The sequence below is a fragment of the Camellia sinensis genome, chromosome 7, assembly GCF_055761805.1.
Source record: "Camellia sinensis isolate YWXY chromosome 7, ASM5576180v1, whole genome shotgun sequence".
In the NCBI taxonomy this organism is placed as follows: domain Eukaryota; kingdom Viridiplantae; phylum Streptophyta; class Magnoliopsida; order Ericales; family Theaceae; genus Camellia; species Camellia sinensis.
Window position 1 is genome coordinate 167,427,882 of NC_138967.1, and position 144,179 is coordinate 167,572,060.

General features: G+C 35.4%; 3 protein-coding genes, 1 long non-coding RNA gene and 1 pseudogene across 9 annotated transcripts; 3 read left to right on the top strand and 2 right to left on the bottom strand.

The window, feature by feature from the left end:
• Positions 1 to 27,176: 27,176 nt before the first annotated feature.
• LOC114316603 (endoplasmic reticulum oxidoreductin-1) lies at positions 27,177 to 38,917 on the top strand. Its single transcript, XM_028263300.2, has 10 exons — positions 27,177 to 27,598; positions 28,715 to 28,846; positions 31,496 to 31,751; positions 32,151 to 32,261; positions 32,893 to 33,011; positions 37,040 to 37,144; positions 37,233 to 37,435; positions 37,945 to 38,068; positions 38,227 to 38,411; positions 38,507 to 38,917. Exons 1-10 carry the CDS (start codon positions 27,428 to 27,430, stop codon positions 38,526 to 38,528), a joined length of 1,428 nt encoding a protein of 475 aa, XP_028119101.2. The 5' UTR covers positions 27,177 to 27,427; the 3' UTR covers positions 38,529 to 38,917.
• A 2,345-nt stretch (positions 38,918 to 41,262) lies between these two features.
• Positions 41,263 to 62,319, bottom strand: LOC114316631 (translation initiation factor IF-2, chloroplastic-like). Of its 4 annotated transcripts, XR_014336377.1 has the most exons (13): positions 60,330 to 62,319; positions 60,149 to 60,181; positions 59,038 to 59,151; positions 58,451 to 58,600; positions 58,212 to 58,310; positions 58,036 to 58,098; positions 53,096 to 53,251; positions 52,927 to 52,992; positions 45,461 to 45,697; positions 44,372 to 44,647; positions 43,587 to 43,775; positions 42,702 to 42,931; positions 41,263 to 41,766 (listed from the first exon to the last, which is right to left on the bottom strand). XR_014336377.1 is itself a non-coding variant. In XM_082879731.1 (12 exons), exons 1-12 carry the CDS (start codon positions 61,830 to 61,832, stop codon positions 41,605 to 41,607), a joined length of 3,048 nt encoding a protein of 1,015 aa, XP_082735857.1. In that variant the 5' UTR covers positions 61,833 to 62,319; the 3' UTR covers positions 41,263 to 41,604. The 4 variants fall into 4 exon arrangements, 3 of the variants coding, with proteins under 3 accessions (XP_082735857.1, XP_082735858.1, XP_082735859.1); XM_082879731.1 differs by lacking the exon at positions 42,702 to 42,931; XM_082879732.1 differs by lacking the exon at positions 42,702 to 42,931 and having other exon boundaries at positions 41,263 to 41,786.
• Positions 62,320 to 75,810: 13,491 nt separating this feature from the next.
• Positions 75,811 to 91,455, top strand: LOC114316605 (IAP-like protein 1). Of its 2 annotated transcripts, none has more exons than XM_028263302.2 (8): positions 75,811 to 76,101; positions 77,429 to 77,678; positions 80,781 to 80,904; positions 83,765 to 84,111; positions 84,200 to 85,973; positions 88,806 to 89,062; positions 89,587 to 89,688; positions 91,078 to 91,455. In XM_028263302.2, the coding sequence occupies exons 1-7, from the start codon at positions 75,995 to 75,997 to the stop codon at positions 89,656 to 89,658; spliced, it is 2,931 nt and encodes a 976-aa protein (XP_028119103.2). In that variant the 5' UTR covers positions 75,811 to 75,994; the 3' UTR covers positions 89,659 to 89,688; positions 91,078 to 91,455. The 2 variants fall into 2 exon arrangements, with proteins under 2 accessions (XP_028119103.2, XP_082735853.1); XM_082879727.1 differs by having other exon boundaries at positions 83,780 to 84,111.
• Positions 91,456 to 115,380: 23,925 nt separating this feature from the next.
• On the bottom strand, positions 115,381 to 118,729 carry LOC114316606 (receptor-like protein kinase FERONIA pseudogene; annotated as a pseudogene). Its single transcript, XR_014336378.1, has one exon. The product of XR_014336378.1 is annotated as a receptor-like protein kinase FERONIA pseudogene (transcript).
• Positions 118,730 to 139,350: 20,621 nt separating this feature from the next.
• Positions 139,351 to 141,355, top strand: LOC145795429 (uncharacterized). Its single transcript, XR_014336379.1, has 2 exons — positions 139,351 to 139,496; positions 139,539 to 141,355. It is a non-coding gene; the product is annotated as an uncharacterized LOC145795429 (long non-coding RNA).
• The last annotated feature ends 2,824 nt before the right edge of the window (positions 141,356 to 144,179 follow it).

Consider the following 144,179-nt stretch of genomic DNA (forward strand, 5'->3'; position numbering starts at 1 on the left):
CAAAAATGCAATTAAGTCAAGGTGATGTGATTTAACTTTATTTAATCATACCCAATCAAATTTAAATTAAATCTACCATAAAATCGCATAAATTCTAATTAACACATAGCACTATTCAATTTCGGAATCAGCCGTCGATAAGGCTTTCAATTCGCAGTTCAAAGTCGAAACATGAACAGATCATTTTATGGCAAACAGATAAAAACACAAAGATAATGCAATGCAAATGCAATTTAATTCCGGATTCCTTCTAAATTACTGTTAGGCATAAATAATCATGGTTTAGCGTTAATCGGAGGTCGGGGTTATTACATGAATGCCTGTGGATGGAGGCTTTGTTGCTTGAATTGGAACAATTCGATAAATGTGTGTTTTAAGCCCACTTTGCAAAGTGACAAAATCATGTTTTAAGCCCACTTGAGGTGGCAAATCTGCGTTTTAGCCCACTTGAGGATGGCAAGTTCAAACCATTTTCGAAAGCAAACATGAGTTGAATTTGTTTCAACTCTTACGACTTAGTCTATACTTGTTTGTGTGCGTCACATAGTAAAGTTAGCTAAATAACCGAAATAAGAACACATAAGATTTATAAAACATCATATCATGATTAGTAGAGGCCGATCTTTGATCGGGCGAGCGGGGGTGCTCATTTCAGGACCTTCCTCTCTCGTACCAAAGTTCCCGAGCTGAGGCAACTTTGGTGATGACTGACACATGGCCTTTGGCACAAGTCAAGTTTTCCTAAATTTCCCAAAACCAAAATATTTTGGTGGCGACTCTGTAATCTGACAAAGCAGTCCAGTTTTGGCATTATTTGATTCAAAATCTGATTTCCAAAATGATTTGCCGGATTGGACTCCTTGGTGTTTATCAGTTTCACATTACACTTTGAGAGACTAAATTCAGAACCGTGACAGGAGTCTGAACTGTAGGACCAATTCTAGCTCTCCGAAAAGGGGGCGAAAAAGTCAAGCTACAGGTCTCCAACCACATCTCTTTGTCTTCTCAAATGTTTCCTTTTTTTGGTTCATTCATTCATTCTAATATTGATAGAGAATTGGACGTGTGGAAGAGTGAGAGACATTAAAATTATATATTAAGTTATATAATTATTAAAAATAAAGGCTATCTTCCTTTTCAATGGCGATTTATTTGGTTATACATCCAATTAAAACGCTAGGTGTGCTTCTACATCATCATTAAACGTTGCTTTCATTTTTTTTGATACTTTGTCTCCCAATTGTTTATGTTTTGTGTTATGAAATTTATTATATTTGTGTTTATTAAAGCTATGAGATGGACCTAATGTAAAAAATGTAAACTATTTCAATATCATTCTCGAAATTAAAAATACAAAAAATATATACAAAAAGTATATGAATAGATAAGATTTTACAAAATTTATTTATGAGTCTCACTTCTTGAAAATCCTATAATTCATTTGTATTTTGTATTATATTTTATGTTTGGTTTATGTGCTTTTTCTTATATATAATTTTCTTTGTTTTCTTTAAAATTTTATTTTTAAAAATTAATTAAAAAATAAATAATTCATTTTCTATTTCAAGCAATTTCATTTTTGTTTTTATTTTTTCTTAAAGTAGTTTTAGTTTTGGACAATTACTTACTTCTTTTTTTCTATATATTGTAATTTTGTGCATTTTAAGTGTATGATGTTTTCATTAATACACTCGAAGATGCGCTATGAAAGAAATATCATGCGAAAATCAAGCAAGAAGAAAATAAATAAATAAAACAATACGATGAATGTGGAGCAAATATCAAATATCAAAACTCCCAAAGTAAGCAAGCAAACAAACAAGTAAGTATAATAGAATGTTTAACAATAGACATTTGAAAATTTACAACAAAATTTATAATTTTCCTTTTTGCTAAGAAAACTTTATTTGGTACTAGCTAAATAAAATTCTTTTAAAATAGTTTTTTTTTAAAAAAAAAGAAAAATTGAAATTAAAACTCAGTAAATTTATGTAAGCATAATTGCTAATCACATTTTTTTACTTAATGTATAATATTTATATTGACTACCTTTTTTAGGTTTATTTTTTTAAGTATTTATATAGAAGTAAAAAAATGTCGTTAATGTTTCCTTAATTTAGTTTTAAATTTTGTCCGTACATTATTTTTAAATTTTGAACAAAAGAAAACATAAAATAATTGATTGAAGATATGCTGCATTTGTTATATTCCTTTTTTTGCGTGTAAAAAAATAAAAAAAATTTAAAAATCGCAATTCACATGTATACAAATAATTGTAAACACAACCCGTGCATAGCATAGAAGAAACACTAATATATTATATAAGCCAAGGGGGGTTTTAACCCCAAGGGTTAGGATTGTTCACGGGTCGGTCAGGGTCGGGTTGGATACATACCTGGCAGCCGACCGAATCAGTTCGGATTGACATTCTTCCCAACCATTTTCGAACCAAGCACCTGTCGAAATCGACCGAATTGGTAGTCGGGTTGTCGAATTGGATGTGGTCGGTTTGGGCGGATTGGGCTAATAACATATTGGGCCTTTCTTTCTTTTATCATTTTTTATCCAAATTAAGGGAATAAAATTGCTTACAGCCCAATTCAAAATTAAAATTACTCCATTAATCACAACAAAAGTTAGCCCATTGAAATTAACATAATGATAGATTAAACTTTATAATTTTGTACAATTCACAAGTAAATGAAAACATAACAATAAGAAACAGAGAATCAGAAAATCAAAACAAGAAAATGAAAAATACTTAGAAACCTCCAAATCAACCATGATTAGAGAATCAAAATATGAAGTATTAACCAACACAAAGCTACAAATTATAAATCAAAACATCAAAAATAAAAACCCCAAAATGAATAAAGAGAGATACCTCAATCTCTGGACAATAACCCTCTTTTAGGGTTGAAGATCTTGCTTCGCACATCTCAAAGAATGCCATAGTTGAACTTCAAAGATAGAAAAACAAGGAGAAGCTTTGATTTGTTACATGAGAGTGTGAGAGAGAAATAGAGAGTTTGGTTGGATTGCTTTGCTTTTCTTTTTTTTATTCGGCCTACTTTCTCTTACTCTTTATATATTTCTTTTGCCTTTTCAATTTTTCTTCTTGAAAAATGATGGAGCCTTTTCAATTTTTCTCTTTGAAAAAAGAGTTCAATGAAGTAGCTTCGTGAAGTGTAGCTTTGTAAAGTGTGACAGCAACAGACTTTGTAAAGTGTGTGAGAGAGCATACCTTGTAAATTGTGAAGCGTATATGAGACGCTTGGTAGGTCAGTGGGTGTGTGGGTGGGAGAAAAGTAAAAGACAATTAAAAAATTACACACTAATTAAATCAAGACATGTGTTCATTATGAGTCGGTCTGGTCGGTTTTGACGGATAAAAAATTATAAAAACCATTATCAACCATGAATCTGAAAAAATCAAATAAAATGGCCCGCAGCCGGCCATCTACCTTGTCTTAACCATCCGTTATGTGTCAGGTCTGGTCAGTTCAAACGGGTTAGGTGGGTGTGCGGTTTCCATGAATAGCCCTACCAAGGGTTATGAGAGCTCCAAATTCTCAACATGAATTTTTAGAATTTTTATATTTTTAAATAATTAAAAAACTTTCTATTGGTTAACCCAACTAAGGAGGAAAAACAAAAAAAAAAACCTTTAATTATCCTTTAAATTTGAATTTAAAATTTTAAATAACCCACTAATATAGAAAATCATGTCAATTAAAAACATAAAAAAAGTAAAAATGATCTATGCTTAAAAAAATATCTATACTTTTGAATTTCAAAATTCAAAAACATATATCCCACTGAATATGAGAAGTATTGATTTCTTCCAATATTTCCTTATTAAAAATGATAAAAGACCCTTTGTCTTTAGAAACCCTAAACAACTTAAAAATCTAATGTAAGCAAACTCCATATTCAATCTTTTTCCCTAGGCCAACCGACTCTCTGCAAATCTATATGCGTAAAAAGATTAGTCTCTCTCTTAATGCTAATAGTCTAAGTTTGAAGTAGTTTAAAATTGAAAAGTAGTATTGAGTTATGAATATGTAATTGTTATCTATTGAACCATGTAAATTTATCTATATATATGTGTACACATGTATTTAGCTATCTTTGTTGTTCCCACAGGTACGATTTTATAGATAAAAAAAAAAATAACAATAACCATAAAAGCACTCCAAAAATTCCTACAATTAAAAGGATTTTTTTTTTTGTTCATTTTATTTATTTATTAGTATTTGTATATACAACACATACAAAATTATTCATTATTTTATATGAGTCGAATTCAAGTTTATTTGAGAATTATGCCAGCTCAGCTAACTTATTATCAATTAATGGTTAATCATAATTTTAATGGCCAAATAATAAGATGAAGGGTGGAGGCAACTTGAGATTAGAGAAGAGAGGTTACGGGCAAGGATAGAGGTTGATTTGGGGGAAAGGTAAGGAAATGAAGTTAAAAGTAGCAGTGATAGCGTAGTAAATGTGTAAAACAAAGTATAACGCAGCGGAATAAAAATTATGGTCATACCTTTAGAACAGAGTCTGAATTGAAGGATCTCGTGGGTAAATCACGTGCTTCCTGAATCTGATCAGTCAACCCAGCAATAGAGTGATATTACAATAGTGAATATCACTCACACAAATCACAGTGCAAATGGCTTTGATCATTGGTTTTTGGGAGAGAGTCAGTATATGGGAAAAAGCTCAAACATACGTTGTTTTTCTCTTAATCACCCATATCCCATATTATCAGATATATAATATGTTTATCTCATTTATCCATATCAGTTATATGAGATAATATAAGATATATCATCTATCCATATCAATTATATGATAGATATATATATATATATATATCCTGAGTGGTTATCCAAATAGGTTTGAATTTGAATTCAAAACCCATTTGGATAAGGTTCAAAAAATTCAAAAGGTCATGACACATGGGCGCCCATTTCTAACATCTCCCACTCGCACATGAGTTGGCATGACACTGCCACATCTCTATCTCAATCTCCCAAAAATGAACAATCTCATACTAGCCAATGCACCGTGCGACCGCTGAGAACACCTGCATATGGGAGCTCTATACTAGAAACTCAATATGAGTCAGCATAGAGACATCAACCCAAAAAGAACAGAAATAGCGTCTCATGTACCTAGACCCATCTAGCTACATCAGTCCAAAAACATCTCTAATCCCTCAAAGAGCATGTTTGACTCTCCTAAGTCCCACATTATATTCACACCCAATCAGCATCCTATAAAGAGCGATATGAGTTGTCGACAGTGAATATAGAGCAGAGATGTAGAACTAGATGATCTTCCCTTCACCCTCATATCATTCAATTTGAAATTGACTGCTTTCCCAGTAATGTCCCTTAAAGCTGAATCATACATGACCGCTGGCAACATACCAAAGTAGCTGAACATCAACTCCTCATCTTATGACATAGTCAAAGGTCACAAAAGGCACAAAGTGAAGTCATTTAGAGAAAAATGCCTTTTAGGACTCACACGGTGAAGAAGTAGGGATCCATTCTTTCACCTCGCTAACGGGTCGATAAGCACGTGCAGTACAAATGCATGTTATAGTGGAGTAACTCTTCCAAAGAGTGATGTTAAACTCACACACCATACAGATCTTAGTCTAGTCGCTTCCTAGCATCTAACTCGAATTCTCTATTTGCTCGCCTCTCAGGCATCAAATGAGATCTCGCATCTAGCTATCCATAACAGGCACATCATGGAAAAGTGGGTACTTTCATATCCATGGTCAGTCTCCAACAAGACCTCATCTTGGCTCCAACCAAGGCGACATAGCTAGTGGATAATTTTAGCTTCTCTATTTGCTCCAAATACAATAAGCCACTAGTCTCATCCTTACTCGCTACCTAGCGCTAAGGGCGATTGCTCGTGTAAGTGAGCCAATCTTGCCTGCTAACATCAATTTAATTATTTTGTGTATGCTAATTCACAAACCATTGCAAAAGGTAGTAAACATAAATATGTAATAGAAACAAATATGAATACTAATGGCATAAATATCCCCAAAAAATATGAGTTCAACTGAATACACATAAAAATATCACCACCTACGTAGTCCTAAAGCCCTAACATGAGTAAGATAAACATCCCTTGCAATGGGCTTAGTCAAAGGGTCCGCAACCATGCGACTCGTAGGGATGTGCTCCAGGATCACTTATTTCTACGCCAAAATGTCTTTGATAAAGTTGAACCTCACATCAATGTGTTTAGTTCTGCCGTGGTATTTAGGATCCTTAGCGTAAGCGAGTACAGCCATGTTGTCACAATGGATAGTCACAGGGTCTGAAGTGTGTGTGACAACATCCAAATGCTGAAGGAATCTCCTCAACCACACGGCTTCCTAAACGGCAGATCAACAAGCCATAAACTCAGCCTCCATAGTCGATAAGGCGATACAGGATTGCTTCTTACTGCTCCAAGAAATAGCACAATCGCTAAACATGAAAGCATATCCTAAAGTAGACTTACGCTCATCTAGGTCTCCTCCCCAGTCAGCATCACAATAGCCAACTAGATGTAGATCTGAACTCTGGTAGCAAAGTGTGTAATCTGCAGTCCCTCTAAGATATCGTAATATCCTCTTAACTGTTTTCCAATGAGCTGGTCCTGGGTTGGATTGGTAACGACTCGCCAATCCGACTGCATAACAAATATCAGGACGCGTACACATCATAGCATACATCAAGCTTCCAACAGCATTTGCATAGGGAACACGGGCCATCTTTTCATTTTCTTCTTGAGTCTTAGGACCCATATCAAGACTTAGGCTCTCGCCTTTTGCAACAGGAGTGTCAATGGGTTTACAACTCTGCATTTGGAATCGCTCTAGAATAGTCTTAATGTAAGTCTCTTGAGACAAACCAAGAAGTCTCCTAGAGCGATCCCTAAGGATCTTAACATCGAGCACATAGCTCGCCTCACCCATGTCCTTCATCTCAAATGTAGAGAACAATCACATTTTAGTGGCGACAATCATCTCCTTGTCATTTCCAGCCAATAATATGTCATCTACATATAATGACAATATCAGAAAAATGTCCTTGGACTGCTTAACGTACACACAGTGATCTTCATCAATCATCAAAAACCCATTAGAAACAATGGCTCGATGAAATCTCAGATTCCACTGTCTTGATGATTGCTTTAAGCCATAAATAGATCGTTGAAGCTTGCAAACTTTGCGCTCCTGACCTACTGCCACAAAGCCTTCTGGTTGATCCATATAGATCTCTTCATCCAATTCTCCATTGAGAAATGCAGTCTTAACGTCCATTTGATATAGCTCTAAGTCCAATTGAGCTACTATGGCCAGGATTAGGCGAATAGAGACAAACCTTACAACTGGGGAAAAAGTTTCCTCATAGTTCACACCCTCTCGTTGGGTGTAACCTTTCGACACTAGGCGAGCCTTATACCTTTCTATGGAACCATCCGCCTTGCGCTTGATTTTCATAACCCATTTGTTCCCAGTAGTCTTGCGCCCTGGCGGCAAATCAACTAAGTCCCAGATATGATTTTTCTTCATAGACTCTATTTCTTCATCCATTGCAGTACTCCATTGTTTACTAGCAGGGGATGAGAGAGCCTCTTTGAGATTCTTAGGCTCCATCTCATCACTCGGAGCAATCATGAATGTTTCCCCTTCAATCTCAAAACGACGACGGGGTATAGCTCCACGTTTGCTTCTACGCAGTTGAGAATCCTGAGAATCCTCATCCATTGGATCTAATCCATGGGCAGGTAGATCGCTCCCACTGTCCCTAGGAGCTTGAGGAATTATCTCCTCATTCTCTACTAGGCTACTAGGTGCGCCTTCAAGTAGATCCTCCATCTCATAGAGTTCTACTTCTCTAGTAACCTCACCTCTGCTAAGGAAATCCTCCTCTAGGAAATCCACATCTTGTGACTCAATTTCAGTTACACTTCCATCCGGATGCTCCCCAACAAACACATAGCCCGTAGAATGCTCACTATAGCGAATGAAGATACACATCTTTCCTCTAGGGCCCAACTTCCCAAACTTAAGAGAAGTGTTGTGTATGTAAGCTGCCAAACCCCAAGGCTGCAAATTACCCAAATCAGGTTTTTTGCCAGTCCACATCTCATATGGGGTGGAAGGAACTGATTTGGAGGGCACACGGTTAAGGACGTAGGCAGCAGTCAACAAAGCATCTCCCCAATAAGAAATGGGAAGATTAGCTTGCGCCATCATTGATCTAACCATGTCAAGCAATGTGCGATTCCTTCTCTCCGCTACACCATTTTGTTGCGGAGTCCTAGAAATTGTCAATTGCCTGATAACTCCTTTTTCCTCACAGAGCACTTTAAATTGCTCAGATAGATACTCACGTCCTCGGTCAGTCCTTAGAGCCTTAATGCTTTTGTCTAATTGATTCTCAACCTCATTAACATACCGTCTAAAGCAATCCAATGCTTCTGACTTGTGAGAAATCAAATAGACATAACCAAAACACGTGCAATCATCTATAAATGTAATGAAATAAGGGGCTCCATGCCTTGCCCTCACATTCATTGGTCCACATATATCAGAATGAATAAGTTGCAATGGGATAGATGCCCTTATGGCTTTCCCAAATGGTTTCCTTGTTGCCTTTCCAGTAAGACAGTGCTCACAAGTAGGCAAAGTGGCTCTAGCAAGTGGGCCTAAAAGACCTTCTCTAGCCAATCTAGTCATCCTGTCTTGCCCTATGTGGCCTAATCTAGCATGCCATCTCATAGAATCATTATCACAAAAAGATGCAATATTAGAAACAGAGCCATTGGCATTTTTATTAAGACTAGAATCATCCACATCCAAAACTAAAAAACCATCTGAAAGATAACCAAAACCATAAAAAAATTGTTCCCAAATAAATGCTAACACCATTATTCTAAAAACAAAAGCTAAAACCAAGGCTCATCATGCTAATAACTGAAACTAAGTTTCGCCGAATGTCCGGAGTATAAAGAACATCATGAAGATACAAGGTGCGCCCTCGTCGCATTTCCAGCTTGAATGTGCCAATGCCAAGCACCTCCACACTGGACTCGTTCCCCATGTAAACGTTTCTGCTCCCAGCAGGTACTCGGCGATACTCAGCGAACCCTACTCTGTCCCTTGCGATGTGGTCTGTTGCTCCGGAGTCTACAACCCAAAAATGAGGAGAATGAGCAATTAATGCTTGACTAGACACAAAGCATTGAATGCGAGAAATTAAGTAAGGGAGTACCTTCTTCTGCTCAGGGTAATCCCGAGCGAAGTGTCCTTCTTTGTTACAGTTAAAGCATGTCAATTTAGCCTTTGCCTTCTTACCACCTCTCTTGCCCCTACGCTTGAAATTTTTAGCACCATTGGGCTTAAGCGCAGCTGCTGCTTGCTTCTTAGGGGCACCTTTTGCTTTTCCACGTTTGAACTGAGAAGTCCTACGTGAGCTTGACTCAACCACCATAGCAGAACCATCAGACTTAGCCACCTCAAGGCGCTCAGCCTCTAGCTCCAAATGACACGATATGTCTTCGAATGTTTTCACACTCTCATTATGCATCATGTTCTGCTTCATCTGCTCCCAATAAGTTGGCAGAAAGCGAATCACAGCTTGTACTTGCTGCTCTTGAGTCAAATTGTGCCCAGCAGCCGCAAGCTCACGTATCATGGCTGACATGACCCTCAAATGCTGCTTCATCGAGTGATGCGCCCTTTTCTGATATGAGTCAAACTTCATAATCAGCCCACGTAGCTTTGCCAAAGAGGTAATACCAAACTTTTGCTTAAGAGCTTCCCATATCTCAAATGCAGTCGGGCAATGCTCAAACTCACTAATCAAGTCGTTGTGCATGCTGCTCAACATAGTAAAGCGCGCACACCGATCTTTGTTACGACAAGTCTGAAAGGCTTCAAGATCACGACGATGTTGAGCTGTATTGCCCTGCTCTGGCTCAACCATCACTTATTCAAGTGTGGTCAACACTTCTTGCTCATTGAGGAGGTATTGGATCTTACGGCGCCATATATCATAATTGTCGCCATCCAATTTCTCTCCCTTAGTTAAGTCTGCCACCACTGTTTTAGCAGCCATTTCTACATACAGAGTAAACAAATGCGTAGGGGATATTAATGATAGCAACACAAAAAAAAAAAATATTTTGCAACAAAAGAATCTAAATTAAATAATGATAATTTTACACATGTCTCAAGATCGAAAATTTGCTATGCTCGTAATCATCTCTTGCGCCTCTAGTGATAATTATCAAAATTTAATTTAATTTCATGCGCAAAAAACAATCAATCTCCCACTACTTATGGCATATACAAAGCATGATAAATTCCATACAATAGCATCTTAATGTAAATATACAAATAACTCATGCTATATTCATTTAATAATGGAATTCAAATAAATAAATAAATAAATAATCATGCTTCTTTAATTGCAGCATATTATAAACCCTAAAAAATATGCTGTATTTAATATTCAGATTATGCCATAATAAAAAGTACATCATTCTGAAATTTTCTGGAATTTTTTTGAAATTTTCTGGAATTCTAAATAACTAATAAACACACATTAAATTAGAAATAAAAAATTCTAGAATCTGATAAACTAAAAAAATTATTCCAGTAAATAGTAAAGCATTTCAGAAGTCTACAATAAAAAATTCAACCCTAGAAAATAATTTATGCAATACCAGAAGCATTTTAAAGCATAAATAATGAATTATAATCACAGGAAAAATACTTTTCATTTTCATAAAATTTTCAAAATTTTACAGAATATAGAAAATTTAATTCTGAGTCTAACAGTACTAACCACGCATAAAACAAATCTATAATGAATTAATTATGACCATTTAACGCGATTCAGAATTAAAAAACAAAACAAACAGTGCCTTATGCATCAGTAGCCAAGCCAGCCAAGCTGGCGGAGGAAAACGACGCGGCTCAACGCGTGGCACGCGTGGATAGCGCTGATGACGCATGCGTGAGGGCGCGTGCAGGCGGGTCGGCAGGGCGTCTGGCGCGTGGAAACGCGTGGCAGCGAGTGGCAGCGACTCACGGCGTCAGGTGGCACTTGAGGCCCACAAGCCGCCTTCCAGGGTGTTTTCCGGTCTAATTATTGTACTGCCAAACTCCATTTTTTTAAATAAAACCATTTATGGTATTAAAAAAGACATTAATGAACATAAAAATAGGTATTTATGCTCTTAATCTAATGAAAGTAGACATTTTTCCTCCTTTATAAACATTCATGTATATAATGTATACATATACATATAAAAATATACACATGATTAAAGAAAAACACAAAAATACCCATTCATGCTCTGATACCAACGTAAAACAAAGTATAACGCAGCGGAATAAAAATTATGGTTATACCTTTAGAACAGAGTCTAAATTGAAGGATCTCGTGGGTAAATCACGTGTTTTCTGAATCTGATCAATCAACCTAGCAATGGAGTGATATTACAATAGTGAATATCACCCACACAAATCACAGTGCAAATGGCTTTGATCGTTGGTTTTTGGAAGAGAGTCAGTATATGGAAAAAAGCTCAAACATACGTTGTTTTTCTCTTAATCACCCACATCCTATATTATCAGATATATAATATGTTTATCTCATTTATCCATATAAGTTATATGAGATAATATAAGATATATCATCTATCCATATCAATTATATGATATATATATATATATATATCCTGAGTGGTTATCCAAATAGATTTGAATTTGAATTCAAAACCCATTTGGATAAGGTTCAAAAGATTCAAAGGGTCATGCTACATGGGCGCCCATTTCTAACAAAATGATATTTAAATAAGAGTTGATGTGGTCAACAAAGAGGAGATGAAAATTAGAGAGATGATAATTGGTGAATGATGGAGATTTGACAAGTGTTATCAGGATATATCATGCTACTCTTAAAAATGGACAGTTAATGAATTTATAAATTAGCGTATAAGATAGTTGTATATATAATCATTTGATACAGAAAACCACATACAATTTTTTTCATAATAACTCCTTTCAAATTACAAAATCCCGTGATTTTGTTTTATGCTAGTAAAGATAAATATGCATTTTATTCGAAAATATATGACAATGTCAATTTTTTAATTCATACGACTCATAAATTACTAATAAAAATGACTTAACAAATATGTGAATTAATACCTCAAGTGATGCCATTGTAATTATGCCAAAAGTATAGAACTAACAATATTGTATTTAAATCTAAGGGGAGATAAGTGTAATTTACCCTAAAAAGTAGGGAAATTCTATTTCTGCACACTACTTCTTCTCTTTTCACATCTTTTCTCAATACACACACTAAATAAATTTAAATTATCAACTTTCACTCAATACACATCCTCTCATTCCAAAAATACCTTTACCATCTTCATCCTCCAAACCCTAACCCTAACAAGCCACCACCGTTTTTATTTTTTCAAGGTAACTGGTATTGAGTTTCATTAGCTGGAAATGACATAAACTTTTTTTTTGTTACATCTATGCAAATTGGCAATACCTCTTACAGTTGAAACACATTGAAATCTGCATAACCATTCAAGAATCAAAATTGTTGCTTTGATTTTTCTTCTTTTAACTCCAATTGCCCATCAACAAGACAATGAGTAAGCATAGGGGTGTAATTTTGGCCCGTGTCCCGCGGGCGACCCGAAGCCCGCTCGCGGCCCGAGGTGGGCCCGGCCCATTAAGGCCCGTTTAGGCCCAGGCCCAAGCCTAGCCCGAAGCCTTGGGCTTGGGCCATCGTTTTGAAGCGCGGCCCGGCCCATGGGGCCGGTCCGCTTGGCCAGACCCGTGGCTCGGCCCATCGGCCCACCTAAGGCCTGTTCAAAAGCCCGGCCCGCCTGGCCCACCCGAGGCCCAGTTTTATTTTTAATGAAAAATAATAAAATTTTGATAGAAAAAATTTTAAAAATTAAAAAAAAATTTGTTTAGGCCCGTCTAAAGCCCGAGCCTAGGCCCGGCCCACTGGCCCGCCCAAAGCTCGAATACCCTTGGGCCTAGTTTTTTGGCCAGTGGGCCGGCCCGGTCCGGCCCGATTTGTTGGCGGGAGCCTATAAGGCCCGACATGGGTCGAGCTGGCCCAAAATTACACGTCTAAGTAAGCAAGTCCTCAAGCTTCTCACAACAAGAATTGGGATTACTAAATATCAAATATTCAGTTATGGCATCATCTGGGTTTTGAAAGGAAGATTCAATTGTATTAAAGGATATGACTAGCAGGAACAAAATAGTGATTGGAGGTGAAAGTTAAAAAAATAATAATAATAATAATAAAATTAAAAATAATAATAATTAAATTAAAAATGAAAAACTGGTAAAGCAATGAAAGGTAAAATTTTTGCAACAGTTTAGATAATTCTTAGAGTGAAATACGTCATGGAGTAAATAGAAAATGAAAAGACCTCTACCAGAATATGTTTGTCAGGTAGAAATGATAAGACACAAAGTCAGGAAAGAATAAAGAGAGATTGAATGAGAAAAATAAAATAATAATAATAATAATAATAATAATAATAATAATAATAATAAATTATGAGATAGATCAGAAACTCACAAAGATGGTTTGAGAGTTAGAGTTAGAGTTAGAGTTAGAGTTAGGGTTTTGGGAAAGGGATTTTTTGGTAATTTAATTTTAAGACAAAAACATAATTAAAAAAAATCATTAAGTGTCTGAAAAGAGAGAAAGTAGTGTGTAGAAATAGAATTTTCCTAAAAAGTATTAATAATAAAAAGGGCGAATTACACTAACAGTCTCTATAATTTGGGGCTCGTGTCACTTTAATCTTTAACTTTTTAATTGTGATACATTTAACTCTGAATTTTGAATCTTAATCCAAATAAGGACAATTAAATAAATCATTGCTCAATTTCAAGGGCAAAGTCGTCACTTTGATAAAATATAAACTAATTTAACAAAAATAAATGTCAAAAAATATTTTTAATTTGTTAAAAATTATTTCTACCCACCAAAGATAAAATTATGTAAAATTAAAAAAATCATTTACACATTTATTTTACCAAATTAATTTTTATTATGTGTTTCGATGATAATCATGTAATTGGTGATTGTTAGGCTTTTAGTATGTAATCGATTTATTTAATATATGAAATGTTTTTAGTTTTGAATTTTTTGATTTAATGAGTTGGTTTAATAATGATATCAAAGTTGTCGCCATTTTTTACTTTTGAAAAAATAGAAACTAATATAATGAAAATAAAAACAATCACCCATTACATAATCATCATCAAACACATAATAAAAATTAATTTAGTAATAAATAAATAAATGTGTGAGAGATTTATCAATTTTACATAATTTTTTCTTTGGTGGATATAAATAATTTTTAAAAATTAAAAAAAAATTGACCTTTATTTTTTTCAAATTAGTTTATATTTTATCAAATTGACAACTTTGCCCTTTACATTGAATAATGATATCTTCAATTGTTCTTATTTGAAACAAGATTCAAAATTCAAAATCCAAAATCAAATATGTCACAATTAAAAAATTAAAGACTAAAATAATATAAATCTCAAACTATAAAGACAATTAATATAATTTGCTTTTAAAAAAATCTTCTTATTATTTATTATTTTATTATTATTTCTTTTTAAAACAAAGTATCAATTGAACAGTTGTGCAGGTTAAATGGTATGCGCTATCAATCGAACAGTTTGCAAGTTAAGTGGCATCCGCTCCAACCCTTAAAATGGAGATTCTAGTTCAAATCCCATGGGAGGTGTGGGGGGTGATTCGTTTTCCCTTTCCTCTTTTTCTTTAGATTTAATTAATGAGTTAATTATTTAAAAGATTTATTTATAAATGTTAGGATAGTTCAATTCCTATTTAAGAATTTTTAAACTAATAAGTCTTATTTAGTAAAATTTAAAATATTATCATTTTTTTTTTCAATTTTAAAAACTAAGAACATTATCAATTTTTCATAATAATTTTTCAAATAATTGTTTCACTAACTGATAAAAAAAATAGAGCATGAGATTAAATGTTTTTATCTTTCTACTTATTGGTTTGATTTAACTATCCAATAAAATCGAAAATATTATCAGTTTTTCCAATTTTAAAACTAAGAACATTATCAATTTTTTTCATTTTTAAAAGTTTTTTCAGTTTTACGCTTCAATGTTCCATCATCATGCTCCTTTGTAGATACAAAATTTTCAGTTTTGCACAAAAAAAATAATTCAATTTTTTCAAAAAAAAATGCATATGATTTTTTTAGTTTTTTCAATTTAAAAGTTGATATTTTAAAGTTTTGAAAATCAAAATAAATATCAAATCATCATGTTTCTTTGTAGATAATCATAAATGATGAACAATCATCGTTTAAAGGGCAATTCTGACTATTAAAATTTTATGTGACTTGAAGGTCCAAAAAAACTTAATTTGAATTTAATAGAGTATAAGTTAATAAATTAGGACTTGTGTGTAAATACTTTTAATTAATATATGTTTTAACGAATAACAAAAAAAAAAAAAAGGCCATCATTAAGAAATAGGGAGCAGCTTGCCTCCAGTCCTTAATCGGAATGGACGGTGTTGTTCGGCTCAGAGAGGCTCATCACGGGTTCCATTTTGATAATCCGAACCGTTCAATGTGTAGAATTCGTCGAGTACTATATGTTTGTAAAAAAATCACGTTGATCAGATATCGATAGCTATGTGATCAAATCAGTTTTGTATAAATAAAAAAAATGGACGGTGAACAAATTAACAATTGACAAAAAAAACTGATAAGATAAGATAGCTATCAATATCCGATCAACGTGATTTTTTACAAATATATAGCACTCGATGAGTTCTACACATTGAACGGTTCGGATTATCAAAATAAAACCCGTGGTGGCCCCCCACAAGCCGAACAACATTGTCCAATCCAATTAAGGACCGGAAGCAAGCTGCTTCCTAAGAAATATATTTTACCAAGTTCAATTTTATTTTATCACAATTTTTTTATATCAATTGAAAAAAAAAAATTTTAAAAAAACACTCAACAAAATTGAGATTTTCTCTCACCTCCACTTTTTACACAGTTTAAAACTCAAATGTAAGCAAGAAGAAGGAAAATATATAAGGAAAAAAAAAATGGTCATGTGAAATTGTTGGCACCATAAATTTGTAATTTTATTATTTATTATTTATATAATTACAGGACATGTAACATCTTTTTATTTATTTGGAGGTTATGAGAAGTTATGAAATGTGGAAAGATGATGGAGAACAAGGTGAGCATGGAGCATGAAGTAGATGTTGAAGGAAGTTAAGAAAGATCTTAGAGTATGAAATGGAGGAGATGAAAGAGTGGGTAGTTTTAGGCAGTTTTTTCCTACAAATATTTGTCTATAAATAGTCATTCATGGTTATATTGTAAAAGATCCAAAACTCAAATCAAAGACAATTGATTTCTGTTTTCTTGTCATTTATATTTTTATGCACTTTATTTTCGAAGCATAGGAGTTAGTAGCAAATTTTCTACACTTTATTTTATGTACTTCCTTTTCGAAGCATAGAAATAGAGGTAAATTAATAGTTAGTTTGATTGTTCACTCAATAATTTTTCTATGTTCCCCTCCTTTTTCTTTTAATTTTTCTTTTCTCTACACTTGGCAATTTTGAAATCCTCTTCATTGAGGCAAAGAATCGTCAACACAATTAATTGATAATTAGCTTAAATTTAATTTGTAAGGATTTTCAATTTTTACTGGCACGCTCGCATTTATGATATTTTCCTTCGTAGGAAAAATAAGCCAACAATTTTTGACACGCCTAGTGGGACATCAAGTGTAAAAAATGAAAAATGAATTGAATTCGTCCATTCCAAATAGCCTAAATGAAATCTTTTGGCGTAAATAAAAATTTTTGGATCTTCAAGAAGATATCCATTTTCTTGATGAAATAAATTTTCATCCCTTACAATATTATTTGGTAGAAGAAAAAAGACACCATTTAAATGGAGAAATTCATCAATTTGATATGAATATTCGCCAATGGAATGATGAGTTGTCAACTCTCATTACCAAGTCTTTAACTGAGGCTTTAATGGCCGGAATTGGTGAATTTTTTCATGGTTGAATATAGCAAAAGCAAAAAGTTGATTTCATCAATGGTTCGGGGGGTCAAAAAACTCATTTTTAAGGAATCAATTTATGAAAATAACATGGCTAAAAAGCATGTTGTTAAGCCAAGCATGTTCAAAAATAATGTTCCATATAAGACTCGGGGATTGAAAAACTCATTATTACAGAGTCAAACCATGGAAATAAGATGTCTATAAAGGATTTTCATTAGCAATTAATGGCTAAAATGGAACAGCCCATTAAGCCAAAAAATGATGAAACTCATATGGAGGATTTTCTTAAGCCATTAATGGCTAAAATGGAACAATCCATTAGACCAAGAAATGATAAAACTCACATGGAGGATTTTCATAATCCATTAATGGATAAAATAGAAAAACAACCCCATTTGTCAATGAATGATGAAAGCTATTTGGTCAACGAACATGTTCTCAAGCCAAATATGGCTAAGAATGATGAACAATTTAATATTCATGAATCTGAAATTTTTGAAATTATTCAAAACATCAAGTTTGAATTTTTAAGGCCATCTTGTACTATAGTTCTTGGTGTTCAAAATCCTTTTGGGATTTGTGGTTCAAATCAAAATTTAATTTTGATGAAATGACTAATAAAACAATCATCTTTAAGTATTGTTTTGAATGAGTTTGTTGCACTAAAGAACAACTTAGCTGTTTGAAATGTTGAACTTGACTAGAAAAAGCGTATGCGTATAAATCAGTGGTTGAGAATGGCTTATCTTTTTAAATTGATGGCCAATTTTTTTTTTTTAAGGCGCAAAACAATAACAGTATGTGTGCTTCGGTTGTAGTCGAATAATGGCTCTCGCATTCAAACAACAAATTTGTGAACATTTTGTGACTTATATGTACACAATTGTTTCGAAAGTTGATTACTTCACCTTTGAAATTTTATAAAGCTTCAAATCATATCATGAAGTAAGATTACTTTGGAAAAAAATATGTACATGTATATATAGGCAATTGGTTGTTTAAAATTGCCTAATTTTGGTTCGTCTCTTTAAAATTTAGAAGCATATTGTATGATGAGAGAATGTTCTAGTGTGTGGCCGCTACTTATTACATGATCATTATGTTAAATGGCCGAATTTGTGGTTTGAACCACTTTGTTTGTGTTATAATGGTATTTTAAGCAAGTTTGTTGCTCAAACCAAGCAAAACTTTTTGTAACATTCATAAAGCTAGTTTGGATGAGAAACCATTCACCCAATTATTGGTTTGACTATATTACCTTCGAAGATTTTCATGGGGAAAAAAAAAAAAAAAATTGCTAGTTTGATAAAAAAATAAAAATAAAATAACTTCGAATACTAGTCACATGTCGTACGTATTGGCAAACTTCATTACCACACCATTATATATTTCGAAGTAATTTACTAATCAATGTCAATATTAATGATTTTTTTTTCTTCTTCGTATTGAAGCCACATTTTTTAGTATTTTAGTCTTCTTATATGGCCTTAAAATGGCTTTGAAGCTTCATAGGCCTATGAAGCACGCCACGGGTGCCTTTGAAGCATGATTTTGGCCCGCTATTGACTTCTTCGAAGCATGATTTTCGTATGTTATTGACTCCTCTGAATATGATATTAGTCCATTACTATTAGTGGCCACCCAAAAAAAAAAATTTACATACAAAATTGTTTGTGGTTTACACTTCAAAGGTCACATGTCTATATTCCTAGACATATGTTTATGTAAATAGATTGGCTAAGTTTTCCTAACTTGGCCTATAATGAATTTGTGAGTGTATGATGTTATTTGGGGTTTCATGCAAACATAAAGTTTCATGACATATGATGCATTGCATCCATGAAGAACACATGTTAGCTTTGAAAAAACACATTTGAAGCTCTAAAGGTCTCCCTTGAAGCTTTTGTTAAAGTGTGGTGACATTTTTGAAGCAAAGTTTGTTCATCTAGCATCACCCTTGACCTTTGAAAGGAGGCTTTGGCTTCTTGAAACTTCATTGTAAGTATCTTCAAAAGATGACGTTCGTACTATATCAATGTCTCCAACCTCCAAGGCTGATTTTAATCATTCGAAGCTTTGAAGATAAATTTGGTCATTTATAAACACTTTGATCATAAAAAGGTGATTTTTGGTTCTTTATACCACCTTCGAAGCTTGTTATTAGTCCATGATAGCTAGCGTGTGTAACAGCTTGTTAAGATGAATCATGAAAATATGAGGTTTTGAATTATTCTAAGTGCAAGCAACATCAACCTACTTCAAAAGATTTCAAGTTTTCTAAGTGTTTAAAGTACGAGTAAAACAACATTGTTTAATTTCCTTCAAAGGATTGATGTCGTTCGAAGCATATATGTAATATCAATTCAAGGAATATATATAATTCAAGACATTTAGTCATAATTTCATGCTCATTCGAAGCACTTTAGTGGTGTTATTATATCATTTGAAGCACTTTATTGATATTATTCAAAACACTTTGTTACTTAGATTAGTCATATGCTTGGTTCGGTCCTTCAAAAATTTAAGTAAACATCATTTTTAATGGCCGCGGAGGGTAATGTTGGCACCATAATCTGTAATTTTATTATTTATTACTTATATAATTGCAGGACATGTATCATTCTCCTACTCATTTGGAAGTTATGAAAAGTTATAAAATGTGAAAAGATAATAGAGAACATGGAGTATAAAGTGGAGGTTGAAGGAAGTTATGAAAGATCGTAGTGTATGAAATAGAGGAGACGGAAGAGTGAGTAGTTTTAGGTAGTTTTTTCCTACAAACCTTTGCCTATAAATCGCCATTCATAGTTATATTGTAAAAGATCTAGAACTCAAATAAAAACAATTGATTTTTATTTTTTTTGTCATTTATATTTTCTGCACTTAATTTTCGAAGCATAGGAGTAGAGGTAAATTTTCTATACTTTATTTTATGTACTTTCTTTTTGAAGCATAGGAGTAGAGGTAAATTAATGGTTAGTTTGATTGTTCACTCAATCAACCCAATTGTTCACTCAATCATCTTTCTTCGTCCCTCTCCTTCTTCTTTTAATTTTTTTTTCTCTACACTTGGTAATTTTGAAGTCCTCTTCATTGAGGCAAAAGAATCATCAATACAATCGCTTGATAATTAACATAAATTTAATCTGTAAAGATTTTTCAATCCTTACTGGCACGCTCACATTTATGATATTTGCTTTCATAGGAAAAATAAGCCAAGAGAAAGACTTGAATTTAATTGGTACTATTATTTTATATATTTGAAGCTTATTTATAAAATTTTGTACTGGATAACAGGTGATTGAATGAAGTTGTCCATTGTCGAAAATAATAAATAAATAAATAAAATTTTAGTGGCATTAGTGATTAGTATAACAAGAGTAGTTATGGTTAGAATTAAAATTGTGTTTGAGCAACCATGAGACCATCCATAGTCACGTGTCACAAAATAGACATGGCCTAACCAAAATTCTAATTTGATTAAAAGAAAAAAATTAAATAAATTGTTCAAAAATATATACACATGTATAAGGTTGGACTGGTTTTGATTCAAGAACTTAATCAATGCAACCTATGTTTGGGGAAGGGCAACATGGACGTGCGTGTTGTTCAAATCCATTTTCGTTAAGTCTTTTTTCTTTTATAAAATTTAGGATACTTACGTGTAGGTCTTAATAAGTAAATTTATTATCTAATAGGTCTTATAGAAAAAATTTGTTATAATAAAATTTACTTATTGTAAAATTTATAAAAATCATGACAAAAAAAAGTTACTAATTGTCAATTTTTAGCGACGTATGTAAAAAATTATCACAAAAAAATTATTTTTAACGACAATTTTATCAAGTTTTATTTTTAATAAGACTTAATGAGAATTAAATTTAACTATTAAGGTCTATTAATAATTTACTCTAAAATTATTATTTTATATGCCCCTCAAAGTCCGTACTCATGTCAAAAGAAAAAAAAGTATATTGGTTGATTAGATTTTCTTAGGAAATGAATGTATTATATAGATTAATTGTCACCCTTCAACTAAGATCAAATGACGATTTTTCCAATCAATTTATTATCCACTTTTTAATAATTTTGAGCAAACAAATATTCAATTATTAAACCACATATTGAGATGAAGACATTTTAATGTGAATTTAACTTAAAAGATGTGTGAATCATACTTTTATTTTGACTAAAACTTGATAAAAAAAGTTCATGTCCAAAACTATTTTGCTGACGTTATGTCTAATTCTCACTACTTGAGCAACACATATATTGTAATATTAATTTTTTTTTTTTTATCATTTATATTTATTTTATTTACTTAAATTGTACTCACATCAAATATGTCAACCGTTAATATATTAGAATTTAGAAGTGTACTCAAATATTATGTGTTATGAGAAATTGTGGATGTAAAGTGAAATTGAATTGATATTGTTTAGGGTCTATATAATAAACTTGGGCCATAGATCAATAAAATTCTAGATAAAAATTTTGAGTCACAGTATTATTGTATAAAGTGGGATGGAACTGCATGGGAAGAAAGTCTCTCCCTTTCTTTTTTTTCCTTTTTTTTTTAATATTTTGTTTTTAATGAAACTTTTTTAAAATTTGTTTCAAAATTTTAAAACTCACTTCATTCTAATTTAGAAAGATTCAAAAATGTAAAAAATAAATTTCAAAAATAAAAATGGTAAATTACATTCACTTTTTGTTGAGATTCGAAGAAAATACAATTGACTTCACACTTTTAACATAATTACACCAGTTTCTCTCGAGATTTAAATCCACATAATACTTAAATTCATTTTTGCCAATAATTTGTTAGCTTTTAAACCCAGTGTAGATGCATATAAAATGTCTAAAATACTCTTGTTGTTTAATATAATGACTAAAAAACATTTTTCTCCGTCGGTTTTACTAAACAAAAATTAACAAATGGTTTAGATGAAAATCAAATCAAAAAATTAAGATTCAAATTGATAAAATTAAATTTTTGAGGTTTATTTTATTACAAGAATCAAATCTTGAGATTTTTTTTTTTTTTTGTTGTAATATCTCTATTTTTGTTTTTTGGCACATTTTAAAAGAAATTTACAAACAAAATAAATAAATAAATTATAAAAAAATTAAGAAAAAAAGGTAAATTACAAATAAATCTCTTGATAGTTGTTTAAAATACAAATTATATTTCGTCCCTTTAAATTTATAATCGCATAATAAATAGCTCATTCTTTTAACAAATCATCAAGACAATTAACAGTTTTCAATAATATCATAAATATATTTCAATTATCAATTCATATAATTTTATTATTGCAAATGAGAGTAGTTAAAAATTTTATTTTTTTAATTTTGTTAAATAAAAAAAATTGACATAGAAATATTTATAATTTTTTAAAATATAACATACAATTCATCTGTTAAGCAAATTTCGAGAGATATATTTATAATTTAGGAGGTGTTTGACATAATCTATATAAATGTATTTATTTAGGTCATATCATCTCTTTATTTTTCTGTACATCTTTTCATAAAAATTAAAAAATATAGGGAGACTTATTTATAAGTCATTTTTTAAACACTTATGGTAGGCTAAGTCCAGTGTAATTTCTTATAGAGTCTCAAGTCCTACTTAGATAGGAATGTATTTCACAAGATCCTACATAAACGTAACGTGACGTGATGTGACACGACACTTACATAAACGTAACGTAACGTGACACCTATATAAACGTAACGTAACATAGCCTAACGTAATGTAACGTGACACCTACACAAACGTAACGTAACGTAACCGCAAACTTAATGAGTTTTTATTTTTTAAAATTGAATGTAAAAATGTTGCTGGTTTATGTTGGTGTCACGTTACGTTTCATATAAATATGATCTATGGCAACATTCAAATTGAATGTTGTCATAGATCATTGGTGTCACGTTACGTTTATATAGATATCACGTTACATTACGTTTATGTAGATACGATTTATATAGGAAATTGCAAGTTACCATAGATTATAGGTGTCACGTTACGTTTATGTAGGTGTCACGTTACGTTACGTTTCATATAAATATGATCTATGGCAACATTCAAATTGAATGTTATCATAGATCATAGGTGTCACGTTACGTTTATATAGGTGTCACATTGCATTACGTTTATGTAGATACGATCTATATAGGAAATTGCAAGTTACCATAGATTATAGGTGTCACGTTACGTTTATGTAAGTGTCACGTTACGTTGGTGCTGTTTGATAACACTTATGTTTTCAGTTTTCTGTTTATATTTACAAAAATTTTAAAAACTCAAATAAAAACTTGTTTGGTAAAATTTTTGATTTATAAATCAGTGGTCTCAGTTTATAAATTTGGCCAAAAAATGAAAATACAAAAAATGTGTTTCCGTTTTGAGTTTTTAGTTTTTTTTTTTTTTACCACCCAACACTAGCCACCACCCGCCACCATTTTCCACCACCGTCTTCCGCCACTACCACCCATCACCCACCCCCTACCATCACCTGCCGCCACCACTCACCACCTACCTGCCACCACCACCCGCCACCACCACCTACCAACCACCCGCCGGCAACCACCAGCCACCAGCCACCACCCACTTGCCACCCACTCCTCGCCACCACCCCTACCACCACCACCACCACCACCACCCACCTGTCATCCACCCACCACCACCCGCCACTACCATCCATCGCCCGCCACCACCACCACCACCCGCCACCTACTTGCCACAACCAGTCACCACCCACCTACCAGCCACCTACTACCACCAGCCACCTGCCACCCATCCGCCACCACCACCATCACCCACCACCCACCTGCCACCACCACCCACCACCCCTACCCACCACCACCACCACCACTCACTCGCTACTACCTACCACCTGCCACCTACCACCCACCTACCACCACTACCCACCATTCACTCGCTACCACCTATCACCTACCCACCACCACCACCACCTACCCACCACCACCACCACCTACCCACCACCACCACCACCACCGCCACCGTCACCCACCCACCACCCACCCGCCACCACCCATCACTACCCCGCCATTCGCTACCCACCTGCCACCACCACCACCCGCTACCACCACCACCACCCACTCGCTACCACCGTCACCCACCCACCCACCCACCACCCACCTGCCACCACCCGCCATCCGCCACCCACCACCCACAACCCACCACCACTACCCACTCGCTACCACCCATCACCGTCACCCACCCACCCACCACCACCACCCACCACCACCCGCCACCACCTGCCATCCGCCACCCACCTGCCACCACCACTCACCACCCGCCACCACCACCACCACCCACTCGCTACCACCTACCACTTGCCACCGTCACCGACCACCACCACCCACACGCCACCACCCACCGCCACCAGCTACCCACCACCTACCGTCACCACTTTCCACCACGGTCTTCCGCCGCCACTTGCCACCACTTGCCATTTCTCACTCTTTTTTATATATTTTTAAATTTTTTTAAACATTTTGTCAATTATCAAACGCGTTTGTAGTTTATGTTTTTCTAAAAATAAACAAAAACCAGTTTATAAAATTTTTGTAAATATAAACTGAAAACGTAAACGTTACCAAACACATACGTTTATATAGATATGATCTATGGTAATATTCAATTTCCTATATATGGTTTTACTATTATCTATGATATTAACAACTAATGTTGAGGGTAAATGTGTCAACAAACTTCTCATAAGTCTCCCTAAGAAGACTTATAAATAATTTTTTCAAAAATATATTTATTTAAATCACCCCAAATACTCCGTAAAAAAATAGGGATTTTTGGTGAAAAGCCCCTTCTATGGGGGCTTTTTTGTGTGAAGCCCACCAAATAAAATAATAGTTTTAAAAGTCCCTCAAATAAAAAAATATGATTAAAAGGCTGAAATGCCCTTTTATATAATCTAAAACCCTTGCTGAACCATTTCTCTTCCCTTTCTATCTCCACATTACTGGTATCCTCTCTCTTCCCTTTATTTTCTCTCTTTTTAAGCCCTAAACTCTTTTGATCTCCATTTTCGATCCATCCCACAAAATCGAAATCTTGAAATCATCCATTGAAATCCATCACCATCTCAGATTTAATGCCTATAAACTCATGTTTGAGATCAATAGTTTCAGATTTGAGATAAAATAACTTCATATATGTCCAAAAAAATGATAAATTGATATATTACAATAAAAAATCAAGAATTTTTGTTTGTTTGTTTGTTTGTTCATAAATCTAAAGTAAAATTTGACTATAATTCATTTATCTAGTATGTACTCTGTTTTCGCAACAGTAAAATTTTACTCTGGTTAATGAAAAATAAAGTTTATTCTCTTATGCATAGACAAACATTCAACAACACAGTAAAATTCTACTTTAAGCTTAGAGTAAATTTTACTCTGAAATACAGTAAAATTTACTAAAAAACAAATCAAAAACTGCATAGACAAACATTCAACAATACAGTAAAATGTTACTTTCAATTCAAAGTAAATTTTACTCTGAAATATAATAAAATTTTACTCTGAAATAAAGTAAAATTTTACTTGAAGATTCAGAGTAAATTTTACTCTGAAGATTACTCTGAAGATTCAGAGTAAATTTTACCAGAAAATAAATCAGAAACTGCATAGACAAATATTCAACAACACAATAAAATTTTACTTTCAATTCAGAGTAAATTTTACTCTGAAATACATTAAAATTTTACTCTGAAATAAAGTATAATTTTACTTGCATGTTAAGAAAACATAACAGATAACACCAGAGTAAAATTTTACTCTCATTTTATCAAACAAAAACATAGCACATACTAGAGTAAAATTTTACTCTCATTCTATCAACAAAAACAGAGCCCAAACCAGAGTAAAAGTTTACTCTCATTCTGTCAAACAAAAACAGAGCACAAACCAGAGTAAAATTTTACTTTCATCATGTCAAACAAAAATAGAGCACACACCTTATTGAACTCAGCAAATCAACAAAAACAAATCAAAAATAACAACAGATTTATACAGCTTTGCAACGTAATCTCTCATTTAATTGAGAGTGTTGATCTTGGATGGCGAGATCGTGTATTGTTGACCAAGGATGAGATCGTTGGTAGTGAGATCTTCAGACTTTGAGATCGTCTTCATGGATTTCGCAGATCATCTTCACTTTGTAAATCATCTTCAAGATTGTTTTATGTATGAGCTGAGATTGTTTAAATATATGATATATATATATATATGAGGGCAATATGGTCCAAAAAAAAAACAAATTATAGAATGTCCTTATTGAGCTGGGCTTCTCTTACTCAAGTATTTTTTGAAGAAGAATTCATTGAATTGTCCTTTATCTTAAAAAAAGGTCCAAAAAATGGGGTCTCACCAAAAATCCCAAAAAAATAAAGAAAAAGCTAAATGGATCCATCTAAAATTCCTATTGGTTAACCAACGTCAATCCCTTTCAACCATGCACCAAGGGGAATGCTAGAGAGCTCTAAATCTAGAGGTCTAATTTGAGCTCTAGTGATGTGTCAAAGCAAAAAAAAAAAACAAAACAAAACAAAACAAGGTACAAACATCACATCAGGGTGGGTCCCACCTTCCTATTAGAGCTATTAGAGCTCTTATATTAGAGCTCTAAAGCATTTTTGATGCACCAATGCTGAAAAATGCTTCACACCACTAATTTGACACCATTAATGCACCACTAATGATGTGGCATTATGTGGATTCCACCACTCATGTCATAGTTTGGCCTTTGTTTTGTTTTATTTTTATTTTTTTTTTGTTTACATTGCCATCTCATTAGTAGTGTTTTTAGAGTTTCAAATGTAGTGCTCTAAATCACCACTCCACCAATGCTTGAACACGTGTCCATCTCTTGACACGTGTCCTTCCTCGATTGGTCGGCCCTGACAAAATACCGTTTGCAAGTTCCAACCCCCACGAAAGCGAAGCATCCCAGAAAAAGATACAAAAAAGGGCTTGTCTTGTCTGGTCTACGTATTCTTCATATTCTCTGAATCTCTGTATTGTTGTTTTGTGTTGAATCAAAGACAATTTTTTAACAATTCAACACAAAACCAGCAATCACGGTCCTATATTGTGTATAATTGGTATCGACTTGTGTCTCTATTTTATATGTATGCACATTACATTCTGAGAATTTCATCCAAGGGTTTTGAATTTTTGATATATGGTGATGGTGGAAGCGGAGATTGGGAAGAAGAATCGGAGTTGGAAGAGGTGGAGATGGGTTTTGGGGGCGGTGGTCGCTGTGTTAGTCGCTACAGCAGTCTCCTCCAGACATTCCCCGAAGAAGATCTCTCTCTTCTTCAATGATCACAACCCCTGCACCTGTTCTAAGGTTCTCTCTCCTCTCTCTCTCTCTCTCTCTGGAGTCACATTATCATTTCAATTTAGTTGACCAGAACTTTGCTTGAATAATTGTAATTGATTCTTCTTCTTTTTTTTTTAAATGATTATTGGAACTAATTTTTGTTGTTTGGAATTTGATACTCATTTTAATTGTTCACTCATCTTCTTAGAAAATGGTCTAAGAATTCACCGTAGAAATGATGGATGCATGGACGGACTTAGAATTCTAGGCCAACATATATACTAACAAAAATTTTAAAAGGAAAGTATAATTTATACTAGCGAATTGCACAATAATAAAAAGAAATAATAAAGAATTTATTATCATAATATATAGGTTACTTAAGTGATAATTATGCTTTTAATGAAACCGAAGCCTTGGTTCATAGCTTACTTACACTGTGTATAATAATTTTTTTATTTTAATATATATAAAGTTGTCACGTGGCATGAGGAGAAGAAGGCTTCACTAAACCAATTTAGGCTTTCACTTAATAAATGTATAAATATAAAATGTGAAAAATATCATGAAATATATATATATATATAAGAATAAAGATATACACACTAATTGATATACCAATTCGTGTACTAATGGATGATATAATCCTAGAGGCTTTGAGTCTTTATAATTTGTATAATGGGTGGGGTCCATAGTTTTGAAGTGACAATGTTATAACATATATTGGTAATTATCAAAAAAATACATATATATTATAATATATGTTGGTATACTAATTGGTTCATGTAGTATCACTGCATATATAAATAAAATGTTACCCCCCTCTAGGTCCATCCTTGGAAGGATACTTCATTTGGTAGGCAGAAAAATACAAAGAGTTGCTTCAATTTCCATGGAATTCCTACTATTTATACATGATGAATTAGAGTAGGTTTGATTGTGGGTTTGGTATTTGGTTGAAGTTTTAGAATTAACTATTGATTTTGTACTGTATGGTCTACAAAAAGGTCCAAACTAATGATTTGGTTAGAAGTACAAATAAATATAAGGAACGCAAGAATGATCCTCTTAGAAATACAAAGAAATATAAGCGATTTGGAAGTTGTAGTGAATGACTTGGTTTCAACTTTGGTTTTGGTGCAGGATTCACGGAAATATACAGGCATGGTAGAGGACTGTTGTTGTGATTACGAGACGGTAGACAGTATTAATGCAGAAGTGCTGCATCCTTTGCTCCAAGAGCTTGTCACAACTCCATTTTTCCGATATTTCAAGGTCTGGTACAAATTGTCATTGGCTTGAAGTGGATGAATTTTCTTTAATGATCACCAAGTTTCACTTATTTTTTATTATTATCCCATTTTTCTAGTGTTGAATTTTATAAATTTTGTCGAATGAGTTCATTATTTGCTTAATTGATGTTGTTTCTTGTCATTTTGGAGGTATACCTGCTTATTGATGAGATATATAAATTGAATTGTTGGGTTCTAATTCCTTTTTAATGACTTGTTGATTCTGCAGAAGCCATATTTGCTCTTTCTAGTCAATGGTTAATATGCTTTTGTAAAGCATAGTTTTTCTCTCTGGCACAGCTGCCAAAAGTCATTGGTTACTTGATAACCTGTTATGATTCATTAAACATGCATTGACAAAGCTGGTGCGGATTATGCCTAAGAGAATTTAGCAAAAACTGAATATGTAGGAATTAAAACTCTTTTAAAAAAGATGGGACAAAAATGCAAAATGCCAACTAGGAAAAGTTGGATTTAATAAAACTACTCAAATATAAGATTCTTATTGAGCATTCTTCTTTGACTAGGTGGTTCGGCTTCTAGGTAGGTGATCTCTAAGATTAAATACATGCTTCTAAAGATGACAACTCTTGATGATATGGAGGACATACGTCAAAAACCATTTGATGATTTGTAAAGCTCATTTCCTTGGGTCAAGAGGGGGGAAAAAACTTTGAAAGCACTTTGCCTCGCAGAATAATTTCTGAAATCCCCAATATGGTGTAGGCATCTTCAGCCCTAGGATATGAAGACGGAAACACATCTCATCTACTATATCTCAATTGAGCCACTAGTTTCTGATTGACTATGCTCGCAAAATAAACTTTGGTAAAGTTCAACTCCCTTGTCTTTCTCCCTTCCCTTCCTTCCTTTCTATTTCCCCTTGTGTTTGGGGGCAGGGTGGGGGGGATTCGGTGTAGACAAGAAATTTGGATTGGATTCGAGGTCATGATGTTACTTTTTTCTAATCGTAGAATATTCAATATACTATAATTTTCTTCAATGTGCTTTTGTTGGTTTCCCTGGAATAATAGTTTCAAGGAGAACACAAGGTATTTGTGACAGTCTGCAGTGAACAAACAACCCACCCCCCCCCCCCCCCCCACCCCCAACAAAAAAACAAAAAAAACTGGTAAATGTGAATTTAGATGAACTTAAGGTATTGTCAAGGGATTGGCCCATGATTCTACCCGATTATACCGAACCCTTATAGGTGGTAATTGTTGATTACCAACATGTGTTGGGAATATTTGCCTGATTCAAAGGTAGTGTCATGACATGGTGTGAGAGAAAACAATCAACTTATGTCAGAACCAATGCCCTCAATTAATAGGATTGATAGGCATAGACAAACCAACTTTGGGATTGTTCGACACCTTTGTTAGTACATTATGCTTTTAAGCTTAATGAAGTTAATGAATAGTATGAGGATCTATGGCAAGGTCAATTTTTTTGGATTCAATCATTTACATGATAGAGGAAAATAGAGTTAACACAAAGTTAGAGATTTGAAGAGAAGCACTTTAATCTAAAGGATTTTGGATAAGCAGAACCTAGATAGAATACATGGAGTGTAAATTTGGTAACAGTAACAATGAAAGTAAAAGAAAAGTGAAGATTGAGAACCAAGAACTACTTAAGAGTGAACATTTTCGTTATTTAGAGTCGATTATCACAACGGCGGAGGAGATTGATGTAAATGTGATTCATAGAATTAAGGCGGGATGGCTTAAGTAGAGATGTGCGTCTGGGGTACTGTGTGATAAACGAGTAACCACTAGACTAAAAGGAAAGTTTTATAGAATGCTTATTAGACCAGCGATGTTGTATGGGACGAAGCGTTGGGCAATCAAGAAACAACATATAGATAAGATGAGTGTTGCTGGGATAAAGATGTTGAGGTGGATGTGTGGCAAGACTAGAAAAAATAGAATTAGGAATGAGTATATTCAGGAATAGATAAGAGTAGTACCGATAGCAGATAAGTTGAGAGAGAATAGATTGAGATGGTTTGGTCATATTCAACGGAGACCAACAGAGGCAGTTGTGAAGAGATGCGATGCAGTGACGGTAGATGGAAGTATTAGGGGACGGGGTAGACCTAGATTGACGTTGGCTAGTGTAGTAAATAGATATATGAATCTACTTAATTTGACTAACGAAATGGCCTTTGATAGAGCTGCGTGAAGAAGAAGGATTCATATAGTCGACCCCATTTGATGAGACTTAAGGCTTGGTTTGGTTTGGTTTATCAACAGAGGAAAATGGATCATCTGTCTAATTTCTCCATTTACTGCAATTGAAAACAAGGCTGAAAACAAAATTAGCATATTGTAGTTGTTGTGGTGTTCAAGGTAGAAGCCAGGTTCATCTTCACATGTCTTGTTGTTATTAATTGTGAGACAAGTCCTATGATCTAGCATTTATATCATTCTCATGTGTCCTACCCCAAAGTTTTTCTTGATGCCACGTGTTGGATAACATTCCTAGTCTTAGAAAAGGTGTCCACTCGCATTCTCTGCCATTTAAACTTAAAGATGGAGTATTTCTCTGTAGGAAACATTGTGTTTTTAGAATATTGGATCACTTGTTTGTGATTCATTGAAGCTAACGTATTTATTCCCTTTGGCAGGTAAAGCTGTGGTGTGACTGCCCTTTCTGGCCTGAAGATGGTATGTGCCGCTTGCGCGATTGCAGTGTTTGTGAATGTCCAGAAACTGAGTTTCCAGAAATTTTTAAGAAGCCACCACGCGGTCTTCCGTCTGATGATTTAGTATGTCAAGAGGGAAAGCCACAGGCTACTGTTGACCGCACACTAGACAGTAAAGCTTTTAGAGGCTGGATGGAAGTAGATAACCCCTGGACCAATGATGATGAGACAGACAACAGTAATTGCCTCTATCCCTTAATGATGTTGAATATGTTCTTCGTTGGTTGGTTGCCAGACGATTCTGATCTGTAATTGTTTTGCCATTTCGAGAAGCAAAGTTGGAACTAAGGATCAGACAACCACGAATCAGATTTTATTTTATTTTTTAATGGAAAACAAGTTGCATGATCCTCAAGAACATAAACAACTGTTAGCTAAATTGCCATCTTATAATTCTCATGAGATTAATGTGATCTTGGAAGATTGCATTTGTAAAAATTAAGGTGTTGTTGATTTTGATTATGAATCTCCCTTAATGCCATATTTTCCTTCTAGGATATGAAATTTGTTCATTCCTTTGAATATATTGCTTGTTGAGAGAACTTTACAGAGATTGACTGATGAATTTTATCCGCAGGTGAGATGACATATGTAAATCTTCAATTGAATCCTGAACGTTATACCGGCTATGCTGGTCCGTCCGCCAGAAGGATTTGGGATGCTGTATATTCAGAAAATTGTCCAAAATGTGAGTTTAGAATACGCTGTGTGTCACCACCAATGTAATCAAAAGGATGTTAAATTGCTTAATCTTAGAGGTTATTTTTTGTAGAGCCAACACAATCCTTAGTTCAACAGAGGGTGTCAAAATCCTTAGATGCCGCTGAAGAACAAGTACACCTTACTTATTAGATCTTTAACATGATAGTTCACTGGTGTAGAAGTGGTCATGCTACAGAGGCAGGACTAATTCCTCAACAATAAAGTGGGTGTAGATACAATGGAGACCCTACTACTTTTTAGTTAATACTGGCCATGATTAGCAGCTCAAAAAATAAAATTTTAATTTTGTCATTATAACTGTGTTAGCCATCTCTTCATTGATGCTTTTTTCCTGACTGTGTTTTATATATTTTTGCTTAGTATCATGTTATAGCTCTCTGACTTGGTTTATTTATTTATTATTGTATAGTAGTTTTGTGCATACATGGCCTTTTGTTGTGATGGAATTTCGAGTCACATTTTTTTTATTATTTATTATATAGTAGTTTATTTCTAGTCACATTTTATTATTATATAGTGGCTTTGTGAACCTTTAATATATGTCCTTTTGTTGTTGATGGAATTTCGAGTTACAGTTTTTATGTTTCTTGGTGCAGATTCTTCGGGGGAGATTTGCCAGGAGAAAAAAGTCTTATACAAATTAATATCTGGTCTTCACTCCTCAATTTCAATCCACATAGCTGCTGATTATCTCCTTGATGAATCTACCAATCTGGTTCTCACTCCGACTCATTCCTTTCGACACAACATTTTTTGTTTTCTTTTAAACTTCCTTATGAGTTGTGAACTTAATGTGATGCCACTCTAGACAGCCTAGATTAATATATTGCTTTTGGTGGAGTTTAATTTCATGTTAACTTCTTATGAAAGATAAATAAATAAAAAGGTATATGGGAGCGGGTTTTTTTTGTTGATCATCAAGCTCAAGTGAAAAGAATTGATATTGTTAGAATTTACCATCACCTACCACCACTACCACCTCACCTACTCCACTAAACCTAACCCACTACACCACTACCACCTCACCTACTCCACTAAACCTAACCCACTACACCACTACCACCTCACCTACTCCACTAAACCTAACCCACTACACCACTATCACCATCCACTACACACCATCCACTACACCTACATCTATATAAGGAACCATTTGTAATAGACAGAAAATGAATCAATAATATCAATCATCAATACATATTTCATTCTCTCTATTTTTTCATACATCAATTTTAACATGGTATCAGAGCTATAAGATTTAGGCTTGTTTTTTTTCTCACCGGCGGGCAGCCGGCCGGCAACCTTGCCTTCGCTGCCCGCTGGAATTTTTTACACACACCTTCACTCCTCACGGATTGCAGCCACTCTCTCCTCCGTTCGATTCACTACCACCATCTTGGTGTATTCTTTTGCTACCAAGTACTTGATCACCAATCACGTATTCACCTAGCTCAAAAGCACTTCCGATGAACGATAGCTGGACCAGATTCGTCATATTCACCCTTGGATATCCACATCAGCTGGAAGGTGCTGAGAGAAGCTAGGATTGAGCTCCCAATAGTGATCACTTGCCCATCTGGCAATTCATAGCTTTTCTCCACTGAAGAGCTGCTCTTGGCAGTTTCCAACTCCTGCTCATAATCAAGGGCAACATACGCAAGTTTCTCTTTCATGTCACCGACAACTCCTGCTCCATCCACCAGCCCCACGGCGGCGCCACCTCCTGTGGTGTCCGCTCCACCAGCAACGAAACCACCAACAGCTCCTTTAATAAAGTCCCTCTTGGGGTACCATCAACAGCTCCAGTGGTTGCACCCTTGATCGTTTTCATCATTGGGGTATCATCATCTTCCAAATACCTAAGTTCTGAAGGATCCATAGATCTCCTTTGATCCAGAGACAGATGCAAAAATTGATCTGTGTAGGAGACGATTGGAGATCGGGGAGTGAGTGAAAAAAAAAAAAAAAAAAAAGAGGACTACAGAATTGATAACGGGAAGAAGCATGGTTACAAAGGAAGAAGCATTTCAACAGCAATTTCAGCAGGAGCAGCACTGGCAGTCACTTCTGCATTGATCGATGCTGGGGGTCAGACCACCAGAATTGATAACGGGAAGGAGTACTAACCTTACACCACTCACGTGATCCCACTCACCAATGCACTTTCATCTCTCGCCTCTTTCCCCTTTCACAGTCACATTCCTTTTTTATTCAACCCACTTCCTCCAATTTTTTTATCAACTTTTTTATTCTACACTGTTCTCTCTCTCCTTTCTTCACTTTTCCAACCCATGTGCACCTTTCTTTTATTTTTATTATTATTATTATTACTTTTTTTTCACCATCCCTTTCTTTTCTTTTCTTTATTCTCCACTCACAAAACATTATCATCATCTTTTGCACCTCACCCGTTGCTCCACTTTCTTTCTTTTCTTTTATTTTATTTATTTATTTATTTATTTTCTTATAAAAAAAAAAAAAAAAAAAAAAAAAAAACAAACAAACAAACAAACAAACACGGAGGAAGAAGACGAACTGCAAACTCATTTTATTCATTTCGGGCCTCACACCGATCACCATTTTACACAAAAAAAAAAAAAAAAAAAAAAAAATACAAACAAAACAACCACACCCACAGTGGGATTTTTCTTTTCCCTTCTCTATTCTACTGCAGGTCTCTTCTTCTTACTTTTATCTTGGGTGTCCCGTGCCAGTCCGGTCTCCGTGTTTCCTTGTCCACCGAGCATGTTCACTCCCCCATACTCCTCCACTGCAGCATATGGAGGACCTCCAAATCGGAACATCACGGTGGCCTTCCGCTTCAGCTCCTTATTTTCTGCTTTCAGCACACTTATCTCTGCTCGCGCATCCTTATACATGCGTTGGAGCAGAGCCAGTTGGGCATTTAAATGCTGCACCTCATTTGTCCTACTCTGCAGCCGGTTCGACAAGTTTGTGACCGCAGTCATGGTTTCAACACAGGACTTCAATGTATACTGATTAGCTTCAATATCCGTTTGCACTGCCATTTTTTGCTCCACCGACCGCATCGGAAAGTTCAACGGAGCAAAACCAGGGGTGTTTGGTTGAGGTTCACAGGCCACCGCACCAGTTATCTCTCTTGTTGACTCGTTGAGGTCGGGAAAGAGAGTGAGCAGACCACGGGAAGAAGAGGCTATGTTCTGGGTAGCTGAACGGGAAGAAGAAGCCATGTTTTTTGGGTTGCTGAGTGTTTCAGAGCAGGGTTGGTTACAGAATGTTACAGAGAACGAAGAGGTTTCAACTGGTTTGTTATGCTTCCAAGCCTCAGACTTCGCTTTGGTTTATAAAGACAGAGACGACAAGGCCGACACGCGCTCTGTCAATCACGTGCATCGCCGCGTGTCAGGCGCCCCTTTTGATGGCTCGACGCTTTCTGTCGGGCACGTCTTTTGATGAAGTGGGCACGCCTTTTGATGGCACGCCTTTTTATGGATTGGGCACGCCTTTTGATGGCACGCCTTTTGAAAAATTGGGCACACCTTTTGCGGGTGCGACTTTTACAAGGGTCCGACAAGACTCAGTAAACTGTTCCGACATTGATTCCGGTTAGCTCCTTCATGGGTCCGACAAGACTCTGTAAACTGTCCCGACATTGATTCCGGTTAGCTCCTTTATGGGTCCGACAAGACTATGTAAACTGTCCCGACATAGATTCCGGTTAGTTTCTACAAGGGTCCGACAAGACTCTGTAAACTGTCCCGACATAGATTCCGGTTAGTTTCTACAAGGGTCCGACAAGACTCTGTAAACTGTCCCGACATTGATTCCGGTTAGTTTCTACAAGGGTCCAGCAAGACTCCGTAAACTGTCCCAACAACTGTCACAACATTGTCTGCTACAACGGTCCGACATGACCCCATAAACTGTCTTCTACATCGGTCTGACACCACCATACAGTGTCCTCTACAACGTTATGACACCCCCATACAGTGTCCTCTACAACGTTATGACACCACCATACAGTGTCCTCTACAACGTTATGACACCACCATACAGTGTCTTCACCAACGGTCTGACACGACCATACAGTGTCTCCTATCCTTTTTTTTTTTATGTATTTTCTTGTTTTGTTCCTCTCTTCAAACTCAAGTTGGTTAGTTTCTATCCTCCTTGAGTTTGCGGGGGGCTGTTAGAATTTACCATCACCTACCACCACTACCACCTCACCTACTCCACTAAACCTAACCCACTACACCACTACCACCTCACCTACTCCACTAAACCTAACCCACTACACCACTATCACCATCCACTACACACCATCCACTACACCTACATCTATATAAGAAACCATTTGTAATAGACAGAAAATGAATCAATAATATCAATCATCAATACATATTTCATTCTCTCTATTTTTTCATACATCAATTTTAACAGATATATTTCCTGGAGCTTCACCCTAATTTTTTTTGTAAAAAGTTTAAGAAGATTAACTTTGTTAGGAAGCTTTTCGAAAATTTATTTCTGTCTAGTTAATGAAAGACTAGCGGCCTATCTTTTTAGTCAGTATCTTGCATATTTGCAAGATAGGGAACTTGGAACCATTTAATTAAAGATAATAAGGACCTTTGGCCTCCTGATTCAATGATTTTCTGTTGATAAGTAGATGGATCACACTTTCAGTAATGATGATGGGCCAATTTGTATAAGTCATTCATAGATTGACAAGAATCTAACAATCCTTTGCTGCAATTGCAGTGGGGTAAAAATCTTGAATTGATGCACGATCGTGTTTTGAGATACCCTGATCGTGTCAGAAACTTGTACTTCACTTTCCTCTTTGTTCTTCGAGCTGTGACAAAAGTGAGTACTTACACTGTTTTTTAATCATTATTATTTTCACAATGACATTTTCCTGAGATTATTTGTTTTTGTTTTAAATGTTTCAAAGGCAGCTGATTACTTGGAGCAAGCTGAGTATGATACCGGTAACCATGCTGAGGACCTGAAAGCACAGTCTATGATGCGTCAGTTACTTTACAACCCCAAACTGCAAGCTGCATGTCCTCTTCCATTTGATGAAGCTAAATTGTGGCAAGGCCAAAGTGAACCTGAACTGAAGCAGCAGATTCAAAAGCAATTCAGAAACATTAGGTTTCTCTGATATTTTACTGTCTCTTTTGCTTAGATAAATTAATGAATGAAAGAAATTAAATTCCAGATTACTATGGCCCTGTTTGGTTGTGTTCTCTTTTTCTTCGTTTTCATTTTTCATGTTTTTAGAAACAAAAACAATGAAAAGTTTGAAAATGCCATTGTTTTCACATCGTTTTCAAACAAAACAAAACAACTTTTTGTTGTTTCCTAAAAAGTGTATTTTTTAAAAAAAGAAAAAGAAAAAAAGTTCTCCAAAATAGTTTTTTGGGAACAGTTTGCTAAACATGTTTTCTATACTTTTCGAAAAATGAGCCCTATGTGTTTCAGGACCTCCAATACTGTATTTTTTATTAATGCCCTCTTAATATCACTTGAAATGACGTGTGATCTAGTAATAAATGAAATATTTCATTGTGAAATGTTAAATTCTATTTAACTATTTTATTAAGTCTTAATTGGTTGTTTGTATATTAATTTGATTCTCTCTGTAATTCTAAATTTTGCAGTGCCCTCATGGATTGTGTGGGATGTGAAAAGTGTCGTCTTTGGGGAAAGCTGCAGGTTCTTGGTCTCGGTACTGCTTTAAAGATCCTCTTCTCTGTCAATGATCAAAACTACCCCGATCAAATTGTGAGTTTCTGTATCTCTGGCAATTTCTTTTTTTTCTCTCTTCTTTTGTTCATTTTAATAAGCAACTCTCCAATTAAGATCTTGCTTTTATTCCATTAGCAGTTCATAGTTTTTGTGAGTTCATCTCTCTCTCAAGTTGTTGTAACCGGTCTTTACAGCTGCACCTGCAAAGAAATGAAGTAATTGCTTTGGTAAACCTGCTCAATCGACTCTCTGAATCTGTTAAACTTGTCAACGAAATGGGGTCTTCGACTGAGAATATCATGGGAGGGCTGGTTTCTAAAGCAACTGCACAAGAAATTAGTTCATGGCGAAGAATCTGGGACTCCTTGATTGGGCTTCGGTACTTCCTACTCTGTTGCGTGCAATTCATCAATTTTATTTTACCACAAACGTGGATACATCTAATCTAAATATATACTGAAATGACATTTTCAGGTTGGTGAAGCTGCCATTATGACACAACATCTAGTAATATTCTCACATCAATTTTGAAGGCAATGTAAAGCATCAAGACAAACTGACCTTGAAGAGTCTACATCAGGGTTTGAGAAACAGAATTTTTTAAGGAATGTAAATGCATACATTTATAGAGGAGGACGAAACGCGAGTAGTGTTGGATCTGAACAATTTTCACATTAGCATTTGCCCATACAAATTGTTTTGTATTTTCGAAGTGTTGCCAATTTTCTGTAGCATTATTGGAAAAACTGTCAACAAAGGTTGGAGTCCATTTCTACAATGACCCACTAAATTGTGAACATACCAGATACCAATGGACTTTTAAGCTGGAAAGCAGCTGTTTCAGCTCTTAAATATGGATGAGTGAAAACAGAAGGTTTATTAAAACGAAAATGTTAGAGATCTCAAAAGTAATATATTGAAATATTTTCCAAATATCTCACATAGGTGTGGAATTCATATGGGACTTACATGGTGTGGGTCTCACACTCATATGACATATTTGGTAAAAATTTTAGTAAAACTTTTAGAGTTTCTAGAATTACTGTCAAAACTCTCATCACCACATCGTGCTGTTGAAAAGATCCCTAGCCTTTAAGCCATTTTCACTATTTCTTCAAAGTATTGGGATTTTGATTTTGTTGCCCATTTTACCAGAAAAACCAGTCATGTTGTACCCTCCGGTGGGCCCTATTTTGGGTTTATTTTTATGATTTAAATAGTTCATCGTTTAAATTTGCCAAGGAGATTATTTATATAAAAAATTAAGAAAAATTTATTTATAAATTTCATTTTGAGAAGTGGTGATTCATTTAGTTCGAAGGATTTTTTTTTGTAAACCAATTGGTCTCATTGATTTTGGAAAGATAGATTTAATATATTATTTGAAAATTTGATTTATGATTATACACTTATTTCTATTAGGTTGCCTTCTCTCTTTTTTCTTTTGTGCTGGAAAGGTAAAGTACACAATCTATGTAAATCAAATTTAAGATAGATTTTTATATGGGAATATTTTCTATTTAAAAAACATTTTAAAAAGACTACAAAAATGACTTGAAATATGTAATTTTTTAAATATTCCAAAAGGATGTGGGATTTTTTAAACATTTTAAAAAGAGTACAAAAACTCCTTAGTAAGTTTTGGACAAATTTATAGTTTCAAAACTATAACACTCAAACGTAACATTCTAAAAAAAAAATTCTTAGTATACTTTTCTCAAACGTAACACTCTAATATAACACTCCAAAAAAATTTCTTAGTGTAACACTCGAATGTAACACACAAAAAAATCTTTAGTATATTTTTTCAAACAGAATACTCCAACACTCCAAAAAAAGGATATAGGATTCTTCAAACCATTTCAAAAGTACACAAATTTCTTAATAACTTTTGAGCAAATATATAATTTCAAACTATAAATGTTACGTTTGAAAAAAAAGTACACTAAGAGTTTTTTAGTATTTTTGTGTGTTATATTGGAGTATTATGTCTGAGAAATGTACAATAATGAGTTTTTTTGTGTATTTTACATTAGAGTATTACGTTTGGGAGAAATACATTAACGAATTTTTTTAAAATATTACGTTGTTACGTTTGAGAGAAGTACATTAACGAATTTTTTTAGTATGCTACATTGGAGTGTTACGTTTGGAAAAAATACACTAAGAAATTTTTTTGGAGCGTTACGTTTGAGAAAAATACACCAAGAAATTTTTTAGTGTGCTACATAAGAGTGTTTCGTTATTGGAGTATTATATTGAAGTGTTACATTTTTATTCATAATGTAAGATTTGTTTTAGAATGAGAGAAAATTCAAAACCTCTATAGTGTCCACATGTGTTAAATTCAAACATGCTAGTCTCACCTTTTTGTGTAATTTTCATTTTAATGGGACTCTTGAGTTTATAAGAAAAAAAAGAAAAACTAAATAATTCATAAAATCACATTTTAAGATTTAATAGTACTTTACCCAAAAATTAAATTGATATGGTATTAATTGTCATATGATGGGATAATATCTATCTTAATCAAAATTAACAATATGTTCTTAAAATTATATTTATCATTCATGTTTTTAAAGACAAATGTACTCTGATTACGTAGCTATCAATATTTGATCAACTCTTCTTTTTTTTCCCAACATTTCTCCATGTGCAACTGTTAACTCTAGAGATGACCATTTTAATCCGATCCGCAGGGGCTGCCCATACCCACCCAACCAAGGTGGATTTTACCCACCCCACACTTTTGTGGGGCGGGGGTGGATTATGTTTTGGTCACCCACAACAGGGGTGGGACAAGGACAGGGACAGGGATGGGGATGGGGGCGGAGGCGAGTATCACTTCCCCCAATCCAAACCCGATATAATTAATAATGTGTATATATAATATAATTAGATATAAGAAAATAATATTAAAAATCTATAATTTTATTTAAATATAAATAAATAATAATCTCAAAAGTCTCACTATATACATATATGAAAATTAATAAAAAAATTATTTAGTATGCTAAAAATTTAAATAGTTCTTAATTCTTTTGACTATTTAAAATATGATCAGATATCCGCAAATATCAAGTATCCGCAGAGGCAGGGTGGAGTTGAAAAATTCCACCCGTAGCGGGGGTGGAGTTTGTCAGCAAGGGCGGGGGCGAAAAATGACAAACCCGCTTCAAACGTGTCCCGTGGCCATCCCTAGTTAACTCTAACCGATACAAATGTTAACATACTTGAATCTTCATATCATTTAAATGAATGGCCCGGGTTCCTATTACAAAAAAATATAATTTACTATTTACAGCGATGAAATCTGATATAATTTACTATTTACAGCGAAATAGCATACAAAAATGTACCAAGACTCTTGTCAGCTTATACCCTCCGCGTCAAGTATTTAGGGACAGATTGAAATCAAAGGGTTCTCATCCGTATCACATTTACTGAGTTATGTCAAAATACCGGGAATGGATCGTACCTCACCTCTGCATGAGACAAAAACACGCGGACAAATGAGCAACAGCCATCTGATCCACACACACAAAAAATAAGCATCAGCCGGAGCCATATAGTTATAGTTTAATTCCCGCTCCTTCAAGTGCAGCTGCCATTGTGGCTGATGCCTCTTCAAGCGTCCGCTTCTTTTGCACCACGTTGAAAGCCTCAAGAATATCCCCTTCCTCCCAATCACCGAAGTCGTCCATCCCAATTCCGCACTCCAGTCCAGCATTTACCTGTTGAGAGGACAACTTATCTGTCATGAAAGAAGAAGATAAAAATGATGAACAAGACAATGGAATGAGAAGAAGAGTGGTGTCCAGTATTGGTAGAAGAAATATGACATTAATTTCAATGGGCGATAGAACCACCATGCCATTGGTTGAGGCTTCTAATATTAGTAAGCCATCAATGGACAAACCATGCCATTGGTTGAGGCTTCTAATATTAGTAAGCCATCAATGGACAAAAAAGTGATTACCGGACAAGGACACAGATACTGCAATTAAAATATATATATATATATATATATTTTATATTTGTATTTGCTATGTATATTTATATTATATCCATAAACAACCAAATTTAACAAAAACTAAATTTATCCACAAAAAATAAATAAATAAATAAATAAACAAATTAACAAAAGCTAACACAAGTTCAATTATTCAATATATAAAAAAATATATATTAAAAAAAAATTAAAAAAAAAACTCACTAGATTTAAATAATTAATAGATAACCCATAAAAAAGATTTAAAAAAAAAAAAAAAGTAATAAACATCCAACATCCATCAAAAAGCACCAAAGAAGAGGGAAAAAACTAGTTTGCATGGCCGTGGAGTGTACTCAGGGTGTCCCCCAAAAAATAAAAAGACATGCCAACTGGTGTGTTTCGTACATGTTCCCGGCACGTCTGACATTGCTACAAGCCTACATCAGCTGTTTTGGGTGTCCGTGCTTCATAGGTGATTACTGCTAAGTATCCAAGAAAGTTGCATATCATAAAAAGGTAGTTGCCTAGTATCCAATCACTTTACAGAATTTACTTCTGAAACCAAGTTGATACTATGATATAAGCAAATGGCCATGCATTGAACATTTATACAATCATCACGGCAGTCATAAATTTTGCTAGGAACATAGAACGAATCACATAAGACTCGCACACCTGAATGGGGGTCCCACAAGCCTCGTTCATTTTGTCTCACTGGTATTTTATTATGGCAGTTACCAAGCATGATTCCTACATGCTAAGAAGCCACCAAGGGAAGCACTTCACAACCTCATATATCCAAGAAGGTCTACATCCCACTCGATATGAAGACAAGATTGCCCAATCCTTACATAATATGTATCCCACTCCAAGCTTCAAACAGCAATTCTCCAAATGAGATTTTCCTGTATATTATGCATCACTTTATCTACTAAACGAAGGGGTGAAAAAACTTGTACATTTGCTTTCCTATCATACTCTTATAACATTTACATGTCAATACTACAGTGAGTTCTACATCGCAAGTGAATGGGAATCTACATGTATCAAGAACAAGAACCAACCAAATGACAAAGAACCAGATAACAAATAAGAAGTCGAAATGACCAAGAACCAGATAACAACATGCATCAAGCAAGCTCAAACATATAGCAACAACGACAAGAAAGGCCAAATATATGTACTAGTTTGCTTAAATTACAGATTATCATGTGGTTTGAAAAATTACAAATACTCCCTTGTCAAATTTTATTATTTAACAAAATTAACTGAAAAAATGAAATTTCTAATTGCTCTCATATACAATAATAAAATTACATGTCATATTAATTGAAATAAATTTCTGACATCATTAAAAACTGTTAATTGACTTGATGATTAATTCATAAAAGGAGTCATTTGTTATGAAATTAGAAACTTCAAGGGGCGGGATGTAATTTCCAAAACTACATGAGACAAATCGTTTTTAAGCAAATCTCAGGGGATGTATTTGTAATTTACACAAATTAAAAATAAAAATGGTTTAAGGGGGAAAAGAAGACGAGAGCTACAAATACATACCTCTTTCACCATTTCCTTAACCCGTCTCAAAGAATTGAGTATACCAACATATACTGTTTTTCCATTTCTTAAAACCCAAATTCCAGAGTCTTTTACTACTTTTCCTTCTGATACCATGCAGCCAGCAACACGACCACTACCACTGCTAAATATGGCCCGGACTTCTGCCACACCAATTTTTACTTGTTCCTGTCAAGAAAAAACAGCAGTTCTCAACTTTCAATCTTCAGTTATAGAGATATCATATAAGACCCAAAAAAAAAAAAAAAAAAAAAAAAAAAAAAAACAGCAAAGCCTTAAAACTTCTTGCATGAATACACTATCTTACGGCAATCTATAGAAAAGATAAGGAGGAAACTGTTTTAAGTTCACAATTCGATAAGAATATAGTAAAACATAAGATGGAAGAAAACATGGTCAACACAAGAAAATAAGGAATTTGAAATATGCCTATGGTCGGTCAAATATTTATTACCAAAAAGGCATGCCAACCAAAAGGAAAAGAGGAACACAGTCTCCAAATGTACCTGACTTTCAATTTTTTAGTTATTTTTCCTCTTTTTTTGGTGATGTTCTCTAATATATTAATTGTTACATAAATATCTTAAATGAAACACCAGTGACAAAGATCTACATCTACGATTTTAGGGTTAAATGAACCTTGAGGCCACAATAGACACCCACATGCAATGTGTACCAGAAACATGAAGAGAGATGCACCACAATTCATTTTCCAGATAAATTGCGATGAAAAATCAAAGCCGATAGACGTGAACAAAACTAACCTCAACAGGCACCAAAAGTCCCTCCATAGCCTTCCTCACATCATCAATAAGGTCATAGATAACTCTATACAGCCGAATCTCAACACCTTTGTTGTCCGCATAGCTCTTAACAGAACCAGGTGTTTTGACATTAAATCCCAGAATAATGGCTTTACTGGCAAATGCAAGATCAATGTCGCTGGAGCTTATATCCCCGGTCACTTGCAAGAGGAATTTCAAAGTGACATTTTCTTGTGGGAGCATCTGCAGGGCTTGTCTTACAGCTTCTATAGTTCCCTAGTTATGATAAAGAGATTTCAACTTAATGGCAGGGACACAAAACTCCAGGATGAATGAATAATTAAATTGTATCGAGGCATCCAACATGATACAGGAAATGTTGACTGACAAGTGTGCTCGTACATGTAATCACTACAAATTTACATCGAAAACATATGGACATTAATAATGTTGCAATAGTCAACTACATTTGACATAGTAGAAAACTCAAATTGGTTAAATTCTTGCTAGATCATAAGTTATCGTAAAAGGCCAGACAAGTAAAATTTCCATAATTTTGAATTCAATGTGCATGAATTGATCTAAGTCACTCAAAATGTTTGAGCTTAATATGTCCATTTCAAAACATTATGAATACTTTAATCTGTGGATTAATACCACTCTATTAAGTCCAATGGTCTATTGAGTATAATGGCATATTGTTTCTTAAGGAATGCTAGACACCCTCAATTCACCCATAATGACATAGCAAGGTTTTACGTGGTTAAAGTTTGTGATAAATCAAAAGTTGACATTTACCATGCCATGTCATTGTGGGTAAAATTAGGGGAGGCTTTTTAAGGGTCTCAATATTTTTCCGTCATGAATTTATGAGGTGGATATGCTACATGGCATATCCATTTCTTGAGGGACTTTGCTATGAATTGGATCATTCTAGAGAGAGGAATCGGGCATAGCTTGTCCAAAGTTTACTCAATTTCATTTGTTAATTTGTTTCTTCATATCTTTGTTCAAAATTACGACAGATACAGATTCCTCAACTCAGGCCTATACCAAAAAAAAAGGGGTGCGGAAGAAAGAAAAAGATACCTGAACATCAACCTTCAAAATGATATTCAGCTGGTGCAAGTCTAATTCGGACTGTTTTCCTGCTGAAACTGCAGAAGCTAAGGAAGAAAGTGTAACCTTCCCCTCCCCAGCCTTGGCTGAAATACGTTCATTTCGCAATGACTCTGCACGTGCCTTTGCCTTTTCACGTGCAACATCAAGGGAGCCAACAACCTCAAAGTCATCGCCAGCAATTGGAACATTATTAAATCCAATGACCTAAAAAGTACACAGCAGATATGTGTAAGTAAAGCTTTGAACCAAGAGAGAAATAACACCACATATAAGAGCACGAAATAAAATAACTTATTTTGACTACTTTTTGATGGTTGAGAAAGCAACTTCAACAAAGAATGAGTTAAAATGGCCACAAGACTTGGTTTTACAAGGTACATTAGGAGCTTATGTCTCAGCATTTACAACTTCTTGTGCCTTCAAACAATGACTAATCACAGCAGGACATCTTGTTACGAACCATCTTCATCATTTTGATACAATATCAGAGTAATTACATCGAAGTACATGAGTTTGTAGTATGGCTTACAATTCTATTTTTCTATAATAGTATGATTGGTTAAAGAAGAATCCCTTTCAATAGGAGCTTTTTTTTTTTCCACATCATAAATGACACTATGGGGACAATATAGCTCCTGATCAAAAAAATTTGAAGAGTTTTTCAATTGAAATGTCGCGTGTAAAGTGGTTAACTAGTGATTTTCCTCTCTAGATGAGAAAGCAATTTACAATCAACCATCAAGAGGTTTTCTTTAGCCAAGTAATATACAACTTATCAAACTGAAGTATAATCAAACATCAAGAGGGTGTATTTAGACAAGTAATAGATCAGTCCAATAAAACTAAAAGTACGCCCAGTTTAGTTCCATTGGATGGTATCTGAGAGGAGTAGATTAGGTACATACTTTACCTTTGGCATAATTTGCACAAAGTTGTTGCCATCATATTTGAACCTATTGATGATTTTAGAAAATTCGAGATTAGGGAATGATTAAGATATCATCCCCTATTTATATTAATGAAGATTAATAATTACAAGAAAGTCCTAAGGCATAGAATAATTACAAAATAATAACTCAAATAATAATATATTATGCTAACACTCCCCCTTAAGCTGGTGCGAAGATATCTCTCATGCCCAGATTGCCTCAGATGTTATGAAATGGCGTACTCCCAACTCCCTTACTGAGGATGTCAGCAAGTTGTTCACCAGACTGCACAAAGGGAGTACATATGGTGCCACTAGTGAGTTTCTCCTTAATGAAGTGGCGATCAATCTCAACATGCTTTGTCCTGTCATGTTGAACCGGATTGTAAGCGATGTTAATAGCGGTTTTATTATCACAGTATAACCATATGGAGTCCATCTGATCAATACCTAAATCACTCAACAATAACTTGATCCATAAGAGCTCACACATCCTTTGTGCCATAACTCTAAACTCAGCTTCTGCACTTGACCTGGCAACTACATTTTGTTTCTTACTCCTCCAAGTAACTAGGTTGCCTTCAACAAAGCTGCAATACCCTGAAGTCGATCTCCTATTAGTTACTGATCCAACCCAGTCAGCATCTGTATAAACTCCCACACGAAAATTATCATACTTTGAAAAATAACGACCCTTATCAGGAGCAGATTTCAAGTACGTCAAAATTCTCATGACAGTCTCGAAGTGAATCTGATAAGGAGCATGCATAAATTGGCTAACCACACTAACAGCAACAGCAATATCAGAATGAGAGTGAGATAGGTAAATGAACTTACCCATTAATCGCTGATAGCTCCCCCTATCAACAGCCTCTCCTCCTTCATCTTTTCCCAATTTCTAATTGGTTTCTAGTGAAGTGTCACAGGCCTTGCAATCAAACATCCTAGTTTCCTTCAACAGGTCAAGCACATACTTTCTCTATGAGATAAATATCCCATCCTTGGAGCGAACAACTCAATTCCCAAAAAATACTTCAAGCTTCCCAAGTCTTTGATTTCAAACTCACAGGCTAAATATTTATTCAATAGAGGTATTTCCTCACTATTATCGCCTGTAAAAACTATGTCATCTACATAAACAATAAGTGTTGTAGTCTTACTACATGAGGAATGTTTCACAAACAAGATGTGATCTGTCTGACTTTGTTTGAAGCCATATTTAAGCATAGCATGAGTGAATCTCTCAAACCAAGTCCTTGGAGACTGTTTGAGACCATATAATGACTTCCAAAGCCTGCATACTTTGTCCTCTGTGTGATGATCCTTAAAACCAGGAGGAATGTCCATATATACCTCTTCTTTGAGGTCACGATGGAGAAAGGCATTCTTTACATCAAACTGATGAAGTGGCCAATCTAGATTAGCTGCTAGAGAGAGAAGTACTCTGACTGAATTCATCTTAGCCATGGGTGCAAAAGTCTCCTGATAGTCAACGTCATATGTATGAGTGAACCCTTTTGCCACAAGTCTAGCCTTGTAACACTCAATAGAACCATCCTCTTTGTATTTCACAGTATACATCCATTTGCATCTCACAGGTTTTTTGCCCATAGGTAACTCAATCAATTCCCAAGTATCATTTTTCCTAAGTGCTTTCATTTCTTCAATCATGGCAAGTTTCCACTCAGAGGTAGCAAGAGCATTTTGCAAAATGGTTAGGAATGCTAACAGAGGAAATATTTGACACAAATGCTCTATATGAGGATGACAAATGAGAGTAGGACACAAAATTTGAGATAGGATGCTGAGTACAAGATCTCACACCCTTTCTCTTGACAATAGGAACATCAAGATCAATGGACTCAAGAGATTCAAAGTTATCTAGACTCTCATCAGAAGCAGGAGATGGCAATGGAGAAGCAGAAATGGTCTCTTGTATCCAGTTAACTTTCTGTTTGTCTTTGTCACTGACGTACACTTGCCCTTCCTTATCCTTGGTGACATTGAGTTCTGTAGTCCCAATAGGAGGTGGTGGTACAAGAACAACTGGTTCCACAACAGGAATCACTTCACACCAAGGCTCCCCCTGAAGGGAGGACTGTGACACCAAAGAGGACAAGAAATAGAACTAGGACTCAAAGAAAGTGACATCTATGGACACAAATCACTTACAAGAAGGAGGGTGGTAACACTTATACCCTTTTTGAGTAGGAGAGTAACCAAGAAAAACACATTTGAGGGAGCGAGGGTCCAACTTATCACGAGTAGGAGAGTGATTATGGACAAAACAGACACAGCCAAATATTTTGGAAGGAATAGAAAACAAGGACTCGGAACCTAGGAGGACTTGAAGAGGAGCTTGTTTTTGCAAGACCTGGGTAGGAAGACGATTAATAAGATAGACAGCGATGAGAACAGCATTGCCCCAGTAGGATCGAGGCACACTCATAAAAAAACACATGCACCGAGCCATGTCAAGAAGATGGCGATTCTTGCGTTCCACCATCCCATTTTGTTGAGGGGTATTGGTGCAAGAGGTCTGATGGATAATGCCATAAGGAGAAAAATATTGCCCTAACCCAGAATCTATGTATTCACCCCCATTATCAGAACGGAATATTTTGACAGTGGCTCCAAACTGAGTACAAATCATCTTATGAAAATTGTAGAACACAGAAAAAACTTCACTCTTGTCTTTCATGAGATACACCCAAGTAGTACGAGAAAAATCATCAATAAATGTAACAAACCATCAATGAACTTTCACAGACATAACACGAAAAGGATCTCAAATATCAGAATGTATTAATGAAAAAGGAACTAAACTTTTATCAAAACTGGGAGCAAAAGAAGCTCTGTGTTGTTTTCCAAGTTGACAAGACTCACAAAGAAACTCAGACACATTATTATTGTTTGCGAAACCAGATGGAAATAAATGTTTAAGTAAATAAAAGAAGGATGTCTAAGACGCCGATGCCCCAGCCATAAATCATCTTGGGTAGTAGGACTCGTGATGGAAGAATGAGCAAGCTTGTCCAGTTGATCCAGGAAGTAGAGACCATTTGCTGCACTACCACTGCCAATCATCCTCCTCATGACAAGGTCCTGAAAAAGACAATGATCAAGAAAAAACGTCACACTACAATTCAAATCCTGGGTAATACGACTCAAGGAACAGGTTAATAGAAAAATTGAGAACATAGAGAATAGAAGATAGAGATATGGTAAGAGTAACATGGACTAAACCTTTCCCAGAAATGGAAGAAACAGTACCATCGGCAATCCTAACTTTGTCCTGACCTGAAGAGAGCTTATAGGCAGAGAAAATGTCAGAGGATCCAGCCATATGATCTGAGGCACCAGAATCAATAATCCAGAGCAAAAACTTATGAGATAAGAAAACACAAGGAGAAAATGCTAAGTTACCTAAGCGGACAGACGACGAGAAAGATGTACTGAGAACAGTAAAAGACCGGCGATCTAGCAAGCGACGGAAAACATCCTCAAGCTCATGGGTTGTCATGCCACAGAGACCATCAGAAGCCTGGCCAACGAAAGCGGAAATAACATCAAGTGTATCAATGGCACTAGACTGATGACCCCGTGGATGGGAGCCACATCCTTGAGACTAGCCTGACCGACCTCCTCTAGAACCAGACCAATCACCTCGATCCCCGGATGGAGGCCCATGAAGCTTCCAACATGTCTCACGAGTATGCCGTAGCTTTTTACAGTAATCACAGAATATAGACTCCTTGGCTACAAACGGAGGAATGGGAGTCAGGCTGAAGCCATCTCGAGGGGTAGACAGTAATGCTGAGCGGTCAGTAGAGACGGGACATCATAGCAGACCAGCGACTCTTCTCATTCTGTACATAGGCAAATGCCTCCTAAAGTGAAGAAAGAATGTCCATACCCAAAACTCGACTCCTAACTGGATTATACTCCACATTGAGGCCCGCCAGAAACTTGAAGACCCATTCTTGTGCGATGAACTTCCTGTTCCCGACTGAATCAGCGGTGCAAACAGGCTTATAGTCCTGCAGGTAATCAAGGCATTTCCAGCCGTTGGTAAGGAAGGTGAAGTATTGAAGAACAGTTTGCTCCTCCTGAACAGAGCTTTCAATAGAGCGGCGCAACTCAAATGCCTATGAGAAATTCCCTTTGCGGGAATAGGTGGCAACCACAGCATCCCAAACATCCTGGGCAGTCTTCATAGACAAGTAGCTCTCACCAATTTCTGGAACCATCGAATGAATAAGCCAATCCATAATCAAAGAGTTGGTAATCTCCCATTGGTCATAACTCGAGTCAGTGGTGCTGAGTGTCGGTATCATGCCATCTACATACCCCATCTTCCCTCTACTCTTCAAAAACATAGTCAAACTCTATGACTATGCGAGATAGTTCCTACCATTAAATAGAGAGGTAGTGATTTTAAGACTAGGGTTGGAGTTATCAGTCATAGTAGTAGGTATAGGGAAACTCACTCCTAGGTGTCTAAGAAGTAGTGGACACACCGGTGAAATCTGCCATAGATACTGTATTACCAAACCCTCAACAAAACTAGTGTCAATCACAAGTCTTGAAAGTGGAGGCGACGAGGCCAAGAGGCCTGTCAGAGGATACCAGCAAGGCTGGGTAGCCTACGATAGCGAGTAATGAGGCTAGGGCTGCCTCCGACAGGCTTTAACAGGGATCGACTGGGCCAAGAAGCCCTCCGGTAGTAGCCGACAGGGCTAGGGAAAGGAGTTACACCTACCGAAACTAAATAGGTAGCTGTGTGGTGCCTGTGTGGTGGGGTTAGGGTGGCTGACGGGTGTGGTGGAAGGATTTAGGGTTGTGACTCTGATACCATGATGATTTTAGAAAATTCAAGATTAGGGAATGATTAAGATATCATCCCCTATTTATATTAATGAAGATTAATAATTACAAGGGAGCCCTAGGACATAGAATAATTACAAATAATAACCCAAATAATAATATATTATGCTAACACCTATAACCTCAACGTTAATAGGTTGAGTTTGAACACATGAATTGAACTGACATGGAAATCTTACAACTAGTGATGGGACTACTAATACGGGATTCCCTTTCCATATCTTTGATTCTTTCCATCCAAACACGGCCAAATGGAATTGAACCTTCATCAAATATCTTTTTTTCATCATGAACCCTCTTATCTATTTCCTATCATTACAACATAAAACAACTTGATTTTCAAACAATTCTACCACACTTAACAACCTTGAAAGTCTCTTGGGGGATCCCAAAACCACCATTTTTAATTATACTTCAACGTATATGTTCAATTACTGAAGTCCTATCAGTTAAACATTCCAGAAAAATTCAAGCAAAAAAATCATATGAGAAAGCATGAGGCGAGATCTACTGTCCAATGAATGCCAATAGGCCCACAACCTTTTGACCGAGAGGTAACTCTCAATTTAGTTTCAACTTAGAATTGGCATCAGTAATCAACGACATGCTATAAAGTGATACAGGGATAAGACGGCTGGTTATTCATATCTTCTGTGTGTCACTGTCATAAAACTAAGCAAGGTTCATGGACAGGCATGATTTTGCATCTCCGTGCTCTTTATTATATCATATAAATAACCCCAAAAACAATGACTTCAAGAGTCTGGAAGATAATGTTGAGCTGAGCACATGGCCTCATACAGGGAAATCAAAGTAGATTATGGCCCCGTTTGGTATAGCTGTTAAAACAGCTTATAGATTATAGCTTAACAGATTATAGATTATGACTTTAATCAGAAGTTGTTAATCTGTTTGGTGTAACTGTTGGATTATAGATTTAAGTTGCTGAGTAGTGTTTATTAAATAAGCTGTGAAATAGCTTTTTCAATTAATTTTTATTTTTTGTTTATCTACATTTCTCATAAAAAATAATAATAATAATCTATAGTCCATTTGAGTCTTTTTCTATTTTTAAAAAAATAAAAAATAAAAAAATTTAAGATATAACCATAAATTAACATGTCCACAGCAGAAACTGATAATCAGAAGCAAGGGGTGAGCAGCTTCTCAGAATCAACTTTTTTGAGTTACAATAAGCTGTTAGAATCAGAAGCTGTTTGAAATAAGTTTAACCAAACAGTCCAAAATAACTTTTTCAAAGCTAAAAGCCATAAGTTGGCTTTGAAAAGCTTAAACAAACACCCCCTATGTATTAATTAAGCAGAAATTATTATGGCTCTCAAATATGGGAAATTATGAAAATTTATCACCAATGATCTCAAGTGGCAAGATATACAACCCTCCCTTAATGATGTGGAATTTTCCAATTGAAAGAATCACTTATAGAAATCAAGCTGAGAACTCAGATTCTTAACTCTGGTCCAAGAAGGAATGCCACAAATGTTGTCATGCTCAACCAAGCCCTTGCTTTGTGATCAGTTATAACATGAAAAGACAATATTTATAAGACTAAGTATTTAATAAATAACAAACTAGAAAAGGTTAAAGAATTATGAACCTCTACAGGTAAAGAAGGTCCAGCTTCATCAACACGATTCCCCTTGTCATCAAATAAAGCCCTAACCTGACAATGGGAAAAATAGTCATCATGGCAATGCTAAGTTAAGCAGTGGCTTTTATCTTTTTAAAAAGAAAAATGTTTCCAAGTTTAGCTCGTATTTGCAAACCTTTCCAAAGGCATCACCACAAACAATTATATCCCCTCTTTTAAGGGTGCCATTCTGCACAATGAATGTAGCTAATGGTCCCTTAGATTTATGAAGACCAGCCTCAATTACTGTGCCCTTTGCACTTCTATGAGGATTAGCCTTCAACTCTTGCAACTTCAATTACAAACAGAGCAGTAAGTTAGGGACATAGAAAGCAGACAAAGAAGCAAGAAAAATAAACTATTTATCATTAACATTCCAAGAATTAATACGCTACATTTTTATGAAACAACCAAAAAAAATATTTGTTCGTACATATCCACATTTAAACAAATCAAGAAAGAGTTGGCAAGACAAATGAAAATACAACTCACTCTATTTTTTACCATAGAAAAGTCACTTTATAATACTAGTTGTTGTGAATGATAACACACGTAATAAAAAGAAGATTGTTACTAATTATATTATCAGAACCTTGTACAAATGTCAAATAGCAACAAACCAAAGTAATTAACTTCTAAGTTACACGGACGCGGGTACGAGGATCGGGTGTGGGTGCGTATCTAGGGGTCGGACACTTCAAAATTAAAAATTAAGGATACGTGGATATGTATCCAAATTTGGATACGGGTACGGGGATACGTTAAATATATATATATATATATTTTAAATATAGTTATTAAGATGAGTTATATTATATAAATAACAAATAATTATTTTACATATATGTGTTTATTTATTTTTATTAATATATATAAGTATATATTATCTTATAAATATCTTATATGTTATACAATAATTATTATATAATATCTATATAATTTATATAATATCTATTGTATTATATAATTTTTTTTAGATGAGTAATATTACATATTATTATATTAATGTAATTCATACTATATATTATATATTAATGCAAATGTAATATGATTAATAATTTATAAAAATTATTATTATATATGATAAATTATATAAATTATATTATATATATTATATATGATCAATATATATGATCATTAAATCAGAGGCGAAGAGAGAGAACAGATTGAGAGACGAGAGAGAGAGAGAAGCAGAGACGAGACGAAGAGAGAGAGAGAAGCAGAAACGAAGAGAGAGACGAAGACGATCGAGCTCGAGGTCGAGATCGACAGTGATCGAAGCCCTAGACGAAGACGATCGTGATCAATAGTGAGAGCCCTAATCGTGATCGATGATCGAAGCCAACAGTGACCAGGTTCTCTTCCTTTCTCCTCTTCCATTTCTTTGCTGTCTGTAAAGTGCTCCTCTTCCATTTCTTTGCTGTTTGTAAAGTGCCGTGTCCGAGAGAGACGAGGTGAATCCGACACAGATCTCACACCCGCACCCGTGTCGTGTCGTGTCGACACGGGTACTTCGCCCCAAAGTGACGAGTCCATGTAACATAGATTAACTTGTATAAGATAAAATCAAATTCAGGATTTGGGAGCTTTCCTTTCTTAACTAGTTAAGCATCTTAACTAATTTGTTCATTCATGAGAATATACAAGCAAGAAAAATAGTTAGTATTCTATTTGCAGGAATTTCCGCAGATGGCAAAAAGGGAAACTACGTTTGCATATGTGAAAATCTACAAGCTACTCATTGAGTCATTTACAGTTTTTCTTGCCTCCAATCTCATAATCTAGAGTCATTATTCTGGAGAAATTGTAAATCAGTATGGTCATGGTCTTTCAGATGAACAATAGAACGACAAATAGAGATGCAATTTTGTTAAAATTGATGTATTTATTATTGATTGATTGTTTGATGTGTTGTATTACAAATCAGAGTGGCATTATATAGGAGAGGGTTTGGGTAGTAGGTGTAGTGTAGTGGAGGTGGTAGGTGAAGTGGGTGCTAGTGGAGATGGTAGGTGGAGGAGTAAATTGGTAAATTCTAACAGCCCCCCGCAAACTCAAGGAGGATAGAAACTAACCAACTTGAGTTTGGAGAGAGTTACAAAACAAGAAAATACATAAAAATAAAAAAAAGGATAGGAGACACTGTATGGTCGTGTCAGACCGTTGGTGAAGACACTGAAAGGTGGTGTCATAAGGGTGTAGAGGACACTGTATGGGGGTGTCATAACGTTGTAGAGGACACTGTATGGGGGTGTCATAACGTTGTAGAGGACACGGTATAGTGGTGTCATAATGGTGTAGAGGACACTGGATGGCGGTGTCAGACCGCTGTAGAAGACAGTTTATGGGGTCATGTCGGACCGTTGTAGAAGACAGTTTATGGGGTCATGTCGGACCGTTGTAGAAGACAGTTTATGGGGTCATGTCGGACCGTTGTAGAAGACAATGTTGTGACAGTTTACGGAGTCTTGCTGGACCCTTGTAGAAACTAACCGGAATCAATGTCGGGACAGTTTACAGAGTCTTGTCGGACCCATAAAAAATCGCATCCTCAAAAGGTGCGCTCAATTTTTTTTAAAAAGGCGTGCCATCAAAAGGCGTGCCATCAAAAGACGTGTCCACTTTATCAAAAGATGTGCCATGAAAAGGCGTGCCAGTTTGTCGGGCGTCAAGAGGCGCGCGATGCGCGTGGCTGCCTCGGCTATAAGACGAAGGCTGAGGCTGAGGCTGAGGCGGAGACAAAAAACTTGCGATAGATATTCTGAGAGTTTCTGAGAGAGATTTCTGAGAGAGGTATTCTGTAACACTCTGTTGTCTGAGAAAATGGCCTCTTCGTCCCGCCCTCTGCTTACTCTCTTTCCCGACCTCAACGAGTCCACAAGAGAGATAACTGGTGCGGTGTCCCGTGAACCTCAACCAAACAACACGGGGTTTGCTCCGTTGAATTTTCCGATGCAGTCGGTGGAGCAAAAAATGGCAGTGCAAACGGATGTGGAGGCCAATCAATATACTTTGAAGGCATGTGTGGAAAGCATGACGGCGGTCACAAATTTGTCGAACCGGCTGCAGAGTAGAACAAATGAGGTGCAGCATTTAAACTCCCAGCTGGCTCTGCTCCAACGCATGTATAAGGATGCGCGAGCAGAGATAAGCGTGCTAAGGGCAGAAAACAAGGAGCTGAAGCGGAAGGCCACCGTGATGTTCCGATTTGGAGGGCCGCCATATGCTGCAGTGGAGGAGCAGGGGGTAGTGATCGTGCCCAGTGGAGCGGGAAACACGGAGGCAGCACTGGTAAGGACTGTCCAGGACGGAGGCAAAAAGAAGAGACCGGCAGTAGAGTAGAGTAGAAAAATTCCGCCTGTGGATGAGGTTGTTTGTTTGTTTTTTTTTTTTTTTTTTTTTTTTTTTTATGTAAAATGGTGATCGGAGTTGATCCTGATATGAATAAAATGAGTGTATTGTGCAAGTTTTTTTTTTTTTTTTTTTTTTTTTTTGTTTAATAATAATAATAATAATAATAATAATAAGAGGGGACAAGCCCACATGCGTGGAACCAGCAGAGGGGTTTGATGGTATGATTGATTATTTTAATATATATATATATATATATATATAATAAAATAAAAGAAAAGATAGGTATAAAGAAGTGGGGGATGTGGGCGGTGGATGTGTGATAATGGTGTGGGATGGAGAATGGAAAAGGGGATAGAATAATAAGGAGAAAAGGGAATGGGAAGATTAAAATAAAAAGAAAGTTGTTTTTTTTTTTTAAGATAAAAAATTGAGGTTCAGGAAAAGTGGGGCGGTGGATGCAAAGTGAGGAAGTGGGTGGATTAAAAAAAAGACCAGAGAGAGAGGGAGTGGGTTGATTAAAAACTGTTTGTTGTGTGATACATGGGTCTGTGAGGTGCCGAAAGAGAGAGAGATTGGTCCGCTCTATGCCCCCGTGTGCTGCTGCCGATCTTCAATGCTCCCAAAGGACCAGGCGAAAGATCTGCTGCGTTGCCAGAATAGCATTGCTTACCCTTGAACTCGTTTGTTAGCATGGCCTCAAATGGGTACTTGATTGCAGAAATGTAATGGAGCCACACCCAGTACTTGGGTATCTGAGACGCCTTCAAGAAGAAGCCGCAAGTGAGGAAGAAAAGAGCTGTTGTGGCGATCACGACTGCGTAACCAGTGATGTAACTCGGAACAAGTGCACTAACGAGCATCACGTAAGCGTTAGTAGTGATCAGCGAGGCATAAAGGATGAGCCAGAAGTTAATGAGACTGCTTCGGAGATGAAGTATGAAATGGGTGATCGCAGCGAATGTGAAACCTTGAATGGCAAAAAAAGGGGAGGTAGACAATGAGGGAGGAAATGACATATGATGAAGCTCGATAAGCGTTGTGGGAAGTGTCTCGGATGAAGATGAATCGTTCTTGGATGAATGTAGGGACAGCGTCATTGGATGAAAAGAAGATTAGGCAGCAGGCGAAGATGTAGAAGTTGAGGCAAAGAACTCGATGCTATGTGTAGAAAATTTCAGCAGACTAGGTTGAGGTCCGGCGGGCGGCCAAGCCGAGGTTGCCACCCGCCGGTGAAGCGAAAAATACTAAATTCTTAACCTTGCTCTGATACCATGTTAAAATTGATGTATTTATTATTGATTGATTGTTTGATGTGTTGTATTACAAATCAGAGTGGCATTATATAGGAGAGGGTTTGGGTAGTAGGTGTAGTGTAGTGGAGGTGGTAGGTGAAGTGGGTGCTAGTGGAGATGGTAGGTGGAGGAGTAAATTGGTAAATTCTAACAAATTTAAATGAACATGCACCCAATCAGACACTTGTATAGCATATTAGGAAGCAAAAAATAACTATTAATAATCTGCCTATACAGAATTGAATTTGTTGCGAGATATCTATATTTCAAACACATAAATCAATATTTCTGAGTAATAATTTTGTGGGGCCAGGAGAGAGGGGAGGAACAAGTAGATGGATTTATAACAACAAAAAAAGTGAGAAACATGATTTCATCCATGAAGAATGTCCAGACCAGCAAGTCAACACATCAAGAAAATTTAACTTACCTCTGCAACCAGCATGACGGTTTCCAACAACTCATCTACGTTCTCCCCTTTAAGAGCACTGATCTGTTAAAAGGACATCAAGAAGACAACAACCATCACCAAAAATGTATAAAGCATCATTTCAATATAAAAATACAATTCTATGTGCTGTACTAGAGCAGCTGTAGTATAAACACCTGAACCACTGGGACATCACCACCCCAATCCTCTGGCATTAAACCAATTGAAGCAAGCTCTTGCATAACTCGTTCTGGATTAGCTCCATCCTTATCTATCTGGAATAACAAAATAAAACTGAGAGTCTCCTACTCTTGAACCAACATTGAATGGGACCAAAAGTGAGTGATGTACGAGGAGCAATAAGCACAGCCAGGTTATAAGCACAGCCAGGCGCCAGTATATCTAACTAAGATACCTTATTTATGGCAATCACAATAGGTACACCAGCAGCTTTGGCATGAGCTACGGCCTCATTTGTTTGAGGACGGATACCATCATCAGCAGCCACTACAATGATAGCAATGTCTGTCACCCTCGCTCCACGAGCTCTCATTGCCCCAAATGCCTACAGGAGTGGACATAACAGATATCATCTATAGGCTCGGTTTGGTGCAGTTTATGGGGCTGCTTATAGCTTTTTTTTCATATTAAAAATCTGTGCCAGTGTTTGGTGCAGCTTTCACTTATAACTTATGAGGCACAAATAGCTTAAATAAGCTAAAAAAGTTGATTATTGAGAAGCAAGGAAAGATGTTTTTAGCTTCTGTTTCTGATTATCAACTTTTAGCTTGCAAGAAGCTGCACCAAACAGGCCCATGGGAAGACAAAATGAGCAAGTTATTGTTCACAAACAAAACAAAACATCCCACAACCAAAGGGTAACTAGAAGCTCAAACAGGAATTAAACAAATCCACAAACTATCCAACGAGATAGACAGAGAGAACTACACATATCTGGCAAAGAAATCCAAAGTTAGAACAACAAACGGAGAAAGAAGTTACCTCATGTCCAGGAGTATCAAGAAAAACACATGGTTCCAACTTGCCATCAATAGGTACCAGCACTCTATATGCCCCAATTCCTTGGGTAATCCCACCAGCTTCAGAGGCAGCTACCTGTATAATCCACCAGTCAGGCGAAACTTTGAATTGTAATTTCCAGATGAATTGAGCATGCCTCAAATACCAATCCAATCTAGAATATGATGTAGGTATCGGAACATGATATGTTTCATAGATAGTCACTCTACCATAAAGCATAATGAAGTATAAAGTTGTAAGGGAAAAGTAACTAGAAAAACATAGGCCATGTTTGGTTTGGTTTTCTGAAATTATTTTATGAATTTATTTTTTATTTTTTTTAAATAGAAACTAGTTTAACAAAAATAAACATCAAAAATATATTTTTGAATTTTTAAAAATTATTTATGCCCTCCAAAAAGATTTAAAAAAATAAAAAAAACTACATAAAAATGCTAAGGCTCTGTTTGTTTGAGTTTTGAAACTTTAGTTCCAGTCATTGGTTCTCACGTGGTGTTTGTTTGCAGCTTTCAAAAATTAATTCAATGCTCACTTTTGAAAACTCGGTCAAAGGCGGGAAAATTTGGACTAACCGGTCGTTCGGCCAGTTGATCAGAACAGTGCAATTTTTTTTTATTTTTTTTTATGTTAATTTTTATATATTCAACAAAAAATATTTTCCGAATTTTTTAAAAAATTTTATGAGCTTTAATAGAATTTTGAATTGTGTGTTTAGTTATGAGTTGTAAGTTTTTGTATCAAATATCATATGTCACATCAAAAATTTCCTACTCAATTCAAAACTCATTCATCAAACAAATTTTCCACACTCAAATCATAATTCCAAAACTCACAAATTCAAAATACAATTCCTATTCTCAAATCATATTTAGAAAGCTCTACCAAACGCTACCTAAGATTTTTCATTTTTTTCACGAAAACAATTTTTAGTTTTTTAGAAAAAAAAAAAATTTAAAACATATTCTAATTAAACCAAACATGACCATATTCTTGCAACCGTAAAATCGACTCTGGGCATCAGTTGCTAATGAATTGAAATAAAACATCAAGACAATTAAGCTTCTGAATATACCTTGCTCTTCCGTATATAATCCAGTAGCGTTGTCTGCCCAGTTGACAACAACAAGAAATTAGCCAAAGCTGGCTTCAGAAAATTCAATAAATATCTTTTGCTTTCGAAAAATGGGCAGTAATAAGGAAAAGAACAAAGATGGACTAGAAAAGAAAGTGAACAAAGACATGCTTTTCCTTACCTTCCCATGGTCCACATGACCCATTATAGTAAGGACGGGAGGCCTGTCTTCCAGACCTTTCAGGTCATCTTCATCGATAATTTCCTTCTTTCTCGCCATTTCCTCCACTCTAGTGGGGGCAGCATCTATGACTTCCACCTCATACTCTTTACAAATCATCTTCACCATGTGTTTGTCAAGTGTTTGCACCCCATCAGGTTTTATCCCCTTCTTGGAGTATAGATACCCAAGAATTTCACCTTCACTGATAGCCAAATTGTAGGCTAACTCCTCAGTCAACATACCTTTTTCACCAACCTCTAAAATTTCTACTTTAACAGGAGCAGCATCTTTAGCAGCCTGGAGTCTAGCTGCCTTCCGACTTGCCTTACTCCATTTCCTTCCCTTTCGTGCTGTGGTAGCACCCCGAATCGAAACATCGAGTTCTGAGGCCTCCTCATCATGAATCTCAACATTATCAGCCATATGCCTCCGTGACCCACCAGATGCACCACTTTTCTTCCGAAACTCATCTTTACACTTTCCAGGGACAATACCTTTTCCAGGTTTCAAAGGTGCTAATACTGCTTCAGCAATCAAACGATCAATAACAGGCTTCTTTGATGCAAATTTGTCAACCAATATTGGTTTGTGAACTTTCGTTTTTTCAGCAGAATCAGCTCCATCAGTTGTTGTTGTCTTCGGAGACACCCCAACATCTTTCAAGATAGTAGTAGGTTTCTTGACCACAGGTGGTGGAGCTACAAAGTGTTTTGCTTGTAATTTTGGTTGAACCTTTTCCGGTGGTTGAGGTGGTCTTAGAGGAGAAACAACCTGAGACTGAACCTTACCCACTCCCTCTACCCTTGATTCCCGTTTCTGAACCTTCTCAATTTTAGGAGACTCCTTAACATCTTTTTTTAGGCTAACCACCGGGTTCCCTCTCCTCCACACACTCTTCGCATTCTTGGACTTCCGACCATCTATTGAGTTAACTTGTTTTCCATTTCTTCGGTCAGTACTTGTATTTGTCAACGGTTTACTAACTGATACACTCACTCTTTTACTAGTTTCTAATTTCTCTGCCTTTTCTAATCCCTCTCCCAATGACTCAATCACCTTATTTCTCTCTTCATCATCATCAGAATCCCCACTAAATTTTGAAGGGTCCCAAGGCACTGAGTTAATGTTTAAAGGGGATTTGGCTTTAGACCCGGATTTCAATACTGCCTTCGGAGCCGCCTTGAGAACAATATTAGAATTATCACCTTTCCTGCCCCTAAATGTTGAATCAAGCAATGCACAAGTCCCTTGATCAGCTATATAATCGGTTGTTACCGAATATCTACAGACCCCCACATACCCCCATCTCTTTTTAACCAAAATTCCGTGAAAACTATGAACATTTCTAGAAAAATAAACTCTCTGAACCATTGAAAATGATCTTTCGAAATTCCCAGATGAACTTGCACCCGAGCTTCCCAAACTCACCGGGGAAGCCAGAGAAGCCATGGTTACAACCATTTGACCCCCAACATCAAGAAAAAGAGTTTCAAAACCCTAAGCCTAAACATAGCACCCTATATATACACATACTTGTTGCACTATATAACATAACCAATCTCAACTTTCAATATCTCTACTTTTTCTCTTGCAAAATGTATATGAAGCTTTGAACGAACAACAAAACTAAATTGAACCCACAAATTAAGATTTTTCTCAACAATGGAATTCTCAAGAATTGAACATTTGACTTTAGATTTATGGGTTGCCTGAAAACCAAAATATAAGCATAGAATCTCTTACTATATGATTATAAATATGTAAAGATGTGTGAAAGACCCAGATTGTCTAGATTGAAAATGTTACCGCTGGGAATTTTTGCGAGTTTGGTTTCTCATCAGCGAGTCAGTGGATTAGAAGATTCACCAAAAAAAAAAAAAATAAACACATGCCGGGTTTTCACTGTGTGTGAAAATGGAAGTGAAGACACTTTTGTCGGGTTGGGCCGAATGGATAGTAATATATATATATATATATATATATGTATATGTAAAAAGTTTTAAAATTAAGGCAAGTTTGGGATCTTGAAAATAAGTCAAAAAGTCACTATCTTATTTATATCACATCATCTTATTTAAGTTATATCAACTCTCTACTACATCACTTTAAATCCAATTCATATTTTATAAAAAGTCAAAAAGTACACTTATTTAGCCTTCGTTTAGCAATGACTTTTTTAGTTGGCTTTTTTACTTTTTTAGCCTGGGATTTTTTTGTTCGTTTGGTATTCTTGATTGGCTTTTTTGATTTTTTAGCTTTGGAATTGTGGAATTTTTTTTTTTTGTATTTTTGTGATTTTTTGACCTTTTTTTTTGTCCTTTTGTGATTATTTAGCCAAAAATAAAAACCAAACACCACCTTAGAACATCCCAAACAACCCTTAAAATAATAATAGTAAATTAATATATGAATGATTACACTATAATATTACATTTACTATCATTTTGATTTAAGATAAGAAAATAAAAAATAGGTGTTTTAGAAAGTTGGTAAAAATTTGATTTTTTGACTTTTTAACTTTTTTTTGTGACTTTTTTGACGAACAAATTAACTTTTTTATGATTTTTGGGTGACTTTTTAGAAAAACCTGATAAAAAGTTAAGAAAATTGACTTTTTGCCAAGTTTCTAAATTGCTCCAAAGTTGTAGATTTTATGTTGAAACAAAAGGAATAAGGTAGAAGATTGAAGAATAATCGAGAGACATGAGCATTAGGGGTGGGCGCGGGTCGGTTGCGGCCACGGAACCTCCAATCCGCCATCCGTCCGCCAGATTGGCGGATTGAAGAAAATCAATCCGCATCCGTCCGCCAATCCGGCGGATGTGGATTGAGCGGATTGGCGGTTTGGCGGATGGATGCGAATCGGTTTGGCGGTTTAAAATTATATAAATTTTCAACATAATTCAACTTGTGCACTTCCTCAAACAAAAAAAAAGAAAAAAAAGAAAAAGAAAGTAGTACAGTCAATGACTTAAAAAAGTATTACAATCACTGTATGCCTTATCCAAAGAAAAAAAGTTTGAAACTTTAGAATATCACGATCACTGCATGCCTCATCCATATATTACAATCACAGCATGATTCATCCCCATAAAGTATTACAATCTGTGATTCTTAAAATATAATAACAATTCAAACCATCAAAACGATGAACAGAGCAGTAGTAGAGATTGAATGTCTCTGTATTGTTACATCTACATATGTTTTTGAAAACAAAAAACAACCAGCATATATCATATTTTCTATTTATTATTTTTAGAGTTACATTTAAAAACTAAAAAATATATATGAATAATACGTTAATTTTTTTCAATTCAAAAAATATATTCTAGTTGAAAATTTTTTTTCAACAGAATATTTAAACTCTTTTTCAATTGAAAACTCAAACATAATATTTAAACAAATTGAAAATACAAAGTCTTATAAATTACTAGGGGTGCTCGCGATTTGGCGGTTTGGCGGTTCGGTTGCGGCCAAAAAATCTCAAATCCGCCATCCGTCCGCCAAATTGACGGATTTGAGAAAATCAATCCGCAACCGTCCGCTCGTCATCACGCATCCGTCCAAAATGCAGCGGATCGGTTCGGTTCGGTCGGTTTTGGCGGATCGATATATCCGCTGCTCACCCCTAATGAGCATGATGATCAACTTGTGTTGAAAAGCAAATAGGCATTTCAGAATCAATGAAAATAAATGAGCACTTATTCATTTCAGAATCAATAAAAATAAATGAGCACTTATTCAGTTAATTTGGTTTGAATTTTCTTTGAAAATTCAAATTTTTTATTTTTCGTATTTTTTTATTTTCATTGAATCTTTTAATATTTTAAGTAATATTTTTAATTTTTAAATTTTAAATACACCTAACATAAATACACTTTAAAAGTATACACTTTAAAAGTACCAAAAATGCCAAAAAAAAATATACAAATTCAGTACATTTTTCGTATTCTTGTGTATTTATTGATTTTTTGTAAACATTTTACTTTTTAGATACATCTAAGTAAAGTGTATCTAAAAAAGTAAAAAAATTGTTTAAAAATTTAAAGATATTCACAAAAAATAAAAAATATATGAAAAATAAAAACTTAGGCCTTGTTTGGTTTGTGTTTCTCAAAAAATTTTGGGAAAAATTCTCTACAAATAAGTTTTCAAAAGTAATTAAACCAAACAAATTTTTCCAATTTTTTTTTTTTCAAAACTTGTTTGGTTTACAAATTTTCCAAACAAATCTCTCTCTCATACACATCAAATCAATCACTCTTTCCAAAACTCTCTCTCAAAATAATTTTTCAAAACATCTTTTGAAAAAAAACCAAACCAAACAAATTTCCGTACTTTTTATCTCAAAACATGTTTCTCAAATACAAACCAAACAATTCCAGAAAATTGAATCTACAAAATAGAAACTAAACACTGATTATCTTTTTGCCTAAATTCTCTATTATTCTCTTTTGACCCTCTTTCTCTTTTATTTTTTTAGTTTTATAATAATACAACAAATTTAAAGATTTATTTTTATTCACTTTATTTTTTATATAATTTTTTCGTAAAAAATTAAAAATTCTTTTATAAGTATATTAATTTTTTTCACTTATATTTTAACAAAAAAATCACTAAGAAATTAAATGACGCCATGGTAAATTATAGGAGTTTCTACTTGTACAATAAAAATTATATATTTTTACAATTTTTTAAATCTAAAATTATAAAAATGTCCGTGATACCACGTGTATCAATTAGTATATTAACTAGTGTACCAATATTAGTTATAACATTATTATTGATCTCACTCATTAATCACATTATAAATATCAAAAAATATCTTAAATTATACTACATCATCAATTAATATATTAATTAATATAACATTATTCTACAAACATACTCAAAATTCAAAAAAAAATTGAAATCCTTAGCCTATGTTTGGCAAGAAGGTTTGGGTGAGTTTGGGGCTAAAATAGCCACAAAAAACAAAATAGGCTATTTTAGCCACAAAAAACAAAACATCAAATCCAACCCCTAATCATTACAATCCTCTCTCACAAAAAAAGTCAAAAAAGTCAAAAAGTCCTTCCCAAACCAGGCTAAAATAGTCCAGACTAAAATAACCAAAAAACTAAAAAATCAACCCACCTCCCAAACGGAGGCTTAATGGCCTTATACCTACGCTTTCACCATCAACTTTACCCACTGGCGCCGCCCCAGTGTCAAGCCTTCCCTCGTTGTCACTACTATCCTCATCCCTTCTTTTGTTCACTTGTCACCTAGCCACCCTTTATTGTTACGAGTATTAGGTCTAGTTTGGGAAGATTAAATAAGTGTATTTTTTGATATTTTATGAAATATGAGTTGGGTTTGGATTAAATTTGAAGTGATGCGTTAGAGAGGTGATATGACTTAAATATGATGATGTGACTTAAATAGGATAGTGACTTTTTGAATTTTTGTCTTTTTTCAATCATACCAAATTTGGCCTAGTAGCCTATCACCCGTATTATGCACAGGATAATTATAGATATTTAAATTTTTTTAATATATAAATTATGTTTTTTAAGATTTTTTATAAAAATAATTTAACAATCTTATCGCTAACCATAATGTATGAGAGAAGTTAAAAAGGATACTGCATTAACTATACACAGTTTGTATTTATAATTATTTGTATGAGGGGATTTTAAATACTGATCAGACAATTTTGACCAAATCAATAAATACAGGCATGTGGAAAGACATGTGAATTGAAAAAAGTTAATAAATACTGATCAGAAAATTTTGACTAAATCAATAAATGTCGAGTTTTTTTTTTTTAATAAGAAATTTAAAAAATTCAAATTGAGATATTGAAACTCCACAGGCTTTAAAACCTCATTTTATTTAATATATAGTATAGATTTTTCTTTAAACCCTAACATTAAATTTGAAACCCCCTTAATTGCATAGAAATGGGAAGGGAATCACGAGGGTGGACTAGGGCTATAGAAAATATGGCTGTTTGTATGCTGTCACAGATTGCATAGTGAGTTTGGTTTAGATAAAAGAGAAAAAAATAAAAATTTCACTTTGATCGGTATTCGTTTTAATGAATTGAATCGTTCGCATTATATAATTTGTTAAATAAATTATTTATCAAAAAAAAAAAATTAATCGAATATTTATAAGAGACATTTAATACATTATATGCAATCTTATCACAAAATTCATTTCAACTCACGCATTTTTGTGAGATTAGTTATAGAAGTATGTGAAAATTTATATAATTTTGTAGTAAGATTGTATACAGTGTGTTGTTTTGGGAAGATGGTAAAAAGTGATTTTTTGGCTTTTAACCAAGCTTTTAGCTTTTTTTAGACAAATGATTTGGGAAGTTGGTAAAAAGTGACTTTTTGGCTTTTTTAGTTAATAATTTTTTATGTTGTCATATCATCATGGCATAGTGTAAAATGACCAAAATACCCCCTTCTCATTTGCAACTTCCACAATTTCACATGCTCTAACTAATTTGATACTCATCCCATGGATATGCAACGGTTTTTCTTTTTTTTTTTTTATATATAAAATAAAATAAAAAATTCAAAATATTTCATTTTTACCTTTAAATGTCTTCCTAAAAATTAAAAATACAAATTGTATAAAAATTCACCAAGGATAAAAAATTTAAAAAAAAAAAAAAAAAAACATTTGTCTTATGATATTCAGCTTCCAGCTTCCCAAATGGGTTTCAAAACAGAAGTAACTCCTCGCATGTAAATTAAAAATAAATAAATAAATAATTTTAAAAAATAAAAATTGTATATATAACTCATAAAAATATTAACAAAAATAAAAAAAAAAAAAGCTTCCCTAGCCCAAAATAACTCCTCATATGTAACCGTATATATTATTCATAAAGATTGATTACAGCCGTAGCTCACGGCGATTTTGCACCAACACATTTCTAATAGATTTTCTAAATTCGTTCATTTCTATATCATCATCACCCACTGGGTCAAGCTCATCATCATCACCAACACCCGCTACGTTGGGCATGTCGCTAAAAATAAAATGTTTCGCATTAGCAACCCTGTTGAATGCTTCATCTTCGTTTGAGTTGCGGCGTATGAAATTATGTAGTGCCATTGAAGCCCCAACCAATGGCACTTGCACTTTCCCAAAATCATACCGAGGCATGTTATGTAGAAAACCCCAGCGTGCTTTCCACACTCCGAATGTACGTTCAATTGCACTCCTTAATGAGGAGTGCACTGTGTTAAAAACTTCATTCGCGTTGCGTGCTCGTCCAGTCACACGGAACTGTTCTTGGTGATACCGACATCCTTTAAACGGTGCAAGAAAGCCTTTCTGATTCTTGTACCCTGCATCAACAAGGTAATACTTTCCTGTGTGTGTCCAAATAATTTTAATTAGTAACAAATGTTAATAACAAGACAATAAATCAGTCATGATATTGAACAGTGCCACTTCATTTTACCTTCTACTGGGTGTGGAAATTTTTTCACCGGATCTTCGGTAACTTCGTTAAATACTCTACTGTCATGCATACTACCCTCCCAGCCGCAAGAGATGAACGTAAAACACAAGTCAAAATCGCAAGCTGCAAGGATATTTTGCGTGTGTCGTCCTTTACGACCAAAATATGGCGGTGCCTCACGCGGATTCAAATTTGCCTCCACATGCGTCCCATCCAACGCCCCAATACAGTCCTGCATGCTCATATAATGCAAACATGCCATAAGTGACTAGTAAAATTACATTTTGGACATACACAACTATTTTGACACATGGCAAATTAACGAACGTGTTACACCTCACCCTGAATGGCAAATATTTTGGTTGCGACTCCAAGTATGGATGTCTACTATTTTGAGGCCTTGTCGGTCGACAGTGGGCTCGTGTAAATTCCTTCATTGCTCTAAGAACACGCTTAAAATGACGCCACACTGTCTCCCCTGAGTGTTGGAAGCGGTCTTCAATATCCCAACTTGGGAAGCCTCGCAACACGTATATAAACATCCCCACACTCTCAACTACATTAATACCATGCGGACGCTGCGGGAGTTCGAGACCAAAATCGGCTACTAATGTGTTACACAATTTTATGAACACATCCCTTGGCATCCTAAAATTACGCTGAAATGCTTCTTCTCGACCTGTAAGCATCTCCTGCATCCATAATCTCCCAGTCAACGCAGATGTGTGAAATGGAGTCCTGTCAACGTATGCGTACTCATTGGCCACGCGTGCAATTTCTAGCCAAATCATTGATGTTGTCATTTCCATCTCCCCGATTGTCTCGCGTATCCACGTATTAATTTGGCCATTGCACACACCACCCGCGCTACTACCCTCTTGCGGATCCATTGATGCTGTATAACAAATTCAACCAAGAACACAAAAAAAAAAAAAAAAAAAAAAAAAAGACAAAACCAAAAACAAAAACACAAAAAAAAAAAACAAAAACAAAGAAAAAAAAAGAGGTGATTCAAATGCGTAACGTATGTTACTCTTGCAACCATGCAAGCCTATTGGAATCAAATTTCAATAACAAAAACACACCTTTACTAGGGGACGTCAGCTGAAGTGTGAATATCTGAATTGCCACTAAAATTGCTTACTCTTGTGATGCGCATGTATTGGACACCCCTGTGTACAAATAAATAGGGAGGCTTCCCCAACTACAAATTCATTCCTGTGGGCACGTGAATACCTTGGCCAAGTATTTGTACACTATCACATGGGCAACTGTATCCCCCTTTAGCAGAAATATCAATTCACATAACTTTTACAAAAAGTATAAGATTCCAATTGCAGTCAGCATGTACAAATAGGTTTCAGTTTTTGGATTTATATTAATTTTTTAATTGAGAACATGTCTGTTTTTTTTTTTTTATGGAAAACCCATAACAAATGGAAAAAATTTAAAAAAATAGAAAAAAAGCTTATAAATAAAAACATCCCAAGTTCAGAAACATAAGTAAATAAGCAAAACAAAAGTTAAAAAAAATAAAAAAATTGTAACTAAAAAAAAATGATCATACTCTACTGTCCATGCATAAGCTGCTCCTAATTTTTGGAATGGTCACACACCTACCATTCAAACGTGTTTAACGTTCAACACTGCATAACAGCTGGGTTTTACACACCATAATAGGAAACACAAAAATAAAGAAAATAAATAAACATATCCCAAGTTCATGTGAAACAAGTAAATAAGAACAGAAAAAAAAAAAAAAAAAGCAAAAAAAGCACAAAGGGAATAACATTGCACTTGTTCCTTCCAAGCTTTAATTAAGGTCAAGCACCCCATCTCGCCCAAATAGAGATACACCGCGGGTTCCACTGACAACAGTTGGATGACATATGGCACGCTTCTCTTTTAACCACGCAACAATGCAATCAACGGGGAGGCCCATCATGACGTCGCGGTTGTCCGGTGAATCCATTAGCGAGCATGCAAACGAAAATAACGGACCACCCAGCTCCAATCCTGAAACATTCATAAGCCTCGCAAGACAATCCCCAACAGTGTTCTCGCCCCTTCCTGTCACAACATATTGGGTGACTTTCAGTTCCCTGCTTTGTTTGCTAACAACCTCCACAAGGTTGTTCATGCTATTGGCCACTGTACTAGGGGCTGCCCTCTTTCGACGCTTTGCGTTGGCTGATCCATCTGCAGTGGACTGTGGGGGAGTATCATCAAATAATGAAGAATCGACCACGTTTTCGGCGCCTCTATCAGGCACAGTAATAGGTGGTGTGCCATCACTAAGAGGTGCCATGCCACTGTCAGCGTCTGCATCATTGGCGACCACATCATCATCACGGATTTCAGTTGGGGTCCATGCATGTTTTCCTGTTGCAGAAGCACCCGAGTACACCATTTCCATAAGCTCCAAGTGCTCCAAGGGCTTTGTCTTGAACTTTGCACATCGGTGGTTCATCTAACAGAGTTAAAAAAAAAATGTCAAGCAACCCAACAACAATTACTTTGTAAACAATAAAATGGAGAAGGCAGCTATTATTTGGAAAAGTAAAGTACGTCATACCGCTTCCATTTTCGCCCACCAATGCTCAGGTGCTGTGAACAAACCCGTGGCCTGGCCATATCCTATTCCTGTGAAGCCTTGACTAGCATCTTGCAACTTTTTCCAGGCAACCCAATCTTTTTTCAGATTGTCATATTTGTTTTTAATTTGTTTGGCCGAATGTCGCATTCCGGTTTTCTCATAGAACTTGTTGGCAATATTCTTACACCCAATGCTAGATAAGGCACATAGTTGTCGGTTACCTTTCTTCATTTCACCAAGGACAAGTTGTAGGTACAGCTTAGTGTTGTCACTATCCCAAGTGCATTTGTGGACAGGTGACTTTTGGCTTGATGTCACACCCTTGCCATGTGTTTTTGAAGGGGTACGGGGTGAAGTACGAGTGGTTGCCATCACACTACGAGTGGGTCATAAGTGTAGTTCACAAGAAAATGAGCATACAGCACAAGACAATTCATTACATGTATAGAAGTAGCAATACAACAACGCATGCAATCCAATTAGTTAATTTCTTTACAGTACAGCAACGTAGCAGTGGTCGTAGACAACAAAAAATAAGGTTTGTTGAATATGAAAATACATACAGTCATACAAAAGTTCATAATGCATTACATCGACATGTGTAATACAGTGAAAGAGGCATAATATGCAAGTTACACATATAACTACGTCCAACGTCAGGGTGTCTGGTCTTGAAAATAATACAGAAACCCACAAAATGAGCATGACTCGCATACGAAACAACAAGGCAATCACTATGACGCTCAACGCACCGACGACTGTCCAAAGCAAACGTAGGCTCTGATCTATGCGATCAACGTCACTACGTAACCCCAGATCGACGTCATTCGGAGAGAGGTCATTAGCAACCCTTTCTCCGCGAAACTCGTCACACCAACCTACCCATGAAACACATTTCTGGCATACACAAGTTCAGTAGTTAGAGTCATTTATTTATGACATAACCGTAAATGACAAGTACAGGAGTACATGCATTGAATAGCGGTAATACGCACCATTGGACTAGGGCAAACATAGTATGCACGACCTGGGTTTTTGTTAGATCTAGAAATCTTTACAAAGCAGTGTCCAAAGCCACATGCACACATCCTTCGTGGCCATGAAGAAGTGGCAGTTGACATCGAGGAAGCCATTTCTGTGGTGTGTAGTGGAATAAGAAATGTTAACATGTCTCCTTATAGTGGTGTGGAACAAGAAATGTCAATGGATGTGTTTCTTAAACCCTAGATGCATGTGTCATCATATGGGTGTCGGAAAAATGTAACCCATGGACAACTTGTGACTTATTACATGTAGAGAACACCTAATACAGATAATCTGAAAATGAAATTTGTGGCTTTTTTGGTTGTTATACCATTTCCTCAATTCATGTGAAAAATGGAAACATGCAAGCCATCTTTGCACTTCTCAATAGTACTACCACATCCACCATATGACAAAAAATTGAAAGAACTAGTTGGGAGCATAAGGACCAATTTCAACATCAGCTTTTCCCGAAAAAATAAAAAGGGAATGGAGTATAAGATTTTTAAACTATTTGAAGCAATTGTTTTCTAATTGCAGGATGACACATACTCATCTTATGAAGTTCCACTGTTTTCTAATTGCAGGATAACATTTGATCTCTTAAATGGTTTACAGCTTATAAAAATAATGGTTTTAAGGTTTGTGAAGACAAAAACCACACTCTTTGTCAACCAAACTTTTCAAACTTCATCAAATTACCGCAATATCATTTGGCATGGTAGCTTCAATAAGAGATGTAACATAAGGAGGAAAAGTTGAGGATGTAAGATAACTAACTTAAAATTTTGAAGAAAAGAAAAAAAAAAAAAACCACCAAGTAATAGATTTTGTTCGTTAAAGAATCGATAATGTCCAATTAAACTGTTAAACAATATGTTACAGTTGTGAAATGTTTGTGAATTTGTTAGCTATGTTGATTGGATTCACACACAACAGAGAGGAAAGAGACAGAGAGGGAGAAGGGGGAAGTGTTCCATTGTAAAGAAGAGAGCTTTGATGGAGTTAAAAGAAGTCAGAGAAACTCATAAGTTATAAATAAAAAATAATAAAAATAAATTTGAAAAAGAAGAAGAAGAAGAAGAAGGAGAAGGAGAAAACTTATTTGCATAAACAAATCAGTGTCAATGATGCTAAGTGGGTGGGTGGAAAAATATAAAAATGGATGATTAAGTCTAGAAAACTAACAGCATTTTCACTGGAAATGTTAAAATTATGTATTAATATGTTATATGACAAAAACTAATAAAAGTGAGACTCAAACTTTCATATTCATTTCACAATAACTTTCATATTATTAAAGACGACACCCCTGTGTACAAGTTTGAATATCTTCACAGTCAAAATGATAATATTTAACTGGATATATATGCATTTATAACTTATGGATGAGATTTGTAAAATTACCCATCAAGATGAAAGAAAAAGTACATGAACATATGATATCAGGTTCAATCTTATCCTTTTATTATCATTGAGATCAATCTAATTTTTTTTGTTTAAGACTTTAGAGTCAATCTAGTAAACAAATACAAAATAGGGTTTAATTTTTTTGAAACTGGAAAATTTTAATTTAATTGAAATTAAAAAAATTATAATTAATTTTACTTAATAGGGATTGACGATGCAATTCAACTTAGGGTGGAAATTATTTTATAAAAACCAATCAAATAAAATTTATACAGTGGCCACTGCATATCATATTAACATAATAAAAGGAAACAAACTCAATTCCACACAAGTATGAAAAGTAGAATATTTTGGACTAATAAGGGGGCATTGAAGTTGATTTGTCATTGAAAGTCATAAACACATTACATACTCTTTTTGGAAAATGACAACAATAATAAAGAAACAGAGGATATGTATAATATCATAAAACAATGGATTGAATTGTGGAAAAAGGGTGTTTTTAAGAGGGTCCCATAGTGTTGAGGAAAGAGTCAATGAATTCATCTCTTTTGCTCAACACCAAACTATCAATACATATCCTCTGAAAGAGGGAAAAGCAATTAAGCTCCCTATGTTCCCACCAAAATACGCCATTTTTTGATTTCTTGCTAGTGTTAAAGTTAGGATTATGGACGCTCAAGCAAAGGGAAAGGTCCATATATGGATATGACTATACAAGCATGGTCTTCTTTGAGAAGAAAGTATTAAGCTTCCCCAACTCATTGTTTTTTGTTGTTCAAAAGCAAAATAAGCAAATCTGAAAGGGGTATCCATGGCAATCAGACCAGTGTTTACCCAAAAAATCCCAAAAAAACAAAAAGAATAGCAGATGGTAGTCAGAAAGCCAAATAACACTTGTAATGTCATCAACGAAACTGAAAATTAACAGATCTATTTGTAATTTAATAGTTTCTACACATGTTGCAAATCACGGGTAGCAGATTTGCAGCAGAGGGAAGAGGCTTACATGATTGTGTAGATCAACCGAGGAAGACGACTTTGGTAGAGGGAATTCAGTGGCGATGTCGATGGCCGACGCTAGGAACACGTCTTACGCGGCGTCCACAGCAGCGGTGCAGCGGAGTGAAGACGATCTGAGAAGGGGAGAAGAACAAGAGGCGTGAGATGCAAAATGGTGAAATGTTTTGACTAAACAAACCCTAAAGTGAATGGAGGGTATATTCGTAAATACCCCCTCCTGCGTTTATCCAGCTTCCCAAATGAGTTTGATGAACAAAAAAGCCACGTTTAACGTTTTCATCAGACGCCCAAACGCGGCTTTTAACCACGTTGCCAAAACAAGCCTATATACCGGAACATTTTTTTAAATAAAATAAAAAAGATAGGACAATATAATTGCAAATCAACTTGATTTTTCTCATGAATAATTTTATTGACGAATCTTATAATGTGAACGATAATAAGTCTAGAATAAACAATCATTGGGCCACACAACAACCCATGTTGAATATATTTCAAAATAAAAAATTTATTGCGCTTATCAATACTTAGGGTATATCCAACGGTGCATTATTTTTTTCACAAAATTTGAGTAAAAACTCTCTTTAATATCACATGCTCCAACGGGAGGATTTGGTTTTTCATTAAACCACTGGTCGACCGAACCGACCAATGTAAATTTTTTACCAATTGAGAGGTCATCCGGGGGGATTGACCGCCCAATTTAAATTTTTCATAAAATTTTGCCTGGAGGTGGTCATTTGAGAAAACATCGATGAAAAAATTACGATAATGATTAATGATTTGATAAAAGGCACAAAGCATCCTCAGTTTGGTGAAACATTTTTAATATTATCAATTTGAAATATGTTTGATGAAATATTAAAGTAAAAAAAAAAGGTACTTTTCACCAAATTTAAATTTGATGATGTATTTGATGTAGCATTGGAGATGACCTTAATGTTCAATTTGTAAATTTCAAAATTTTTTAACTGTCAAATAACACCTTCCATACACTCCCACAACTCGTGATTTATCTAAAAAAATGCATTTGATTTAGTTTTGAAGTAAATTTTAAAAGATAAGTTTTTAAAATTTAAAAATTTGTTTAGTTATATATTTAAAAAACAGTTTTATAATTGAAATTTTGTAATTTAGGATGATCTACAATATATTTGTAATTGAATAGACGAGTGTGAAAGAAAAAAAAAATTAATTAATATATAAAATGTGAAAAAAAAAGAGAGAAAAAAAATAATTAAAAACAGTATTGATAAAATTGTAAACCAAACAAATTATTTTCAAAACTAAACCACACAAGGCCCCAAATCAAAGCCCGTTAGTCTGCTTGTCAGTCCAACCCAACGACCAAACCCACTGGGTCCCCGGACCCGACCCGACAATTAGAGTACGTCTTCGACCAAGTAAAGTCGCGCATATCACGCAACAATGCACGTGACAAGAAGTATTACTATACAGTCAAGTAGTAAAACGAAACATTGAGTTTATTCATTTTAATTAAAATTTATAAAAAAAATAATAATAAATTAAAATACTTAATAAATAAAATATTATAATTATTTTATTTATTTTTTTTAACAAATATAGATTTTAAATAAAAAAACGGCTTATAGTTTGAAAAAGGAGAGGTTCGAATAGTCTGAATTAATGTTTACTGAATCACTAGCCGAACGATCACCGGGTCGTGTAGGTAAAACACTTGTTTATTATAATTATCATGTTATCGACCACTATTAGTCTTCTCATGAGACGATCAATCAAACATTTTCTCATGAGACAATCAGTCAAACGACCATTGTGATGGTCCGATAAAATATTTATTTATTACAATTATCTCCTTATCCATTGCGACTATCAACCAAAAGCTAAACGTCTAATAAGATAAATTTCAAACCAGTCAAACTAAACACAAATTAAAACTATGCAACGCAATAATGTTGTTTTAAATATAACTATTTTAAGCTACAAAAATAATAACGACTTTCAAAACGAGGCCGGAGGCAGTCTCGTTCCTCAACTCAATCGTTAAAGCGACAAAACAACACAGAACAGAGCTCTCCAAAGACGATTCAGCACAGAAGAGAGAGAGAGAGAGAGAGAATGAAGGAAGAGGTAATCAGCTCTTCGGGGCATTCACTATTGCCTCCCAAATCATCTTCTCCACCTCCAACACCAACCCCAACCCCAACCCCAACCCCTGCTGCTAGGTATCAACTCTCCTTTCGCCCTAGGGCACGCTTTCAATTACATCTATATATATATATATGTGTGTGTGTGTGTGGTTTTGATGTGTAAATTATGATATTATGTTGGGACTTTTGAAGGATTTGTTGCTTGGTATATATAGGGTTTCGTAATTTGCAATGTGCCCCATTAGTTTCCCGAGAAATCGAGGTGGAATTTGTAGTTTGGATGTAGAATTTCGCTGAAAGCATGGGTTTTTTTGGCTGTTCAGTTAGGTTTTTAGTTGTAAATTAGTCTTTAGTGAAGGAAGCTAGCTGGAGCGATCGGTCACTGGTAACGAGTTTTTTTTTTTTTTTGTCTTTTTGATTTGAATGAAACGAGAATTTTTATCTGCTTGTTTCTTAATGGAAGTTTCTTATTAATATTTCTGCTCTTTGAAGGAATCTTCGTGATTTGTTGCTTGTTATGTTTGGGGTTTCATAATTTGCAATGCACCCCCTTTGTTTCCCAAGAAAACGCGGTGGAATTTGTAGTCTGGATAGAAAATTTGGGTCAAAATTGGGTTTTTTTTGGCAGTTCAGTTATGAATTGTGGGTTTTTAGTTGTAAAATAGTCTTTAGTGAAGGAACGGTTCTGGAGCGATCAGTCAGTGGTATTTTGTTGAAGTAGGAAGAGTGAGTTTTTCTCCTTCTTTTCTTTTTTATTTTATTTTATTATTTAATTTGTAATTTAAAATTTAAATTAAACAAGAACTTTTATTTGCTTGTTTCTGAATGAACGTTTCTTAATTTGAGGTCATTGTATTAATATTTTCTGCTCTTTGAATTACATCTATATAAATGTGTATGTATGTGGCTTTTATGTTGAGGTTTTGTCTGTTCTTCAAAGGATTTGTTTCTTGGTATCGATAGGGTTTCTTAATTTGCAATGTGCCCCATTTGTTTCCAGAGAAAACGTGGTGGAATTTGTAGTTTGGATGTAGAATTTTGGTGAAAAGCATGGGTTTTTTTGTCAGTTCAGTTATGAATTGTGGGTTTTTAGTTGTAAAACAGTCTCTGGTGAAGGAAGCTTGCTGGAGCAATCAGTCACTGGTAACAAGATTTTTTTTTTTTTTGTTAACATTTTGTTTGATTTGAATTAAACAAGAAGTTTTATTTGCTTGTTTCTTCTGAATGAAAGTTTCTTCATTTGAGGTCATTGTATTAATATTTTCTGCTTTTTGAAGGACTCTTCATGATTTCTTGCTTGGTATGTTTAGGTTTCGTAATTTGCAAAGTGCTTTGTTTATTTCAGTTTGTTTAGATAATTTGCTTGAGGGTTAACCATCTCTTGTCCTTTGCTTGCTATCAGTTCTGCAGGGGCATCATCTCCTGCTGTGCCAGTAAACGTTGGAAGTATTGACTGGTTGGGTCATGGACAGGGTTCTAAAGCAGGTTCTCTATCTCGCATTGGCTCACAACCTCTGTGGACTTCGTTGAGTACAAGTGCTGGTGGTTCTGCCCTTGGATCATCACAACCTTCATGCAGACCATGGGAAAGGGCGGATTTACTGAGGCGTCTGTCTACATTCAAGCCTGCAAATTGGTTTGGGAAGTCTAAGGTTTGGACATAATACATATACATATTTGAGGCATGTATTTAGATTGTTAAAATGCATCAATTACTTGTCTTTGCATGAATAAGCAGATTGAAACATATTTAATTTTCAAGGTTACCCTGTTGAGATCTGTACATCAACTGGATGCTCACATCCATCTGTTGCTGTTTGGGAAGACTAAAATCAGGATATATCTTGCATAAGCCCCTATGGCTCTACCCAATTCCAGTAAAAATGATTTAAGAAGTGTGATTTCTAGAGCCAGAACTCTGGCCCGCTGCATTTACTTAATGATCCTAGTCAAGTTGTAGCTTGACGAACTTAACATATTCTAAAATGATACCACTTTCTGCTGGTAGATTCATTCCAGTTCAATGTGGTTCCCCTTATATAGGGCAACTTGGTATGCCATTGACATTAAATTTGGTTTCCAAGAGTTCTCTCTTCATTGCGCCTTGCACTTTTTCAGGGTTTTGCTTTTTTAGGGGAATGAATCTGCATTTTGGCCTTCACGTCTTTTGTGTTGAGGCACATAATCAGATCAATTACATAAATTTGTGATGAAAAATAGCACAAGAATTTTTCTTGAGTTCATTACTCATATTTTGCTTAATGGTTAATGTTGCTTAATATCCTTTCTCAGCCTCATGCTTCTTTATATTTGCACTTGAATTGTATTTGACACCGTGTGGTTAAGCTATTCTGCACTACAGCAATCTGTGTATCAGATTAATTGCTTGCACTCTAGGCCCATGTCATGCATCCTTTCAGGAAAAAAAATGTTTATTGTTATGATGTCTAGTTTGTTCCTAATACAAAAGAAATATTGTTTTGATTTGTAAGCTAGAATTTTTTTGTACAAGGTTAGGACTCCAGAGACCTAGAGCTTCTAAACAAACTCTCAGAAGAAATAGGATAGAAAATAACTGGCCCTATTTATGGTTTTGTAGAAAACTAGTTCATCACGGATTCCAAAAATTGACTTGGTGCTCAAGCGCCCTTCAACCGGGTATCGATTGACCCTCTCTAGATCTCCATTCTGTGGAAGACTATAACACATGCTCAGCCCTTTGAGAGGGTATCAAGCACGTCTTGCAAGACTTCTGCATACACCTGTTGACGGCATTTGCTGAAGCGATCATCAAGGACACTCTGAGCAACCCTCTCACGATTTGTCTAGCAGTCCTGTTTTTGAACAGTTTTAAACCAAAAACTCACAGGACCAAGTATAGGTTAGTAAAAGTGACTTTGTGATGTCAAAACTGAGTGTCCCAGACTAATGCATGGTGATACTCGATGCAAGTTTCCCTGAATCGAAGCTCGGCAACATGCATTTGCATTCTCTCTAAAAGTCTTCAATCTTCATCACTTGGACTGTTGGACACTTTAACCTATCAACCTAGATGCCTTAGCAAACGTTTTGTCTATGAAAATAACTAACACTCACTATCATGTAACAAAACCATTTGGTTGCAAAGGGGATTTTATGATTTCACTCTTCTATGAGTGAATGTATTCTTCATCCCTTAGTATTTGGGTTATCCATGGTCTCAATCTATGAAGCATGGACACGCCAGATTTCATACCGTGGGGGTGTCTGACATGGTGTGTCCCTTTAATTTAATTATTTTTTTATAGGGGACACGGTGGCGACATGGCGGGGACACGCGTGTCCACCAAATCTGGACACGCGTGTCCAAATCTAGACACAAAGAGAATAAGAGAAGGAGAAGATTAAGGTCAAGAGACAGTACCAAGGCATTATAGTACCATTGTTGTACCAGAGTAAGGTCAAGAGACAGTCGGTTCAGGCTTATCCAGTCGAAGACCTACCTCCATCAGTCGATTTAAACCAATTGATCCATCACCTCCATCTAGTCGATCGAAGACCCTCGACCCCCATCAAGTCAATCGAAGGTAAGCCCCTCTCTCTCAGTCGATCTCCATCAGTCGATCAGTCGTCTTCCATCCAGACGACTTCGAAGGTAAGCTCTCTCTCTCTCTCGCTCTCGCTCTCGCTCTCGCTCTCGCTCTCGCTCTCGCTCTTTCTTTCTCTTCGATCGTCTCTGTCCTCTCTCTCTCTGTCTTCGATCGTCTCTGTTCTCCCTCTCCCTCTCCCTTTCCCTCTCCCTCTTTCTCTGTGTTTTTGCATATAATTAACTTTATATAAGATAATTTATCATATATAATATATATAATAAAATTTATAAATTATAATTTTTATCTTGTAAATTAAAATATTTAATTGTTATTTCTTAAAATATCATATATAATAATAATTTTTGTAAATTATTATTTCTTAACTTTTTAACATATAATAAATAAAATAAATCATCCAATTATTTAAAAGAAATCTAATTAAATCATATATAATAAAAAAATATAAAATAAAATATCTAATTTTTCTTTTTATTTATTTTAACATATTTTATTATTCTTTATTTGTTATATATATTTATTTATATATAATATATATTTTATATCATTTAAAAATAAAAATAATAAATTAACAATAACACATTATTTAAAAAATATAATAAATAAATAAAATAATTAATGTGTATTAAAATAAAAATATTTATAAAAAAATTAAAAAATTTGCCGTGTCCCCTGCCGTGTCTGTGTCCCCATTTTTTAGAAATTGCCGTGTCCCGTGTCCGTGTCCGTGTGCGTGTCCGTGTTCGTGCTTCATAGGTCTCAATCCATAGGTGCCAACTTCTAAAACAGTTTTGTTCCAACAGCTACCATGCACTTGTCTGAAAATTTTGAAGAAAGACATGAGATTGAGCAAACTGTTGCAGATTTTCAATTCTTCAAACAAGGCCTTAACCATAAGTGTGGAATTTGTCTTATCCCCATAAAAAGATTCCCTTGCTTTTCTTAAGCTTATATTTTATACTACTGTTTGTCTTGTTTATTTGAGATGCTCAATAAACAATCGATTCATGGAATTTGAATAGATGCTGGTGCAATTTGTCAAATATTCTCTTCTCTTTTTTTTTCCCCTATTATTTGTTGTTGTTTTCAATATCTTTTTGTACATGCTTATCATTTTTGTCATGGGGCTTGGTTCTGCACTAAACCTATACTTTTCTATTCATGCAGGCTGCCAGTTCGTTGGCTTGTGCCAGAAGAGGCTGGGTAAATGTTGATGTTGATAAGATTGAGTGCGAGTCATGCAGTGCAAACCTGCAGTTTATTTCATCAACTTCCTGGACACCTTCGGAAGGTGAATTTTGGTTTTTATTCAGTTTACCATGCATACTTCTGCCTTTATAATCTCCTTAGATATTTTCTATTTTGTCCGCATGGTGTTTCGGTAGGACTATGTAGCACTGTAAGAATTAAGATGTATGTATATATATTGTTGAGGATTTACCATAATAACAAATGTGATACACATGTCAAGATTCTATGCATGAGGAAATTTTTTGAGGATATTTAAAAGGGCAAAATCCATTTTAGCCCCTTGTGGTATTGCCTCAGAGCACTTCACCTCCTTGATTTTTAAAAATAGCCAAAAAGTCCTCTTGTGGTTTGACCCATTTTGCACTCTCCCTACCGTAACCTATGAAGCATGGACACGCTAAAATGGAAGCCGTGGCGGTGTCGGATATGGGGACACGCCGGGGACATGTACGGGACACGCCGAATGGCGTGTCCCTTTAATTTAATATATTTTTTTGCAAGGGACACGGCAAAGACACGATAGGGACACGCATGTCCAAATCTAGACACGCCATGGGATCATCTTCTGAGGGCTTTGATCATCTTCGTCTCTGTTCTCTCTCTCTCTCTTCTCGATCTCTGAGGGCTTTGATCTTCTTCGCCTCTATTCTCTCTCTCTCTCTCTTTCTCTCTCTATTTGCATATAAGTTTCTTTATATAATAAAATTTATAAATTATAATTTTTATCATGTATAATAAAATATCTAATTGTTATTTCTTAAAATATCATATATAATAATAATTTTTGTAAATTAATATTTCTTAACTTTTTAACATATAATAAATAAAATAAATCATCCAATTATTTAAAAGAAATCTAATTAAATCATATATAATAAAAAAATTATAAAATAAAATATCTAATTTTTCTTTTTATTTATTTTAACATATTTTATTATTCCTTATTTGTTATTATTTTTTATTTATAATATACATATATCAATTAAAAATAAAAAAAATAAATTAACAATAACACATTATGATTATTTTTTTTGATTGGCAAAAGTGCACTTATTTGGAACATAACAATAACACATTATTTAAAAAATATAATAAATAAATAAAATAATTAATGTGTATTAAAATAAAAATATTTATAAAACAATTTACAAATTTGCTGTGTCCCCTACAGAGTTTGTGTCCCCATTTTTTAGAAATTGCCGTGTCCGTGTCTATGTCTATGTCCGTGTCCGTATGCGTGTTCGTGTCCGTGCTTCATAGACCGTAACTAATTCCATTTAAATTGACAGAATTTGTGCCACACACACCTAAATTGAGAGTTGACAATGAAAATAGATGCAGTCTCAGTCAAAATACAATACAAAATGTCAAATATACCCTTATCTTTATCCTCTTTTCCAAATCAAGATGAAAACCTAAACCATAAAATCCCTAACCCACCAGTCAGCTTCCTACTGCCTCCCCCTCTACCCTAACCCTCCGCCACTTGCCACTACTACTTTTCCTCTTCTCCATCAACCCCACCACCTCAGCCATCTCCCTACCACCCATTGCCCTCTGTTACCACTCTCTCAAGTCCTCCATCGCCCTCACAGTAAAGATTAGTAGATACTAAAGATTTTGGTGTATCAGAATGTTTTATTTGATAATTTTGCAAGATTGTGAAAGAGTAGAGCCACAATTCAGTGTATGGGATTGTTCTCTGCCCTTGTATAGTCATTCGAGTGAATCCAGCCACCTACCCACAATTAATGCTACATTAACTGTGCCAAAATGAGATAATCCAAAAAGGGTCCATCACCATTATTTTATACACATTGATTTCAAAGATAATGGAGTATACACGTTAATGGAGTTTATATTTATCTATATATATATATATATACGTATAACTTAAGATGTATGTTATATTATATAATATATGTAATATTATATATATTTTTGATAGTATAGATGTATGTATATGTATAATTTAAGATGTAGTTCAGTTAGAGGTTAGATTAAAATGTTATAAATTAATTTCAAAGTATAAAGATATATATATATATATATATGTATAACAGATGAGAGTGGAAGATAAGAAAATGAAAAAGCAGATAGAAGGGTAGGAAAGTAAATGTACATTAGATGTTAACGGTGTTAACATTGCACTTTAATCCAAAAGCACATGAGGGTCTTTTGGCTATTTTTAAACGTTAGGCAGGTAAAGTGCTTTAGAGCCATACCACAAGGGGGCTAAAATGGATTTTGCCCTATTTAAAACCAACATCACTCTCTAGGAAAAGAGATCTGAGGATTGCTAAACATTGGAGATGTCAATTTACTATAAAAATAAAATAAAATAAAATATTGGAGATGGCAATAAAGATGTAGGCACTAATATCAGACGTTATATTTTCAGTAAAATTGTGAATTAGTAGCAACTATCAATGTGTCGTTTTCGATGAAACTATGGTGAAAGCTATATGAACTATAATACAAATTTTAAGTTGTACTATTGTTGACTAAGTGCATAGATAAACAACTAGGTAGTTTTTGGGAGCAACTATGAAGTATGGATACGGCAATATTACAAAACCTAAGAAAAAAGGATATGGGGCAAGATACATTGGGGGGGGGGGGGGGGGAAAAAAAAAATAGTATTGTATCATACATAAGCTCAAAAAGTGATGAGAAATCATTTTCCTCTGATTTTTGCTTGCTACTGGAAACTTTTGTGTTTTATAACTGGTTGTATTTTGTATATATCTTACTTTTGACCACCATTCCCTGTAAATATTCACGTTGATACTCACGGGATGTTATGACCTTAATTTCTTTAACTTTTCTGGAACATTAATATTGGCGCTGCATTCTTGGTGAAGACTAATGGTCTCATCTCTTGATTATCTTTGATGAAGCTGATAGTGCTGCAGAAGACTTTGCCAAGAAGCTAGATGCAGATCACAAACTCACTTGTCCTTGGAGAGGAAACTGCTGTGCAGAAAGCTTGGTGCAGTTTCCTCCTGCTCCCCCATCAGCTCTTATTGGTGGTTATAAGGATCGCTGTGACGGACTCCTGCAGTTTCTCTCCCTCCCAGTTGTGGCTGCTTCAGCAATTGAGCAGATGCGAGTTTCTCGGGGCCTGGAAATTGACCGATTTCTTATTCACTCACAGGCTTTTACAGCTGGGGAATCTAACTTTAAGGCAGAGAATATTACAGGAATGGAAAACACCAGAGAGGAGGCCTTCTGTATATACTCTCGTGTAAGATTTAGGAAATCGTACATATGTTTGTAAACTGGTATTGCTTTGTTTATATGCTCTTTCTGATTTCTTTAATTCTGATTCTTAGGCTCAGAAGCTAATAAGTTTGTGTGGATGGGAACCAAGATGGCTTCCAAATATTCAGGACTGTGAAGAAAATTCTGCTCAATCAGCCAGGAATGGATGTTCAATTGGTCATACCAGATACCATGGTCACGAAGCTGGTCCTAGCAAGAAAGCATTCTCTGCTTCAAACAGGAAAGATTCTGGAAAGAATGAAGTGCTTGGTCCCGAGTCTAAATCTGAATCTAGGTCACCTTTGTTAGACTGTAGCCTATGTGGAGCCACAGTCAGAATCTGGGACTTCCTCACTGTATCTCGTCCTGCTCGCTTTGCTCCTACTAGCATAGGCATTCCTGAAACAAGCAAGAAAATGGCTTTGACACGTGGTGTAAGTGCAGCAAGTGGAATCAGTGGATGGGTTGCTACTGATGGTATAGAAAAAGAGCAGACTGAGGACCATGATGAAGCTGCAACAGCGGATGAGGGGAAATCACAGTCAAATGTTGGGGTGGATTTAAATCTAACGATGGCTGGTGGGTTATCCTCTACACAATTGCACATGACAATGACGTCTGAACAATTCCAAAATGCTGATATGGGAAGGGATCTAATAATTGGGCAGCCTTCCAGCAGTGAGGTCGGTGACCGTGCTGCTTCATATGAATCACGAGGTCCCAGTACACGTAAGCGGAACTTGGATGAAGGTGGAAGTACTGTTGACAGGCCACATTTGATGATGCAGCAAGCAGACAGCATTGAAGGGACTGTCATTGACCGTGATGGTGATGAAGTCGATGATGGTAGGCAGTACTCAGCTGGCCCCTCAAAGCGTGCCCGTGATTCTGATGTTTTTGACACCTACCGTTCATCATATAGGAGAGATTCATCTGGAGCTGGTCCTAGCCATTCTGTGGGTTTTGACATTGAAACAGATGTTCACAGAGTTGATCCTTTCCACCCGGGCAATGAACAAATTATTGGTATACCATCCACTCGAGATTCAACGCACGTCTCCTCTGTTATTGCAATGGACACAATCTGTCACAGTGCAGATGATGATTCTATGGAAAGTGTAGAAAACTATCCTGGAGATGTTGATGACATCCATTTCCCCTCTACATCAATGTTTAAGAATCCAGATTTGAATGAGACATCAGAACTGAACTACAGTAATCAAGCACAGCAGAGTACCTGTCCAGCTACCCTGAGAATTGCTGGTGAAATGGGTGTTAGCAGCACAATTGATGGTGAGGAAGTATTAAATACAGATACTGCAACTGCTCATTGGAGAGATGGACCTAGCTTTGGTATTAGTGGAGGAAGTGTAGGAATGGGTGCTAGTCATGAAGCTGAAATCCATGGGAATGATGCTTCTGTACATAGAGCAGAGAGTGTTGTTGGTGATGTGGAGCCAATTGCTGAAGTCACTGAAAATCAGGGTCAAACAGGTGAATTTGCTGCAGATCCCGGTCTAATGGGTGATTTTGTCCCTGAAGAAATGGATCGAGAGGATCCTCATGGTGACAGTCAAGATGTGTTGTTTCGGCCTCTAGGACGGGCAGATAGTGGCTCAAAGATTGTTGGCTCAGCAAAGGCTGAATCTGTTGAAAGTGGTGAGAAAACCAGCAACACAAACATATTAGCCCAGGAGAACAGTACTCATCCTTCTCTTTCTTGCAATGCCATTGTATGTTCTGGTTATGAAGCATCCAAGGAAGAAGTAACTCAGGCTGGCAAGGCATCACTTACTGATGATTGCGGATACCCTGACTCAAGTTATTTGGTGGCCAATGGGATAGGTATTTCTGTTTGATCATCTTTTTCATTGTTTTTAATGCACATGTACAAAAACAAGATGCATATAGGTATAGCAAAAAGATTGAAGGTCCAAACATAACATCTAGGTAGTAAAAGCTACCATTGCTATGCAAACCTGCAGAGTCTCTACCATGCTACGTTACACAGACTCTTTGGATTTTCGAAGGTTCCCGTGTCGACACGACACGACACGACACGGGTGCGGGTGCGGGATATGGCCGGGTTACGGCTCTTCACAAACGGATACAGCAAAAGAAAAGAAAGAGGAGAGAGCAAGAGAGAACTTGGTTGCCGTTTGCTGTTCAATCTGGTTGCCGGCTTCAATTCCTCTGGTCGTTGGCTTCGACAGCTTCGACTTCAACATCGATCTTCTTCGCTTGATGCTCGATCTCCTTTTCTGTCTTCTCTCTCTCGATCTATCTTTTCTCTGGTCTCTTGATCTCCCTCTTCCTCTCCTCTCGATCTCCCTCTTCTTCTACTCTCTCTCTCTCTCTCCTTCTGTCGACTGTTCTTTGCTCTCTGTTCTCTTTCTCTTCTCTGTTCTCTTTCTATTCTCTGTCCTCTATCCTCTATCCTCTCTCTTCTTATATATTATATAATATAAATTACATTAATATAATAATATATAATATTATTCATATTATAAAATATTATTGTATAATATAACATTGTATAATATTATTCATATTATATAATGTTATTGTATAATATAATATATCATAAATAATATAATTTTTATACTTAAAATAAAAATAATTTATTTTATCATATATAATATTATTTATTTTATGCTTAAAGTAATTTTTATTTGTTATTTATATTTTGTTTGCTATTTTTTTTAACAAAATCTGTTATTCTTTAACTTTTTTTAACTCATCTTCATATAATAAATATATTTTAAAAAACTGTTTAACGTATCCTCGTACCTGTATCCAAATTTGGATCCATATCCACGTATCCTCAATTTTAATTTTGAAGTGTCCGACCTGTAGACCCGCACCCGCACCCGATACCCGCACCCGAGTCCGTGTAACGTAGCTACCATGTCAATTGAAAGACATTGGAGCAAGTCCAATCCAGTTAAGTACTGTGAAATGGAGATGTGAAAATGTTGAATTGTGTTTGATTGCTCTGCTCTTGCATTTTCGTTTGATTCACCAAGACGTTTAAAGCTGGTCAGATAATTTCAAAATTTTAGAAAGTGTCATGTTGGCCTGTAGGATGTGTTTTGAAATACGAAGTGATTTTTTTCTCCTCCTTTCTTTCTTTATTGATTTATTTGTTTTTGTTTTTTTTGGTAATTGTTAAAGAAGAAGTTGGTAGTTGTGGTCTGTGAGACTTCTTTTATCATCTTTTAATCTTGTTGAATTGATTACCTAGCTCTTGTAGTGCTTTATTGACTTGATTTATTAAAAAATGCTTTATTGACTGGTGGTTTGTATTTGTGTGCCTTCAGCTGTAGAAGAAGCATAGTCGTCTATTACAGTGATTTTGAAGGTCTTTTAGCTATTATTGCTTCTTGCTGCATACGGGTTTTGTTTCTTAACAACCAACATTTAGATGCATGCCGAAGGAAGGGTACATTAGGAAGCTTGCCTTATCGGAACCAAAATATGGAATATCCATGAACCTTGAAGAAATGTGTTGATCTTATTGCTAACAGAGTGTTTAGACAAATATGACAAGATAGGGAAGCCAAGAACAAGTTGTATGCCGTGTTAAGTAGAGTTTATTTTTCTGTTTTTTTATAATAATTTTTTGGGTTGCGGGTTGGGAAGTAAGTTTCTGTTTTGGTGCTTTGAATTCCCTTGTGGTGAGTTACTGTATCTAGTATTGCCCATGCGAGTGTAGCAATTTTTTCTAACAGATAGAACCTTAGTTGCATGAAGTAGGGGAATATAGATGTTTTTAAGATTGGGAATGCCTATTGGAGCATGCATATTTTTTAGATATGTTTTGATGAATATTTTTATTGCTTAGTTCAGTTGTAATATATGTGCTAAAATATGAATAAATATTAAAGATTGATGTCAACTATGAATTATCTTTGTTAAGTATATAAATAAATATTATGTAAATATGAAGTACTAGAATAAGCTTGAGTTTTTTCTTTTGTTTGTTTGTCTGAGAGTTTTTATCTCAGTTGGGGGCAAGTTTCTTCCTCTACTGAAGTGAGTTTCTTATAAATTTCATACTTAGGAGGATGGAATTGAGTTCCTGAGTAGGAAACGTCACCCCAATAGGAATATCTTGCTACTAAAAATAGAACCTAGTCTGTAGAAGATGATTCACATCAGGAAATTCATTATAATTTACAATAATTCTAGTTACCTCACAATTATGATTCTGCTGCTTACACTTGTGCTATGTATTTTGACCTCATTTTTCAGTAAGCCTTACTAACTAGCTAGCTTTTCATTGGTTCTGAATTGAAACCCATCATGGCCAGCACAAAACTTTGTCTGATATATTTCATTTGAAGGATATGGTCTGGTTGAATTTTTGGCTCGATATCATCTTGTGTGTCTGAAATATAACAAGGTATTAATTCTTGTTGGAATCTAGCTGATGATCGTCTGATCTTGCCTGGTTGTCAGTTGATGTGACTCCTGAATCTCAACTTTTATGTGGATGAATCTCAACTTCTTTTGCTTCTGTCTTATGTCACACATATGCATTAGTTCCTACTCTTAGACCTCTTTCTTTCTGTCTTTTTTTATAATGTCTGTTCAGTTGGATGTGTTCAAATTTTTTAGCTTTATATATATATCCTTATAACTTAAATAGTTTCGTGGACATTGAATGTTGTTCAGGGCCTCCAAATGGAGAAAGCAACTATGAAGAAGCTGTTGATTTTGATCCCATTAAACATCACAATTACTTCTGTCCTTGGGTGAATGGTAATGTTGCCGCAGCAGGCTGTAGTAGTAGCAGTGGCTCCAGTTCCAGTGCTGGTGTTATAGCTCTTTGTGGTTGGCAGCTGACTTTGGATGCCTTGGATGCCTTCCAATCACTAGGACATGTCCCAGTCCAAACTGTTGAGTCTGAATCAGCTGCGTCTCTATACAAGGTGATTTAGTTTCTGCTTTAATGCCTCTCAAGAACTCATTAGCTGTTTCTTGTAGGATATGTTTTTTTTATTATTATTATAATTTTTTGGAACATCCTCTGTTTCTAAATTTTAGTAAATTCTTTTTCCTTGAGAAATATATTTTACATATATTGCATGCAACCTGGTTTTATTAAAAAGGAATATGTCCAATTTTTTTTGTGTTGTACTATCCACTCAACCATGCGTAGCAAAACCTTTTTCAAATGAACATGCTTCTGCTGAACATAATTTTTGTTGCCTTCTATGTTTAGTAGCTCTGGTTTTGTATGTCTTTCATTTATCTCTGCAAGGCAATTTCTGCTATTTCTTTTGTTGAAGCAGTAATTCTATCTTGCACTGGTGTTTTCTGGCTGTCTTGGTGTGAGGTTATATCAGCATATTTTGGATTCTTTTTGGCTCCTTGAATGTGTTATTTTCTCACTCCTGACTGTGCTCTGATTTATGACATTCTGGATGACATGACCTGACATGATTTCTGGCAGGATGATCATCTAACTCCAAGTCGAAAACTTCTGAATCACCACTCCTTCAGCAAAAGCCTTGGCCAAAGCTGAATGAATCTCAATCCTGAGCAGTGCCAACAGGTAATTATTCACATGGATACCTTTGCCCTCATGTTACAGTTCATTATGAACCCAATATATTCTCAATATAATTTAACATAATTACTTCCATAAATAATTATTATTAGATTCTATGATTGTGAAGGCGTTCACAATGATTTTTAACACACACAAATTATTCTATAATGTGGGAGTGGAGTTGTGTTAGGAGCTGCAGAGGAATCAATGAATTGCTTTCATTCTGCGGGCTGTCAAAACCACTCTCTTGCACTCTTTTCCCAATAAAATTAGCCAAATCAAACCAAACTAAGCATTATGTCCCAATCCAGTGTGGTTGGTTACATGAACATTTTTTCGTCATTCTACTCTGTCCAGGATTATATGTTCTGTTTTCCCAATTATATTACTGCTTGCCAACACAAATTAGGTATATACATGGCCTTGAAAATTTGAACTGGTTTTCATATTGTTCATATGGCTAGCCATTTCTAGTCATAGCCTGATATCCTTTGTTGTGTGAGAGACTGATGAAATGATGATTTCTGTTGCATAAATTGTGTTCCTACGTTCTTTGAACTAGTAGTTTCTTGTACAACGGAGATGGATATGTACACACATCCCATGGTTTGTAGGTTCAAAACCACCAACTTCCAATCTGACGGATTGGCAGTAACATCTCTAAACTAGAGCTACAACTGTCCACTTAAATCTTTCAACTGACATGTACACATTTTGGCATTCAAGACTAGGAAGCTGAGATTTCGGTTGAAGGGTGTCATATTCTTCGTGGCTTTCTATGTGGTAGTTTTTATTATAAAGCTTCATTATCTGTTTAACATTAAGCCGCACATTGGCATGTTCCTGAAGGGCCACACACTGTTTTATGTTTTCCTGTACACAAGAAACAATTGGCTTGTGTTTGGATCTTGGACTTGGGGAGGGATTTGTGTTGGGAATAGAAAATAGAAGGGAAATAATATAATTAAAAAGAAAAAGAAGAAGATTAAAATTCATTCAATTCTCCATTTCCTTTTCTTTTACCTTCACAAATCACTCTCTAAATCCAGGATCCAAATACAGTCTAAATGTTTGTCTAATTAGTTGAACTAGCAAAGCCACAGACGAAAAGAAAGGGATCCCCAACAATAACCACCTCAAACTAGTGTATTGCTTGCCTTATATGTGCACTTATGTTGGACACCAAAATTCAGTGCAAACTTCTCCAAAAAATACCAAAGTAGTTCCAAATTATTAACAGTACCAGTAAAATTTCATTCAGTTTCTCTCTCTCTCTCTCTCTCACAGACACACACACACACACATATATATATATATATATTAATGTTTTCATCCAGTTGCTGTTTATAATTATTAATGGAACATTTACGAAATGTTTGTTTTTGAGTGCAGTAATGGTTTGTATCCTGCCCTAGTTATAATATGAATGGTTTACTAGTTTGTGCTGTGGTGGAAGCAATCCGTAAGAGCGACATCGGGCATTCTGTTATTCGTAGTGTTCATTGAGACTTTTGAAAAGTTGAATGTTGAGCTTTTTTTTGATCTTTGGATTTTTATTTTTATTTTTTTTGTGGTTGTGAGTGCAGTAATTATAATAATTACATACTTGGATAATAGTGAGGTTGAATTTTTCTTCATTTTGGTTGAACAATTGGGACATATGTAAATGTTTTTATCAGGCATTACAACTGCTGTTATTAATTATTTTATGTACCATGGCAATTATGATTTGAGACATCATAAAAAAGTACATGGTTGGCATTTTCTTAAGATGAATAAGCCTTGATAGACATGGTATTGATGGTGTCATTGAATTCTCTGTCCTTGATTATAAGCAATTTTTGGTAATAGTACCTGTTATGTTATGGTTTCAACTACAACCACCTCAAAAATTTCAGAAATGGTTTTGTGTTTAGGCTTTGTTCCTCACTTTGACAATTGAATATTGCCAATGTTATTTATTTATCTATTTATATTTATACGGGTTATGGAATGTTGTTCCCAATTAATGCACACAATGTTCCGTGCTTAGAAATTGTATAAATTTAAATTAATATTATAGATTTAAATTTTGAAAAGGCAAGGGACTGGTGATGGTGGCAGTGGTGAAAATTCTCTGAAAAAAAACTCGGAAAAAAAAAAAAGCGAAAAAAGGGATCTTCAAAGTGTAGATTTCATTTATTAATGTTTTTGTTTTTGTTTTCAAACTGCGAGTATTTGTTTTGTACATTATTTTTGTTTTTTTGAAAAGAAAATTGATTTAAATTTTTTCGAAAACGTGTAGTTTTCAAATTAACATTTGGATCAAAAAGTTAAAAAATATGTTTGGTTAATCAATTTTTAAAAAAAATTCAAAATTGTTTCTTTTCTCTCTCTTCTCTTCTCTCCTCTTTTATTTATTTATTAAAAATCAATCAATCAATTTTCTCTCTCATTTTATCACATTTTAAATATCAATCAATTAAATTTTCTTTTGTATCTATATATTTAACTACAAAATATATATAAATCATTTTAAAATTATTTTCATCAAAATTATTTTCAAGACTCATAATTAAATGAATTTTTAATTTTCAAAAACCCTTTTTAATAGCTTATATTTAAAAATACAACTTAAAATTCAAAACTATTTTTAAAAATTAAACTAAAGGGAATCAATTTTCTTTCCACGCTTGTTTCAAAGTAAATTTTCACATAATCTTTGGCCATATTTCTAGTCACCTCGTAACCTCTAGTGATACTTCAAGGACCAACTCTAAATACACTTCTGATCATTCCCATCATTGGTCATCACAGTCGTTTATCTTCCACTCCAAGCACCAACTCTAACATACACTTTTGACCATCCTCATCATTGGCCATCACAGTCGTTTATCTTCCACTGTTGTTAACTATCCCCAGTAACTTATCAAATATGGGAAAATGTTTGGTAGCTCAAAATTTTGTGGTTCAAATGTGTCAAAACGACGTTGTTTTATACTCAAAATATGTCAAAACGACGTCGTTTTGAGTTATTTAAGTCATTTGAGTCACAAAATTTTGATTGTCAAATGTGTTACAATAATACTTGGTAGCTCGAGAAACTTGTGGCCCGAATTAGCTCGAATACCAAAAACGATATCGTTTTTGGTTTTTTTTTTTTTTGGCCATTTCCATCTTATATCGCTGAAAACAGAGAGAGAAAAGAGAAAGAGAGAGAAGAGAGAGGAAGAGAGAAGAGGGAGGGGAAGATCTGTGTGTGTGTATCTCTTGTGTATGTGTGTGTTGATGATGATGCAGGGGGAAGATCCCTCTTGTATCTGTGTGTGTGTATCTCTTGGAAAGATCTCTCTCTCTCTCTCTTGGTGGGTGGGTTTGATTTTTGTGTTTGATTGGGCTTGATTTTTGTATTTGATCGGTGGGTGGGTGGGTTTGATTTTGATTTTGATTTCAGTTTTGTGATGGGTTTCATAGTTTTTAGAGAGAGAAAGTGGGTTTACTTTAATTTTGTGATGGGTTTGGTAGTTTTTAGGGAAAGAAAGTAGAGGAAGAAGAAGATGAAGGAGGTTTTGGCCAGAGGCAGAAGGATGTGCAGAAGTATCTGAGATCCATACATGATAATAATGATGGTTAGGAGTCTCCACCTCCATAGGTATCTCAACCAAGTTTGAATCGAAACATCTAGAGGAATAAGAAATAAATTTATTAAATATTAAAACCCAAATGAAGATTTCACTTCAGAAAACAACAAAAGAAGTAGAAGAAGATAGGCAGAGAGAGATAACAGAGATGAAGACGGAGAATAATGCAAAACGAAGACGGAAAAGGAAGACGAAGACGGAAAGAATAAAAAATAAAAAAATGCAAAATGACATCGTTTTGCATTTTCGAGCCATTCGAGTCGCGTAACTTTCGAGCTACGAGTCGCTATTGAATATGTTAATTGATTTTTGTTTTAATTTTTTTTTATGTACATCAAACAAGTTTTATGATTTTGGTATTTTTAAGAAAATAAAATAAAATTTTGATTAAGGTCCTTGATATTAAGATTTTACAACATAAATGACACTCAATATTTTCTTAATGTCTAAGATCCCTCAAATCGATCCAAAAAAAATTCAATTTAGAGATTTTCTCTGGTCGAAACCAGAGAAAATTCAATCCGAACCACAGAATTTCTCTGGTAATTCAATCAAAATCAGAGAAAATTCAATCCAACTTAGAGAATTTCTCTAGTCCAAACTAGAGAAATTCAATCAAAATCATAGAAAATTCAATCTAAATCAGAAAATTTCTTAGGTCCAAACCAGAGAAAATTCAATCCAAACCAAATTAGAGAAATTCAATCCAATTTCACTGAGTGTACTAAACTAACAAAACAAACAAACAAACAAACAAATTTCACTGAGTTACAATTGAAAAGAAAACAAGTTCCACTGAAGTTCAAATAATCAATTTAGAATTCAAATTATACAAAGCAAATAGATCCAGAGAAAATTCAATATCTCTAGAGAAATTCTTCCCACAATTTCTCTGGATTTCCCACTCTCCAGAGAAATTTTGATGAACCCAGAATTCACAAGTTCCACACTTATACGATAAGCCTTCATGTTTAATTCTACAAGCATCGTACAAGAACAAGGCTGACCTTTGAAATGGAATCAAAGGGTGTTCATGGAAATTAAGTTCGATCTTCTGAACCAACAACGCACACATCAAGTCAATATTGAAATCGCAAATGGAACAATTATAGGTGAAACCATTGCAAGGTTGTCGACAAGCATTGCAATCGTTGCGAGGGTATGGAGGAGATGAGAGGAGAGTAAGAGGGTAGTGGAGGTGTAAAGGGTGGTTTGTTTGGTGAGAAAGTTGGACACAATATTTGTGTAATGAGAAATAGGAACATTGGGAACATTTGTAGGAAGGTGTACTTGAAATTGGTTGTTGATAGTCATAACAGTGGATTTTGACTCTGTTTTCATTAAGGTCTTCGACGAAGATCAATGGATGTTTATGGCTAAAATGATAGAGACTGTTAGAGAGATCGGTGCTATCTAGCAATGATGTCGTCTGTAACTCAACCGTCGGTGCTGATTTCAGCTTAGATCGAGGTGGTTCGACTCAGATCGTGGTGGTTCGCAGCTTAGATAGTGGCATTTTGGCGACGGCGTGTAGAGATAGAAGTGAAGGTGAAGCCAGCAGCATCGGAGATGAAAACCAAGAGATGAGAAAGGAGCATAGAGAAAGAGGAATGTGCACAAAGAGAGGGTTTGGTTTGGATAGATTGAAGATCAAAAAGAGAAAAAGCAAGTCAAATTTCTCTGATTTGATATACGGGTGTGGGTTTAGGGATCTTAGACATCAAAAAATAATATTGTGGATTTCTTTTATTACTAAAAATGGGAGAGGGATTTTAGATTAATTTTCCCTAATTTCTACTGAAGTTTTAACATAATTGATTTGACAATAATCTTGTACCGTATTAAAAACATGAGTAGCCATTTCTTTCTTATGAGATTGAAAATCTTGAGCAGACTCATTTTCTTTATGTGACTATTTCTTTATGTGCTTTTATAAGCATTTTCCCTTTTTTTTCCAGCTCATTGAATTACAAGATCAATAAATGATATCTCAATTACTTAAGTTTTGTCTCTTCTTAAATAAACATACTAGCCAATTTATTAAGTTTTTACTTACTATTCATAGAATTATAGTTAATATAAATGACCCATACTGAAGAGATAAATAATTCAAAATAAATTGTATGAAAACAAATTTATTCACAAATATTCTTAAATTCTTTAATTGAGCAGTCAAGTTAGACAATTCAATGACATACTCATACATTTTATGCATACCATCAAACTTTATGTTGCTAGGCTTAACCATAAGTGTCCCAACAAAAAAACTTATTAACAGTTCGGAAACGTTCTTTCACATTATTTAGCATTATCAATTTAAGGAAGTTAAAACTTAATATTTGCTATACTCATTCGCATAAAAGCATAAACTTTATTTGGTCAATCCTTTTATACTTTATGAAAAGTCTTTTGTTTCTTATACACTGCTTGAATCATAATACTAGTAAATTTCTCAAATAATAATACTAAGTCAAAATTCAGAACATCGAAATGAAACTGAACTTATTCTATTCATTTTGAGAAATCTTTTTCATTTAAAATTGAAACAAACAAGGTATAAAAATATAGCGAAGTAAAACTTTAATCAATAATTAATGCTCACTACATTAATGCTAAGAGTAATCAATAATTGACAATTAGTCAAGATAAACACATGTTTAAACAATCACAAATAGTATCACTGTGATCCACCTTTGGGATAATCTAATGGCATACTATTTAACAATTATGGTGATTCCCTTTTACTAATAGGACTAGTTGATAAAATATTCATAATTAAGTAAGTCTATTGTCTTTGGGTATTCATTCCAATATCAACTATGAATACCCATCAACTATCCTATTCCAATTCAACAATTACTTAGAAGTGGTGTACCTTTGGGCCAACCTAATATCTTTGTAATTAAAGAATTACGATTTGCAAAGTCATTATTTTTTAATACTTGGGAAGGGTATTAAATTTCAATTATTTGATTTGATATCTATGTGTCATTCCAATTGGGTCACTTTGGCAACTACCAATCGTATCATAATTTAAATTTCAAATCACAATAAAAACTTTGCATGGACATTATTGAATAAATAATAATTTATTCACAATTATTCATCATCATAACTATAATGTATATTACTAAATCATAAAAATAATATTAAGATAACAAATATTAACACAATTGATATTCTATGTCACATAAGAATATATATTTTTGTACCTTATCAAACCATCCACAAAAATCAAACTTATACATAATGGTGGTAATAACATCATACTAAAATAGGTTTTAAAGGTTACAATTAGATTCTTAAATAGCAATATGCTTGGTACTATAAAGATCACAATAAAATTTTAATGTGTTTTCTCATACTAAAATTTAAAACACGATTTAACAAAACATGAATAATAATGATTCATTATGTAATATGAATATCTTTAGGCATTACTAAATCAAACAATACAATAGTCATTATCCACTAAACCTTTCCTCATAATAAAGATAATTAAATCACTCATAGTATTTAATTATCAAAATATTAAAACATTCAGTTTACCATCAAAGAGTTAGCACTCATTAAATAAATATTATTCATACAATACGCAACCCAATCTAAAGTAGGAACATATGAGTTGCATATTAGATTTCATATCATGTTTAGCAAAATTGAAAATTTTGGATCGAGGCAATCATAATTGTAATCAAAATTAATTGATATTTACTTAATCGGAAAATCATAATATTCTAAAACATGAGCTCTGATACCACATATAAAGATTTTATGGTGTTATGCATATAACAATCTTCGTAATCCAAAATCGTGAACTATTATGATTTTCACAAATAGTAATATAATGTGAAAAATAAATAACATACCCGAATCAGTTATGCAAAACCTTCGAGTGATCCATAATTGATTAAACGTAAACTTAATATCAATATTAGTGGAAAAATGTTTATCTCTTAACCCTCAGAATACATTGAATTCAGAATAATTTGATGGGTAGTCTAAATGTCCTTTTATAGGTACAAAGAGGACCAGTTTCCTTATTCAATAATGATTCCACTTTCCTATCAAAGTAAGATACTTGGAAAACACTCTTCTTTATTTACCAATTAATTGTAGCAAAAAATATAGAATTGTAATCCTGCCAAATCTCTAATTCATATTACCATATCATGTGGGTCAACATAATGACTAAATAATTAATTTAGTCTTACAGGATCAACCCATGAACAAACCTAATTCTCACAGTATTGCATAAGAGTAGAGGGAGAGGGGACTATACCTTGTGGCAGAGCATCATCTGCTTGTATAACCCTGCATTGCTCATGTGCCATCAATGCACACATGAGGGGATGGTACCTTGTGGCAGATCATCATCTGCTTGTATATCCTTGTATTTGGCGATTTTAACAGTGAGAATGGGCAACTGTGCACAATAAAAAAAGTCAGGGTAATTGCAAATAATCAAACATCAAAAGAATGTCTGAAGCAACTGAACCAGGTTTTCTTTTTATCTATCTTTGTTGAATTATTTTGCATTGTACCAACTTCAGAAATGTTTTTAGTTTTTTATTGACCCTTTTGCGAATAACTTTTGAAATTTGTAATGTGATTATTGATTGGATTTGAAAAATGTTTGTTGTTGTCAACCTAAGATCATGATTGGAAACTCTTCTTGTTCAACTATTTATTTATAGATATATACAAAGATCCTTATGTTGGCCTACCCACTCTATCCAATCTTGATAATAACTATGAAGTTTATGTTTGGGTTTGAAAATTTTTGTTGCCATGATGTTCAAATGCAATGTTTATATGCTTGATGGTAATGGATATTGAATGATTCTATGATTGACGAATGTGCATATTTCTTAACTTCGACTCCTGCTTTAGCTCTTCACATCCAAATATATGTATATGATTTCCTTAGAGTACTATTTTTCGTAAGTGGCATTTGTCTTACTTGGAATTGATATGAAACACAACTTATAGTTTTTCATTGGTTGATATTGATATAAAACTTGTTGGTAGTGAAAGGGCCATGTCTTAAGCTCCTACAAACTACTTGATGTTATGAAGATCCAAGCTTATATGATGTTGGAAGTTTATAAAATGAACTTATTCCATTCAGCTTATTTATAATTTGTCCCATTCTTTGTTACTAGATAGATACTAGTAATTACTTTCATTTTGATTGGAGTACAAACTAATTTTATGGAGGTATGTGATGAATAGAACTATTGGCTTTGAGACTACACTGTGTTTGGTTGGGGGATTTAGGAAGGAATTTAGAAAGGGGAAAGGGAAAAGGTAGGTGAAACATTCATAAAATATACCTACATTTCACATAATTTCACATACTTTTTCTCTTTCCTTTTCGAAATCCCTTCCCAAATCCTCCAATCAAACACAGTGTTAGGAAAATCAAAGAGAAACTTTACTACATAAGGTTAGCAAATAACATCATAATTTAGTTTGCTTTTATGGAATTTGTTCACGACAATTTATTTGATCTGTTTCTGTGACAATCCTCACCACTGTTTACTGATAATACCACTGATTACTGCTAAACTGTGACTGAACATGATTAAGTAACTGATTTGACTGACATTCTGAACTGATTGATTGAGTGTATTAGTTTAAACGCATTTCTATCTGTTTGACTGTTAATTGATCTATTCATGTTTTAAGTTTGAACTGTAAATTGAAGGCCTTATTGGCGGCCGAATCTGAAATCGATTAATGTTTTATGCTAATTAGAATTTATATGATTTTATGGTAGATTTGATTGAAATGTGATTTAGAATGATTAAATTAGATTAAATAATGTTAAATTACACTAGTTATGTTTATTACTCTTTTGCCACTTAGTGGATTATTCTAGGACCATTTAGTTGACTCATATATGTTAGCCTTAGCACCTCTTCAGCCATTATTCAAGACCCAAAACCGAGAGAGAGAGAGAGAGAGAGAGAGAGAGAGAGAGTGTCTTGGGAGAGAATTGATTCATCTTGAAATCTTGGCTTGAAATTTAGAGGAATTGAAGGATAATAGCAAATTGAGCTTCCATTCTTGAAATTGAAGACCTAAGGTAGGAGAATCATCTTCTTAAACTTATATTTAAGTTGTATCTTGCATGTTTCATGGAAGTTTGGTGTTTAGAGCCTAGAATTGGTTCACAATGTTGAATTGAAGCTTGAATCATGCATGCATGTACATGTTCTAGCATTTTGAGTCTGTTTTCATGGAAATTGCTACATGCATGTCATATCTTGATTATAGTTCATGAATTCATCATGTTTTTGGAAGTTTTGACTCATTTGATTACGTATTGGAAGCTTTGATTTCAATTGAACACATGCATGTTACATACACGTTTGGTAACACTTACGTTTTCAGTTTTCTGTTTATATTTACAAAAATTTTAAAACTCAAATAAAAACTTGTTTGGTAAAATTTTTGATTTATAAATCAGTGGTCTCAGTTTATAAATTTGGCCAAAAAATGAAAACACAAAAAATGTGTTTCCATTTTGAGCTTTCAGTTTTTTTTTTTTTTACCACCCAACATTAGCCACCACTCGCCACCATTTTCCACCGCCGTCTTCCGCCACCACCACCCACCCCCCACCACCACCTGCCACTACCACTCACCACCCACCTGGCACCACTAACCACCACCCGCCACCAGCCACCACCAGTTACCACCCACCTGTCACCCACTCGCCACCACCACCCATCCCTCGCCACCACCACCACCCACCACCCACCTGCCATCCACCCGTCACCACCCACCACCCGCCACTACCATCTACTGCCCGCCACCACCACCCGCCACCCGCCACCTACTTGCCACCACCACTCACCACCCACCTGCCACCACCATCCACCACCTGCCACCACCAGGCACCCACCACTACCACCCACCTGCTACCCACCCGCCACCACCACCCACCACCGCCACCACCACCCACCACCACCACCACCCACCACCACCCACCACCACCACCCACCACCATCACCTACCACCCACCCGCCACCTACCACTACAACCACCCACTCGCTACCACCGACCACCAGCCACCGTTACCCACCTGCCACTCACTACCACCACCACCCACTCGTTACCACCGACCACCCGCCACCGTCACCCACCCACCCACCACCACCACCACCACCACCCGCCACCCACCTGCCACCACCACCACCACCACCACCACCACCACCACCCACACCCACTCGCTACCACCCACCACCTGCCACCGTCACCTACCTACCCACCATCACCAACCACCACCCACCCGCTACCACCCACCCCCACCCGCCATCCGCCACCAACCTGCCACTACCACCCACCAATCGCCACCACCACCCCCCATTTGCTACCACCCACCACCCGCCACTGTCACCCACCCACCCACCCACCCATCACCACCACCACCCACTCGTCACCACCACCACCACCCACCCGCCACCACCACCACCACCCACTCGTTACCACCTGCCACCGTCACCCACCCACCCACCACCACCACCACCCACCCGCCACCAGCTACCCACCACCCGCCATCACCATTTTTCACCACCGTCTTCCGCTGCTACTTGCCACCACTTGCCATTTCTTACTCTTTTTTATATTTTTAAACATTTTGTCAATTACCAAACGCGTTTGTAGTTTATGTTTTTCTAAATATAAACAAAAAATAAACAAAAACCAGTTTATAAAATTTTTGTAAATATAAACTTGAAGTTTATTTGAAATTGTGTTTAATTGACTCACCTTTGGGCTTTGATTTTGCAAATTGATCTTCAAAACATGTCATATTATGAGTTTTAAATGTTTTCTGGAAAATTGGCCCAAAAGAATCGAATTTGATGCTTTAAATGTTGAGTTTTGTGCTTGGAGACAAATCTGGAAATTCCAGATTTTGGATCCACGCTCGAGCGGGGATCTCCACACTCGAGCGTAAACTCTGAGTACATGCATCCCGCTCGAGCGGGGAAAGTAACGGTCGAGCGTGAAATGCGTGCATCCAGTACTTTGTATGTGTTTACAGTCCGCTCGAGCGAGGGAATGCACGCTCGAGCGAGGACTTGTGTCTCACGCTCGAGCGAGGACTTGTGTCTCACGCTCGAGCAGGGGTCGAGCGCCCGTCGAGCGTGAATTTCATATATCTAGTACTTTTACAGTCCGCTCGAGCGAGGAAAGTCACGCTTGAGCGTAGCTCTTTTGTCTGCTTGTCCGCTCGAGCGGAGAAAGCCACGCTCGAGCAGGACCCCTGTTTTAGCAAAAATGTGAAAAGTGTTTTAAAGTGCATCTTTGCATCCTCGTTCCATCCTAGACATTCCTAGGCCTAGTTTAAGGCATCTTAATGAGGATAATGCTATAGAACCACACCGAGTCAAGATAGGGACTAAGTTATTGTTTCCCAAGTGTGTAACTTAGTGTGTGTTCATTCTGTAACTGTGTAGGGTTGGCATCCGATGGCGCTCACTAGCCGCTATTAGCCCAGTGCTCTGTGAGTAACAATGTTGTAAAGATATATTCAATCATGAATATTTTCTGAATGATCAACTATACTGCTTTCTGAAATGATATTTCTTACTGAATGAATTCTTGTCCTAATTGCGAACTGTATTCGTGGCATCCATAGCAATTTACTGTTACTGTACTGTACTGCTACTATCACAGAGATTTCTATCAGTTCCTATGTTTGGAACCACTACTGTTTACTGATATGATGGCCATCAACTGACTATTTGGTCTGTTAAGACCTACTGTACTGTTTACTATTGGATGTACCACTTATGGCTGCTATGATCGAATAACTGATATACTGTTCAAATGACTGTTTTAAATATTGAAAGGACATTCATTCGTAACCTCTTTACGCATATGTTATTCACTGGGCTTTAGTTCACTGTTTATATATATATGTAGGTGTCCAGGCACCGGATCGGAGCTAGGAGCATTGGGTTAAACTCCTTTTTTGTCAAGCCAACCAACGTGCCTCACTGCGAGGTTCCAAATGTGTTCAAGCTTAGGCTTTTTGGGGTGTCTCAGTTCACCCTCCTGTCTCTGTTTTGTAATACTGTATAGACTTGTACTGTACTGTTATGGTAGAGATTTGGTCCCTAACCTAAATGTCTATATATGATGTATGTACATACTGCTTTTGTTCCGAATGTGAATGTGTTATGAAAAGTCTTTTTGTATACAGACTCTCACAGCTCATTGGACATCTTTCATTTACTGTTTTGGCTTCCGCCAGCCCCTGTACTTGTATTACTGTTATTACTGTTAAGCAGACCTTCGGTAATCACGGATTACTGGCCGGTTACGGTGCTAAATCCATAGGGACGGGTTTGGGTCGTGACAGTTTCCTTGGTGTTATTATTACAAAATGAAATATCATTTGGGACATGAGACTACCATCCTTGCTAAGAATTATGATGCAAGTTAATTCTCCGAGTGTGTGTAATTGTGTAATATCTTGTACTGTTATAAACTATGTTATACGAACTCTTCAAAATATCTTGTACTACCATAAACTATGAAATATCTTGTTGTTCTTTGCATATTATTTACCCACGAAACTTTATTATATAAAAAAGTGGTCAGTAAACATAATTCCTATTTAACTTTTCCACCACCATAAAGACCACATCCACACCTTTATTCTAGGTTTGATATTTTTTCCCCTTGGAAAACTAGATTGTCATTTAATGTGAGGCCATTTCTTCACAGTAGAGTTAAAGTATGCCCATTATTCAAAAGGACCTTTTTAACGGCTCTCTTCAATGCAACTGTACCCTTTTTTTTCTTTTTCCTTGGTGCTTCGCTATAACGACAACCTTCTTAATTAAGCAAATTAATTATCTTGAATATATGATTATTGTTAATTATGTGATTATGTGTTATGAAGTGTTATGGATTTGCCATATGATTATTTGAAATGTGTTATTGTGAACAAATAGGTTAGAGTGAAAATTTAACCTGTCTGATTCGTTAATTTTAACAAGTTAGAATTAAGTAGTAGGATAGAAATTAGAGCCTAATTCACATTAATTTATTCAAATTTAGTGTAATTGAGATTATATTGTGATAAGGATTAATTTAATTTAATTATCAATGATTTATTGGCCTTAGTTGCATTAATTAAAAATATTAATAGAAACTTTAAATCCCACTCATCTATTCATCCATTTAATTGGTATAAGGAAAAATAGTGGGTCTTGTTGAGTCATACACAGCCCATACGCATAGAGAGAGAGAGCGAGAGAGTGAGAGTTGGAAAGCTTTGAACACTCGAACTCAAGAAGAGAGGAAGAAGAAAGGAAAGAGAAGCTTGAAGAACCTTTGCAACTACATTTTATTCTTCACAATTCACTCACTTTAGGTGAGAACTCTCCTCCCTAATCTCATGTATTTGGATGTATTTGAAGAATGTTGCTCATAAGTTAAAGAATTTAAGATTAGACAAGAAATTATAAGCTTAATTGAAGTGGGATCATGTAATGAGAGACTTGCTACATGCATGGTTTCATAAGTGAGGAATGAGTGAATTAACTCCCAAATTCTACATGCATGGCATAATTCTTGAACTTCATGATCATCTATTGAGCTTCTTGCATGAGTTTTGAAACTTGAGGAGGTAAACTCCATGAAACTTCAAGATTGGAGCTAATGTTTACATAGATAATGATTTTATTTTAATTCTAAAAGTTTAAACTTTTCACATGGAATTGAGCCTCAATTTGTAGTCATGAATTTTGTTTCAAGTTTGATATGTTCACTTTGATGTGTTCTTGAATGTTTTTGGGGCTTGAATTGCTTGGAAATGGAGTTTAAGGTTGCAAAAATTTAGCTCTAAAACTGAAGCAGATTTCGGACTTTTTTTAGCACAGCACCGCATGTGCGACTTGGGGCCCCGCATGTGCAGAAAATAGGGTAGATTTGAGGAACATTATGCTTAAATTGCAGGTGGGGGAGGCACGTGCAGAGATGGTCCCGCACGTGTGGCAGTTAGGGTGGTCTCGGTTTTGTTTTCGCTTCTCTTTTCCACCTTCCGGGCCTCCGTTTGCATGGTTTGAAAGTGTTTTTCATGTGCATTTGCATCTTATGACCATGAATGAATTAAAGAACAAAGTTAAAATCGAACGAGTAAACGACAAATAGAAACCAATTAAGTAAACAACGAACCGATTGAATGAATGGACTGTGTATTGAGTTGTTGTGCTTGAATTTGTTTGTTAGGTCGGACGTCGCATCTTTAGTACATTGTAGCACGTGTTTCAGGGAGCCCACTGTGAGTAGCAATGTTGTAAAGTTATGTTCCATTGTAATTATTTTCTGAACAATTAACTGTACTGCTTTCTAAAATGATATTGTTTTCTGAATGTTTGTCTTATTTTATGACTTGTAGTCATGGCATCCATAGCAATTGATTGTTACTGCTACTGCTACTATTATTGTTACTGTTACTGTTACTGTTACTGTTACTGTTACAGAGATCTCTATCAGTTCCAATCTTTGGAACTGCTGTTACTGTATTGATGGCCATTAATTGACTGTTCGGTCTTTAAGACCGACTATACTGTTCTGTTATTGGATGTACCACATATGATTGCTATGCTTACTATATGACAGATATGATATGAAATATGAGCCAATGATTGAATAAATGATTTACTGATGCAATTGAATGTTTAAAATATTGAAAGGACATTCATTCTTAACCCCTTTATACATTTGTTACTCACTAGGCTTTAGCTCATAGTTTATTATATATATGTAGGTGGCCAGAAACCGGAACAAAGTTAGCAGCTTCAACCTAATTCCGTTTTGTCAAGCCAACCTATTGTGCCTTACTGCGAGGTTCCGAGCCATCTTTTGTCAAGGCTTTTGGGTGATTTAAAATCCACCCTTTTTGAATGTTATATGCAGTATTATATGGAGTCAAGTGAATATTGTATCATTGTTTTGCCTTGGGATTTAATTCCCTAACATGTTATTTTGTACTTGGATGTGTTTTGGACTTCTATGAATGTTGGTACATATATCTAAGTTGTTTGTTCATTTAAGTCCTCACGGCTCTTTGGACAACATGTTTTAATATTTACAGGCTTCCGCTGGCCCTTCTTATTGTATTCTTGTTACTATTGTTAAGCAGGCCTTTGATAATCACATATTACTAGCCAATTGCGATGCTACACCCTTAGGGACAGGTTTGGGTTATGACATTCGCATACCTTCATCACGTATTTTGAGTTTAACTTCATATTTTAAGCTCTAGACTTCAACTTTGGCTTTGGAAACAAATTTGAAGTTTTTGTATTTTTAATTGTTTATGGTTGGCTAAACGTTCAAAACTCTGCTATATTTGATGGTAAAATGATTGGACTGTTAGATATGAATCATAGTGTAATTGTAGGGCCAAGGATCGTTTGTGAGTTAGAGTAAAAAAAGCATAAAACTTAGTCGAAAAGGCATTCAGGGCCCGAAAAACAAAACTAATGATTAATTATTCTTAATGATTAATGCTATAAGATTACTAGTTGCCTTATATATGCATTTGAGTTTTAGGCATAATTTTGTTTTATATACATTCGAGTATGCAAAACTAATGATTAATTTGAAAAGTTTAATTACATTCGAGTTTTATATAATTTTTTTTTATAATCTTAAATATGTCAATGTTATTCAGTCAATAGTAATGATTAATCCTTGTTTTCAGAGGTGGTTTTTGGCGTGAAATTGTGGTTACGACTTTTTTTTTTTTTTTTTGTCTACGGATTACTATTATTTGTATAGCTTTCCAATTGCCATGGTGCAAATTACTCTTGGCGTGGTATAAATTACCTTTTTGGCGTGATACAAATTACTTTTGAAGTGGTATAGATTACTTTTTTGGTGCAGTACAGATTATCTTTTTGGCATCGTACAGATTATCTCTTTTGCATGGTACAAATTACACTCTCTGGCGTAATATCGTGGATATTAGTTTTTTGTGTACAGAGGACATGGTTTTGTGTACAGATTAGATTTGGTTTGTATGGAATTTCTATTACATTTGGAATATTTGACGAAAAATATGAATTTTTTAGATGGTTGAAAGTAAAATGTGTGCACGTTGTGAAATGGTTGAAATATAATCAATATATGTATTGTTTTGTTTATATATAGGGTAAATGTTACTAATAATGGAATAAATACAGGTGGTAGAGAAATTAATAAAAAAAAAAGCTAAATAAATTTTCTGGCTACTAAATGTTTAGTAACCAAAAAAGAAGTGAATTATTTTGGTGACTAAATATATTTGGTAGTAAAAAAAAGCAAGCAAAGATTTTTAGTGACTAAATATTTAGTAGGAAAAATAAAAAAGAAAACTTTGGGCGACAAAATAGATAGTAGCCAAAACAAATCAAGATAAGGGAAGAAACTATTGCTGACCAAATATTTTAGTCACGAAAGAACATGACATCCTTCGGCGACTAAAATGTTTGGTTGTAAAATACAATAAAATGAAAATATCCAGTCATTTGGTGACTGAAATGTCTAGTCGTGAACAATAACGACGACTAGCCTATCTGGTGGCTAATGGTGACATAAAACGGCGACTAAAATATGTAGTCGCTAAATGTATTATTATTAGCGACTAAAACATTTTATTTAGTCGCTGAAAAAGAATTTCATTTTGATTACTTTTGGTGACTAAATCTTTCGTCGCCAAAATGTTATGTTTGACAACTAAGTCCATTTTAGTAGTCGAAGATAAGATAATTAGTGACCAACATAAATTTAGTAGCTGACAAGGCTTCTGCGACTAACTCGGCGAATAAGAACTTTAGTCGCCATTGATTTTTAGCGACTAAAAAACAACCTTCGGCAACTAAAAATTTAGTAGTTGAAAGTGTAATTTCCTGTAGTGCTGTGGCAGATCAACATCTACTTGTATATCCTTGCATTGATCCTATGTTGCCGAAGCGCACTCAAGGCTCACCACTACATCAACCATTGTAGGACGTCCATTTGGATGATTATGTAAGCATTTGTTAGCAATTTTTGCAAACACCTTCAGGCAATGTGGCGAGATTTGGTCCCTCATATTAGGGACAATGATCTGACCAAGTTTCTTCTTTTTGATACAATGTTGAGCCCATAGGGCTAGACTACATTGTTCTTCCTCAAGCCTCATATCAACTACTGGCCTCTCACAAAGCACTTCCAACAACACAACATTGAAGGCATACACATTTGATTTCTTGATTAGCCAACGAGTCATGAAATACTCTGGATCCAAATAAACAATTGTGCCTTTAACATCTGTGCTAATGCGGGTGCCAAAATTGCTTGTGATGCCCATTTTGCACAAACCAAAATCTAAAATCTTAGCTACCTAAGCCTTGTCCAACAGAATATTTGTGGTCTTCATATCTCGGTGTATGACACCTTGCTGAGTACCCATGTGAAGGTAATATAATCCACATGCAACACCAATGCAAATGTTGAGTTTTTGCTCCCATAATATGTGACAAATATTTCCACTGGTATTAATTTTGTAGAGATGAGCAGCAAGGGTACCATTCTCTATACAGTAATGCTACAGGCCCCAAGTAGATGACCAAACAAATGACAAAAATCTAGCTAGATTGCCACCTAAGGTTAGTTGGTCCCACCACTAAACAACTCTCTCTCTCTCACCAGACACAGCGCGTCGTGATTTGCAAAACGAATTGAACATCACTTTTTGTGAAGCACAAGAGTTTGTTCTCTGCGAAGATACCTGGAGCTTCTAAATCATTTTTTTTTTTTTCAACAGAGAAACAAAAATCAACATCTCAACTATTAATTTCAACTATACATCCGCATTTCCATCATTTTGTAAGAATTGATTTTATGATATTTTATTTTTAGAGTTCAATCTCATTTGTAGTTGAATATTTGTGGATCTTGTTTGATTTGTGCCTTTTCTTTCTTTTTCTTTTTTTTCCCTTCCTATTTTGAGGCATTCTAGTTGTTTGTTGAAAATCAACTGGAAAATAGTAGTTTTGTTTATTTAGTGGCACCTTTAAAGTGACATCTTCAAAGTGGCACCTTCAAGGTATTTGTTGAAAGTTCTTTGAGAAATAGTAACTTTGTTTATTAAATGGCACGTCAACTGATTTTTTTTTTTTTTTTTTTTGTTTGTGATAACAGGAAAAAATTCCATCCTGTAGCATAAGATCAAACAATGTTGGTGCCTTAAATTTTCAAAATAGACAATGAAAATGCGGGTGGTGAGCACTAGTTCAAATATCGAATTTTGAAAAAAGTCTTGATAGATTGTACTTGACATGTGCTGATGCAAGATGCAATTTTTTGACATTTTAATTTGGGTGTTTCTAATAAAGGTGTTAGTCTAGTAGATGCTAAAGATGATGAATGAAATAAGAATGATGGGTCAGAGACTTCACTCTAGGATATGAACCAAATATTTTTTTTTGAATATTGCTTGGCATTATATGAAAGTGTACACAATTTTTTTTTAATTATTTTTTTAATCTCTAAAATGTACACAAATGTATGTAATCAGTAGTGTCTATGAACTTATGAATGTAAAACAAGATCAAATGATTATGTATCTTTTTGTAATGAAGTTGTGTAATTTTGGTGTTATTTTGTGGTTAATTTGTCTGTATTGCTACTTGGTTTATTATTTGTGGTTGATGGTGGTTAATTGAAAAGTTTAGCATTGTGGAAAAATTGCAAAAATTTATATTTTAACATTGAAAAAAGTTCAATATTTATGGTTAAACAATCCTAAAACTTGAAGAAATTTCTGCAGTAACACTCACCAAATTAATAATGATCAAATGATCAAACATCTATTTCAGATTATGAATTAAGACTATTATAATCTGTCAAATTTTGAAGCTTCATTCAAGATTCTAAATGTGATTGTTCCAAGTAAAATTAAAAACAAAAGCTGGAAAAGTATTTCCACCATGTACATTAATCATATAACATATCCATTCAAAAAAATTGTAGCAACAAAAAGAAGCATCCATACAAAATCATGACATGTTTAAAATCTTTGGTCCTTCTTCATCATTCAATTTTGACTTCAAATCTTTGGTCCCTTTTCAACTTTCTCTTCTTCTGGTGAAGGCATAGAAGTAGGAGCTAAATCATAACATGCTCTCCAAGATGGATGAAGATCACTCTACAATAAAAATAATAGAAATTATAAGATGCATATTTTAAGAAATTGTACTTAATAATCTATATAAAAATAAATAAAATAAAATGGAGAGCATGTTATGTACATGGGATTCACTACCATTGAAGAAAATCGAGTTCGTGCCAAGGCCTTGTCCTCCGGTACTTGATTGAAATGGATATCTTCCACCTAATAGCATATTTGGATGACCATAATATGGATGTATCCCAATAAAATTTGGATGGGAAGACATGTGCGGCCACATTAATGATCCCCTATTAAAGGCAAAACTCTCTTCACCGATATATTGCGATCGTTGCATTTCAGTCTCCTACATTGTTAAAAATATTGCATCCATTATACTTTAATCCTATTGGCATCATTGTATTTAAAATAAATAAATGTCTTACATTTAAGATAAAACCCTCTTGTGTTCTAGTCACACCAAAACCCATAGTAGAGGTTGTAACATGAATATTTTCAGTCTCTTCAAAGTCCTATTTAAGCATTAAAAATAAAAAGTTAGTAACAAAAAAAAAAAAAATCAATAAAAAAAGTAGAAAAATGTATGATATTGATTACCTTCACTACATTTCCCTCATTACAAGTGGTGGTCTTTTGCTTTTTATTTCTTTCCTTTTTTTTCTTAATAGCATTTTCAACGATGGTTTGCTTTCTTTTCAATGGAGGTCGCCCCTTTTGACGAAAAGCCAATGGATCAAGAATGGCTCTACTCTTTTTTGGAATTATTATACCATCACCACATGAGGGAAAACCATTATGAATACTGGTGGATCTTGGCTTTTTGCTACCATAAACATCTCCAATTTCTGTGAACTCCCATTTCAATTCTTGTATCCGTTCAATCATCTTGTCACACTTATTGTCAGTTTCAGCCCCTAAATCGGTAACCTCATAAAAGACATTGCTAATTTTATTAAATCGATGTGGTTCAGGTTTGCTAGAACAATTGGCATAACTAATCCGAACTTTCATTTGGCTCCTTTTAACATTTTTATCCCATCTCCTCAAGATGTGCTTCTCCGGTACTTGGTCAATCTTTCTATGCATGAAGACTGTGATTTGATGCTTGCACAATATTCCCCTAAATTCAAATAATCGACAATTGCAATTAACTTCTTTCGTATCATCCTTAAAAACAACAATGGAAGTTGCACGTTGATGGCTTTCTATAACTTTGACATATTCATCAATTGTATATTCTGAAATGCCACTACTTTCTTTACATTTAGTCAAATCACAATAAATCTTTCCTAATATCTCTCGCTGGGACTCTTTGAATTTTGCTCTCATATAAGCACTTTGATATTTCTCTATCTCATAATGACTTATATATGGGATGCATGAGCTAAAAGAATTGAATTCCTCATGATTTTCATTTTCCACCTTTTTTGCCAATGCATTCTCATACTGTTCAACAGACTGTTTTAGAGTGGTTTTCGAATTGATATAGCCATCAAAAAAGGCATGCATGCTTTCACTATGCTAAGTTGTTGACATTCCTGCCCATGATATATCTTTGACAAAAGCTGGCACCCAACGATGTCTTTCTTCATATAACCCAAGTAACCACTCATTACTTTGAAGTTCAAACATCTCAATGAACCTATCCCATCTTTTTTCAAATTCTTCTTTGGTCAATGAATCATAAACAACATTTTGCATTTCAAATTTGATTGGTTCATATTCTTTGTACTTTCTCAATTTTTCGGGTACCTTTTTCATGATGTGCCATAAGCACCACCTATGTCGTGCATTAGGAAAAACCTTCGCAATAGCCTTTTGCATAGCTCTGTCTTGATCTGTGATTATTGCACTCTGGGGGCTTTCAAACATGCATGTGAGCCAAGATTGAAATAGCCATGTAAATGACTCTGTGTCTTTACGTGAGATCAACCCACATCCTAGTAATATCAATTGTCCATGGTGGTTCACTCCAACAAAAGGAGCAAATGACATGTCATATTTATTAACCAATTATGTCGTATCAAATGTTACTACATCACCATCACGCCAAGCCGCTCTATTACTCGCGTCTGCCCAAAATACATTCCCCAATCGGCCTTCTTCATTCAAATCAATCATGGAAAAGAAGTTAGAATTGTCGGATTGCATTTTTAGAAAGTAATTTTGCATTGCAACAGCATCTCCTCCCTTGAGCTGTAAACGCATTATTCCATTAAGACAGTTTCTCGCGTCCTTCTCCAAAAATGTTAGCTTCTCATGTCCACCTCTCTCAACTACAAATGAATTAAAATTTTGATTCATTTTGATGCCAGCTATATCATTCAATTTAAGCCTTCGTTTGACATGCGGTTAAAATATCCACTTGCATTTGAAGAATCGAGTTTTTCCTGGACTTAGTCCATGGTTATGGTCAAGCTCAACAAAGTTCAACCTCCACTTTCCACTAGCGCATAGATTTGCCGTGATCTTTGCTTTTGCAATTTGTCTTCAATTGTGGTTGCAACTTAACAAGGTTGCTTGATCGGATCTTTTGATTTCCACCGCAATTACAAGTAATTGTCGCATATCTCATCTCCCCATCATTTCCTCTACTAGAAGTTCTTTTGCACACGGCAAAACCTTTTTCTTTTGCATATCTTGTGTAAAATTTCATAACCTCATCTATGGAGTCAAATACCATCCCCGGCTTAGGATCCTCTAAACGTTCTTCTACATTTCTTATTTCATCTATTTGATTATCAATATTATCTTCAATCACTTCTGCACTTGCTTTCTCCATTTCATTCTCAATATCCTCTCTATTACATTCTATGTTGTTATAATCACTTGTTACTCTGTCTTCCATTCTATTAAAATATAACAAAGAATTATAAACATCATTATAAAATTTGGCAAACATTTAACCCACCAAAATTGAATAGAAATACTGCATTATTATTCAGTACAAATCTCTCGAACCAAAAAATAATCTTCCAAGACTTTAGACAAATATTAAAGTTAAAATAAAGATTTTATTTATATAAAACAGAAGAGTACAAAAAGAAGTATGTCCCAATTCCATCAATTGATATTAAGGCAGAGCATCATATATTTAAAAATTAAAAAAAAAAAAATTGAGTCAGAGTAGCACAACTAACATATAGATTGGAAAGCAGAGCACAACACAATAATTGAGTTCAATGTTTCAACCTTTTCTTTTCTTTCAAGACTTTTAACAAACATTTGGCTTATTTGGTTTATGGATTTGAGTAAAAATTTTAAAAATAAAATAAAAAAATAGATGAAATATAAATACATTTCATTTATGTTTTATTTACTTTTTCATTTTATTTTCTAAATCTTTATTCAAATTTATGAATGAACTAGATTATTATGGATTTGAAAATGAAGAATAAAAAGGTGGGACATATTTTCCCTTTTCAAATTTGACTCAAATCTTTGAACCAAACACAATATTAAAGTATGAATTTCTCAATAAAAAAAAATCATTGTTCAATCAAAAAATAACAAACTTCAAAATATATTCCTTGCAAAAAAAAAAGAAAAAAAAAAAAGCTTTTTAAAAATTTAAAAATAAATTAAAATTTATAATTTTAACAAGTTAGACCATACAAAAATTTAAATTTTATAAATTAAAAATTTACTTGATCAAATCCTCTTCTTTCCATACAGGTTACTTTTCTTAGACAAAGATTTTTTTCTTTTCTTTGGTGATGTCTATTCAGCTTTCAATAGACTCAACAAACTCTTGTGCTTTATAAAAAGTGAGTTTCAATTCTTTTTTAGCAAATCACGTGCCATATTGTCTGGTGAGGGATTATGAGTGGTTTAGTGGTGGGATCCACTAACCTTAGGTGAGAGTCTAACTTTTAATCATTTATTTGGTCATTTACATGGAACCTGTGGTTAGGAGTGTGTATAATACCGCTGAAATTGTTAAAATTGTTAAAATCGCACCAAATCGCACCGTCAAGGTAAATTCGTTATTATTTGTCAATCGAACCGCCGGTTTTTGGTAAGAAAAATGGCAAATTCTAGTGACACTTTTATCAATCCGCCGGTTTCTATTTTTCTTCCAAACCGCACCGACCTGCATCGCTATTAAATCATGTTTTATAAGATTCTAAAAATTCTTTTTTACTTAAGTTTGCTTGTTGTTCTATACCTTAGAATATAGTATTTCATTACTGCTCGAGGGGAATTCAAGATGTCAGTAATCCAAAATAAAGTTGAATTCCAATTCACTTTTCAATCTTATTTTTTTCTGGCCATGTTGCAAACTTGCATCGGCTCACTTTTCAATCTAAATACTTTTTAACAGTAAACATTTTCAAAATATTGTAAACCCTGAATGATATGTATTGTATTTGATCATTATAGCCTCCACAGATGCTTGTAATGAACTGATGGCATAGTCGTTGATATTATCATGTTGTTGCTACACTTGCTGCATCAGAAGAAAGCTTCGCAAGATGCTTAACATCACGGTATCTCTCGTCATTTTTTTACTTTTTGATTTAAGTTTTGTAATTTGAACTATATTTTTTATAAACCGTCAATCCGCCCGAACCGCCAAGGCAAATCCGCCATTATTTGCCAATCGAACCGCCGGTTTTTGATAAGAAAAATAGCAAATTCTAGTGACACTTTTATCAATCCGCCACCCGCTATACGGTTTCTATTTTTCTCTCAAACCGCACCGACCCGCACCGCGCACACCCCTACCTGTAGCATTACTGTTCTCTGTATACTCATAAACAAGGACCATGTCATCGCCTTCTTCACAATAGCCTATAAGACTGACATGATTATTGTGCCGAAGCTTGGAAGGCATCTCGATCTCTGGCCTGGCCTCTGCCCCCAGGATGGGGTAGTGTAGTCTAATAAATTTGAGGAAAATTAGCTGGTATTATTTATTAATAAAAATTAGAAAAATTATAAAAAAATTCTTAAAATTTAAATTTTTTAACAAAATAAATCATGCACTTCTAACTTTGTTAATTTAAATTTTAGAGGTTGTTTGAGATGACCTAAATAAGTGCACTTTTTATCTTTTTACGAAAAGATGTGCAGAAAAGTAAAGAGGTGATGTGATGAAAAAAAGATAAAAAGATGAATTATATTGGGGATGTCAAACTTGGCCTTAATCTTTTGATTTTTTGCAATCTAATCACTTATTTTTGTTAAGTAAAATCATCAAAAAAAAATATATTTCAATTATTAAACTAAATAAAATCGAGTATTTTAGACACTTTTCATACACTTACATTGAGTGTAATAGTTAAAAAATTGAAAATAAATCTAAATATATACGTTTAAATTGATAAAATTAAAAATTAAAAACTTATTTTGTTATAAAACTAAAATCTTAAAGTTTCATTTGTAATTTCTCCCCAAAAAAAATTAGAGTAGTTTTGTATCTCTTACATAGCTAAAATAGGATAATATATTAATATTTTGTTTATTATGTCATTAATTAAGAGTAGCATGTGAATATTGTCCCATAAAATTCATGCAATAATTTAATTATTGCCTAACCCGGATCCATTGTTCACATGGTTTGCCATAGAAACATACATAAATTACTACCAAAAGGAATTATTGCTCACATAATATACCAAGGCACAGTTTTGTCTCTAATTAATGGGGTTGCTGGGTGTTGTGGGATTCATTAAAAGACTCTTTTTAATGATTTTAATTGTTCATTTTATTAAATTTCATATGTTAATTATTTAAGAAAAATTAAATTAATATGATAAACATAACTTTATAATTTTACTATTATATTCATTGCTAAAACACATTACTAATAGAAGCATTCGAATTTCCAAGATGAACGAAAAAAAGTTGGTTTAGTTCGATTATCGGATACACAACTAACAAAGATGTAAAATATTCATATATATGCTTCTTAATCAAATAAATGATACAGCGGGGGATGATAATAAGGATGATTATGACATTTAATTACATTGTTATTTAAAGACATACACACACCATTACGATCACAAAACAAAATAAAAATAAAAATAAAAAAATCAATCAAGAAGAACCAAGAGTAGGGGTATACAGAGTTCGATTCGGTCGGGATTAAGAGTACATTTAGCACCGAACCGATCCTTTCAATTTTTATGATTTAAAAACCGACACAAACCGTATTTATATTTTAAACAAAATAAATATTTATGTACATCTTTTGTTTTACTTTGCTACGTTATTAACTTGTTTAATTTAGAATAAATACTTGGTACCTTAGGAATCGACCAGTTGCGACATCCAGCCACCTTCTTAGTAATGAGGAACCTTTCATCTCCACTATCTCGCTTCGCAGAGGCGGAGAAGTGGCAAAGGGAGGTGGTTACCAGAGCCAATTGACGCTGACCGCCAAAATCAGTTTCGCGGAAATGTGATTTCGAAGAAGCATGCCGGTGAAATTGGTCCAACAAAAAATGAACTCGATGTTTCTGGTTCGATTGGCGTGCTAACCTGACCCATGAACAAACCTAATTCTCACAGTATTGCACAAGAGTGGAGGGAGAGGGGACAGTACCTTGTGGCAGAGCATCATCTGCTTGTATAACCCTGCAGTGCTCTTGTGCCATCAATGCGGATGAGTGCACGGTACCTTGTGGCAGATCATCATCTGCTTGTATATTCTTTCACTGATCTTGAGCCAGCAATGCATACGAGGGGATGATACTTGTGGCAGATCAACATCTACTTGTATATCCCTGTTGATCCTGTGCCGCCAAAGCGCACTCAAGGCTCACCACTACATCAGCCATTGTAGGACGTCCATTTGGATTATTATTTAAGCATTTGTTAGCAACTTTTGTGAACACCGTCAGGCAAAGTGGCGAGATTTGGTCCCTCATGCTAGGGTCAATGATCTGACCAAGTTTCTTCTTTTTGATACAATGTTGAGCCCATAGGGCTAGACTGCATTGTTCTTCCTCAAGCCTCATATTGACTGCCGGCCTCCCACAAAGCACTTCGAACAACACAACACCGAAGGCATACACATCTGATTTCTTGGTTAGCCGACGAGTCATGAAATACTCAGGATCCAAATAACCAAATGTGCCTTTAATGTCTGTGCTAACGTGGGTGCCAAAATCGCTTGTGATGCCCATTTTGCACAAACCAAAATCTGAAATCTTAGCTACCCAAGCCTTGTCCAACAGAATATTCGTGGTTTTCATATCTCGGTGTATGACACCTTGCTGAGTACTCGTGTGAAGGTAATCCAATCCACGTGCAACACCAATGCAAATGTTGAGTCTTTGCTCCCATGATATGTGACAAATATTTCCACTGGTATTAATTTCGTAGAGATGATTAGCAAGGGTACCATTCTCTATATACTCATAAACAAGGATCATCTCATAGCCTTCTTCACAATAGCCTATAAGACTGACAAGATTATTGTGTCGAAGCTTGGAAAGCATCTCGATCTCTGTCCAAAATTCATGTGCACCTTGCTTAGACATTGAATTCAACCGCTTTATAGCAACAGTGGTTTCCTCACCATCGATGAGTCCTTTGTAGACCTTACCAAATCCACCACTTCCAATGACCAATTCATCATCGAAGTTGTTGGTCATGGATTGAATCTCAGCAAGTGAGAAGCGACGACACAATCCTTCAGACGGTAATGATGAAGCGTTAGTCTTCGTGGACTTTGACTTGACCACGCTTGCACCGGAGTCTCTCACCATCCTCCGATGCCGGAAAATCAAGAAACCAATCACTGAAATCAAGAATACTCCGCCGATTACACCTCCAGCGATGGCGAAGACCAACAACATCATTTTACTATTCTGTTTGCTCGGTAAAGGAACGTATTCAGGATTGGGCCCGGCGAGACTTCCGTTCGATTGATTCAATTTGAAGATCTCTAAACCGTTCAAGATTGCATCAGCGTACACGGGCTTGGAGTTCACATTCGGGTGCATCGCGAGCCACAAATCCACCTTACTCTGGAGACCATCGACGGGTGGGACAGAAAGAACGTAGTCTTTGAAAACAGGAATTCCGTTACCCCCACTCAAGCGTATAACATCAACCTCTTGATCAGCCGTCTGATTATTCATATACACAGAAAATATCCTCTCATTTTCTTTGGTTACCTCCGGTTGAAACTCGCAAAAATGAAGCCTAGCCAGGTACCAGAACCCAGAATCAACGGTGAAGATCCAAGTCAAATTGTACCGCAAGTTTATATTTGGGTCCTGTCCCATGGTCCGAGCCGTAGTGTACACAGTCGCCGGAGCAGTGTAATTCGGTGTCTCGTTAGTGTATCGAATTGGGACCTCAAGGTGAGGCACCAAACCAATGGCGGCGCCGTATATGTACACGTAATCTTGATGCCACGTCCGGTACATGCCGGTATCGTCATTCACAGACACGTCGTTGCCACCAACGTTTAACCGGTACAGAGTTTCAAGAGCAGTGTTGTTATCGAAATAGGCAGATTGTTGAATGTAGACAGGTTGTTGAATGCCAAGAAAAGGGATACGATCGCCTTTGATGTAGAAATTGTTGGGAATCGAAACGACTTCGATGCCGTTGATAAAGGCGTATGAGTTGGGAGATGGGTTGAATGCTATGTCGAGCTTTTGGGTGTCTCTGACATTGAGAATGTACTCTTTGACGAGAGAGGATTGTCGGGGAACCAAAGCAGAGACGGTGAGGAAGGCACTGAAGTTGCTTAGGAGGGTGTAGTTTGCGGCGGTGACGGAGAAGTAAGATTTTGATCCGTCGAAATTTGAGTAGTTGGCTGGGTAAAAGTAGAGGCGGATGAATTTGGGGCCGGAGGAGACGGGGAAAGTGTAGGTGAATTTGGAGGTGAAGATGCGGGCGGTGAGGAAAGGGATGCCGGGGACAGAAGAGTCTTGTTCGGTGGCCGTGGATGGTGATGAGGTGGTGCCGATGTTGGACGGTGAGAATTTTGGGGTGGCATCACCGTCCCAGCTCCGGCCGTCTTGTGACATGGCGTTGGAGGATGAGCCGCAGTTGAGGAGGAAGTAATCGGTGGGTGTGTAAGGCGGCGTTGTGGCCGCGGTGGAGGAGAGGAGGTGCAGTAAGGAATAGAGGTAGAGAGCGATGGTGAGCATGTTGGGGGTGTTGAAGATTAAAGTGTTTGATGTATTGTCAAGTCCAAACTCGAAGCTAACTTAAGGTGATGAGTTTTTTCAATTTAAGTTGGGTGGTGGCTAAGAGAAGACTTGTAATTGACTCCAAAGACCCATTTGTTTTGGGTTGAGGCGTAGAGGATGGGATGAGATTAGGATGAAGGTAGGGTCCACTTAGTGTTGTGTTTGTTGTAGAGTCGAGGAATGGATTAGGATGGAGAAAAGAATTAAGATGGAGATTGGAACGGAGGAGGAGGAGGAGGAGGAGGAGGTGGTGGTATTAGAAAAATAATGAAGGGACTAGAAATTTTTTTATTTTTTACATGTTGGGCATTTTTTTTAACATTAATGTTTATTTTTTTGTATTTTTTTATTTGTTTTATTATTCTATATAAAAATAATTTGACAATTTTAACACTAACAACTATCATCAAAACAAACACAATTTTATTTAATCTCCTTACTATCAATCCCCTCACTAACAATCCCTTCACTATTAATTCCCTCACTATGAATCCCTTCCATTTTACCTCTGAAAACAAACGGGGCCCAAGAGAGTGATAGCTTGGATTGCTTAATGATGGTCAAAATTGGCGCTCCACGAGGGGACCTTTTAGGTCATGTAATAGACATTTTTAAGTCAAAAAATTGGCCTTCATATGTGAAATTTCTTGGAATTGTTAGCTTTGAGAATTGAATCTAGGGTTTTCATTTTTTGTGAGCAATTCTGTGTTTTAATCATGTGTTCTTGGAATTATTGCGAAATCCATGTCTGATTAATCTACATCAGAACAATCAACCATGATAGTTTTGTGCTCTGGTATTGATGAAGCTTGAAGGAATATGCCGGTGCATTCTATTAAGTGCCAAATCCCACTAAATATAATGCAAAGCTAGTTCACTTTCATTGACAAATAACTCACTTAATTGGAAATAAATATCTAGTGCAACATAATGAAAAAAAAGTCACAAACAAATATCATATGGACACCATTTAATTCTAGTTAACCCAACCATGTACTTCTCAATATTGTAATGTGATATTTTTTTTTAGTTGTCGATGCTACTCATTGTAAAGACTTTGTTTCAACAACATTCTAAATTTTTGCCAAATTTAATGATCACGTATATCAATCATTTGATCAGTTTGTTAAAGAAATTAACATGTTGATTATATTGTAAAATATACTCATGGGTTTCTCGATTCCCACAATCTCACGCTTTTGTGTGCACCAACCAAGTTTGGGAAGAGAATTGGAGGCTAAAATAGTCAATAAAAAGAAAATAAGTTAAAACAGTTAATAAGACAAAATATCACATTTAAATCATAATCATTTCATTTTTTCTTTCACAACCATCAAATCAATTACAAAAAAGTCAACTATCATCCCAAACACAAATTTTTTAATTAAGTTAAAATAGTCATAAAATTAACTAAAATAGTAAAGTTCTCAAACGAGCCCAAAGTAAGTGCAAGTGTTGGTACTACTTTTTGTCAGTATTGCTTGGAAATCAACAAAGATCATCTCTGTTCAATTAGAAATTCCCCAAATCTCCCCGTTAAACTCGGATGGCACAACTAAAATACACTACTGGTAGATGCATCTGAATTCCAAGATCAAGGAAGAAAAGTTATCAAAGAAAGATGTAAAACATTTATATATATGCTTCTTAATCGAATCAATGCGATAGTAGGGAATAATAACAAAGATGATTGTGACATTTAATCACACTGCTATTTAAAGGCATACACACTATATATGATCACAAAACAAGAAAAATCAATCAAGAAGAACAAGAGGCATGAAATTCCCCATTCCACATTGTCCAAATCACTCACGACGTTCCATGAATCATGTGATTTTGACGTCATGAATTCATCTGGGACTGTGTTTGCATCGATTGTAGGTGGTACAAGGCCGACTATCCTTATTGGCGCGCCCAATACAATCGTCGTATAGCTTTGTATTGTTAGATAAAATAATACCAAACTATAAGAAAAATATAATTTAAAAATATATAAATGTTTTTTGGGCAAAACCAAAAACTCAAATATATCAACATAATAACGTGATAAAACTTACAGTACGTAAACAGATAAAACCTGATCGAGTCGAGTGCATGACACTCTTTCCTTAAGACAGATTCGTCATCCCACCGGTGCTTAGGATTCAATGGACGTCTATCTCCCAGAATACAACGATCAATGTCTTGCACTAGCAGCACTACTATTGCAAGCCTAGCGAACTTTGCTGTGCATGAACTCTCTTTATAGGAAAATTAGACTCAGGCAATATGAAGAATAAATGCAAAGTGAAGAAGAATGACAATTCACTGTTTTAAAATGAAGTGAGGGACATGGAATATAAAGACTTCTAAGTGACTCTTCAAAAATGTTGTGATCCTTCAAAAGGACACGCCCTTTCATTTTAAGAGACACAACTATTGAAGTAAATTAAATTCAAATTTTCCAACAATCCCCCACATGAATGAAATTTACGGAAAGGACATGCAACAACATGCAGACAAAGAGAGAGTACATTATGGAAATATCCTGCATCGGGATAGGTAGCTTTCGGCTTTGAACCTTCCCTAGTGAAAGCCTATCGGACTTACTAGCTAATCAGTGGACGTGATGCCTTGAACTGTTCAGCCGTTTGTGTAAGCCAAGACAATAGAATTCACACAGAATATCTTCAAACATAGCTTAGTTCTCACGGTTGTGCCCGTTTTGGCCTTGGGCAAGTCCTGGTGTTTCTTGAGTGCTTTAGAGAATTTAGCCTTATCAATTCTCATAGAAGCGGCCCCTTCACACTCATATAGGTGATTCTTATTTCGAGTCTCTTAAATACTCCTCTTGAAAGATACCCCTCTAGGATTTCCAAGATATAAGTAATCATTAAAAGCATAGCTTACCCTAAGTTCCCTGCATACAGTACATGTTGCAGATATCACTCTCATCATAGGAATGGATAGGAGTTAGACCCCTTTAGTGATTTCTGGCGAGCCACACATAACTTAGTTGTCCCTTTGAACTTAGTTCTTGGGATCTCCAGTCATCTAAGTAGGGTTACCATTATGATGACTCTGATGTAATAGGCTTTAATCACATTCCCCTCGATAAACTTTTCCTCATTTGCTCTCTGGTCAAACATTTTGTTTAGCGGCCGCTATTTTTCCGTTTGACCTTCTCAGTTAGATATCATTAAGTAGTTAGTGAATCCATTATATTATCTTTAGACAATATTCACAACTAAAAGCAAATGTCATACGGTGTTAAGTCTTTGATTACATCAAGACTTATCGTTACTCTATGTTACTTCCATTTAAATAATAAACATAGAGTTGTTCCTTAAGAGTTAATGAAACTATTGTTGTTTCTACTCCAACTTGGTCTTATATAAAGAATTGAGATTCTTTTTGGACCTATTATCGGAACCGTTACTTTGGTAAAATCCTCCAAGTACCCCCACATTTTAAGCATTCTAAGGAAACTTAATTCTTCTTGTTGATATATAAGTATACAAAATATTAATACACCCCCATAATTCTGAGATAAATCAGAATATATCATTAATTGGCGTGCTTGAACTAAATAACAAGATGTAAACTATTTTGTGAATATAGTCATAATACTAATTTGTCTAAAAACAATTAGACTTCATAACTTGCTTTGGCAGTTGTCACGACCCAAACCCAGCCCTATGGGTTTAGCACCGTAACCGGCCAGTAATCCGAGATTACCGAAGGCCTGCAGAACAGTAATACAGTAAGACAGAGTACAGGGCCTGGCGGAAGCCAATACAGTAAATAAATAGTGTCCATTGAGCTGTGACATTCTGTATGCAAAAGGACTTTTCACACATTTATACATAAACAGTGCAGAACAGTATACACAATATTTACAATCATTCAACTAGGGACTCAACCCTACAGAACAGTACAGAAAACATTCCGTCTGTACAAAACAGCACGGTCTATACAAAACAGTAAAACAGTACAGAAGGGGGGAAAACAGACAAAACACCCCCAAGCCATAGCATGGCAACTCGGAACCTCGCAGTGAGGCACAAAGGCTGGCTTGACAAAACTGGAGTAACCCTGACGCCTCTAGCTGCGGTCTGGTGCCTGAACACCTACATATATATATGAGCAGTGAGCTAAAGCCCAGTGAATAACATAAAGCGTAAAGGGGTTTAGAATGAATGTCCTTACAGTAATGAAAACAGTTCATTTCAATCAGTAATTCAGTTGCTTAGTGCAGTAAACAGTCATATGTGGTACATCCATTAGCATAACAGTAACAGTAGGTCTTAAAAGACCGAACAGTAATGATGGCCATCAGTCAGTAAACAGTAGTGGTTCCACAAGGAAACCGACAGAGAATTCTGTCGCAGTAACAGTAACAGTAAACAGTAAGTACTAAGGATGCCACAGTACAGTTCAGAAATAAAGGACATACATTCATTCAGTAAATAATACCAGTTCAGTAAACAGTTCAGTTCAGTATTCAAAAGATATCAGTTGAACATATCTTTACACAATTGTTACTCACAGAGTTCGGGCTACAGTATGCTAGAGCGTGTCTCTCCAGTCGCCAACCCTACACAGTTAACAGATTGAACACACTAAGCTACACAGTTGGGAAATCTCATAACTTAATCCCTAATTTGCCTTGGTGTGTTCTACAACGATATCCTCATCAAGATGTCTTAAACTAGGCCTAAAAATGCCTAGGATGGGATGAGGATGCAAAAATGCGATCAGAAAACAGTTACAGAATTTTCAGTAAAACAGAGTCCCGCTCGAGCTCAGGTTTCCCCGCTCGAGCGGTCATGCAACAAAGGTACACGCTCGAGCGTAAATTTTCCCGCTCGAGCGTACTGTAAAGTACTGGATGGGTGAAATCCCCGCTCGACGCCCGCTCGAGCTTGAGACATGACTCCGCTCGAGCGCCTAATCTTCCGCTCGAGCGGACTGTAAAACAGTGCAAGATGCTGGAAGCTCGATTTTCCCGCTCGAGCGGTACTCCCCCCCCGCTCGAGCGGACGACTGAAATCTGGAAATCCCAGATTCGAGCTCCAGGTCCAAAACCAAGCTCAAAAGCATCAAAACCAATCCTCTTGGGCCCATTTTCTGGAAAACATTTGTAAACGCATAGAATAACATGAATCAAGGCTCAATTTGAGAAATCAAAGCCCAAGGGTGTTTTATTCAAACCCAATTTCAAACCATTTTTCAAGAACAATCCTCAAACATGACATGCATGATCTTAAATCCTTTTCAAAGCTTCAATGCTGTTTCAAAAGAGCTCAAACCTTCAAAGATAGGATGAACTCATGGAGTATGACCAAAAGATGGACATGCATGTGAGGCATTATGAACTACAACCTCAAAACTTCAATATATGAACATGCATGCAAAGATTGAGCTTCAATTCAACAACAATGAACCAAAACATGACTTAGTTCTACAATGAAGCATGAATCATGCAAGAATCCACTCAAAACATGAATAAGAAGACAATGGAGCTACCTTTAGTCTTGTATTTCAAGAAGGGAGCTCAAATATGCAATCACTTCAACAATTTCTTCAATTACCAAGCAATTTACAAGCACAATCAACAAGAACAATTCTCTCTCTCTCTAACCCTCCTCTCTAGGTCGGCAAAAGCAAGAAATGAGCTGAGCAAAATGTTTGATTCAAGCATACCAAGGCTCTAACATGTTATAATAAGGGCCCACTAACAATGGCAAAACGGTAATTAAGTCCAACTCTTCAATTAGCTTACTTTAATCTAATTAATCATACCTAATCAGTTTTCAGAAAATTATACCATAAAATCACATTAATTATGAGGGTCACGGAACATCAATCGGTTTCTAATTCGGCCGCCGATAAGGCCTTCAATTAGCGGTTTAAACATATAAACATGAACAGATAATCAGACATTCAAACAGATAGAATGCAATTAACTAACATATACTCAGTCAATTCAGTTTCCAATTTCAATCAGTCAGTTCAGTACTTTAATCAGTTCAATTATCAGTCAGTTATCAGTCATTATCAGTTCCGTTTAACAGTAATCGGTGATTATCGGTAATCAATCCGTCATTAATCAGTAAACAGTATGGGGGTTGTTACAGCAGTACAAAGAAGAAATGACTAAAACCGGTTGTGGCCACAACATTTTGTCAAATAACATTTCTTTAGCCATGATTAATTTCTTTTTGTTTACTGCAACCCTTAATTCCAATCTCAACATGGAATATAAATATCACTGTATAAATACATTTACATCTTGTTTGTCTTATTGGTGACTACGTCGACAATTACCAAAGTGTCTTTCACCCATGAAATATTTTAATTTATAATATTTCATTACGGAGTTATCAGTCACCACACCAATTTTAGTCTTTATTCCAAAGAATAATTAGAATTTCTCTTATGTCAAAACACATAAGTTCACATTTTTATCAATACTGAAATCCATTTATAATACACCGCATACCAAATTGATATTAATGACAACATAAATTGATTGTCAACTCTACAACATATGTAGACATGGAATCTCTCTTCCCCCCACATTTGTGATAATACATAAATTAGCACAAACAACATGATTCATTCCTAGACAAATGTCACTGCCACAACTAATAATTCATTTTTGATGAATATTTGGGACAAAGAAAATTAAATTATCTTTTCTCTTTCAAAAGATAAACGCCCACATTAATATTATGGTTCATGGTTAAACAAATTCTACTATACAAGTAAAATAATGATTGATGACAATTTATGTCACAAACTCAAAGTTACTTTAAAAATAACTTTCAATTTGATTTTTAATCAAACTAATAATCAACATAAAAGATTCTTCAATCTACTTCCACTTAAATGGAATGACACCATTATTTCAATCATCATGTTTAAACTTTTCTGGTGTTAACGATTGTTGATACTACTATCACAATCAAACAAAAGGATTATTTACACAGGAAATATACTTTTCGAAACAATACCCCACAAGAGATCCATGGGTATGTCATCATCACAATCACAAATTAATTAAAAATTTTGCATACTTTCAAATAAAATTTAATTTAAATCCCAGACAAAGCACTGGAAATAAATCAGTCAAAACTAACACATCACATTTTCCTTTTCCCATAAAAGATTTCATGGCAATATATGACACCATAAGGCTCAATGCAAATTAATTAGAATTACTACAAATTAAAATACACATGTAAATGACATCAAATTACATTAAAAAAATTTCCCAAATATATAACATATACTTTATATTTTCTCAATTTTCAAGAATTTACAAACCAAAAATCATACCAGATTTTAGTAATTAAAATCATATCTTGATTTTAAAAACATATTTTGGAAAACTTCCACAAAATATTTGTCAAATATTTGTGCCTTTCCTTAAAAGGAACTTGAGATACTCAGTTATAAACAAAAATACATAATTGAAATTCTAACAATTATAAAGTCAATAATGTCTATAAATGACATCTCTTCATCATATCCATACATAGGGGTGCAACTCGGGCGGGTTCGGTCGGGTTGGGGGTCTGCCCAAGCCCGACCCGAATTGTATTTGGCAGTGCCCAAGCCCGCCCAAGCCCGACCATGAACCCGAGCATTGCTGCCCAAGCCCGGCCCGAGCTTTGTATTTTGAGCTCGGGTTAGCCCGAATTGCCCGAATTACCCGAATTGCCCGAGTCCAGAAACCTGTAGGTAGATCTAAGGATAGACATAAAAGATGCTAATCTAATGGTAGAAGACTAACAAAAAATAAATAAAAAATAAAAATTAAGACTAACTCTTTTACTTAATAGAAGACTAACCAAAAAAAAATAAAAAATAAAAATTAAGACTAACTCTTTTACTTAATTTATATATATTATATAATTTATTAAATTATATATATATTATATATTATATAATTTATATAATATATTAAATTCAATTCGGGTTCGGGTTGCTCGGGTTGGCCATTGGTTCTGCCCAAGCCCGGCCCGAATTGCAATTCGGGCATCAAAATTTTGCCCAAGCCCGTCCAGATTGCAAGATATAGTTGCCCAAGCCCTAAAAAAACTCGGGCTGGGCTCGGGTTGCTCGGGTTGAGCCCGCCCGAGTTGCACCCCTATCCATACATGAATATTAATTAAATCAACAGTTTCTCAAATAAAAATTAATCATGGTTATACCCAATCAAAATTCTTTGGGGTATCTGGCTTCACCATAACAAAGCTCTCTTTGAACACCTGGTGGAGGACCCAAACCAGGCTGTATGTGCAATTAATAATTTAAAATGGAATTGTAGCAAACAAATTACCAACTTGAAGCAACTACGTATAACTAGTACTAATAATAATGTATTATTGAAGTCATTTTTTTTTTAATATATTTTTTATATATAAATATATTTAAATTTCTAATAGGGCACTGAGCGTCCTATGCCCACTCTACACAGGTTTATTATTGATGGTGGTTTGAAAAGAGCACAATCACCTACACTAATCTTGTGACCATCCTTGCAGAAGGAATCGAGCGTAGATGTGAAGAATCACCGGCTACACTCCTCGTCACTGTGGTACTGCGCGAGGGGACCGACCACATGTGCCGACTCCATTTCCGAATTTCACCTCTTCCAAACAACAACAACAAAAACCTTACAAAACACCAAAACCCAGATCGCCTCCAAACCCACCTCTGCCTCATCAAAATCACAAAAAAGTCTACTCATAATCTGTGTAAAAAATTTGTAGAAATATAAAACATATTTCCCAATAGTGAAAGTTCTAGAGGAAGATGGCCATCTTTTTCATCTGAACCAACGTGACTATTACGACGCAACGGAACAGAATTACGACGGGACGTTCAACAGGACATTACACACAACCCACATTCTCTCTCTCTCGCTCTCGATGGTTTGAAGCAAATACAGAGTACAACTTGAAGATTGTTGTTCTTTGTCTTTGTTTGGGGTCCGTAGCCACTTGCAATTTCTTGCAAAATCAATGGCAATGACCACCAAAGACCACACCCCTATCGAAATCAAGGCACCACAGCCCCGCGTCTCCATTGATTTCGCTTCAGACGAATTGGGAAAAGAACAGAGAGTCCCCTTCTTCAGAGCCTTATCGCAGAGGAGAGAGAACACTTGGATCATCTCTCTTTTCAGCCCCTCTCCGAGAATCCCTTGCTCGGTCCCTCTTCTTCCGCGCTGGATACAAAGGGGGCAAATCGACAGACAAAACGAGAGGACCACGTTTTCTCGAGAAAATCCATCTGTCGTCAACTCACTCCCAACGCGGAATCGATGAATTCCCATTCAAGAAACACCATTTTCCCCTGACTAAAGCAGTGATGGGAACTGCAGGCACACCCTCAACGTTTTTTTTTTCGAAAAAACAAAAAAAAAAAAAAAAAAAAAATTGTTTGAAACCGTTTTCAAAATTCATAGGTGCAGGGAAGTAAATTTCAAACAATTATCTACACAAAAACGCCATTTGTTTTCCAAATAAACAATGCACAAAACATAAGTGATTTGAACAAATATTTTTTTTTTTTTAAATACCATATATTCGAATGATGACTAACATCACAGAAACAAATATTTATCATGGTAAGATCTATTCATGCTGCAAGTTTCCAGTTCTACAATAATAAATAATTATATTTTCCTAAAACCATAAACATGAAAGAATCTGTCTTAAGATTGTTAGAAAAATAGTACCAAACTAAATGGAAAATATAATTTAAAATTATGTAAATGCTTTTTGGGCAAAACCAAAAACTCAAATATATCAACATAATAACGTGATAAAACTTACAGTACGTAAACAGATAAAACCTGATCGAGTCGAGTGCATGACACTCTTTCCTTAAGACAGATTCGTCATCCCACCGGTGCTTAGGATTCAATGGACGTCTATCTCCCAGAATACAACGATCAATGTCTTGCACTAGCAGCACTACTATTGCAAGCCTAGCGAACTTTGCTGTGCATGAACTCTCTTTATAGGAAAATTAGACTCAGGCAATATGAAGAATAAATGCAAAGTGAAGAAGAATGACAATTCACTGTTTTAAAATGAAGTGAGAGACATGGAATATAAAGACTTCTAAGTGACTCTTCAAAAAGGTTGTGATCCTTCAAAAGGACACGCCCTTTCATTTTAAGAGACACAACTATTGAAGTAAATTAAATTCAAATTTTCCAACATGTATTACATACCATAGGCTTCTGTAGACCCTTGTACAAAATTTTGTTGTTGGTTATAAACAAGAAACCTTCTAGTCGTCCCTAATTCCATCAAGAACTCTTCTTCTTCTTCTTCTTCTCCTCCATCATCTGCTAAGCATTCGTCAATGGTGGAATTGTAGCCCCTAAAGGTCATTGAGTTGCTCTTTTTAGCTGAAGAGAGATAAAGGAAAACATCAAAAGTAGGACAAAAGAGAAATGGGGGTGGTATGGTCTGATCTTCATTTCAGTTTTCATCTCCTCCTTGGAGCTTTTTCTATTAATTTAGACATTAATTTCTTGTGGCCCAATCAATCACATTTTCTCATACATCTATCTATTCAATTATATATAAAAAAAAAAAAATTACACATCATTCTAAATCACAAAACTCCAATTGCGAAACTATAAAACTATTTTCAAAATATACAAGGGTAAATTACGCTTTGCTTCCTTTATGTTTAGTCACTTTCTCACTTTAACCTTTGAAGTTTGTTTTTACTTACTTTAGCCCTTCATATTTTAAGTTTTTCCCACTTTATTTTTAAAACTAACTTCTGTTCAATATTATATTAAAAATGCCACAATAATTGTCACATAAGATTAAAAAAAATTATATTATTATATTAAAATTTAAGTTTATCTCAGAAGTGCGATATAATAAAATATTTTTATGTTACGTAACTGTCAATGTGTACTTTAAGCAAACCTTAAGAGATATATTTGTAATTTTTCAAATCAGAGGGGACAATCTATTTTTTAAGCAAACTTTTGGGGTTATATTTGTAATTTATCCATTAAATAAAGAGTAAATTGGTTATAAATCTAATCTATGGAGAGTATAATGCATTAGGTTAAATGAATATTTTTTATTGGTAGGAGGTCCACCCTTTATTTTGGTAAGAAGTTTTTTTTATTTGTTTTGAAGGATATTTTGTTTCCTATTTTACCCCTTAAGTAATCTGTTGACTATCTATTCAATTTTTTTCCTTTCTGTTTAAAATTTTTAACTATTTGTTCAAAATTTGACTATCTGTTCAATTTTTACACCTATTTGTTGAATTTTTAAACCTATTTGTTGAATTTTTTTCTATTCAAAATTTTATGTCCAATTTTTTTTATCTGTTAAGTTTTTTTTTTTTTTTTTTTTTTCTTTTCTTTCTAACTATATGTTCAAATTTGTATCTATCTGTCAAAATTTCAAGTTTTTTTTTTTTTTTTTTTTTTTTTTTTTTTTTTTTTTATCTCTTAGACTGATTTGTTAAAATTTTTGTGTTCCTGATGTACTGATCTGTTCAAATTTTTGATGGAAACCATAAGGCTATACCTGTCAAAATAGAGTAAGAGAGAAAAGATCTTCTTCCATTGTAGCACCGAACACAAGCACTAGTCGAAAATAGAGAAAGAGAGCTGAAGAATATTAGCAGCTCCACTTCTCTCTTATCACACACAATGCAGAGAGAGAAACCAGAGAGAGAGAGCCATGGAAGAAATGAACGGCGACTACATGTACGTCATGACGGGAAATCCTAACAAAATTAAGATAAATCAACAACTACTAACTAATTAAACTCAGTTCACAAACAGAACCCAACTAAATTCAGATCCATAAACAACATTTCAAACCCAGATCAGCTTCGAAAGTGTTCCGATGATGGTATCAAGAATATGCCTTGATTGACGATCATAATACTCTTCAATAGTGAGCTTCCATCTCGAATCATTATACGAATGAGGGACCAGAAAAACCTTCAATTTCTCCAAATCGTACTCATTCCCTTCGTATCTCACCCTCTAACCCTGCTTCCACGACCCACCATCTACATCCAAGAATTCGATCTTATCATATAAATCCACTACAAGAAATAACACTTTTGGCGACCAACTTTTTGGTCACAAAAGGTTGATATCTAGTCGTTAATAGTTTTTAGCGACCAAAAAAAGTCGGTCGCCATTTAGTCGCCAAAAGCCCGTCACAGAAGGTTTTTAGCGACCAAAATTGAAGTTGGTTGCTGAAATTTACCATTAGCGACCATATATTTTGGTCGCAAAATAAATTTGTTAAAGATTGATCATTTGCGACAAAAAAACTAGTTACAAAAATTGATGTTTTTGGTAACCACAAATTAAGTTGGTCGCTGAAAGTCTATGTTTTAGCGACCATAGTAGTGGTCACAAATAGTTATTCCTAGAACCTTTCTCAATGACCTACAGTGACTAAAATGTTATTGGTCGCAAAAAAGTTTTTAATTTCAGAAAATAATTTTTTAAATGTGATGCTAATTTTTTTGAATATCTGTAATACATTTACAATTAATACATAATTCATGTTCATCCAATCAATTTCAACATATCAATCCATCAACAATCCAATCTAAAAACAAAAAACCAACATATAAAGTCAAAATAGTAATTAATCTATCTAATTACTACCACCTGTCAACATGAACACATTACAAGCCCAAAATAACCATCCACCTTTTTAGTTTACAACGAATTCACCACATCAAAAACATATTTAACAAAACCATCAAAGATTTCAAATGCATATCATATTTGTCCGATGCGAAGTATAGCAAAAACTCCATGTATAAGCATAACTTAGAATTAATGCACCGACAAACTCAGGTCCATAAACACAAACGACCGCACCTCTAGTTATTTGCAATAAATAAAAAAAAAATGAAGAAAGCGTTGTTAATAATAATATTTTTGCTTACATTTCTATTTTAATTTTGTAAAAATCTATGGATCGAACTCCACTCCCAAAACTAGAAATCACACATAATCTTACTGCACAGTTCAAATATATATATTTATATAGGGAATTAATCTAACTAAAGAATGTTTCATTGATGGTGGCAACTATCATCAAAGTTGTAACACCCTCAAAATAATGTATATAGACCCAACATTCATGACATCCATAGATATAAGAGAATAAAACATATTTCTATTTATCAGAGTATTCATTACAAAAGTATTACATGTTGGGAACAAAAGTAAATGCCCTATGGGCTTACAACTTTCCAAGCCAACACTTGGTTACAAAAAGAGAGTACTAACTCAAAACACATTAAGCTCTTGGCTTGAATTTACATGTAATACCAAAAAAAAAAAAAAATAACAACAAAAGGGTCTTTCAGCCTCGAAGCCTCCCAAGTTACGTCCTTGGAGGTGGCACATCACCTGCACCTGAAAATGATGTCCCATAAAGGGTGAGCCAAAGCCCAGTAGAGATATACTAAACCAAATATGAGAAATAACTAAAACATTAGCATTTGATAAGTTGTTAACACTTATAAACCAATTTACAACACTTTCCAGTTTCATGACAAATATGTCCGTGTTTCATTCCACTTTCCTTTACTTATCCAATTCAAATTCATAAACATGGCTCATTACCTAGCCAAACAATTAAATAAGACTACAACTCATATTAAAACACTTCCATTATCCACAATTCAAATGAGACTACAACTCATATTAAAACATTTCAATACTTCAATTATCTACGTTATGCAAACGTAATTAGGATTTCGGGACTTTCACCCTAGACACTCCGGCCAACTTAGTTATCAATGGAGTCCATCCCCTATCTCCTCCCACACAGGTTTGAGAGTACATCCCCTATCTTCTCCCAAACAAGATACATATGCAATGTATTTAAACAGTTCATCATATACAATGATCAATCTAGGCACATATTCAATGTGTTAATTCAACAGTCATATTCAATGACTTAACCATTTGATTAGTTTCAGTTTTCCCTAATCAACATACAGTGTCTACAACAATCAAGACTATCCTCCACCGATAGCCCAAAGCAGTTATTTCTAAACAGATAATAAATTTATCAAACAGATAAAATATCAACATTTTCATAGGTGAGTGATTACTTTATCCAACTACACCATTCAATCTCATAATTTCCCAATCTCAAGATTCTCAACTCAATTTCATATTTCCCCAAATTAATTATTCAAATTAATTATTCAACATAATTAGGGCATTTTTCCCATTTTTCAAATATCAACCCTAAGGTTCAATTTCATCAATTTAACAACAATAATTCCATTTTCCAAGGTCTCACATACACATGGAGTTTAACAATTGAAAACCCCATTTTTATGTCTTTAAAACAAACCCTAACTTTCCCAAAATTCCCAAACAACACCATCTATCCAAAATACCCAATATTTATGTCAAAACTCATATAGAGGAGTAGGTTATCCCTACCTCAAATGAAGAGACCAAAAGGAGAAGATGAAGAAAACCAAAGATGCTCCAAACACCAACTTTTTCAGATTCAAATGAAGCTCACACCAAGCTCTACCTTTTTTACAAAGAGGCTAGGGTAGAAGACCCCTAGAACTAGATGGATTTGTAAAGAGAAGATATGTAGAGAGAGAGGGAGAAGCCGATCTAAGGTTTGAGATAAAAAGATGATGGAAAAGTGAAGAAGAAGCTGTTGCTGCGAACTGATATATTCGAGTCTCGCTCGAGCGACCAGACACAAAGAAACCTCGCTCGAGCGCAGAAAGCCTTGCTCGAGCCAACAACACGAAGCTTCAGGTCTGCAACCCAGAAGCACGCTCGAGTGCAAGAATGCTCGCTCGAGCGAAGAAACCCAAAACATAGTCCTCGCTCGCTCGAGCGAAGGAAAGCTCGCTCGAGCCAAGAAACACAACCTTCAGGTCCAAAACTAGATGTAGACGCACGCTTGAGCGCAAGAACGCTCGCTCGAGCCAATAGACACATCACTCAAATCTCGCTCGAGCGAAGGAACCCTGGCTCGAGCGAAGGAACTAAAACACAGATCTCGCTCGAGCGACAAAAGTCTCGCTCGAGCGAAGACACCAAAAACTTGTTTCACAACACACCCCACCTGTTACAGACCTGCCCAATACATCCCAAAACTCAAATACAAAGAATTAAAGGACGGAAATGAAACATATACATCAACAGACATCCACGGAACCGAGTTCGAAATACAATAATCAATGGAGGAAAAACCGGGATCGCTATAAAAGTTTTTTAGAAACAATTATTAGTTTTCATGACAAAAAACATGCAGAAATATTCAAATGAGTCACAAGAAACTTAAAAAGCTAAAAGGCATTTTTCCCCATGTCCATTCTAATTAGAGTTCTTGCACTTAGGATTGGGTTATTATAGTTATTTCCTAGTAGAACTAGGGTTTCTCTACCATTATAAATTTGGTTGTAATCCTCTAGACTACGTGGAAATTAACTCAACCTACTAATTACATTCGATAAAATTAATCAACATTTGAAAAATATAGAACAAGTTAAGCTTGCAAAAATGCATTAAGTCTGGGTATACATATATGTATGCAGTCTTTATGTGTGGGTATATATGTATGTATTCAAATCTTTATTAGTCTTATGAGAATTGAATATACAAATAAATAAAGATATTTAAATAATATCAACTAGTTCAAATTTGGGTGGTCTGTCACCAATGTGACTGAAGAGACTATAAGAAATAACTGAAACTTATCTCTCTATTGTGCCATAATGAATTGTCACGACATTTATGATTTCTTTGTGTCTGTTAAGGCTGTGATTTAGATTTGGCGACCCTCTAAAACAGGTACAGTTAGTTTTCAAAACTCCTGAATTCAAATAATATCAACTAGCTCAAATAGTTTCTTTTTCTTTAAGCAAAATATATTTTTTGAAGTAACTTATCAAATGATTTGACAATTTGTTAACTGCATACAATAGTTGAGAAGCAAACTATAAGAGTGCCTAGGATGTTATTGGAATTTAATACTCTATTTATTATTCTTCCTATGTTGAGAGATAGAGAGAGTTAGGCCTCAATTATTTCAAGTATAACTAAACATTGAAAATTCAAAAACATTAAGGGATCTATTAACCATTAGTGACAATATGTCAGCTTAAACTTAGCAGCTATAAGTGCGTGGCTTTGCATTTTTGTCTTAAAATTTTCAAAACTAACAACCAAACACTAATTCATAGAAATCAATGACCTAAAAGTACAGTTCAAAAATGTTCAAAGAACCTTGAATACTTTGAGAGTAGGTATCAAAAAAAACAAGCCACCTGAATAGTCCTAAAATCATTTTTTTCCTTACCTTTCGTGTGTGTTTTTGACAAATAGCTATTGTACCTAGAGTTATATGATTAGAACATCATATGATCACAATAGCTTGATTCCTAGTATTTTGAAATGTTTCTTACCATTGTATGGGATTAGATTATGAGGGAGGGGGGACTTTTAAATTGAAAGAACCAACAAATTTGGCTTATTTCTTTGTCCTTTTGCGTATGTGTCTGTGGTGGGAACCATGAATTCAACCTCACCAATTCATGGAAAGCAATACATTAAATAGATTAAAACCAGTCCATATGTTATTTCTTTCAATCCATATGTTATAAACAATGTAATGTCCACACTCTACAAGAATGAGGACAATTAAAGAGCTATTTATAAGCTGCTGCTATATAGGCTGCTGTTGTTTATACACTTTTAACCATTTCAAACCACATATTCCAGCCATTTCAAACCACATATACTCCTAGTAACAGACAGCAGATTTGAACATCTATTTAAATAACATATGTGAATGAAAAAGTCAATAAACAAAATTGGAAAGAAGAAGACTGATTGACTAGAACACAACCATACATAACAGGGTCATACTTCAATACTAACAAATTTTCAAGTGCAGGAATCATTTCAGCAAAATATGCTAGCAAATTAGGAAAATTCACAGTTAAAATACCATCTACACATCATGATTTGGCAACCAAATTAAACATTGAATAGAGGCAATATTCATTCTGTAAATATTTCTCTATTTCATTTTTATTCTTTTTAAGTTTTATTCTATAAACATGACTTCAATTTGATTAGTTATAAAGTATCCTAAGAAAATATGAAACACAATATAGATCATATTTGGTTATGTTTCTCAACTCAAAATGCAGCCTAACTCGCTCAAGTATATAGTAAACAAGCTTTAAAAACAAATACTTTGCTCCACATTATAAGGGATGATGGTTACTACCTTAAGAAAAAAAAAAAAAAAGGTGGATGATTGTAAGTTTTACTTTTCCCTCGGGTGTATATGTATCTTTGATTATATAATCTACACTATGTCTTTCTAGAATCTACTTCAAGTAAAGTTACCCAGAAAGTTATTTATCCAAAAAACAAACAAAAAAAAAGTTAACCCAGAAAGTCTAATTTTCCTAGGATATGGTTGTTTGACATTCGTCATAGAAGAATAGACAAGAGAGTTCATATTCTTTATAGGAGAAAAATAATCTACTCAAAGTGAAGCATAGAGAGAAAAGTCTAGAATACAAACCCATGACAAAAGATCTCCATTCACAACTGGGGCTTCTAGCACCAACGAAAATAAATCCTGTAATAATAACTCAGTTATCAGAATATTCTAGACTGATCAATATCAACTCATAATTTAGTTTCTTCAAAGGAAAATGCTAGAGATCCCAAATGAATTACCAAATAAATTACCAAACCTCTCACACGGGTGTGGGACCTACACAAACACACATGTGATTTGTGTAGGTACCACATCCATGTGAGAGGTTTGGTAATTCATTTGGGGTCTCTAACATGACTCTTCTTCAAACCCAACATTATTTCAGAAAATTGTCAGCATTCAAAGGTATGAATTCAATATTAATGAGTTGGTAGAAGATCAAGTCACAAAACAAGGAAATGCCAGCCAAATATAAATTCAATACTAATTTATAAATGCCAGTCAAATAAGAAAATAATCTAGAAAAGAAACAGAAACGGAACAAAACAACAGATATAAGACAATAGGGGGTAGGCAAATAAATTGGTCATGTGCAATGAAGACCAATGCCTACCAACTACAATAAAAAACAACAATGCCAAAGTTGAAGGTGCAATGTGATGCCCCCAAAATATAATACAAATAATCCATTCCATAAGATCTATGAACATAATAGAAATGATACACTTTCATTCATCAGAGTTTATATTACAAAAGGTATTACATGCATTATACATTCATAAATGTTCATCCTGAATCTATAGCATGTAATATTAGTTAATAACAACAGAATAAATGTTCTACGAGCTTACATCTTTCCAAGTTATCACTTGGTTACAACAAAAAAGGGTCATAAGCTCTATACATGTAAAGCCCTCGGCTTGAATAAACATTTAAATACGAAATAACAAAAACAGAGTCTTCAGCTCCTAAGTCCTCCCAAGCTACGTCCTTGGAGGAGACATGTCACCTGTACCTGAAAATAGTTTCCCAAGTAGGGTGAGCCAAAGTCCAGTAGAAATAGACTAACACAATATATGAGATCTAACTAAGATATAAGTGTAAGATATATTCCATGTTTATAACAAATGCACATCCTTCACACGATACCGACGTTCACCTCTAGATCCATTCCCATTTATTCATTTCAGATTAATTCATTTCATTTCAACTCATAGACCACATTTATACTTTTCCGAATAACCCAACTGAGACTACAACCCAGTGATTGTCAACCAACATAACTATCACATAAACACTTCAATCTTGCCATTTTATAGAAATTTCGTCCGCGGGATCGGCACCCATGTATACATAAGATTTCGGGACTTTCACCCTAGACACTTCAGCTAACTTAATTTTCAATAGAGTCCATCCCCTATCTCCTCCCAAAACATGGAGTACATCCCTTTTCTCCTCCCAAAACGTCATACCTATATAATGTATTTACAAGTATCATCATATTCAATGACATTCAATTATACATATTCAATGTCTTAACATACCGCCATATTTGATGACATAATTAAGTGATTAGTTTCAATTCACTGAATCCTCATGCAATTTCTACAACAATCATAGTTATCCTCCACCGATAACCCAATACAGTTATTTCTAAATAGATATACAATCCTTATAACAGATAATTTATCAAATTTTCATAGGTGAGTGATTTAAACAAATCTAACTACACCATTCATTCACACATCCTCCCAATTTCACATTTCCCATATCAATTTCATTATTTATACAAAATAATTATTTAACACATATTAGGGTTAATTTCCCCCTTTTTCCAAATATCAACCCCAAGGCCAAATTTCACCATTTTAACCCAAGGTAACCTCATATTCAAAACCCCATATTCATTTATAGAACCCAACATAGAAACCCGTCTTTCAATTTGAATCCAAACCCTAACTTTACCCAAATCCTCCAAAATTCCACCATTTATACATAACAACAAATATCTAGGTTAAAAATCATATCAGGGTGTAGAATATCCCTATCTCAAGAGTAGAATCCCAAAGGAGAAAAGGAAGAACTTCAAAAATGCCCAAAACTCGCTTTTACTCGGATCAAAGGGAAGCCCTTGAGATGCTCCAACCCTTTATCTAAGGGAGTAGAGTAGAGAGACCCTTAGATCTAGGTGTATTTGTAGAGAGAGTGTATTTTAGGGAGAGAAGGAGCCGATTTAGGATTTTGGGGTGAAAAGATACAAAAATTATGTGTAAAAATGAGCTGCTGCGAACTGATATACGCGAGGCTCAGCGAAAGAGTTGTCGCTCGAGCGACTATATACAATAAGTGACCTCGCTCGAGCGCAGAATACATGTAATGCCCTAAAATAATCCAACATAATTTAGGTACATCAACCAATATCCATTAAAGAATAATAGCAATTCTCCAACCTTTACATCATTAATCCATAAGGTTCATACAAAAAATAGTCCCACATGCGAATTATACATTCAAGGATATAACATACATGAATCTATAACATGTAGAACATCAAATCCCAAAAAATAAATAAAATGCCCTCAAGGGCTTACAATTTCCAAGGCTTATGCCCAGTTACACAAAAATGGCCTCTCGGACCCAAATAGTTAGAGCCCTTGGCTAGCAAAGTACAATCACAACAAAAAGAGCCGTGTGCTCTCAATACAAACTTTCACGCCCTAGTTTGGCGGGTTCACCACATCTTTTTCTACACCAAAATCCCATAAGGGTGAGCATAAAGCCCAGTAGAGAAATCTTAACAAAGTATATACATTTATGCAAGAATTCCCAATATGAAATGCATATACTATGCTATGCCTTGAAAAAAAGGATTTCGTTTACATCTTTGAAAAATCACCATGCACAATGATAACTTGAAATTCTCTACAATTCAAAAATTTACAATTTGATTCATTGGGGCGGTAAATATGACTCAAGTAATCCCTAGGTTGGTGTCTACAAGTAGGCATAACTAGCACTACCAATACCCCACTTTACCGGTTGCTAACTGGAAGGGAAGTGGTACCTCCTCCGCGCGTGTTTTCGGTCTTTTACCCCGGACACTCAGGCCAATCTAATCAATTTCATCTACACCACCTAACCAGACTTACCAACGTATTTACTCCAAAACTTTTTGTAAGAAATAATGTATAGAGAAAGAGAGAGAATAAATTGTATGTATTATTATTGATTGATATTTTGATTTTTATTACAATGATTCATGATTCCTATATATAGAAGAGGGTGAGTGTGTAGTAGGTAAGGAGTAGGTGAAGTGGAGGTGGTAGTGGTGTAGTGGGTTAGGTTTAGTGGAGTAGGTGAGGTGGTAGTGGTGTAGTGGGTTAGGTTTAGTGGAGTAGGTGAGGTGGTAGTGGTGTAGTGGGTTAGGTTTAGTGGAGTAGGTTTAAGTGGGTGAAGTAGGTGGAGAGTAGGTGGATTTTAACAGCCCCCCGCAAACTCAAGGGGGATAGGAACTAACCAACTTGAGTTTGGAGAGAGTAACAAAACAAGAAAATACATAAAAATAAAAGAGGATAGGTGACACTGTATGGTCGTGTTAGCCCATTGGTGAAGACACTGTATGGTGGTGTCATAACGTTGTAGAGGACACAGTATGGTGGTGTCATAACGTTGTAGATGACACTGTATGGGGGTGTCATAACGTGGTAGAGGACACTGTATGGTGGTGTCAGACCGATGTAGAAGACAGTTTATGGGGTCATGTCGGACCGTTGTAGAAGACAGTTTATGGGGTCATGTCGGACCGTTGTAGCAGACAATGTGGTGACAGTTGTTGTGACAGTTTACGGAGTCTTGCTGGACCCTTGTAGAAACTAACTGGAATCAATGTCGGGACAGTTTACAGAGTCTTGTCGGACCCTTGTAGAAACTAACCGGAATCTATGTTGGGACAGTTTACAGAGTCTTGTCGGACCCTTGTAGAAACTAACCGGAATCTATGTCGGGACAGTTTACAGAGTCTTGTCGGACCCATAAAGGAGCTAACCGGAATCAATGTCGGGACAGTTTACAGAGTCTTGTCGGACCCTTGTAGAAACTAACCGGAATCAATGTCGGGACAGTTTACAGAGTCTTGTCGGACCCCTAAAAAGTCGCACCCTCAAAAGGTGTGCCCAATCTTTCAAAAGGCGTGCCATCAAAAGGCGTGCCCAATCCATAAAAAGGCGTGCCATCAAAAGGCGTGCCCAATTCATCAAAAGGTGTGCCGGACATGATGGCGAGGCACGTGAGTGCCTTGGTTGGCGCGCCCGTTTGTCGTCTGTCGGCAAGTGGCGCCCGAGGCGCGGATCGGCCCTGGCTATTTAAACCAAGGTTGAGGCAGAGGCTGAGGCAGACAAAAAACTTCTGAAAATCCTCTGAAAAAACTCTTCGTTGTGCTGAGAGAGAGAGTCTGTAACACTCTGTTGCGAGAAATATTCTGTAACACTCTGTTGCCCAGAAAATGGCCTCGTCTTCCCGGAGTCTGCTCACTCTCTTTCCAGACCTCAACGAGTCAACAAGAGAGAAAACTGGTGCGGTGGCACTGGAACCTCAACCAAGCGCCCCGGAGTTTGCTCCGTTGAACTTTCCGATGCGGTCGGTGGAGCAAAAAATGGCAGTGCAAACGGATGTGGAGGCTAATCAGTATACTTTGAAGGCATGTGTGGAGTCCATGACGGCGGTCACAAACTTGTCGCACCGGCTGCAGAGTAGGACAAATGAGGTGCAGCAATTAAACTCCCAGCTGGCTCTGCTCCAACGCATGTATAAGGATGCGCGAGCAGAGATAAGTGTGCTAAAGGCGGAAAACAAGGAGCTGAAGCGGAAGGCCAGTTTTATGTTCCGATTTGGAGGGCCGCCATATGCTGCAGTAGAGGAGCAGGGAGTAGTGATCATGCCCAGTGGAGTGGGAAACACGGAGGCAACATCGGCAAGGGCCGCCCAAGACGGTGGCAAGAAGAAAAGACCGGCGGAATAGGCGAGAAGAAAAATCCCACTGTTCCGATTTGTGTTGGTTGTGTTTTGTTTTGTTTTGTGTTTTTTTTATTTTTATTTTATTTTTATTTTTTTTTTATTTTTATGGTGTAAAATGCTGATCGGGGTTGATCCCCGGCATGAAGAAATGACAAGTTTGTAAAATGTTGTTTTTTTTTTTTTTTGTTTTTGTTTTTGTTTTTGTTTTGGGAGTGTTTTGTTGAAAAAATAAAAATAAAATGAAAGAAAACAAGGGAGAAAGAAAATAGATAAAAAATATTTATAGATGGATTATATGAAAAACATCAGTGCGATTGTTTCAAAATAAAGTGGGGTATTTAAAAAAGAGGAAAAGTGACTTGGAAAAAATAAATAAAAATAAGTGATTTTTTGAAATCAAATGGAGGAAAGAGAGGGACAAACCCATGTGATAAAGTGGAGAGAGAGTCGGTGAGTGGGGTGCAAAAGGTGAAGGAGAAATAATGGATTGAAAATGGTTTGGGTCAAAAGTGGACACTGTTAGTGGGGAACAGGAGTGCATTGATTATTTGATATAATAATAATAATAATAAAAATAAAAAGTTAGAACAGTTGGAGAGAATGAGTGGAGTATGGTAAGGGTTTCATCCAAAGCCAAAATTCCTGCAGCGAATCACTTCGCAAATCCTAGTATGAGCTTTTTCTCTTTTCAGGCTTATTCATGAATTTCCTGGTGATTTCAAGAGCCTCTGGTGGCATTGTGGCAGAGAACACCCCAACCTGGATTTTGGGTGGCAGCAACTGGAAAATATCATAGATCTGATTTTTAAAAACCTCGTGACAGCATTTCATCAGCTTCATCCAAGACAAACATTTTGATGTAAGCAGGGCGAAGTGATTGTCTCCGCAACATGTCAAACACACGACCAGGAGTACCAACAACAACATGAACCCCACTGGAGAGAATGCGCTGATCTTCACGCACACTAGTCCCTCCAACACAAGCATGAACCTTCACACTTTGCTGGGCAAGTTCAAGAGTGGGTGGAAGAACCAAAGCTTGGCACTCAACCAAGCTATAATCTAGCTGCTGCAGAATTCCAGAGCAGAATGTTGCAGTGTTTCCAGTTCCAGACTGTCTCGTCATATGAGGTGAAGAATTCTTCTCCATCAGCCTCACACATGACTACAGTTGCACAAATCTTTGTTGATTTTATCAGCGGAATAGGTTGAGGTCCGGCGGGCGGCTAAGGTGAGGTTGCCGCCCGCCGGGGAAGTGAAAATACTAGGTTTTAAACCAGCTCTGATACCATGTAAGAAATAATGTATAGAGAAAGAGAGAGAATAAATTGTATGTATTATTATTGATTGATATTTTGATTTTTATTACAATGATTCATGATTCCTATATATAGAAGAGGGTGAGTGTGTAGTAGGTAAGGAGTAGGTGAAGTGGAGGTGGTAGTGGTGTAGTGGGTTAGGTTTAGTGGAGTAGGTGAGGTGGTAGTGGTGTAGTGGGTTAGGTTTAGTGGAGTAGGTTTAAGTGGGTGAAGTAGGTGGAGAGTAGGTGGATTTTAACACTTTTCAACAAATTCATTTCACAACATTCCTTTCTCAATGTAAAAGTTCCTAACTCAATTCAAAATGTGCAATAATAATTGAATGGATATGCAAAGCAACAATTATCAATGCCAATAGTTCTGAAATAAATCAAGTTCCATTCCTCCTTTCCATACTATCTCACAAGAGAGCCATGTTCCCATTTAAATCCATCAACAAGTAACCACATTCCCATATCTCAAGCAATTCCAACAACATAGTCTTTTCAAGACTATAGCAACATTTAAACAATAATTTTCCAATAACAAAAAATCCCATGTTTTATGAAACTCATCATTTATAACCATAAATAAGAATTTTTCCCATCCTTTACTCTTTTTGATGCACAAAATTATACATTAATATTGTCAACCATGTATTCTCAACACTTGTTTTAAAAACCCCCAATTTTTAGGTTTGATTCCCACCACAACAACACACACACACCCCAACATTTGAAAGAAACTCAAAAAGAGAACATCCTCCCTTACCCAAGGTGATACAAACCCTTAAGAGATTATTTAAAAGAAACAAGGTTAAACCCACATCTTAAAATCATAACATTCTTGAACCAAAATCAAAACCTTCTTATTATCATCAAGAAGCTCCAAAATTTAACATTTATTCTAGCAAAAACATATATATAACTCAAAGAAGTCCCCACCTCAAGTTTTGAAGAAGAAAAAGAGATAAAACCCTTGAAATCAATGGTGGCAAAACCCAATCTCCACCGTACACAATGTAGCTCTTGAGGAGCTCTTCAACTTTGATGAAGAAGCTACGGGCAAATTTCTAATGGATGTAAAAAGATTAAGGATTTGATCTTGTTTTGATATAGAAAATGTAGAGAGAAGGAAGACAAAAAAGTTTTTAGAGAGAGAGAGATGCAACAAAAGTGATATACAAACAGCCCAAATAAGGAGAAAAATCAGATTTTCGGATTGCCCAGAGGCCCGCACGTGTGGCGCCCTCTCCTGCATGTGCGGAGCGTCTTTCTGCACGTGCGGCCTTCACCCCCACACGTGCGGTGGTCCCTCCCCGCACCTCATTCCGCACCTGCATATAATGCAGTGTGCAAGCTGAAAAACTCTCATCTCCCCGCATGTGCAGCTTCATCTCCCGCACGTGCGGCCCAAGGCCCCGCACGTATGGCCCTGGTCCTCCAGCCCAGAATTTTTCTGGTTCGATTCCAGACACTCCAGACTCGACCGTGCACCCTCTGAAACAAGTGACACTCACCCGGAATAAACAAGGACAGGAATTTGAGAAAAAACTTCCGAACACAAAGAACCCAATGAAGACAAAGAGAGTAAGGACGTACAACAGAACCGGTCATCACAACCTCCCTACGATAGGAAATTTCGTCCCCGAAATTAACTCAACTACTCGGCCAAGGAGTCACTAGCAATCA

Bases quoted from the DNA above. Each gene is read 5' to 3' on its own strand.
- LOC114316603 (XM_028263300.2), top strand. From the start codon at position 27,428: ATGGTGATGGTGGAAGCGGAGATTGGGAAGAAGAATCGGAGTTGGAAG. The intron at 37,145-37,232 runs GTGAGTACTTAC...AATGTTTCAAAG, and splicing joins TTCTTCGAGCTGTGACAAAA to GCAGCTGATTACTTGGAGCA. The intron at 38,069-38,226 runs GTGAGTTTCTGT...CGGTCTTTACAG, and splicing joins AAAACTACCCCGATCAAATT to CTGCACCTGCAAAGAAATGA.
- LOC114316631 (XM_082879731.1), bottom strand. From the start codon at position 61,832: ATGGTTGTAACCATGGCTTCTCTGGCTTCCCCGGTGAGTTTGGGAAGC. The intron at 59,152-60,148 runs GTATATTCAGAA...TGGATTATACAG, and splicing joins ATTATATACGGAAGAGCAAG to GTAGCTGCCTCTGAAGCTGG. The intron at 41,767-43,586 runs GTATGTATTTGT...TCCTCTCAACAG, and splicing joins TTAAGGAAATGGTGAAAGAG to GTAAATGCTGGACTGGAGTG.
- LOC114316605 (XM_028263302.2), top strand. From the start codon at position 75,995: ATGAAGGAAGAGGTAATCAGCTCTTCGGGGCATTCACTATTGCCTCCC. The intron at 77,679-80,780 runs GTTTGGACATAA...CTATTCATGCAG, and splicing joins ATTGGTTTGGGAAGTCTAAG to GCTGCCAGTTCGTTGGCTTG. The intron at 89,063-89,586 runs GTGATTTAGTTT...GATTTCTGGCAG, and splicing joins CAGCTGCGTCTCTATACAAG to GATGATCATCTAACTCCAAG.